General features: G+C 41.2%; 2 protein-coding genes across 3 annotated transcripts in view; one reads left to right on the plus strand and one right to left on the minus strand.

Moving 5' to 3' along the window:
• The window catches only part of tox2 (TOX high mobility group box family member 2), a 187216-nt gene extending 169224 nt beyond the window's left edge, over positions 1–17992 (plus strand). For both annotated transcript variants that reach the window (XM_072452599.1, XM_072452600.1), the window contains 4 exons: positions 7261–7341; positions 14478–14870; positions 15707–15855; positions 17482–17992. In XM_072452599.1, coding sequence (XP_072308700.1) covers positions 7261–7341; positions 14478–14870; positions 15707–15855; positions 17482–17521 — 663 coding nt within the window. In that variant the 3' untranslated portion in view covers positions 17522–17992. The remainder of the gene's footprint in view (positions 1–7260; positions 7342–14477; positions 14871–15706; positions 15856–17481) is intronic.
• A 32005-nt stretch (positions 17993–49997) lies between these two features.
• Positions 49998–121689, minus strand: snta1 (syntrophin, alpha 1). Its single transcript, XM_072452591.1, has 8 exons — positions 121318–121689; positions 99241–99426; positions 57269–57467; positions 55935–56124; positions 55464–55594; positions 54339–54535; positions 51195–51382; positions 49998–50554 (listed from the first exon to the last, which is right to left on the minus strand). Exons 1-8 carry the CDS (start codon positions 121607–121609, stop codon positions 50462–50464), a joined length of 1476 nt encoding a protein of 491 aa, XP_072308692.1. The 5' UTR covers positions 121610–121689; the 3' UTR covers positions 49998–50461.
• Positions 121690–129540: the final 7851 nt, after the last annotated feature.

Genomic DNA, 129540 nt, shown 5'->3' on the forward strand with positions numbered 1-129540 from the left:
TCAGCCGCCAAGTTTGTTTAGACACAAACAGACCATGCGTTTCTCTGATCGGTTTATCTGCCTGTCAGCCACGCCCATTTCAAACTGGGAAGACAGGATATTATCCCAGACCAAAACATATTTCTTAAGTATTGTCAATTCATTCTGACAATTCAACATGTTTTTCACTTCTTTGTTTTAGCATTGTATTTTAAAATGAGCTAATACCAAGTGATTAAATATGGCTTGGATTATTTCTAAGTGTAATCCAATTTTTTTTTTTTTTTTGCAATAAATCAGATACTCTTCCTATGATTGAATTTATTGCATACACAGAGATAAATGTGAGGGGATAAAGTGCCCTCCTTTACTGCCCCACAAGTCTGGCTCTGCAACTGCATTGATTAACATTATCCACCACACTGTAACATGCATTACAAACCACAGATTGTATTGACGCTCCTATGAAAAACCCCGATCCATATGTGCTGGCAACCGACTGACAGCGCTTTCTATACACTGTTTACTTTCCATTGTCTTCATTTATTCTCTCCGAGCCGCTCGTCACGGCGGCTCTGTGGGGCGGCTCTGTGGGGCGGCTCTGTGGGGCGGCTCTATGGGGCGGCTCTATGGGGCGGCTCTGTGGGGCGGATCTATGGGGCGGATCTATGGGGCGGCTCTAGGGGCGGCTCTGTGGGGCGGCTCTAGGGGCGGCTCTGTGGGGCGGCTCTGTGGGGCGGCTCTGTGGGGCGGCTCTGTGGGGCGGCTCTGTGGGGCGGCTCTGTGGGGCGGATCTGTGGGGCGGATCTGTGGGGCGGATCTGTGGGGCGGATCTATGGGGCGGCTCTATGGGGCGGATCTATGGGGCGGATCTATGGGGCGGCTCTATGGGGCGGATCTATGGGGCGGCTCTATGGGGCGGATCTATGGGGCGGATCTATGGGGCGGCTCTATGGGGCGGCTCTATGGGGCGGATCTATGGGGCGGCTCTATGGGGCGGCTCTATGGGGCGGATCTATGGGGCGGCTCTATGGGGCGGCTCTATGGGGCGGCTCTATGGGGCGGCTCTATGGGGCGGCTCTATGGGGCGGCTCTATGGGGCGGATCTATGGGGCGGATCTATGGGGCGGATCTATGGGGCGGATCTATGGGGCGGATCTATGGGGCGGCTCTATGGGGCGGCTCTATGGGGCGGATCTATGGGGCGGCTCTATGGGGCGGCTCTATGGGGTTCAAAAATGTCACATAGCCATTGTTCAACATGAAAATTGTGCAGTTTTGAAGGGATTAGTTGACCTGTTTGTCTTTTTTTAGACCGTTTTAGACCCTATATTGCTGTTTATAATAGTCATGTACTTTATAGTTTAATACTAAATATGTAATATATAATAAACATAATATTTCTCCTTTAAAACATGTTGAAACAGCACCCCCACAATTTGTTGCTTGATTTAAAGAGCTACTCAAAGCACTAATAACACAATTACAACAGCTACTACTAGTTCCATACTACTATTATACTATGCTCATTATGGCTATTTTATAAAAAAAATTAACTGACTTTAATATCATCAATTGACAACATGAATCAAGTCAAACTATAAGTATGTTTTAAATATATTGCCTACTCAGAACACGTTTGTATCTAGTTCGTAAATACTTTTGTTTGATCTATTATTAAAGCGTGCTGTTTTAGCCTATGTATGTTTACGTTGTTGTGTTATTAAGATGCTTTTGTTCTTACACAGTGCAAATCCCCAAAGAGCTGTACTTTATAGTGTGAGATCAATGTGTTATTTGGGCTGGGTTTTTCCCCCTCAAGGTGACTCCATGTTAAAGACGCCCCAGAAACATTCAAAGAACATTTGTCTTGATTTAGTATTAAAGATTAAGATACATTTTCAGTTTTGCCGCAGTTAAAAACACAAGAGGAGCAGAGATAATGGAGGTGACTACAGGGAGGTTCTTTGGTGAATGTAGTTCTGAAGCGGCGGAAACGTGAGAGATATAAGACTGAATATGGATACTAATGCTTACAAAACTTTGCCATGACAATCTTTGTGTCTAACCCAGCGCTGGCTCTTGCACGTTTGGCGCCCTTGGAGAGATTTCTGATGCCTCCATGACCCTATCAGCATTAACACATATTCTTATACTGGATTCGTTTTTCATTTTTGAGCAAAACAGATGTGATTTCCTGTGATCTGGGCTATGTTTACAGTTCTAAATGTCTGTCATTTAGCCATATATTATGATTGACGACTACTTATATCCACTTGTGGCACGTTGGGGTTGACTTGTGCTGCACACACGCTGCATGTCACTTGTGTCCAAAATCTTGTGTCAGTGTGCCCCAGTGGAGAGGAGTGCTTTGAGCCTAAAACCTATGCTCAGACTCCTGCCATCATGTGTTTTGTTGCTTCTGTAAGAATTCAACACAAATGGGGAGAGAAATGTGTGTGGATTGACTCAAAATAAAGATTGACTAAAAGCTTTTCTCGATTCCAAACTGTTTCCACTTTAGTAGAAAAAGGTTCAGTTGTATCATCTGGACTCAGCTTAGAAAAAACTAAACTAAACTGAGTCCAGATGACTACAACTGAACCTGTTTCTACAATGGATCACTCCTGGACGAATGAGGGACTACACCGACATGTTTCCAGTTCACTTAGTATTTTTTTATTCTGCCTATGCCACAACCATGTCCTCTGCATTTGACCCATCCTTCAGTGCTGCTGGGGCATCTCCTCAGGTTTTTTGATTGATTCCTGCAATCTTTAGCTAGAGAACAGTCTCTATCCTTCCCCCTGGACGAGCAGACGGACGGGGGGCTACTCACCAGGATGAGTCAGGCCTGGGAACACCTCAGGGTCCTTTCAGAGGAGCTGGGGAATGCGTCCAGACAGAGTGAGGGAAACCTGTGCGACTTTCCTAGTTAATTCATCTTAATCAGGACTCCAGAGTACTCTACAGCAGGAGAGCGTTTGAATGTTACCTCTTTAAACTCCTCACCTCTCTCTCGACTTTTCTCTCTCTTCTCTTGACATAATCCTCCTCCTCCTCTCTCTCGCTCTCTCCCTCCGCTCTCTCCTTTCTCTCTCTGGTGGGTCGCAGGGCTAATCACTCCCTTCAGTGTCAGCGGGGTGCAGAGCTATTGTCTCCTGTAATTAACTGGTTATCAAACAAGAACATTTCATTTAGGTACAATTAGAGGAGTGATCCAGGCGGGACACCTCGCAGGCACTTGCTCTCCTGACGTTTTTAATTCACACTGACCTGCTGTCTTAATGAATCCACTCACTTTGGAGTAATTGGACATCCTTAGGCATGGTAATTTATTTAAAAGTATCAGTGGTTGCACAAATCATTAGCTGTGTAAAATTAATTTCAAATTAAAAGCTGCTGGGAGTAGTTGAGTTCATTACAGCGGGAGTCAAAGCTCTGTCAATGTTTTAGCAGGAGGCTGGCTGTCGCTGCAGAGTACACACAGGCAGAACGTTTTAACAGCGAGTAGAAAGACATGTGTTCCAATTACATTTGCTGTTTCTACATAATACATAGTCAACTTGAAAATGGTAAAAGATATTTCGTGTCCCAGATTATTGGAACAGTCGCTCTATACTATCAATGGAATTCATGGCGTTCCATCCGTGAGTCATTGTCAATCTGATGGAAGTGGTTTGAGTTAATAGTATTTATACTTTTTATACAGATTTTTTGTTGTAACTGGTCCTGCCACCTTTACCTCAGAGCTCTACCTCATTGGTATTTGACTGGTTTGATTTCTGCCAAGGCCTTATGAGGCTATTGTAGACTGAAGGAAGATTGTATCTCAGACCTGTAATCTTATTTGAAGTAGAGGTTACAAAAGGTTTACAAAAACTTTTCACTTACATTTACTCAAGCTAAAGTGGTTAGCTCTCCCAAACAGCAGATATAGAAGTTGTACTTGTAGGAGTAGTATATTAAAGCCCAGGTCTAGGGGTCAAAAATGAATTAAAAATGTTTGCACCCTCATTAGTGGAAGGTTAAATAAGGACATTTTGTAGACGAGGATTGTTTTTGTTCCTGAAAAGTAAATTTTTAGCTTTTCTTTCCTGGTGAGTGACATTTCGATAACTATAACACACGTTTAACCTATTTGCCACTCACAACGTAACTTAATAAGTATCTTTCCATATGTGAAAAAGGAGCTAATGCTATGGCTGTGCTTGGATCTGAGACAGGCAGAGCTGAAATGGTAACAGTCGTGTCAACATGTCTGAGTGAGGATCCACATCATGTGTTTGAGCAGGAGATTGTATCCTCTCATGGTGTTTACTCTTTCTGTCTCTGCTGTTTATTTATCGGCTGCATGTGCCCACGCTGCCAGACTATGTGTATCAGTGCTTAATGCCTATATTCTAGCCCTGCTATTTTAGAATGGAACATCTGTACTCAACTACAGCTACATAAAGAATTCTAAAGAATAAAATACACATGAAAAATTACCTTTTTTTGCATTTTAGATCAGTCTTTTACACAATGCTTCATGAATCAAACAGTCTAAAGCTGAGGCAAGTTATTTTAAACCATAATGTAGAAAAAGATTCAGTTGTAGTCATCTGGACACTGGAAAATGGATGACAGGATTGGACTGAAATAACTTTGGACATTTATTTTAAAAAAAGGAAAGACTAACCTTTGCACTGAACTTGAATAATTGGCTAGAATTATCCTCAATTACAAGAACATGTTAAAAAAATCGACTTAAAAAAAAGTATAATTACCTTCAAAAAATTGACAAAATGACAATAACGTGAGAACTTGTAATTACGTTCCACACCTGGCTGGAAATAAGCACGTCGGTAATTACGACCTTGCACAAACTCAAATATGAATCCAACTGCATTTCAAGACGCTAAGATACAAGCCACAATTGTAGACTTTGGGGATTTTCATTTGTTTCTCACCAAAAACAGCAATGGCACTTTAAAAAGCCACTTGAGTGACACATTGGCATTAACTCCAATTTGGTCTCAGGTTCACTTAGCATGCTTGAAATTGCTTCTAAAAACACAGGATTTGAGTGGTTTGTGCAGAAAGAGGTCTGATGAACAGAAGAGCAAGAGGACTAATACGTGTGTGCTCAGGGTAGGAAACAAAGTAAACAAGGGTTAACTGCATCAGGGCTCAAGTAATTACTGTTGGAACAAATTAGGACGGAAGGTTAAGCTTGTTGTTGATAAAAATAAGACTCCTATGGTACTTTTAGCTTAATGATTGAAGTTTTCTTTTAGTAATGTGAATACAGTGTTTTGAAGGTGCAAAATGGACATCTCTAAAGAAGAAAGTATTCCTTTTGTCACATTGTTATGAAAAATATATATATATATATACATATATATATATATATATATATATATATATATATATATGGTCACCTAATAATGACTGAATTGGCTGTAGTTGCTTGCAAAAGTTTCCTTTTATTTAAGATAAGATAAGATAAAATAATCCTTTATTGTCCACACATGGGGAAATGTCATTGTTGCAACGCAGGTAGATACAGAGGAAAAGAACAGATCACTTATAGGAAGTTTGAAAAACACTCTCAGTAGAAGAACTCTTATAAACAAAAGCTCCTATAGACAAAAACTCCCATTTCCCAACAAGGGATGGAGGAAAAATAATTAAAAAATGTAATTTTAAATTTAAAAATTAAAAATAAATAAAATATAAAATATAATATTTTATATATATATATATATATATATATATATATATATATATATATATATATATATGTATATAATTTCAGGATGTATATGAACTGTGTATATTTTTGTGCTTATTTTAATTCAAGGATGACATTTACAATGTTCTCTCCACTATTTAAAATATAATGTACTGCACATTCACTTTCAAGGACTAAAACCTTTTCTTTTAGCAGGCCATTATCTCACTAATTATTCCACCACCATAAAGACTTTTTCTTACATAAGAGACAAGCCTAATGAAGCGGTCCAATAAGTAATAGTTTTAAGGGCTATTTGATTTTTTCCATTTAGTTTTCTATAGCGTTTATACAACAAATTAAAGCGTAACTGGATTGTGGGTGTACTACAGGGTTTGAAGCGTTCAAATCTAGCCCAAGCACACTTATTGATACTATGGGTCAGAAAGTTCAACCCCATTGCCTTCTTCTATCATTGTAACATGTAAAACAAATCTGCCAAATCACATTTCAAATTGGGAAAAACAAGCATTAGAAAAGCTTTATTGTGATATGTTTCCCTGTGGTGATTGATGAAGCAAAAGGTGCAATATTGGCTTATAAATGGAAAATGTGGGTTAAGTTGTTACTTGTTTTTATGCTGTGTTTTGCGACATGTGAACGCTACAAACAAAACAGTCTGAACATTTCACGTGACACTGCAACATTATTAGGCCTGGAGCAGGTCTGAATCCTCTGGTTGTATTTGCCTTGGTTTATGGTTTATATTGATATAGTTACTTATCCACATGAAACAAAAACTGGCACAAAGTGCAATGTCTTCTCTGTCAGTATACATAAACAAAAGTGTATTCATGTTTTCAGAACAGCTTTACAAAGAGGTGCCATTATTCAACCCCAAAGATGTGATGTGATGTCAGTTGACAGGTTAAATTGTGCACTTTTTATGATTTCTCCTTTTGACTTAATTTGGTGAGATAATACCTTAAATATATAAAACAAATTATACTTTTACACCAATCAAGAAGCAGATTGTGAAGAAAAGATGAAAATGATGATTAAAGTGACAGGACGTAAAACACATTGACGTTATTACAGAATTATATCCAACACAACAGCATTTTCTGAACAAAACAAAAGTGTTTTCGTATATATTTTGATTTGCCAGATAACAATTTATGCTTACATTAGATGCCCGGGTGTATAACATTGTGTGATGTCATGGTTTACAACTAAGAAGTAAAATTATTAACCTAAACATTTTTCAAAGGGGATTAAAAGTGTAACATTTATAAAGAAAACTCTTGAATATAACTGGGCTTTTGTAAACCTGTTTTGAGCCGTACGTTTAAGAGGAGCTACATGGTAAAAAAATAAATAAATAAAAAGACATTTGTGGGTCATAGGTTTGGTTATTTCTTTCCAAAACAATGAATCTCTTAGCCCTCGAACATGCCCCGGCCCAGTCCATCGAGTCTCTTCGCTTTGCCGCTCTCTTTATAATCAATGTTATGTGGTCTTGGCTGCAGTTGTTATAGTTGTTGTTGTGTTCTCTCCCCTCACAGAACTACAAGAGGAAAACAGAGGCTGCAAAGAAGGAGTACCTGAAAGCCCTGGCCGCCTACAGAGCCAGTCTGGTTTCCAAGGTAACCACGGGGGTCACGTCTTTGATATACATGGGTCAGTGCTGATATAAGGCATGATGAATTAGACAGAGAATTCCTCCCTCTCCTCCCGTCTCCAGCCGAAGGGCGGGTACGCCGCGGTGAAGGCGGGTGTGCTGAGCGGAGAACAGTTGAAATTAGGATTTGGACACACCTGATTTGAAACCTGGGGAGACGTAATGTTTGTCTGTGTGGGTGTGTGGGTGGGTGAGAAGCAGCTTTCCAAATGTATGAATAAATAGGCTTTAGCTTTAGTCTGGAAAATGTATTTAAGCTTGAAAGAGCCTGAAGTAAATTGACCTGTTATTTTGTTATTCCCTAAACATTCTCATTAGCATCAGTCATCAATAGAAACAGTAGGAAGAATTGTAGCTATTTGAAGACTACTAATGATATTATATTATATCATTTTTTTGTACTTATGTAAATACTTGTGTACTGCGGAAAAAATAAACTTATGTGTTTAATAAAGACAGACAGAATATAGACCATTAGGTATAAGTTATTCTGCCACACCTTTATCATAATCCTGACAGTCTTATAGTTTATTTGGAAAATCTGAACATTTCTGCACACACCTCCTGCCTAGGCTGTGGCTGTACAGTACACCACAAAGTAATAATAATAATACTATGAATGCCTTGCACATGTAATGCCTGTGACGCACATCTGGTCATGTTTCATTCCATACTCGGTGGTGGTAAATTACTGTTGTAGTTATAGCGAGAGTTGGTAGAAGAGTGATCTAACCACTGAGCCACAGCCATGTAGTCGATGTAGTCGTGAATACCTTCTTTCTCTATAACATGTTCATATTCATCAAGTATCAGAACCATATAGACTAGCACATATTTCTTGTCTAAGATGTTCTGGCCTTCATGAGCCCTTTGTGACCTACTGGACCACACACTGACTCCCATTTCCATATCTTTTGTTTTGTATTCTTTCTTTTCATATAATTTTGTTAATAACTTTTAAAAAAAAGATTCAAGATACTATTTTCCCACAAAATCTGTAAAAATACACAGACATCAAAACAGGTTTTTATCTCTAGAAAATATCATTAAAAAATGTTATGTCAGCTACTCACCAGTTTTGTTTTTATAAATATTCATAAAACGTTTGTATTCCAAAAATTAATAACAGGAAATTCAGCATTTTTGGGAAAATAATGTAAATTAAAAAAAAATATGTTTGATTTAATTGTGATTTATTTATAATTCATATATTATTATTATATATTAATATAATGTAATATTAAACATGGTCTTATTTGTAATGTATTGCTTGAGTTAGAAAAGATAGAATCCTAAAATTAACACTACAACATGCAAACATTTAAACTGCTGAGGGGAACTTGTTCTAGGTCAGGCCACAAAGGGTGTGAGCGTGTAATGGGGAGAGAACGGGGAGAGACATTCGTTAAAAGATCGAGGCTGACAATCGAACCCGTGACGCTGCTAAAACATATTTCACAAATCAAAGTCAAATTGAACTGAACTCAGCCGCCTCCAGCGCCATTGTTCCCACGCTCCGATCCCATTGGCTCACACAGTAGCTCCTCCCATCAGCGCCACACTTCCGCCACAGCCGCCGCTCGCTCGCTCGATGCCCGAAAAACAAGCACCTTGATTAAAGCATGAATAGTTAATTCATCAGCCTCTTCACATGTTGAGCTAAACACTATTCTCATCTCTAGTCTCCGCTGCAATTACACATTCATGTCAGAGCGCCTATACAGCCCTGATTGATAACTATATATCACATGACCATCCCCCCCCCTCATTCACACAGCAGCCAATCAGAAAGCAGTTCTAACTCTCTTTTTTAATCACCAGCCAAACAGTCTTTTCAGAGTGAGGGGGGATGTAATTGGAGCTTCATTTAGAGGATCTTCAGCGTGCACCTGTTGCCTTTGTGTGCTAAAAGGGAAAAGAAGTTGGCATGGTAGCCATAGACACTCAATAGTCAAAACTAAATGAGCAAAATCCAGGAAGTGACAGGTTCAGGCGTATGTGTCTTATAGAATGCTATGACTGATGGTGCGGAACAATTTTCAGTTGTTTTAAATATCTATGTGTTGCCAAACCACGCGAACGCTCACACAAGTCAGAAAAACAACTCGTGTCAAACGCTGATGCCCGACTTCAACACTGGACGTAAAAATACAGCTGATTTGTCAATATATGTTAATCATTTGAGCTCTTTGACTAAACGTTTCTACATTTAGGTGTTTGTTGTCAGTCGTCCATATCGTTACTGCAACAGTTTTGTGCAAGAAAGACCCGTGTAACATTGGCTAGCTGAAGATGTTTTCCAGAACACAATGTTTAGCTTTTGAGGAGGCTAGTAACAACCAGTTTTACTGAATAGCTCTGTTAAACGCTGTCGGTGTAATCCCTCATTCGTCCAGGCGTGTTCCATAGTAGAAAAAGCTTCAGTTGTAGTCATCTGGACTCAGTTTGAAAAAATAGACGTTTCGACTCTCATCCAAGAGTCATTGTCAGTAACAGAATTTAGATCGAGAACTCCGATATTAATACTGTTCTGTGGTAAGACCCGCCCATTGGGAGGAGCCTTCCTGAAGTAGAAAGAGTTGTTTGTTTCAACAGAAACTCCCCCTTGTATCTACCGAGCTAGCCTATTCAGAATCTTAATGGGCTATTAGAAACCTCTTTGTCTTTGTGAGACCCTGGCTCAACCACCCTGAGTGCCTGATTAGCATCTGAATGTCCTTTACCTTTCCAGGGGTTCAGAATCCCATTATAAATAACAGGAAGATGAAACCTAAGCCCTCCATTTCTGTTTAAAGAAGGTCTTTCTTTTTTAACAAAAATAGCTTCCTTGACTCCTCTTTCAAACCATCTTTTCTCCCTGCTTAAAACCTTCACCTCACCGTCTTCAAACGAGTGATTAGAGGCTTCAAGATGGAGATGCACGGCGCTCTGTGGTCCTGAACTAGTATTTCTTCTGTGCTGATAAAGCCTCTTGTGTAGAGGCTGTTTGGTCTCACCTATGTAACGTTCTTTACAACTTTCTTCACTGCATTGGATCGAATAAACTACATTGCTCTGTTTTTGAGTCGGCAACTTGTCCTTTGGGTGAACCAGTTTTTGTCTTAAAATGTTTCCTGGTTTAAAATAAACAGGGACTTCGTGTTGTCTAAAAATTCTCTGCAGTTTTTCCGAGAGGCCAGGCCAGTTTCTATCCCTTATGTGTCTGGCCTGTCGGAAAAACTGCAGAGAATTTTTAGACAACACGAAGTCCCTGTTTATTTTAAACCAGGAAACACTTTAAGACAAAAACTGGTTCACCCAAAGGACAAGTTGCCGACTCAAAAACAGAGCAATGTAGTTTATTCGATCCAATGCAGTGAAGAAAGTTGTAAAGAACGTTACATAGGTGAGACCAAACAGCCTCTACACAAGAGGCTTTATCAGCACAGAAGAAATACTAGTTCAGGACCTCAGAGCGCCGTGCATCTCCATCTTGAAGCCTCTAATCACTTGTTTGAAGACGGTGAGGTGAAGGTTTTAAGCAGGGAGAAAAGATGGTTTGAAAGAGGAGTCAAGGAAGCTATTTTTGTTAAAAAAGAAAGACCTTCTTTAAACAGAAATGGAGGGCTTAGGTTTCATCTTCCTGTTATTTATAATGGGATTCTGAACCCCTGGAAAGGTAAAGGACATTCAGATGCTAATCAGGTCCTCAGGGTGGTTGAGCCAGGGTCTCACAAAGACAAAGAGGTTTCTAATAGCCCATTAAGATTCTGAATAGGCTAGCTCGGTAGATACAAGGGGGAGTTTCTGTTGAAACAAACAACTCTTTCTACTTCAGGAAGGCTCCTCCCAATGGGCGGGTCTTACCACAGAACAGTATTAATATCGGAGTTCTCGACCTAAATTCTGTTATTGACAATGACTCTTGGATGAGAGTCGAAACGTCTATTTTTTTCAAACTGAGTCCAGATGACTACAACTGAAGCTTTTTCTACTCTGTTAAACGCTGTTAAAGAGCGGACTCAGTTATTTTTAAAATGTATTTGAGATGCCAAAATCCCAGTATAAAATGCACATGAATGAAAGCAAGTCAAAACCCCGACTTGTAATTTCAGAAAACTAACAATTTGCTGAATGTAATTTCTTGCTACACTGTCCTGTCTAAACTTATGGGTCAAAGAAATTAAAATAATAGAAAAGAATTATACACACTGACAGGGTTTAAACTGTGAGTTTGGGATGGTGAATGTCAATAAACACTTATAAATAGGCTCTAGTATTATTTTAAACAATACCTTTTATATATATAGATAAAAAGATGAAATGGTCTTTTTGATCATCTAACCAGACCACCTAGGATTGAAATTAGTTTCTTTACTCAAGAGTTATAAATGCTAAGCCTTTTTGCATTGCACTTTTGCAAGTGTGTTTGTTGGTCTTTTATTCCCTAACACATTCAAAGTCTTGAACCACTGCAGGGTCCAGTTCCCTGCTCACCACAAACTCCTCCACTCACTGCTCTTTAAGAGTTTCGAGATGGACCTGGACCAGAGCACGTGAAGCACACTGACCACTGACACGGTGAAATGAGCGCACACAAACTGGACCAAGTGCACTATTTGCTGCATGGTGTTTAAAACCTGCTCCTTCAGCCTCTGTTCCACAGCAGAACGAGCACTCACGGTAAACTGTAGAGGAGAGACAGAGGACGCAGAGAGCACTAGTGATGCGCGGGTTGTCTTTTGACCCGCAGGTTAACTTACTGACCGCTGTATCGCATGTCTGCTCTCCATGTGCATTTAGACGCGTCCAAATTCAGCTCTTCATTAGACTCATTCCTCAGTGAATATGAGTCAGACTGTAATAAAACACACAGCATTTTGAAGCTTTACACACAGTCCTTTATCCTTATTTATCCTGTCCTTGATTTCTCTGTGTGATCTGATGTACCTGTGTCTGGCTCTGAGCAAGTGAGTGAGCGAGAGAGAGGATGAGAAAGAGATGCAAACTCCCAGTTCCTTTTTAAATGATTATAAGTCGTGCTGACTTGGTTCAAATGCATCATTGCTCAGGTGCCGATCCTACATGTTATCATCTGATTTTACGCACGTTTTCAGACTGAATCAAAACCACAGAGTTGAAAAAGTTGATGCCTGGGTATGGTGCGGGAAAATAACCTGACCCGGACATCACTAGAGAGCACCGTCAGTTTGGGGGAAACTAACTGCCAACTTGCTCAAACACGATGCCTCACACTCTCGCTCTTATTTTGCTCTTGATAAGCAGCTAAAACCTGTTTAATCCCCGTCAGGTGTTAAGGCCGGTTCAAAAGCAGAGAATGAGTCTATTGACCTTATTCTGCCCCGCCCACTTTCCCTTTTTTCCCACGTGATCAGCATTTTCCTGGTAATCACACTTCCGGCCCAGCGGGAACTCCGTTGGTTTAAATGGAGAACGAGGGGAACGTCTCGCTGCTAAAATATGCTGTACAATAGATTGATTTGTGTAAAACATCAAATCCAAAGTTTTCTCGACATATCAGGGGTTTTCATACCTTGTCCAAAGTTCCTTTTTCTTTCCCATATTGCTCGAAAATGGTGGTCTTCTTACTAATGTGGAATGTCCTTCTTAAGTCGTGTTTCCTTTCATTGGAACTACCTGGCACATATATAATTGGCACACGTGTCTGAGATTGATTCCACTGACCCAAAGAGCACAGAAATCACCTCGCCTGGATCCATGTCTACTAATGCCACACACACTATTGGTGATGGCGTCTAATGATCTGTCATACAAAATTGACTTACTTATTACTTCAAAAAATGACGATAAAATGCATTACACACCAATATTGTTGCTCTTTAACATTGATCATTTATTGGCTTCACAACACTGGATATGGGCCATTACTTAACAACATATCACTCCGTTTTATATCAGCATCGGTGAGAACGCCTGGATACATTTCAAACATTCATCACCTCGAGTGTGGTCTAAAACGTGTGGGCGTTTTACAGTTGTGTGGCCTCAACACAGTTTGTTTGGGAAAAACTCAAACCAAAAAGAGAGCAGTGATCATGCTCGGTAAAAACAGCGCAACTGAATAGTGTGTAATTAGAGGCTGGATTTAGACTGTAAAATGTAGCGTTCAATGACAGTAGGCAATTATATTTTCACATTGCACAAAATGCTCTCATTAAAAAAAGATAATGTGCCTTTTTATTTTGCTGTGATAGTGTTGGATTGCTTCTTGGGTTTTATAATATTTTAAAGGCTATTTTGGAAAACTTGTATTGATTTATTTATTGTTCCGATTGTATTTTATTGCATTACAACCAGATATGAGAATAATATTGCTGTTTGTTTGAGAGAATTCAGGTTCTGACATAAATAATGATTTGTACTGATAGAATAGCTTTAGTGATCAGAGATTCTTTGGTCTGAACGTTTGAAGCACAATTGACGTAAATCAACAATTTGTGACTGATTAAGGGTTAAGGTTTTAAATAGAGTAAAAACACCTTAAAGCAACACAGACTGAAAAAGCATAACTGAATGCTTCTATAATCATTAACATGGTTCATACAAAGTTGATCTTTTAACTCTAAATCTAGCACAAGTTTGATCTGATTGAAGTGTGTATTCTAAAACTAAACTAACCCATTATTTGTCAAACTTAAAGTTTAAATGCATAATATTAACTGTAAATATTCTTTTTTTTTTTTTAAAAAGAACAAATCAATACAATCTAAAAGGAACAGACTTTTAAATAAATAAATAAAAAGAGTCAGAATCAAGGAGTTAATCTATAGAAAAAAGACAAAAAAATCAGACTCAAGAACAATAGTGGCATTTAAAAAAATACATAAAAGCTATTATAATAAGTCAGTATGAAAAAGAAAATGTGGTTATTGCGCTTAAAAGAGCAGATATATGTTTGTTATTTCATGTTTCAGTGTATATTTAGTGTAAGTAAGTGTTTGAAACGATCAGTTGACTAAGGGGGAGATAACGTAAGATCGCTCATTTGCATTCATTATGGGGATTTTGAACTCTATGACGACGTCTTCTGTCTCATATATCATGAAATAAATGTGTTTTCCCCTTGTTGTCATTCAGCAGTCTTATAACGACCCTGCGGAGGCCAAAAGTGTGCAGACGAGCCAGGCGTCTCCTCACATGATGTCTGCCAACCCGCCCCTGTACAGTGTGCCACCTCAGCCGTCGTCCCCGTACCTGTGCCCCGGGGCCTTTCCTCTCGCTGACCTGCAGAGCTACACAGGCCACGCCCCCCGCCACGCCCTGTCGCAGACGCTCAGCCAATCCCAGATGCTGCCCAGCATTAGTGCCTCTCCCCCCTCCTCCTTCCAGATCAGCCCGCCCCTGCACCCACACCAGCAGCTCTCCCTGCACCAGAGCTCGCTGCTCAACCAGCCAATCCGCATGCAGCAGGTCCAGTCCCAGCCAATCATCTCTCACCAGATGGGGCTGCACTCCCCGCCTCCGGGCCAGCAGGTGAGAAGACACATGCTATTAGAATTATGCACAATGCACCCAAATGTAGGTGTTTAGAGCACTTAATGGATCTGCACCTAAATACATTGCTAATAGCGTTCGCTGCTCCTCGTCTCCTCGTCTCCTCAGCTCCTCGTCTCCTCAGCTCCTCGTCTCCTCAGCTCCTCGTCTCCTCGTCTCCTCAGCTCCTCAGCTCCTCGTCTCCTCAGCTCCTCAGCTCCTCAGCTCCTCAGCTCCTCAGCTCCTCCACTCAATGCTTATTATCAGTCCCCTCCTCTCACCTTAAAACCAATGCGAGCGTTCTTTCTCTGTTCTTCTTACACCTAAACTTTGGAATAACCTCCCAATCCATTTAAAGACCTCCACTTCCGTCCTACATTTCAAATCCCAGCTGGAAATGTATTTTTTTTTTCAACTGACTTCATGAAATTGTGTATTGATCTATGACAATATGGACATGTATTGATAATGGTATTTGCACCATTCATACATTGTAGAATATGGTTCATACGAGTTGACTCTGCACTCCTACTGTATATTATTCATTATTTCATTCATAAAGCTGTGGTACCTGACTTTTTTGTACTTTTTTTGTACTTTTGTTGCAAATTAGTCAATTCTATGGGAAAACATAAAATGAGCAATGAATAATAATAAGTTTTATTTATCATTAGAGCTGAAAGCAGTGTTCTGATTGGCTGTGATTGTGTGGTTCAAACTAGTTACTAAAATGAATACATGTTGTGTTAACAATGAGGGTTTGTGAGAGCTAATAACTAATCAGACAGATACCATTATCTATCTAATATTTGACATGTTGTTTTTTTTGTCCCCAGGGTTTCTCTCACCTCCAGTCCGAGTATCAGAAGAGTATTGGGGGTTCTCAGTCTCCAGGGGCCCCTGGCTCAGGTCCAGGTCCTGGTGTGGCCCCAAGTCACGACTGGGACAGTGAATACTGTAATCGAGAGTGTGGCAACCACTGCAGGTTAGAACAGCTCGCACCATTATTTTATACACTCAGCACCATCAAGCATCATTTAGGCTTCAGCATGAAGTGATTAAACATTGTTTCAAAAAGGTCTGGATGAGGTTTTAAGTGGAATTCCATCAGGTCTTTTTCCAAAGAAGATCTGGTCAGAAACTGAGAGCTGCTTTTACAATAGTCCTGTGTGCGGGGCAAAAGAAATGTTATTCTTCTTGAAGAAAAAAGTCAGGCAAACATTTATTAGAGCAGAAGTAATTGTCATGTTGAAGTTGCTTTGCCAGAAATAAACTCAGATGTTTCCCGGTTCTTCCACAATGGAAGTGTGGAACACTGTCAGTTGTGCTGGGCAGAGAGGCAGCTGCAGAGGTAATGGTGAGATAATGGAGGCTGTGGTGTGATTGTCAGGCTGAGAGGAAAACAGATGTTCCGAACACAACTTTTATCTGCTCTGTTCTAAACGCTGTGGCTACTGATGCCGCTCTCACACACAGACATGGGTTTGTGCAGAGACTGGGGAATGGGACACAGAGGTTGTGTTTGTGTGACATCATCGCATTCTGAAGTATCAAAAGTAATTAGGATGGACTGTTATTGGCTAATGCCGCCATCTTTGCTGCAAGTAGCAAACCGCTGGCAAAGTTAACTTTAGCATTGCTTGAATATAAGCTGCTCTATTTAAAGCCATCCCATTAAAGCAATAATAGAGGATTTATTGGGACGCAATCTTGAGTCTCAGTTCCTCGTGGCGTGGACAGCCGCATGTCCCACATGTCAATCATTCCCTGCGTGCTACTGCACACCTGCAGCCTCGTTCCCAGTATAGAAGCAAATTTCCCTGGTCGCGCATGCGTGGTTGATATGCCGGTGTGTGTTTAGCGGGTTCCTTCAGTGTACAGTACAAAAATGACGACAGAGAAAGACTGTGTTCGAGCTCAGAAGAGATGGAAATCTCTGAGAACTTCTCAAATCGGCGAAAAATCCTCTATTATTCCTTTAACCCAAAACATGCACAATAGGTGAAATCTTTCAGCAAAGGTAGACCTGACAAAGCTGAGCTCTGCAGAGACCACTGCTACTGCAGAGATGCCCCAGTGGCACTGGCTGAAGGATGGATCAAATCTAAGTCTAATCTAATCTAAAGTCAGGGTTCTGCCCGAAAACTTCTCCGGCTTTCATTTTTGTGGTGATTTGTTCAGAAGACGTATCACCGAGGCACGCTTTGGCCCAGTTCACCTCGGTGCCTCCAGCTCCTCAGAGCTGTGTTTACTGCCGCCTTCAGCTGTTTTTTTTTTATATTTTTCACATGCTGCTTTTACCCCGGTTCAGCACCGAAAAATCACTACAAATCTCAAAAATGTCTGAAATCGCTTTTACCGTATGATCAACCAGCTTTAAGTATAGCTTTAAGCTAGCTTCAAGTGTAGGTCGTGGCATTATACTAACACACAGGCCCAATGTCAGTTGAAAGCACTAAACTACCATGGTATGTTTATTCACCCAATCAGTCACAGATATATACGTTTCATCACAAGGGTCTGGTGAATTGTACCCTCTGTTTGAAACTATGACATCAATCTGTCAGTCTTGAACCCATGTGTCTGATCCGTGTTGCTTTTGTCTTTGCAGTGGCAGCATGATAGGCAGGGACAAGCTCTACCTCACCTGAAACTGAAGATCCGCTCTGTCGAAATACAAGGAGGAGTCTACAGTGGCCCCGCCCCCCTGCATCACCCCGCCCCTCCCACCATCTCTCCTGACCTCTCAGACACATTCATACATTTCAGTGTATTCATTCTTTCTCTACAAAGTTTGTGAGCAGTTTTTTTGGCATAGATGACTACTGTCTGTACCACTTAATGTATTAGCAGTCTTCTTGCTGTTGAAATTTCCCAAGCACTTATTACAGCTCCTCTTTCCCTGCTCTGTCTCTGAGTTTTTGTGTCTTTTTCAACCTGATCCAGGCAGTACGCAGCATCGGGATCCCCTTCAGCTTTAACTTACAATGAACAGGAAAAAGACCCATTTTCAGTTTTATTTTTTACTCTGTTGTTGATGTTGTTTATTAATATCTGAGTTTTGGCCCATTTCCACTAATGGAACAGTATGGTTTAGTTTGTTACAATGCCACAATACAGTTTTAGTGATAAATGCTACAATAATTAATTAATCATTAAATGTCACTAATTTCTGTTTAAAGGTACACTGCGTGACTTTTCTGTTGGAGGGTTTGCTTGTTGTTTCTGTAGAGATAGAGAAGCAAAAATTTACTCTCAAACATAGTTATATAAAGTGGAAATGTAATAGCAATGTCTGGGTCAATAAATTAACGTAAATGGACCCTAATTTTGGCTGATTTGAGCACTTTCCTCTTTTTTTTTACTTGATTGAGTCGTTACTGTAAATTCCGGGTAATTGTGTTTCCGACTTGACACAGAAACTCTGAGATAACGTCACTCCGAGTTCCAACATTGGCAGACTGGAACGCAGTATTATTGTGTTGCCTAAATGTTCCACAATATAATATTTAACTTATCTAGCTTGCATTTATTCAATTACAGATCATTTTATTTCTCCAAAATACCTTGAAAAACTTACATTCTTACAATGAGTGGGTTCGCCACTCCACAGAGCTGACCTGTTACTTGGCATGATTTGTTTGTCTCTATGGAGATACAGTATGTAATTTAAAGACAATCACATTGGCACTCCAGGTAAAGCAAAGACACCATGAGACAAGCGGACTTTCCAGCTGAAAAGTTGCACAGTGCACCTTTAACAGTATCTGTCATGTTAAGCTGGGGAGATGTAACATAAAACTATTTGCAATGGTCCAAATGTATTTCTTACTTACCTATTTGAGCATCCTAATTAATCTCCGTAGTTTTCAAAACGTTCAGAGGCCAGAGCAGAGTGTACTTTCACTGTAAAGCTAACAAAATGCCACTTCATTCTTCGCGGTGAATACAACGCGTGATAATCAGTTACAGAAATCACACAGTGGTCTCATTTTGACCTGAAGTAATGCGTTCACATTATACAAAAAATATTTTACTTTAATTTCATGAAAAAAATGGGTTCACCCCCTTCAAACCCCTTACACGCTCTTGTGATTTACTGTTCTCTATATCGCTCTTGTGAAGATAAACACAAGTTAGCTTTAGTCATAGAATCAACCCAAAGCAAGGCGCCCATTCAGCTTATGATTGTATAATCGACTTGAGAACGAAACAAAAAATGTGCCGTGTGCACATATTTTGTTTCGTTTATTTTCATGTGAATAAATTCACAATAGTCTTCTGTAGAAGTGAATGATTTGAACATGTTTGTTTTGTTTCTGCAGACACAGATAGCTAATATTTCCAAAGTATTTTACATACTATTGGATCCACTCAGGCAGTATTTGTCAGAAAATAGCTATGAACAATATTAAATGTGTGTTCAATAATGTTTGAAACAGCACACTAGGAGTTTTGGTTAATTTATTATTTCATGAAAACCAATGACAGGTTACCCAAACTAAACCAAACTGTTCTGTGCATCGGTGGAAATTTGTTCTTTGCCTATGAGTCTGCTTTATAGAGAAATCCCTTTGTACTGAGTTCAGGGGCCTTCATGTTCATCTGTAAACACCCAAAAATGATGATGATGATTATTATTACTATTATTATTATTAGAAAGAGCTTGGGTTGAGAACAAAACAGTTTTATATAGATATTACATGAGACACTGGGCCGCGCGATTGTAAATATTACTTTTATGGGATCCAATCGGTGGAAGTTCAGACAGATTTTTCTCTTCCTTATTATTACATGTACACCTTTGTGTGTGTGTGTGTGTGTGTGTGTGCGCGTGTGTGTGTGTCTGTGTGTCTGTGTGTCTGTGTGTGAGAGTCTGTTGAATGTAGCCCTTTTGAGTGTGTGCGAGGCAGTGTCTGGTGAATATTAACATCCTCGTGCAGCTGGGTCTCTGAAGGACATTTCACACTTGCATTTTTGCATCAAATCTGTGCTCACTGGTGTGTTTTTCTTCTATAAACTTCTCAACTTCTCAAATCTCAAACTGAATATATTGAATAAGTCTCCATGAAATCCTTAAAGGTGCACTGTGTAACATTTCTGGTAGAAGGTACCTTACCTTCTTGTCTCAGGGAGTTGCATAGCGCAGCTTTAAGTGGACAGAGATTTTAGTTTGAAAAACGTTCAAAAGATAAGCAACATATTCAAAAATAGATTCCCTTTTCCTCTTTTGTTTAATGTTCGTGGACATACAGAAAAGACACTTCAAAATAAGGTTCCTTAGTAAACTACTTATACGGTATTAATAAGCACTAGGCATTTGTTTGTAAGCACTTATAAGGCATTTACTAGCATTTATTATTTGATTATTGAAAGTAGTTTTAATGGCAGCTTATTGATGCTCTTACAAACATTTCATAGATTATTTAAGAACATATACATGTTTATTGGTTAATGGTTTATTAACATTGTAGAGGTATTATATGACATCAACAGATGCTTGTAAATGCCTTATATGTGCTTATAAACAAATAAATAGTGCTTCTTAATGCCTTATAAATAGTTTACTGAGGAACCTTGTTATAAATGGTTAACAAAATTTTCCCATGTTGCTGTTTTCTGGAATTTTGCCTGGAAAAATGTTGCTGAAAAAGCTATTTGTTTCTATCACATTTACCGTAGCAACATTTTAGTTAAAAAACAAAAAAAAACTATAACTTTGTGTAAAATCCCTGCCAATTGTAGGTATTTTATTTGTAAAGCCAGTAATATTTGATAAATATTTGAAATGGTTGTCCATTTTTATCTTTTTCTTTTTTCTAGTCGCCTAGAATCTAATCAGTCATTTTGACTTTTTTTTTTCTTATTTATAAAAATGAATCACTTTTGCTTCTTACAATGAAGATGTATTTTTATTTTATTGTTTTATTTTTTGCATATTTGACAAACCCTGCAATTATAATTATTTTGTTTTCTACATTTGTGATGCTGCTATTTTCTCCTCTTGTCGGCAGCATCTATCATTGTCACAATGCTTATTTTATTTCAAACCTGCATAATAAAATTTTTTTGAAAAGTTTGATTTCGTGTGGGGGTTTTTTTTGTTGCTTTTTTTCAGGAATTGTCTCAACTTTTGCAGAAGTATCAGCCCTAAGTATAGCACACCTAAGTTAGCAGTTTTTGGGGTCAACATGGTATCCCTATATTTATATTTAGCTGTGATGATATTAGCCAATTAGCTGCGCAGAGTGGACCAGATTGCCAGTAAAAAATACAGGAGCAGATGCAGAGGAGACGTGAAACTGGTGCATCGTGGGCGTCTGTGAGATAAAGGCAACACAAATGTAACACGCGTTCAACACCAGGCGCACAGCCAAATATAAGTTTACCCCAATTTTGTTTGACTTTTGACACTAAGTAAGAATGAGTTGACTATTTGAAATAAAATAGTTGAATGGCAAAAACTGTGAACTTTCGGAAGACTGTTAAAATGTCAGTAATGTGTTGCTATTACGAGTGATACAATTTGTGGAGGTGGAGGTGTATGTGAGCCGAAATTATTCATACTTACATTTTTAGAGTTACGCATATCACATAACAAGAATATACTTCTTTTTACATGGGTAATATTTTTTTAGAACTTACATTAGAACTAGCTGTATACGTTTTGGCTAGTCTTTCTTTTCAATATGTGAGGCTAAAAAGCTTTGAACAGACTGAGAGACGTGTGCACCATAATTTAATGTTTATTGTTTGTATGGTTTACTCATTTTAATAAAAATATGTGCATGTTATTGTATGTTTTGTTTTTTAAATTATGACTTTTTTAATCCACCCAAGGATTTTAAGATTTTTTTTACAGTTTTAACAGCATATCTGACGAGCCAGTAACATGGAAAACAGACTCTTGTGAACGCTGTCGGAAATATCAACAAGACATGTATGAGCTACAAGCACAGATGTTTGCTTTAGAATCTGATAAAGGACTCCACGATACAATTAAGATAAGATAAGATAAGATATTCCTTTATTGTCCCACATGGGGAAATTTCATTGATGCAACGCAGGTAGATACAGAGGTAGATACAGAAGAAAAGAACAGATCACATATAGGAAGTTTGAAAAACACTCTCAGTAGAAGATCTCTTATAAACAAAAACTCCCATAGACAAAAAACCTCCCATTTCCCAACAAGGGATGGAGGGGAAAAATAATAAAGATAAAAATAAATAAATACATAAATACCATTGCATGTGATCACGACAGTAATTGCACATGAATATGTGTCACGACGGCACATGGATTGCACATGAATTTCACAGTAATTGCACATGAATCACGACAGTAATTGCACATATGACATAATTGCACATGGTTAGGTCAGTATTGCGAGTGTTCAGGACTAACAGTGTTTGTTATAAAGTCTGACAGCAGCAGAAGGAAAGACCTGCAAAACCTCTCCTTCACACAGCGAGGGTGGATCAGTCTCTCACTGAAGCGGCTCTCCAGAGCGAACAGAGTGTCCTGCAGGGGGTGGCACTCATGGTCCAGCATAGATGTGAATCTAGCCAGGACCCTTCTGTCCCCCACCTCCTGCACCGAGTCCAGAGCACAGCCCAGGACGGAGCTGGACTTCTTGATGACTCTGTCCAGCCTCTTCCTCTCCCTCTCTGTGATGCTGCTACTCCAGCAGGCCACACCGTACAGGAGCTGATGCCACCACAGAGTCATAGAAGGTCTTCAGGAGTGGCCCTGTCACTCCAAAAGACCTGAGTCTCCTCAGGAGGTAGAGCCGACTCTGGCTCTTCCTGTACAGTGCGTCTGTGTTGTGAGTCCAGTCCAGTTTGTGGTTCAGATGAACACCCAGGTACTTGTATGAGTCCACTCTCTCAATGTCCCGTCCCTGGATGTTCACTGGTGAGGGGGCAGTGGGGTGGCGTCTGCGGAAGTCCACCACCATCTCCTTGGTCTTCCCCGCGTTGATGAGGAGGTGGTTCCGCTGACACCAGTCCACAAAGTCCTGCGCCAGTCCTCTGTACTCCGCATCATCGTCGTCCGTGATGAGTCCGATGATGGCAGAGTCATCAGAGAACTTCTGCAGGACACAGCTGTCCGTGTCGTGTCTGAAGTCTGCAGTGTAAAGGGTGAAGAGAAAGGGCGCGAGGACAGTGCCCTGGGGTGCCCCCACACTGCAGGTCCGAGTGTCAGACACACAGTCCCGTGCTCTCACAAACTGGGGTTGGTCCGTGAGGTAGTCCAGGATCCACTCTGCCAGGTCGTACTCCACACCAACCGTCTCCAGCTTGTCCCTCAGGAGCAGCAGCTGGATGGTGTTGAAGGCGCTGGAAAGATTGAAGAACAGGATCCTCACAGAGCTGCCAAGCTTTTCCAGGTGAGAGAGAGAACGGTGCAGCAGGGAGAAGACGGCGTCCTCCACTCCGATGCCAGGCCGGTATGCAAACTGGAGCGGGTCCATGGCTGAGCTCACGGTGGAGCGGAGGTGGTCCAGTGTCTTCATCAGGTGGGACGTGAGAGCCACTGGCCTGAAGCTGTTGAGGTCTTTGGCGCGCGGTGTCTTGGGCACAGGTACCAGATAGGAGGTCTTCCAGACCTGTGGTACCACCCTCAGCTTCAGGCTCATGTTGAAGACATGCTCCATAACTCCACACAGTTCATCTGCGCAGGACTTAAGGAGCCTGGGGCTGATGCCGTCAGGTCCTGCTGCCTTCCTCACTTTAATCCTCTTCGTCAGTGTTTGGCAGGGGGACTGTGTGCTGGGGGCATGGGTGATGAGTCCAGGCAAAGTGGGGAGCTGATGGTCCGGGGCGGAAAAATGAAGAGGAACGGATGCAGGGCATTGTCCAGCTGTGGAAGAGGGAGCATGCAGCTGTGCAGGGGGAGGGGCGGGTGACCGATCAAACCTCAAGAAGTGAGCATTTAAATCATTCACCCACTGTAGATCCCCCTCTGTCTGGGCAGGGGGGATTTTGAAGCCCGAGATGGTTTTCAGGCTCCTCCACACTCCCTGAATGTTCTTTTGCTGCAGCTGCTCCTCCATCCTCCTCTTGTAGCCGGCCTCAGCCTGCCTGATCTTCCTCCTCAGCTCCTTCTGCACAGTCCTCAGCTCCTCCATGTTCCCTGACCTGAAGGCTCTCTTCTTCTCCTTCAGCAGAGCCTTCAGTTCACGGTTAATCCATGGCTTGTTGTTTGGAAAACACCGCACCGTCCGGGAGGGAACAATGTTCTCAAAACAGAAGTTGATGTAGTCCGTGATGCACTCTGTGATGGTGTTGATGTCCCCCCCATGTGGGTCATAAAGCTCAGTCCAGACAGTGGTGCTGAAGCAGTCCCTCAGAGTCTCCTCGCTCTCAGTAGACCACATCCTCACCTCACGGGACACCACAGGCTGCCTGCGCACGATGGGTTCATACACAGGCCTCAGATGTACAAGGTTGTGGTCCAAGCTGCCCAGGGGAGGGAGGGGGGAAGAAGAATAAGCCTCTTTGGTGTTGGCAAAAAACAAGTCCAATGTTCTATTGTCTCTTGTGGGGCAGGTGACATACTGGGTGTATGTTGGTAGAACAGAAGAGGGAGAAACATGGTTAAAGTCACCAGGAAGGACGAGGAAGAGAGCCTGTGGGTGCTGTGTCTGCAGCCCACAAGTGCAGGAGAGCAGTGCTTCACAAGCATATTCAGCATTGGCAGACGGGGCCACATAGACTGCGATCAAAATCACATGTGAGAACTCCCGGGGCAGATAATATGGCCTCATGCCAATAGCCAATAGTTCAATATCCTTGTTACATAGCTGCTGCTTCACTGTGCAGTGTTCGGGTTTACACCAGCTCGTGTTCACATACACAGCCAGACCTCCACCTCTCTTCTTCCTGCATTCTCTCGTTCTGTCCGCCCGCAGCAGATGAAAATTGTCCAAACCTACAATAGAGTCTGGCATTTCTGCTGTTAACCAGGTCTCTGTGAAAATCGAGACGCTGCTGTCCCTATAAATCCTCTGGGACCGCATGAGGCTCGCTATTTCCGTCATTTTATTTTGAAGGGACCTCACGTTACCCATGACTACGGCGGGAACCGGCTTTCTGTTTCCTCCTCTCTTCTCTCGGAGTTTACGTCCAGCCCTTCTGCTTCTCTGCGTTTTCCTTAGGATGTCCGCCGGGATAACGTAACGATCTCTGGGTAAGACGACGGTTCTCCGCAGTTTCATGAGTTCTTCCTTTGTGTAAACGCGCACCGGCGTCAGCCGGGGGGCGCGGGGGGGCTCGGAGCCAGGGCACATCGCGATGACACGACGAAAACACTCAATCCAGCTGAACAAAGTCAAAACAAGTTGAATTATAGCGATTCCAGTGCGTGTCCCGATCGTTCATGAAGTTCCTCTTTTATGTAAACGTGTACCGGCGACATAGCATACGTCGGCCGCGGCCGGAGGGCGCGGGGGGGGCTGGGGGCTAGCTCGGAGTTAGCTCACATCACGACGTCACGAAAACACTCAATAATCCAGCCGAACAATGTCAAAAACAGTTTAATTAAAAACGATTCCAGCGCTTGTCCCTAGTAGTAGAAAAAAATATTTACAAAATACAGAAGATAAAGCAAGTGTGAAAAAAGTGTACGATAAACATACATGTACAGTAAAAACATGTACAGTAAAAAGTGTGAATAAGTGTGAAAAAATTCCAGTGTCATTCCCTGTCCACAATTTTTACAAGAAAAACTGCTACTTTAAACCTAAACCGGAGTGACTCTGTGCCATTCCCAAAACTGTCCAAAGACCAGGCTGTATCTGTGCAAAGCCTAAACGATACAAAGATAATGTAAAGGCACCTAAAATACAGCTTACAAACTGATTTTTACCACTTTCAGACTGTAAACTGGAAACGAGAGGACCTATTTAAGAGAAATGGCCCACACCTATGCAGAGGTGGAGTGAGGGTCCTGACAGAGAACCTGCTTCACGCTCTGAAGCATTGGACTGGGCCTGGACAGGGTCCTGAGCAGATAGTTAGAGGGAAGAATTCCTGCTCCATCAGCCAGAGACCGAGCCAATGTTTCAACATCAGCAGCACCACAACCACAGCCTCCACCAAAGGATCGATCAGCAGCTGCTCCACCACCACCAGCAAAGGATTCAGCTCCAGCTGCTCCACAATCACCTCAACAACACCTCAATCACCTTCACCGTGGCCAGCGCAGGAGTCATTTCAGTTATTTCCCATAGGGTCCTCATCAAAGGCCCTGGACCCATCTGTGACAGGCCCGACAGCATCCCTGTCATCGCCCCTGCCCTCAGAGCAGCCCTGGGTCCCCCCTACAACATCTACTCCCACTACAGATTACTACTACTCCTTTCCATCTCCTCCCAGGGGGGCCTTCCAAACCATCTTGAATGTCAATGATCAAATCAGGCATTAAGATTTCTCCACTCACGCCCAATATAAAGTAAGAGTTCTGAAGTCAACACTGATGAACTCTTCCCCGCACAAACCTGTGTCCCCGACTCCCGTTACACCAACAAAAGCCCCACCACCCATCCCCTCGACTTTCACCAGTATCTCCAATAGCTAGGATGCACTGGGTCTCAGCATTGCCGGTCCTTTTAGTCATATTAAAAATCAAACCACACAAATCTTTATATCTAATTTTAGCAACAAAACTTAGTTCTCCATTTAATTTATAGGAATTCCCGCTCAACTTTAAATGAAACCAAAGACCTGATCAGTAGTATCAGAAGTAAAACTGTGTGGGGGCGGCATACGTCCTTTCAGGGTGACTTTTTGGTGATAATCGGCACAAAATCTGATGCAATGCTAGGTCATTGTAAACTACATTGAAAATCGGAATTTAGCTTGATAAAAGTACAGATATAAAGCTTTGAATACCACCACAACAACAACAACAACAACAACAACAGAACGTCCATTCAAACAGTGTTTAAGATGAAAAGTTTCGATTCCTTATACAGGATTTGCCAACCGATTTATTTCCTCATTTGAATAAAGACTAAAAACATCCTATAAAACTCAACACAACCAGACGTGTCCACACCAGATCATGCCAGATAATGTGCAGTGGAAACATCGTTGCGCCCATAGAGAAGACTACGGTTGCCACATCAGACGACTCCTCTGTCTTATGGATCTCTGTCATGAAGCGATGTGGCAGATGTAAAGCTCTACACAGAACCATGGCTGTCCTTCCTGAACCCGTCTCACTGCACTTGTTTCAGTTGCAGCTCGCTTGATGTCGACTTTGTGGTGGAGCAGCAGCAGCAGCAGGAAATGTGGGTGGTTTTAACGCGAAATGCCTTTTGCTTTGTCTTCACCAACAGTTAAGAGCTTGCTTTTTATAGAACGTGTCGTGAACTGTAGCGACATGAGTGAGTAGTAGCTGTAAGTCGAATTTACACACAAGTTACATTTAATCTGACGTTGGTTACATTTACTTTACATTTACTTTACATTTAGATTTTTTAAGAATTGGTACTTTTGAGTATAGTTTTCCTCTCTCAGTTTTCCTCTCTCTCTGGTTTTTGTGTAATTTCCTTTCAAATATCAGAATCTGTGCATTAGTTAATGTTTTGTCTGCCCAATTACACAAACTCAAATCATAAATCAATCATTTTAAATACATTTTACTGTTACTCGGTACTTAGTTTCCCAAAAAAAATGTTGCCCTTTTACTTGTGTATTTATTTGGGTCACTACTTGTTACTTCTACTTGGGAATTGTTATGTTAAAGTAACATTACTCTTACTTAAGTACATATTTTTGCTACTCTGCATTTAATAACTTTTTAATAAAATCTAATAAAAGTTACAAATGACAAATGCTTTATATTGACATTTGAGTGTCTTGCACTATCATTTAGAAAATTCCAGTTTTTGTTAATTATTTAAAGTGTTAAATCAGTGTTATTCCATTTAAATTAAAAACTCTGGATCATAAATCAAATGCGTTCAAACAGTCACTCTTACTTGAGTCACAGTTGAATCCTTGCACTGCTTCTTTGTACTTCTACTTGAGTAATATTATTTTGAATTAGTAAAGCTTTTTTTTGACTCTTATGAACCTGTGCTGGAATCCAGTGCAGTGTGCGGTTTCACACTGAGATGCTGAGATGATGTCAGTCCTGACCACTGTGAACATGCACCGCTGGTTCTGACTCATTTTCTTCAATACGCTCAGATAAAGTGTATTTTAAGTTCCCCTTCCCATCATCATGAAACTTCAGGTGACCAGAAAAGTCTTCAAATGACAACCGATTATCCATTATTTTCACACTCATCAATTTAGTTTCATTTTATGTACCTAAATAGTTCAAGCTGTACAGAATTATATTTCAAAACATCCATAACACAGAAAATATTACATTATAAAAAATTGTTGTCATCTATTAATTAATATCATACTATGGAACATTCCAGCCAGTCAATAAAGTATCCATGGAGACAAGCAGGTTTCAGAAAAGTTACATAGGGCATCTTTAAGGCACATTGTTATTATTTTTATAGACACTGTGGGCACAAACTATAGATAAATGTGTCATGTATTCCTGCCTTAATAAAGCATGAACAAAGACTTAATTCATAATGAACAAATAGTTTATTCAGAGTTATTCAGGTTTATCAGTTATTTAATGTATACTCTAACTCTAATTACTAACCTGAATGAAGTAGTTACTAAGCCCGAATCATGCTTAATAAAATATTTGTTCATTATGAATTAAGTCTTTGTTCATGCTTTGTTAAGGCAAATGAAGGTGTAGTTATTATAAAGTGGTATCGATATGTAAATCCATGGATTTCAGATTGGTGACAATAAGGACCGTTGCCATAGCGATCATGTTAACAATTGAAACTATACAGTGCAACGTTGGAACGAGAAAAAGTCCTCAAAATGTTGCATATCGCAGGAAACTGAAGCGGTGAATGGATTGGAAATGGTTAAGATAAGATAAGATAATCCTTTATTGTCCCACATGGGGAAATTCCATTGATGCAACGCAGGTAGATACAGAGGTAGATACAGAAGAAAAGAACAAATAACTTATAGGAAGTTTGAAAAACACTCTCAGTAGAAGATCTCTTATAAAACCAGGTTTTATGAGAAGAGTCTTTCGCTGGTAAGGGTGAGGGTGAGGGAGAGAGTGAGGGAGAGGGTCAGGTGAGGTGAGGTGAGGGTGAGGGTGAGGGAGAGGTAAGGGTGAGGGTGAGGGAGAGAGTGAGGGAGAGGGAGAGAGTGAGGGAGAGGGTGAGAGTGAGGGAGAGGGAGAGAGTGAGGGAGAGGGTGAGGTGAGGTGAGGTGAGGGTGAGGGTGAGGGAGAGGTAAGGGTGAGGGTGAGGGTGAGGGAGAGGGAGAGAGTGAGGGAGAGGGAGAGAGTGAGGGAGAGGGAGACAGTGAGGGAGAGGGAGAGTGTGAGGGAGAGGGTGAGGTGAGGTGAGGGTGAGGGAGAGGTAAGGGTGAGGGAGAGGGTGAGGGTGAGGGAGAGGTAAGGGTGAGGGAGAGGGAGAGGGAGAGGGAGAGGTAAGGGTGAGGGAGAGGGAGAGGTAAGGGTGAGGGTGAGAGAGAGGGTGAGGGAGAGGGTGAGAGCGAGGGCGAGGGTGAGGGAGAGAGTGAGGGTGAGAGAGAGGGTGAGGGAGAGGGTGAGAGCGAGGGTGAGGGAGAGGGTGAGAGCGAGGGTGAGGGAGAGTGTGAGAGCGAGGGTGAGGGAGAGGGAGAGTGTGAGGGAGAGGAAAAGGTAAGGGAGAGAGTGTGGGTGAGAGTGTGGGTGAGGGTGAGGTGTGAGGTGTGAGTAAGAGGTCAGGACACCAACCCACATCCACTGCTGAGAAGCCACCAGCAACTGACAGTCAAAAGTACCACATGTACTGTTCAAAAGTACCACATGTACTGTTCAAAAGTACCACATGTACTGTTCAAGTGAGTCACACTGAGACAAGCAACTTTCTCATCACGCCTGTGCTTCTCAAACTGTGGCCCACGGATCCATATTGTAGCTCGTTAAGAGGCTGTTCAAGTCTTGGTTTTGATTTTAAAAAATGGGCTTTAGAACCTGTTTATTTTTGGTTTGGTTTAAGTCTTTGTCTAAGTCTGTTATTCCACCTCTGGTTTTGTCCTGGTTTTGTATTTTTAGCTGGTTTATTGCGTTTATTTCAGTCACGTATACTGAGACTTTAGTCCAAAAACATGAATGTGCAGAAAGATTGGCCGACGCTTTGCACCTCGCCGTAATAATAAGTGTGAAACCATTTGTAATTCCAAAAAAGCGAAAGGAAACTGCACAATAACAGATGCAAAGTACATCATGGTCACAAGCTAAAACTCAGAGTTCATAATGTGCTGAGAGTTACACTTTTCAACTTATTTTTGAAAAGTACAAGGTTTAAATTAATCTGTGCAACTATTCCAGGGATCTACCCCTTTTAAACAAAATGTCATAGTATTTGTTCTGAATAATTTATTTTCATAAACATCTCTGTTCCTCTGAGTTTATGCCAGGTTAAGTTTAGCTTTGGGACGGCGACTCGAGTAAACAGGCCAAAAAAGTCTGAAACACAATATGTTGGCGTAGAAGACAGTGCTACAAAGCAGATTAAAACTACATTTAATACTTTTTATACAAGATTAGATTTGAGAACATTGTATATACCGTTGTTTTCTTTTCAATTATGGCGATTGTGTGTTGCATGTTTAATAACAGTTGTTTTTGGCTGCATGTTTCAATGAACCAGCAGATGCCGGCATTGCGCGTTCTCAAAAGACAAGAGGTATTTTCCAGACACATTAAGGTTGAAACTATGATAATATTGTGTTAATCACAACGAACCAATTATTGAAACAATCGAAATGTATTCAAAGTCCAAAACTAGTGCTGAGAAAGAAGAAGAAGAAGAAGAAGAAGAAGAAGAAGAAGAAGAAGAAGAAGAAGAAGAAGAAGAAGAAGAAGAAGAAGAAGAAGAAGAAGAAGAAGAAGAAGAAGAGAAGAAGAAGAAGAAGTAGAAGAAGAAGAAGAAGAAGAAGAAGAAGAAGAAGAAGAAGAAGAAGAAGAAGAAGAAGTAGAAGAAGTAGAAGAAGAAGAAGAAGAAGAAGAAGAAGAAGAAGAAGAAGAAGAAGAAGAAGAAGAAGAAGAAGAAGAAGTAGAAGAAGTAGAAGAAGAAGAAGAAGAAGAAGAAGAAGAAGAAGAAGAAGAAGAAGAAGAAGAAGAAGAAGAAGAAGAAGAAGAAGAAGAAGAAGAAGAAGAAGAAGAAGAAGAAGAAGAAGAAGAAGAAGTAGAAGAAGAAGAAGAAGTAGAAGAAGAAGAAGAAGTAGAAGAAGTAGAAGAAGAAGAAGAATATATATAGATATTTACAAGACTTTCACAGTGAATATATGAGTCAAAGTACTTGTTTAGCCCAAATCATTCTTCTTTTTTGTCCCATGGAGTTCAACAAATAATCCGAAAAATGCAGAAAACACTGTAAAGCCTTTAAAGAAACCAGACTATAACTGATTATAAATCTGAGGAACCATCAGCAGCCACTTTAGATGTTTGTACAGCGGTACAGCTGCTCCGTCGCCCACACACGCTCCACCTCAGATTCACTGATAATTGCACATTGGAGAGAGTGTTACGGGGAAAGCCTTGTGTTAGCGTAATAAGGGCCTGTCCCAGATGTTTGGGATTAGGGACCTTGTTATGTGAAAATACAATATAATTACTGGGGACGATAGGTATTCGGCCCCGTCATGCACGTGGTATGTACACTGTGCAAAAAAGGGCCAGATTGGGAGAGGACGGAGTGAGAGCGAAACACGTTGGCGTGTTGTACGGCATGAAGAAGACATTTGGGAAGTGGAAAGGTCTGCGTCTGAAAAATGAACGCCATAGCAACCAAGCTGTGGAAGACGCAGCTCTGCCAATAACCTGACCATAAATCAAGTCACTATAATTATGGTTCCTGGAGGGTGCGCTACCTTCTTCGTCTACACGGAGACGTCGCTGCTTTGCCAGGAATGTTCCACAGTGTGACATTACATTATATTGTACAGTGATATTGGGTTATTTGTTGATTGTATAATTAGATCATGTATGTATTGAAAAATGTTTTATGAAAATTGTGATTAAATGTAATCATGCGTTTGTCTTATTTTTTGCACTATTTTGAAGCGTTTCATGTGAATTACTTTCTGTATAAATTGTGCGCTACAAATTAACCTACTTTACCCGCAAGTCGCAGCTGTTATTACAGATCAACTTCGCAGAGATTCTTCATTATATCTGTATTCTATGATGTTTATTTACAGGTATTTCAATTCCTTCTTCTTGCACTTTTAACTTTCTTTTTGTCTAATTAGAAACTGACCCGGCGACTAAATCATAACGCTCACATTCCCTACGGCAAACAGAAACTCCTAGTAACATTTGGAATAACTACTGCTTAATCAACTGTAATAACAACAGAACAAAGATGTATTTAATCATGAACAAATAGTTTCACTGAATCATTCCTAATCAGCTATTTGTTCAATATGAATTAAGACTTTATTCATGCTTTATTAAGGCTATTCAAAGTGTCGTTGCTTTAAAATGTTACCTGTTATTTATCTCTGTCTGTTTTCTGACCACACTAACTCTAAATTTGCTTCAAAAATAATCAAATATATTCTGATTTCCCATGGGGCATCTGTCTGTACATTTATTACAATCAAATAAAACATTACTTTTTTTCCCTTTCTCTCTCCTGCCCTGTCTCTCCTTCAGGTAATGACAGTCTCCATCACGCCGCGGTGTTTTCAATCAGCGACCTGCTTTCAAAGACACTCACTCCATTTGTCTGCAACAGATGGAAAAAGTACATTGATTTGAGACTTTGCCAAACCACATTTTGGAAAATGTATGAACCTGTTTCGCTTTACAACATCAATGATTCATTTATCATACGCAAAAATAAAAAATAAAATGAGGACTTTGTTGTTGTTTTTTTGTATCTTTTGAGTGACTAAACCACTTGGATGTGTTTTGTTTTGTTAGATTTAAAACTTCCTGCAAACTGAATCTGCAACATTCATACAGTCCAGAGTTTTGTTTGAATTAGTTCTGGGTAAAATGTATATTCAACAAGAACAAGTCACAATTTGTTATAAATGACCATAACATTTAGAGACATTGATATCCTAACAAAACGACACGTTCATTGATGTTTAGTTAATATAGTCGATGTGTTCTCAAATGAACCACTTACAGTTGTTTCTTATTAGACTTTTTCCTTCTTAAAGCCTCTAAACTGCGCAGCCACAGCCAAGTGCTCTAATCACCCTCATCCAGCACTTCTTTAATCTGGCCCAGACATTCCTATTAGAATCACAGCAAATGTTATTAGAAACTTAAATTGCATTTCTTAAGCTTGTAATCATGTTTGCTTTCTAACACACACTTGTACTAGATTGCTCCTGGGGCTTGCTCTTTTTGCTTAAAATGTAACAAAAAACAAGACAACAAAAAAGTGGGTTTATTACTCCCTTTCTGTTTGAAGTTGTGGTTGTAATCAGTGTAACAAGATTTTAAAAAGACTTGCACGAACACTTTATCACTGTATTATGCAAAAAAGGGGGAAAAAACCTAATTAATTACACTATATGCATTTAATTACACAAATGTTATGAATTTTTTTAATTTACAGCAAATAACAACATATCCCTAACATAATGTCCTGTGGCAACAACCAACATTACCATGTAACCCAAACGTAGATCCAAGTGTAACAAGCTGTAATCACATGTAACCCCAAACAAACTCTGTGTAATAACCTGTAATAACATGTAACTATGCGACTTCCTGTGAAATAACTTATAATGTGCAACTTAAAGGTAACTCTCTCTGTAACAACCTGTTATAATATGTAACCCAAACTTAGCTCCAAGTGTAACAACCTATAATAACATGTAACTCAAACGTAACTCCCTGTGTAACACCTGTGATATAAAGTAACCATATGTAACTCCCTGTGTAACAATCTGTGATATAAAGTAACCAAATGTAACTCCCTGTATAACAACCTGTGATATAAAGTAACCATATGTAACTCCCTGTGTAACAACCTGTGATATAAAGTAACCAAATGTAACTCCCTGTGTAACAATCTGTGATATAAAGTAACCAAATGTAACTCCCTGTATGACAACCTGTGATATAAAGTAACCAAATGTAACTCCCTGTGTAACAACCTGTGATATAAAGTAACCAAATGTAACTCCCTGTGTAACAACCTGTGATATAAAGTAACCAAATGTAACTCCCTGTGTAACAACCTGTGACATAAAGTAACCATTATGTAACTCACTGTGTAACAACCTGTGATATAAAGTAACCAAATGTAACTCCCTGTGTAACAACCTGTGATATAAAGTAACCAAATGTAACTCCCTGTGTAACAACCTGTGATATAAAGTAACCAAACGTAACTCCCTGTGTAACAACCTGTGATATAAAGTAACCATTATGTAACTCCCTGTGTAACAACCTGTGATATAAAGTAACCAAATGTAACTCCCTGTGTAACAATCTGTGATATAAAGTAACCAAATGTAACTCCCTGTGTAACAACCTGTGACATAAAGTAACCAAATGTAACTCCCTGTGTAACAACCTGTGATATAAAGTAACCAAATGTAACTCCCTGTGTAACAATCTGTGATATAAAGTAACCAAATGTAACTCCCTGTATGACAACCTGTGATATAAAGTAACCATATGTAACTCCCTGTGTAACAACCTGTGATATAAAGTAACCAAATGTAACTCCCTGTATAACAACCTGTGATATAAAGTAACCAAATGTAACTCCCTGTGTAACAACCTGTGATATAAAGTAACCAAATGTAACTCCCTGTGTAACAACCTGTGATATAAAGTAACCAAATGTAACTCCCTGTGTAACAATCTGTGATATAAAGTAACCAAATGTAACTCCCTGTGTAACAACCTGTGACATAAAGTAACCAAATGTAACTCCCTGTGTAACAACCTGTGATATAAAGTAACCATATGTAACTCACTGTGTAACAACCTGTGATATAAAGTAACCAAATGTAACTCCCTGTGTAACAACCTGTGATATAAAGTAACCATATGTAACTCCCTGTGTAACAACCTGTGATATAAAGTAACCAAATGTAACTCCCTGTGTAACAACCTGTGATATCAAGTAACCATATGTAACTCCCTGTGTAACAATCTGTGATATAAAGTAACCAAATGTAACTCCCTGTGTAACAACCTGTGATATAAAGTAACCATATGTAACTCCCTGTGTAACAACCTGTGATATAAAGTAACCAAATGTAACTCCCTGTGTAACAACCTGTGACATAAAGTAACCAAATGTAACTCCCTGTGTAACAACCTGTGACATAAAGTAACCAAATGTAACTCCCTGTGTAACAACCTGTGACATAAAGTAACCAAATGTAACTCCCTGTGTAACAACCTGTGACATAAAGTAACCAAATGTAACTCCCTGTGTAACAACCTGTGACATAAAGTAACCAAATGTAACTCCCTGTGTAACAACCTGTGATATAAAGTAACCATTATGTAACTCCCTGTGTAACAACCTGTGACATAAAGTAACCATATGTAACTCCCTGTGTAACAATCTGTGATATAAAGTAACCATATGTAACTCCCTGTGTAACAACCTGTGATATAAAGTAACCAAATGTAACTCCCTGTGTAACAACCTGTGACATAAAGTAACCAAATGTAACTCCCTGTGTAACAACCTGTGACATAAAGTAACCAAATGTAACTCCCTGTGTAACAACCTGTGACATAAAGTAACCAAATGTAACTCCCTGTGTAACAACCTGTGACATAAAGTAACCAAATGTAACTCCCTGTGTAACAACCTGTGACATAAAGTAACCAAATGTAACTCCCTGTGTAACAACCTGTGATATAAAGTAACCATTATGTAACTCCCTGTGTAACAACCTGTGATATCAAGTAACCATATGTAACTCCCTGTGTAACAACCTGTGATATAAAGTAACCAAATGTAACTCCCTGTGTAACAACCTGTGACATAAAGTAACCAAATGTAACTCCCTGTGTAACAACCTGTGATATAAAGTAACCAAATGTAACTCCCTGTGTAACAACCTGTGATATAAAGTAACCATTATGTAACTCCCTGTGTAACAACCTGTGATATCAAGTAACCATATGTAACTCCCTGTGTAACAACCTGTGATATAAAGTAACCAAATGTAACTCCCTGTGTAACAACCTGTGATATAAAGTAACCAAATGTAACTCCCTGTGTAACAACCTGTGACATAAAGTAACCAAATGTAACTCCCTGTGTAACAACCTGTGATATAAAGTAACCATTATGTAACTCCCTGTATAACAACCTCTTGATAATATCATGTAACCCAAATTCAACTTCCTGTGTAACAACCTCTTACCAGTATGTGTAACTCAAACGTATCTCCTTGTGTAACAACTGAACTGAAATGTAATGCACTATGTACCAGCCTAAACTGAACCTTCAAACCCTGCTTAGAAGAATGTAATTACACGTTATTGTTATATCGTGCATGTCTTTTGTATTTAAGGGGCTACTTAAGTACAATGCATCAAGTGTTCCGTGCGTTAAATAAAATAATAGAAGATGTTCAGCAGGATATTCTCCCACTGTAATTAAATCGTCTATCTATTTCCTTCCTGTGAAATCTGTGTCTGTGTTTGGCACTCTCCATCTGTTTGCTCAAGACTATTAATACGCCATTGAGATTGAAATATGGCATACATTTTATAGCAACTGTTTCTCACCTCGTTTCTTCCCTTTTCTTTTTTCCTCATTCGGTTTGACATGGAAATCCTCCGCAGTGCCAAAGCCCAGACAAAAGAAGAGCGTTTCAACACGTCACCTGTGCCAAAAAGAACAGGCGTTTGTGACTAATTACAATGGGGACAATTAAGACGTGTGCATATTTATTGATAGAGTCTTTACTTGGTAACGTATGTTCTTGAATTGTCCAACAGAGAGCCAGAGGGGATCTATATGATGCTGTTGTAAGGTGACGAGACATGCAGTGAAGCCGTTGGAGCAGGTGGCCAAGAAATATAGGTTTATGGATATCTCATCAAATAAAATTGTTTTTCACAGGGAAGGCTGATTCCATTCCTTCTTAAATTTATATTGGAACTAGCTGTGTGACGTTTCAGCACCAATTTAGCTCACATTATTAATAAGAATAAGAATAACACAATTAATTTCAAGGCTACAGTATTGAACTCACATACATCATACATCATGACCCACTGATTATTGATGTAATTAATGGCATATGAAAAAAAGACAGGTGGGTGAGAAAGAATTACTATTTGGACAATGCTAATATATACTTAAAGATTTTAAGGAGTGGAGGACACAACAATAGTGCGCAGGTTAAAAACTATTTTCATTTTTTTAAACATAAAACAACAAAAACAAACATAAAATAAAGAAACTAGAATGCACACAAAACAGCAACACTTTTTCATGTTGTGGAGGGACGGGGGTCATTCTACCACAGACGCCTGCGGGTCATCCAGGGCTTTTGCATTTGACCCACCTATCTCTACAGAGGCAAGCAGGTTACAAATCAGATCTGTGGAAAGGTACAGCATAAGTTTATTGCCATACTGTGGAACACTCGCCAGAAAAGTTAGTGCTCCTTTCAAGAGAATTAGATTTCAAGAATCATATTTAATCAATATCTATTCCTAAACAACTTTGGATAGGCTTTTCAGATTTCATTACCTTTCATTATGTTTGAGTCTAAATATCTCGAAGCCGTTTCATCACTTGCGAACGACTGTGAGCGCGATGAATGTCGGAGATCTTTTGAAACGTTCCCTTGTCCAGCTTTAGCAGAGAGCACGATGCATCCGCCTCCTTTGAACCTGCGTGTTGACATCCACCGCAGCACTCGGAGAACAAGGAACTCCGGCCTGCAGTGCTCAGTATTCCGATCACACGTCCTTCTCTTTCCGTAATACCTAAGTCTGCTTTAAAATTCATAACTACATTTGGAAAGAATAAAATGGCTTCCCTGATGGAATATTCTGAAAGAGCTTACTCGCACAAAAACACAATTCGCTTTGGCATTTTTAATAACCCTTCTGTGTGCTGGTCTTCAAGATTTACAGTGGACTTAACAATACTTTTGCAAAAAAACATACGTTGCATGCTTTGTCGCTGCATGAAATGAGCATTGGTCGGTAGAAAAAAAAAATGGTGCTGGAATTGAAGGATTGTCAACGTCAGAAAGCCTGGCTTAAGTCTCATTTTGATTTCATTTTCGCCCTCAGCCTCTGGGACGATTTAAATTGAATCAAACAACTCAGATTGATTAAGCCCCGAATGAAAGACTTTCCAATGACACTGGATTCTGAATTAGCCGCACCCACATCCCTCTGTACATATTTGACATGCTTACTGAAGAAAAAAGGGTGAAAGGGAGACAGTTTGTTCTTTCTGTTAGCGTGTACAGTCCTGTGCACATTTCTGTTTGGAAAGCGTTTTTTTAATGTATAAAAACAACGAAACAGGCAATTTTGGTCGCTGTAACTTTTGTTTTTGCAGATGATGTGCCATTTTGTGATTTGAACGTTGCATTTAATGAGCAAAGGAAGAGTTATACTGACATTTATGCTGTATTGTTTTTCATTTACTCACAATAAAAGAGCTTTCCTTTCTTCAACACCGACTTCAAATCCAAACTCCAAACTCATCTGACCTGTACTCACCATGACCATAGCTGCACCGTCCTGTACATGCTTTTGACCGTAACATATGCTTTTAACTGTGGAGGCTTTTAACTGCAAACTTGAGTGCTCAGAAAGGCGTCTCTGAATAAAACGTATTATCATTTACATTAAAAAAGTCAAAAATCAATATTCTAAATGACTATATTCTGGTTTAGGTAAATAAAATGTTTTTTTCCAGCACAAATATACAATTTTAAAAAGCGTTTTCGTCCCCATTTGTCTGTTCTTCAGAGATAAAAAGAGATATATTGGATACAGTGGGATGTCCTCTCCTGATTTAGGTCAGCACCAATCAAAGCCTAAATGCTCCCATTCTGTTCTCCTGCACTGATGGGCTTTGTGCGCCGTGGTGTGGAGAAGCAGCGCCCCCTGCTGGCAGCGCCGCAGTAGTGAGAGCAGTCCAGATGAGCGTTTGATGGGCTGTGGTGATACTTCACTGCTGCGCCTGCTGTTGTCTCTCAGGAGCAGATATGAAACATTTTACGACAGATAATGATGCATGTCCTCAGCAGACAGCAGCAGTAATACACTTTTTTAATTACACCATAATACTGTATCATTTTATGTTTTGCGTCACTGTGTTTAGGATGAGAATTGCAAACGGCACGCGTTCATACACAGGCGAGGTGGGTGAAGTGTCCTGCTCAATGATACATCAAAGTTTGCACTGCTTGGTTTGAGGATTGAACCAGCCACAGTTTGGTGCCTCACTCAAATAAATATATTCTCACTAAACCAGGCAACAGACAATCTTTTGCCTTATACTATTTTTGCATCACAGCAAGAAAAAGGATTTGACACTAATTGTAAATGTAATTGTAATTTTTTCTTAAGTATTTTTATTGTTTGGGATGAAAAAGATAATTACCGATGATTGAAAAATAAAAATAAAATAAAATGAAAAACAGAATGATAATTAAAAAAAAAAAAAAAAATTGACAATGCTCTTTATGATAGCAAGACACCAAAATTACTAGGTTCAAAATATCAATGGTGGAAGAAGTACTCAAGAAAAAGTTATTTAAGTAAAAGTGCAGATACAAGAGCAAAACATTCTAAAATAAAATACAGTATTCAAAAGCAAAAGTATCACATACACATTTCCACAAAAGTAAAAGTATTGAACTAACCAATTAAAAAAATATAAATTATGAAGAATTGTACTGATTTCAAGTCAATATATGCAAAATGTATTTATATATATATATTTATATATATGCTTAAAGTCAGGAGGCAGGATGTCATCATAAACGAGTAAAAAAGCCCAAAAGTCAAATGGAAAGCACTTTCTACTTTTTCAGTCCAGTTCAAAAAGGAAGTGCAATAGAAATACAGTGAAATAAAAGTACAAAGTATCTAGTGTAAAATGCCCGCGTGTGTAAGAGAGATAAAAAGTAAAGTCCTTTTACTGTTTTACTTCTTTACTTTTCACATCATGTACAGATATTTCTTTGAAAAGACTATTGCATCACCCACAGAATATCATTTGCCCCATAAAACGTGATCTGCTTGTTCGTGATCGTCGGGTATTGACTTGATCCCGAGAGGCCAAGAGGTCAAACGCTGTAACTTTCAGCGCCGGCATGTTCTCGCAAACATGTCATTTTGTTTTGTCTCCGCTCAAGAATATGAGTGCGCTCTCCATATGATCTATTGCAGCATTCCTTTAAAGCTCTCCCAAAAACATGATCTTCTTCAAACAGCCCCGCGGCCCCGCTCCTGCCCTTAAGTGCCCCTCCAATTCTGTTAATCAAAATATATTCACACAATCTCCTCTGCCTCTCCAGTGGATCTGAGAGGCTGATTGGCAATTTCAGCCGCAAAACCGCCACAGTTCAAAGGATGCAGACACAGAAATGGGTGAGCGGGCCGTTACCATGGGAACGCTTCAACAAGAGGTGCTGAAATGGGATGTAGTAGTCAGATGTGAGCACTGTGATTTGATAGTGTGATTTAGTGGACAATTGGATTTTTTTTTTGTGTGTGCAGCAGCTGAGTTTCAATATCACTGAGCTCCTGCAGGATGTAAAGATGTTAATTAAGACTGGATTATTATAGGACAGATCAGAGTGGCCTGGAATTAAGCCTTTTACAAACATTCCAACAAAAAATTACAGGTAAAACAATTAGATCAGTTGCCCAAAAGAGAGAATAAACAGATAAATAAGTAGAGAGCATTGATGCACTAAACATATGATTTAGAATATATCATTTGGCAACACTGTATACTAACTACACTTAATAAAGCATGAACATGAAGACGTAATTCATAATTAAGTCATATTAACAATGCATCAAGCTTAATAGGTAAAAAAAAATGTGGTCGTGATTTTTTGGTCGGACAGTGCAGCTTGAAATGGGGATGAGAGATTGAAGAACATGCAGCAAAAACACTGCGGCCAGCCACATTCATTCAATTCATTTAATTTTTGCAATGCCCGAAATCACCACAGTGGTTGCCTCGAAGGGCGACCATGAAAAACAGATTCACTTGGCAATTTCCCAACATCCCGTGTCCTTAGACCCTCCTTAGACCCTCCTTAGACCCTCCTTAGACCCTCCTTAGACCCTCCTTAGACCCTCCTTCTCGGCCAGGAAAAATATACAAAATATTTGAGAAAAAGTAGAAACCTAGAGGAGTTCCAGAGTGAAAGAGATTTGACTCCCTCAGACGGACAGACGCGAGGTAGACAGTGGAGCTGGAGCCACTCAGGAGGAGAACCAGTTCCTCGAGGCGGATGAAGAACCGTCCATATGGAGTAGAGATCGTTTCTCCAGGGACTCGAGGAGCATCTGGGTCCACAGGTCATCGATGTACCTGCCCCACTCCCCCCGGGCAAGTGGAAGAAGAAGATGGAGCCTGGCATATGTGTTATCCACTCTGCCTGAATAAACAATTTGTTCATTATAACTTCTCAGCAAGATTCAAAACAGTTTGATTCCTAAAGCCATGAACTCTCAGAACAATGTGTTAACCACGTCCCTCTGTTCTGTTCTGCACTTGATCCATGTCATGTGTATGTTCCATTGTCATGTAAATGTTTGTAGTGTTTGATCCCTCATGTTCCTGTGAAGACAAATAAAGTAACTAACTAATGAATCAATGAACATTAACATGAACACATTGTGATCATATTATGCTTTGCCAAGGCTAATTTTGGTGATATTTTAAATTCCATCATAGCCGTCATTTACCATTTGAAAAGAGACATGATATTTGCATTAAGAAATATTTAAAAATATGATCAATTGAATGAAGAAAGATTATTTTTTTCAGAAACTTGCTTCACATAAATCCTTTTACACAGTTATTTCAGAACTAGAGATTTCTATGTATTTAAGTGTACTAAGTATGCATGCATTTGGAGTGCGTTTTTAGCCCTGATTTAGACCTGGTTTGGTCCTGTTCCTGATCCAGTCCAGGTTTAGTTTTGTGTTTCATCCCGGTTTTGATGTGTTGAATGTGCAAGTGCGAGCGCCCCCATAAACATATATATATATTGTGAATCTATGGACATCTGGGCATGGTGATAAAAGCAGTAAAAATCACAGGAGAGCTGCATTTGCCCGGCACATTTACAATGAAGCAGCGGGTGAAACAGTCTCTTACAGAAACCCTGCTGACTCAAGCTTCTCGTCATCATCTGGTCCGGTGCAGAGCAGTGTGGACTTAATAAAAGTGTCACAGCACCAACTGCTCTGTTAAATAAAGATGTGCGGAGGCTCCTGCCGTCCGGAGCAGGGGGAAAGCTTGTTAAAGACCCCCATTTCTCTGCTGATGCAAAATGGCTGACCAGACAGTTGGCAGTTATATAGATGTTATACAGTCTGTAAAGTGTAACGCTAAAACTGCACTTTGTAACCTTTCACAGTACGGCATTAAAGGTATCGATCATATTTAATCGGTTAAAATACTTTAGAAACAACATTTTTACTGTGATTGGTCTCACCTCTCCACAAATCTGACCTGTAACTTGGCCTTTTAATGCCGTATTGTGGAACTTTCCAGGCAAAGCAATAACATCTAGACAAGCCGGTGACAAACCCATCACCAAAGTTTAATAGTGCATCTTTAAAGGGCCTGTACTCGGCTTTAATTTCTTAAAATCAAGATACATGCTCTTTACATCATGCACTGTATGGTAAAAACAGCTAAATCTATCTAATCCATGCATTTTAAGTATTTTGATAGGTATTAACTTCTAGAGAAGTGTCGGAACTTGTACACTAAGGGTGTGTTCACAGTTTACAAAAGCTTGAAAAAGAAGAGGTGATGGACAGTATTTATTACAGTTTCATATGATGTCGTGTCCCTTTTCACCTACATCTCGACCTCTGAGGCAGAAGCAGTGATGAGGACCAGACTGCAGGAGGACATCACCTTACAGGACAGGACCAAACTGACACCTGAACACATATGCAAACTGCTGGACACCTGTCTTAACACCACTTACTTTCAATTCCGGGGACAATTACAGACACATTCACGCTGTGCCATGGGCTCGCCCGTCTCTCCCATAGAGGCCAGTACAGACCTGTACATGGAGCACTTTGAGAAGAAGGCACTGGCCTCCTTTTCAGGCATAGCCCCAAAGCTTTGGTATCGCTACGTCAATGACACATTTGTGACAATCAAGAAACAAGAGCTTGAAGCCTTCTCTGATCACATCAATGCTGTGGACCCACATATCAGGTTTACAAGAGAAGACTCTAAGGAGAACCGCTTGGCCTTTCTTGATTGTTCCTCTATCAGAGGAGAGGACAGGAAACCTACACACACGGGTCAGTACCTGCTCTTTGGCTCTGACCACCCACTACAGCTCAAGCTGGGAGTGATCAGGACATTGCAACACAGAGCCCAAGAGATGTCCACCAGCTCAGAGGCAAGAGAAAAGAGGAAAAACACGTCCGGAATGCTCTCAGCCTGTGGATACACCGCTTGGGCTCTCAACAAAGTGAAGAGAACCAAAAAGCAGGACAAAAGGGACAAAAGGGAAACAGAACAGTGAAGGAAGAGTGTTTCTATCCCTTATGTCTTGGGACTGTCGGAAAAACTGCAAAGAACATGAAATCCCTGTTTATTTGAAACCAGGCAACACTTTAAGACAAAAACTGGTTCACCCGAAGGACAAGATGCCGACTCAAACACAGAGCAATGTAGTTAATTCGATCCAATGCAGTGAAGACCATTGTAAAGAGACTAAACAGCCACTGCACAAGAGGCTCTATCAGCACAGAAGACATGCTAGTTCAGGACCACAGAGCGCCGTGCATCTTCATCTTAAAACCACTAACCACACTTTTGAAGACAGTGAGGTAAAGATTCTAAGCAGGGAAAAAGATGGTTTGAAAGAAAGAGTTAAAGAGATTTTTGTCAAAAGAGAATCCGTCCTTAAACAGACATGGAGGTTTTAGATTCAACCTTCTGGTTGTATATAATAGTATCTTGAAATCCTGGAGCGGTAGATGAGACATCTGGTCCTCATCTGGGGGCCTCTCACACACAGGACAAAGAATATGAATATATATATAAGAAGGTGGATCTTTCCTGGCACCTCTTGGTACCAGGCTCTACCTTCCAGGACATCCTAATATGGTCGTGAGATGTGACCCTTGACCCAGACAGAGAAGATGGGGGAGCAGAGACAGAGCAAGCAGACAGAGCAAAGAATGTGCAGAGTGTGTGTGTGTGTGTGTGTGTGTGTGCAGTGTGTGCAGTGTGTGTGTGTAGTGTGCAGTGTGTGTGTGTGTGTGTGTGTGTGTGTGCAGTGTGTGCAGTGTGTGTGTGTGTGTGCAGTGTGTGTGTGTAGTGTGTGTGCAGTGTGTGTGTGTGTGTGTGTGTGTGTGTGTGTGTGTGTGTGTGTGCAGTGTGTGCAGTGTGTGTGTGTGTGTGCAGTGTGTGTGTGTAGTGTGTGTGCAGTGTGTGTGTGTGTGCAGTGTGTGTGTGTAGTGTGCAGTGTGTGTGTGTGTGTGTGTGCAGTGTGTGTGTGTGTGTGTGTAGTGTGCAGTGTGTGTGTGTGTGTGTGTGTGCAGTGTGTGTGTGTGTGTGTGTGTGCAGTGTGTGTGTGTAGTGTGTGTGTGTGTGTAGTGTGCAGTGTGTGTGTGTGTGTGTGTGTGTGTGTAGTGTGCAGTGTGTGTGTGTGTGTGTGTGCAGTGTGTGCAGTGTGTGTGTGTAGTGTGCAGTGTGTGTGTGTGTGTGTGTGTGTGTGCAGTGTGTGTGTGTGTGTGTGTGTGTGTGTGTAGTGTGCAGTGTGTGTGTGTGTGCAGTGTGTGTGTGTAGTGTGCAGTGTGTGTGTGTGTGTGTGTGTGTGTAGTGTGCAGTGTGTGTGTGTGTGTGTGTGTAGTGTGTGTGTGTGTGTGTGTGTGTGTAGTGTGCAGTGTGTGTGTGTGTGTGTGTGTGTGTAGTGTGCAGTGTGTGCAGTGTGTGTGTGTAGTGTGCAGTGTGTGTGTGTGTGTAGTGTGCAGTGTGTGTGTGTGTGTGTGTGTGTGTGTAGTGTGCAGTGTGTGCAGTGTGTGTGTGTAGTGTGCAGTGTGTGTGTGTGTGTGTGTGTGTAGTGTGCAGTGTGTGTGTGTGTGTGTGTGTGTGTGTAGTGTGCAGTGTGTGCAGTGTGTGTGTGTAGTGTGCAGTGTGTATGTGTGTGTGTGTGCAGTGTGTGCAGTGTGTGTGTGTAGTGTGCAGTGTGTGTGTGTGTGTGTGTGTAGTGTGCAGTGTGTGCAGTGCAGTGCGTGTGCGTGCGTGTGTGTGCCCAGTCTGCAATAACAATGAAAGGTATATTAATGCATTACAATATTAAATGCTTATTAATTCCTTCTGCTGTTAACAAAGAAGAGTCTCAAGTGAAACCAAATTCTCCCTTTATCAGGAGGTCCAGTCCGGAGGGTAGGGTTACTCAGAGTAGGATATAAAACCTAAGTTCCCAGAATCGATTCGCAGATTGAGAATGACTCTTGGATGGGAGTCGAAATGTTTTGTTTTTCTAAAAACAGAGTCGTAGTAGTAGTAAATTACATAAACTGTTTAATAATGTACCAAATTGTAAAAACTATGGCATAACAACAAAACTAAACTATATTTTCAACTGTCTTATCTGATTTCAAGTTATGAATAAAGCCTTTGTAAATGTGTAATGAAAAGTTTATTACGTGTTTATATACAAACAACCTGGCAAGGCACACTTTTATTTAAATAAGAATATACAATACATCTTATTCTTGAAACAAAACAACTTTTAGTCTTGAAATATATATTAACACAAGTCTTTTAGGAGTTGGCTTAAGAAAAGGCCGCGTTTTGTCTTTGTGAAATGACACACAAACCTTGATGACAAAAATCAAAATAAAAACATGTTACAATCACCAAATATGATTGAAATGTCAAAGTGTAACAGCTGAAAAAATCAATTAAATAGTCAAAGAGACAATTAAAATAAATGGTAAAATCGTGTCGTTTAAGAGGTGAAACACAGTTAGACCTTTATATAAACAGAGATAGGGCTTTCGCTTAATATAATGATAAAATAATACAAATACCGTACCAAATTTAGTGGTTAATCTAAAACACTATTCAACGGTCTCATTCTACAATGTGTTAGCTGTAGTTTAACTGTGTGCAATGCAAATGTTCAAACAAAAAGACAAAAAGTAACATTTCAAATAAAAATTCCTCAAGTGAAATTATTGTTATTTTGAGTCTATTATTACTAGTATTATTATTCTCTTTTTTCAATACAAAATTCTACTGAATGTTCTTTCAAAATATCATAAACCTTTCATCCCTCTTAGTAGCTCATTTTGAATTCAGTGGCACATACAGTACATCTGAAGCAGACTGGGGCAAAAAGATGCAAAAGCTGTGCAGAATTAGCCTTTAGCAGGACATTTTAAAATAAGTACATTTCTGCATCTGTTTTAGGCTTTGTTGTAATAAAATCTCCAGAAAAAAGCTGTCCACTTTTGTCGCTTATGGCAAATGCAACTCACGTACCAAGTGCAGCGCTGGACCCAGTTTTCTAAGCACAGGTCATTATTTTCTGACCCAGTCCAGTCCTGGTTTTGGCTGCGGCGTAATCCTGCTACTCACGGGTTTGAAGCAGAAGGATTCCTTTCCGATTTGAGGGATTTGGCTTGACAGAGCAGCATCGTTAAAACATTTGAATATTTTATCTTTTGAATCTTTGGGGGGGAAATCCTCAATAAATCCTCGAATCAGGAAGTAATCATTTGCCCCGTCGTAGTCCTGGTCCAGACTTAGTCCAGTCGTAGTCCTGATCCAGACTTAGTCCAGTCTTAGTCCTGGTCCAGACTTAGCTCAGTCGTAGTCCTGGTCCAGACTTAGCTCAGTCGTAGTCCTGGTCCAGACTTAGCTCAGTCGTAGTCCTGGTCCAGACTTAGTCCAGTCGTAGTCCTGGTCCAGACTTAGTCCAGTCGTAGTCCTGATCCAGACTTAGTCCAGTCGTAGTCCTGGTCCAGACTTAGTCCAGTCGTAGTCCTGGTCCAGACTTAGTCCAGTCGTAGTCCTGATCCAGACTTAGTCCAGTCGTAGTCCTGGTCCAGACTTAGTCCAGTCGTAGTCCTGGTCCAGACTTAGTCCAGTCGTAGTCCTGGTCCAGACTTAGTCCAGTCGTAGTCCTGGTCCAGACTTAGTCCAGTCGTAGTCCTGGTCCAGACTTAGTCCAGTCGTAGTCCTGGTCCAGACTTAGTCCAGTCGTAGTCCTGATCCAGACTTAGTCCAGTCGTAGTCCTGGTCCAGACTTAGTCCAGTCGTAGTCCTGATCCAGACTTAGTCCAGTCGTAGTCCTGGTCCAGACTTAGTCCAGTCGTAGTCCTGGTCCAGACTTAGTTCAGTCGTAGTCCTGGTCCAGACTTAGTCCAGTCGTAGTCCTGGTCCAGACTTAGCTCAGTCGTAGTCCTGGTCCAGACTTAGCCCAGTCATAGTCCTGGTCCAGACTTAGTCCAGTCGTAGTCCTGGTCCAGACTTAGCCCAGTCGTAGTCCTGGTCCAGACTTAGTCCAGTCGTAGTCCTGGTCCAGACTTAGTCCAGTCGTAGTCCTGATCCAGACTTAGTCCAGTCGTAGTCCTGGTCCAGACTTAGTCCAGTCGTAGTCCTGGTCTAGACTTAGTTCAGTCGTAGTCCTGGTCCAGACTTAGTCCAGTCGTAGTCCTGGTCCAGACTTAGTCCAGTCGTAGTCCTGGTCCAGACTTAGCTCAGTCGTAGTCCTGGTCCAGACTTATCTCAGTCGTAGTCCTGGTCCAGACTTAGCCCAGTCGTAGTCCTGGTCCAGACTTAGTCCAGTCGTAGTCCTGGTCCAGACTTAGTCCAGTCGTAGTCCTGGTCCAGACTTCCAGACTTAGTCCAGTCGTAGTCCTGGTCCAGACTTAGTTCAGTCGTAGTCCTGGTCCAGACTTAGCCCAGTCGTAGTCCTGGTCCAGACTTAGCTCAGTCGTAGTCCTGGTCCAGACTTAGTCCAGTCGTAGTCCTGGTCCAGACTTAGTCCAGTCGTAGTCCTGGTCCAGACTTAGTCCAGTCGTAGTCCTGGTCCAGACTTAGTCCAGTCGTAGTCCTGGTCCAGACTTAGTCCAGTCGTAGTCCTGGTCCAGACTTAGCTCAGTCGTAGTCCTGGTCCAGACTTAGTCCAGTCGTAGTCCTGATCCAGACTTAGTCCAGTCTTAGTCCTGGTCCAGACTTAGTCCAGTCGTAGTCCTGGTCCAGACTTATCTCAGTCGTAGTCCTGGTCCAGACTTAGTTCAGTCGTAGTCCTGGTCCAGACTTAGTCCAGTCGTAGTCCTGGTCCAGACTTAGTCCAGTCATAGTCCTGGTCCAGACTTAGTCCAGTCGTAGTCCTGGTCCAGACTTAGTCCAGTCGTAGTCCTGGTCCAGACTTAGTCCAGTCATAGTCCTGGTCCAGACTTAGTCCAGTCGTAGTCCTGGTCCAGACTTAGTCCAGTCGTAGTCCTGGTCCAGACTTAGTCCAGTCGTAGTCCTGGTCCAGACTTAGTCCAGTCGTAGTCCTGGTCCAGACTTAGTCCAGTCGTAGTCCTGGTCCAGACTTAGTCCAGTCGTAGTCCTGGTCCAGACTTAGCTCAGTCGTAGTCCTGGTCCAGACTTAGTCCAGTCGTAGTCCTGGTCCAGACTTAGCCCAGTCGTAGTCCTGGTCCAGACTTAGCCCAGTCGTAGTCCTGGTCCAGACTTAGTCCAGTCGTAGTCCTGGTCCAGACTTAGTCCAGTCGTAGTCCTGGTCCAGACTTAGTCCAGTCGTAGTCCTGGTCCAGACTTAGTCCAGTCGTAGTCCTGGTCCAGACTTAGTCCAGTCGTAGTCCTGGTCCAGACTTAGTCCAGTCGTAGTCCTGGTCCAGACTTAGTCCAGTCGTAGTCCTGGTCCAGACTTAGTCCAGTCGTAGTCCTGGTCCAGACTTAGTCCAGTCGTAGTCCTGGTCCAGACTTAGTCCAGTCGTAGTCCTGGTCCAGACTTAGTCCAGTCGTAGTCCTGGTTAAAGGTGCACTGTGTAACAATCGAGGCATCATTCTTGCATTTGTAACTACAGGTGTTTTTACATTTGAAAATCATTGTATTCGTGACGGTGGCGCCAGGTGTACACTTAATGTGAGGCGGGCACGTTACTCGCAGCCCGTCCGTTACCCCGGATACGGAGCAGTGCGGCGTACATGACCAAAGTCGGGCAGGTGAATGCGGTTCGCGCGCAATAACAAACCGCAGCAGCGTCCAGGAAAAATACACAGTGCTCCCGGGTCAGCATTGATTTGAATCCTTTTCAACGTCTTGCGGGGCCTGCAGGGGCCCCCACGTCGGAGTCACTGGGTGTGAGTGGGTCGCCTGAAGATAGACAGTTTAACTAAAGATAAAGCTAAATTAAAAACATGTCCCCTCAGGAGCACTGAAAAATAGATCTCAGTGGGTTAAATGAAGGTCAATAAATAAGAAATACTACTGTCCTGTGGAATATTCCCAGCAGAGCAAAAACATCTCCATGAAGAAAAGCAGAAAAGTTACACAGTGCACCTTTAAAATCTGATTTCTTCTTAAGTGAATCATGGTATAAGACATTATTTCTATTGGCTTAATCCAGGTTTAAAGTCTGTTAAAACCTTCTTTTGTCTGACTTTAGCCCTGGCCCAATCCCGGGGGCTCATGTATGAAACGTTACAGTAAATCCTGACTAAAAGTGTTCTCATACAGACAAAACACAAACTTCCTCAAACTCGTTCTCTCCTCTGGCCGAAGGACACGATACATTCTCACAGCCGCGGTACCGAGTGGTGTGTTGGTTTGTTTCGCGCTGTGATCATCTGCACACTTATTTGCACAGAGCCTTGATCAAAAAGCCTTCAGTTGTGGTGTCATCCTGTCACTCTGCTCAAGCTGCCGTCGTTTAAAAGAAAAGAAGAAAACCAAAAAACAAAAAGATGTTTGTCTAACATCAGTCAGCGTGAAATATCCTTTTATGAATGCGAACAGCGCGCGCAGACAGATTAAACAATGAAAAGATGCGTGTGACAAAAGGCTCGCTGCGACTCAAAACAAATCCAAATGTGCTACAATGCAATAAACGGTGCCATCTTTGAAAACAAATATTAAGATGCAATGCTGTCAGAATCGAGCGCGTTGGTTTAATCTGTCCCCGGTGATCTTACAGTCAACAAAAGGTCCATGTTTAGTTCCTCCTTGGTGCGTTCAGAAGACCAGGGTCAGACCACTCCTCCTCCGGTCGTGCATGTTTTATTGAATATTCCTATTGCTGTGTTTGCTTTTCGGTGTCTATCACGCCAGCAGCCCTAGCCGCTTGACCTTTGCAGACAGGAAAGAGTGGATGATGAAGACTAGAGTTTTGGGGCAACTGTGGAGGTCCAATTGCTGAAATAGAAACAGAAAAAAAAGAGGATGAAGGTGTGTTTGTAAGTGCAAATGCAATGGAAATGAGCCAATATGTACAGTATACGTTTAATACAGTAATAAACCTTTCTACCTTGAACCTCTTCTGGATAATTGAGAGCGATTACATAAATATATAGATTTGTTTTAACATTTACACTCCTGACTAAATACCGATAATAAAGACATGGCCTAAAACAGTGGTGCCCCCTGACTCGCGTTATAGTGATTATTTGTAAGTACTGGTACTCATATAATCATAACTCTCTGGAGGTGGCACGTCACCCGCATGATTCTATGGAAATATAATTCACATATTCAAGTTCTGTTTCATCCACGCTTTAGCAGTCTGCAGGGATTCATAGAATCGTAGTTACTTTATGTCAAACTGTGGAACATTATAAGCACAGGAACAATATTTTCACGGAACAAAGCTCCTCCAGGCCAAGTACGAGTCAGGTTTGTGGACTAGTGGAGTTTAATAATACCAAATAGTTACAAAATATTCTATTCAATGTCACCTACTTTTAATATTTTACAAAAAACACAACTTTTTGATGTTTTTTTCATTTTTCATTTTCTTGGTCTTAGTAAATGTGTTGGATTAGACACAGAAACGTACTAATTCAGCCTCAGGGCCTCCAAAGTCGAGGAACATCATGCGGACCCCATCATCTGAGGACATCTTGAGGCGTTCAAAAGGCTGCTGCAGCAGGACGCTCTTCCTCACTCCCATCTCCTCAGAGTACAGAGTGAAGCCCTCGTCGATGTGCACACCCAGAGTGCACTCCTTCCCATTCCAGCTGCACGCTGAAACACACAACACACTGTTACTGTGGAGGGCCCCTGGGCCTGCAGGGGACAAAACTTATTTATGATAATGCGACTGGTCTTGCAATACATGTTTACAAAGTAAGATTGTGTTCATAGTGCACATTGTAAAGAACGTCAGGAGCACAACATTTGAAACTGAAATTTGAATTGATAAACACTAGAATCCGAACCCTTTCAGAGGATTTGTAGCCCCTTTGTAGAGGTCTAAACTACAAGATTTTCCAATAAACAAGACCTGATATTTTGTTCATTGCAGAGGACATTCTATTATCTAAATAATTTAAGTTTTTCCAATTTGATTTATGCACCAAATCAAAGAACAACTGTTTTGAATTGCGATACATCATTCAGCCCAAGTGACAACCTTTTTATTCAGTCAGGCCTTTTAATTACAATTGCTTTGGGGACTGATTTTATTCTATATTGTTGTATGTGAATTGCTCACTGTAAGTTTTGTGTTTAATTATTTTTTTCTGTGTTTTTGTAAAGCACTTTGTGACTTCTGTCTGTGAAAGGTGCTATTCAAATAAAATGTACAATACTGGTTTACACCTGCGACAAAGATAGATTTGAAGTATGATTACATGTGTATGATCCATAACCAAATCACGTGACCTTTCTAAAGAAATGATCATATACAAATTAATCACATTTGATGAACTAAGAAAAAAAACCTTTAGCTACAGACATTATTTATTGGTAGGGTCAAATATATTGTTATAATATTTTGATCATGATTTCGGGTGGATAAGAATTTTGGTCTAGCGTACTAAAATGTCCTTGCATGCAAACTATTTATTAGCATTGAAATCTAATTATGAATGACATGCGCTACTTGTCATGCACTCCCTCTCACTACCAGCAGGTGGCTCTGTGGCAACGCAATATCCAATATGCAATTTCCCTCAAAATAACTTGTGCCTGCAGCTGCTTTCAGCATATGGATAATGTTAACGCTGTATGTGAGAAATACATGAATACATTGTGCTCAATCCTTCAAACTGACGACGCATATTTGTTTCTTCCTGCAAATAAAACTGACACAAATGCCCACAAATCAGTAAAGTGCAGACAGCTTTCTCAGCACCCGCCTCACAATCGTATTTTCTCCCAAAACAATCAAAGACGACGTCGGCATGAGCTTACAGTGAGAGCTCCCTGTGGTGCTTTGAACACAAATACCATCTTGAGCCCAGACATTACTTTGGAAGTCATATGTTCAAGATAGAAATAAATGAATAATGAAAGCAAGATGCAATAGTGTGAAAGCTGAAGCTGCTTAAACATACTGCACACTATATTCAGTATGCCATAACAATATAGGAGAAATATACATAGTTCTCGGGGAGTTTGAAGGATTTTTGGACGATGGAAAATGATAAAGAATGATGCATATTTAGTTTTATATAGCGTTTAAAGGGCCAACTAGATGATTCAAAGCAGTTTTTATTATTTATCATTTAACCCGCTTTGAGGTATTTCCAAGACAAGTACTTTTTATCAGGGCAACATAACCCAATTTTAAAACTGCTCTATGTAACTATCTCTCACAGAACCTCTGGCACATCACTAGATTCACATAGAAGCAGGATGGAGCAAATGGCAGCGGCGCTTACAGCTCTTTCTTACGGGTTTGTGATCAGTTAAATACATCATTATTACATCTGGACAGCGTGTACTGGTCTCATTGTGTCATAAAGTACTGCTTAAGAACCAAACCAATTTTCATACTACAAAAAAGGCTATTAGATTGATCAATAATGCATCATATAATTCGCTGAATAACCCTTTGTTCATTCAATCTGAGCTTTTAAAGTTTTATGATGAGGTAGACCTGTATACTGCTAAGTTTATGTATTTAGTTAAATATAATCAAATCATAAACCATTGGAGATAAAGTTTACCCAGAGGGAAAGTAAATATAAGGGGAGCGTGTATGTTTGACAGACCTTATGTGAGAACCAGGCTGAGGGAACAATGTTTGTCTAGTAAAAAGAGTTAAATTATGGAACAATTGTTGAGACAAATTAAAAAATGCCACTTCTTTATTTCAGTTTAAAAGTATCTTTAAGAAAATAAACATAGAAAAATATTTAGCAGAATAAAAATGCAGTTTTGTTGTTGTGAAACTTGAATCCTTGTGAGTTTGTGTAATATAAAATGACAAATGTCCATCAATGTTGAGCGTTTGAGAGAAGCGTCGGCACAATAAGCCTTGGCTTCTGCCTACACCGGGTCAAATAACATAAATGTATCTCTAATTTTGTTTTGTGCTTGAATGTTGAGCGCCTTTTGTTTTTGACCAAACCACCATAAATAAAAACAAATAAGAATGAAGATGGGTACCTGGCCTTGAAGGCAGAGGAAGACTAAAGACTAAGATTTTCATTTACATGTTTTTATATTTGAAAAGTGGCTACGTGACATTTGAGAACTCTACATGTGCCACTCAGATATTTAATGTTTTAAATAATTGCAGCTTAGCACAGCGATGTGGGCGGGGATACGGGGGTAGGTGAGAACAGGATTTTTCTAAGCACTGGAGCTTCAGCTGCAGGACGATACAGGATTACTCAAACGTGCAGGAATTAATCAAAATACAAGTATCTAATAATGAGGAAATGGTTATAATATGATGAAAAGCTCATAAAGGTTGATTTGGCATCTTGTCCTCTTTATTGGGGCATATTATTCAATCAATGACATATTAATTTTGTTGAGAAAATAATCTTTAAAATGATGTATTGCTTGCTGTGATTGATAATGAAAAATAAGAGTGATTGTGCAATAGACCTTCTAAAGTCCCGTTTTCACCCGTGCGCGTGCTGTCGGATGTGAAAGAGTTAAAACCACGTACTCTGGTTAAATAAATACATTGGTACATTGATAAACCTTCAGATGTGGAGTGCTTGACTGTATATACCGTACAGACCTGTAGTGACCTCCTTGACGAGCTCGGCGGCGCTGTGGCAGCCCTCTACCAGCAGGTGGGTCCACAGGGACAGCTCTTTGCCCGAGTCCACTCTGAACACATGGGTCTCCACGCCCTGCTTGGTCCCCGAGCGCACCCCAAACGACAGCTCCGAGTCCAGCAGGGGGGACGACTTACCCGGGCCCGAGTGCACCAGTCTGCAGACACAACAGCCAATGAGAGGAAGGAAGGACAACGGTTTTGAGTTTGAGAAGATGGATGAACGTATGACTCATTTCATTAAGTGCACAGTGTGTTCCACGCCGCGGACATTTAACATCTCCCACTTGTGGAAACAGTGACTATGTGCGCTGGCTCCAGAGAGATACAAAATATGAAACAAACAAAAAAACAGTCCACACCCTTTAGATTATTGACCAGTTTTTTCAAGATGACACATTCTCAAATGACTTGTCAAAAAGGTCCAAAAAGGTTGTCAAAAATAGCAATACCCAGATGCTCATAGAAATGCATTTCAACAAGTCGAATCAATCAAAACTGGGCAAAATTTGACATGTTCTTTACATTTTTTAGAACTGCTATTAATCAAGTGTAGGTTTAGAAAGGTGCGTTTTCTTTTTTTTTTCGTAATCACTGAACCTGAACCTTTTCCTTGGTATCAAAATCAGAACTGAAGTATACAGTATATTTATGATGTTGTGAATTCTCTTCTCAATCCCAACTATTTCCCAAATGCTGTCACACAAAGATACAAGGTCATGAACATTTCCGGTTATGAACTGTTGAATTGAATTATCGGAGGGTCAGTAGATATAGTCAGTTTTGTAGCTCATAACAGATACAAATGAAGTCTTTTAGTTGTGCCATTTATATAATTCAGCACGTTTTTCAACAATATCTTACATTTAGAAACGGAAAGACTCAGGTTGTTGTGTCAGTGGCATAAATTAGTTCAAAATTATCGTTTACAGTGATATTTTCTGTAGCAGAAATACACACTCAAAATGGCCCAGTTACACACAATGAATAGGCCATTTCATATCTTTGTGCCGTTGGCCATGACACTTCACTCTTTCCCTTTGTCCGTGAGTGGTTTGAGTGCACAGGAGTGGGTTGAGTCCTTGCCTGGTTGTGATGAGGGGGTAGCTCTTGGAGGGGTTGCTCAGAATCTCCTTGGTTTCGGGCAGAGAGGAGAAGAGCAGCAGGTCTCGGTCAGTCAGAAGAGCCAGCACCGGCTTCTCTGGACCCTGGGTCATCTGTGCACAGCAGGGACACTCTTATTGCACTGTTCAACAAAGGCACTACTCAGGTTACACAAAAGGAATGAATGACATAATAAGAATCCTTTTATCACAGATACAGTATCACTTTAGATGTAATGGTTGCGTTCATTTAAAATGCGACAGGAGCTAATTTGTCATTTCATTTTTGCTTCATGCATTGATTTCTAATTACCAGCTTTTCATGCCAGTCACTACAAATGTTGTTTTCCAAGTGAAATATTGATTGTGAAAGGCTTTTGTAACATTATATGCCACTGCATATGTGTATTGTAAACAGTGCCTCCCTGTGTTTCAGATGTGTGGGCGTGCGTACCTGTTCAGCTATCCAGCCCAGATGTTTGACGTCCATATGGGGCTGCATGCTCCTCATCTCCTCCTTCACTCGCTGTAATAGGCTGGCAGCTCCAGCCTGGATGGCATTGTACCAGGACTGAGCCATAGCCGGGTCTTTTGCCCGGAGGAACAGAGAGTTCTTTCTGTTCGATGAAACCACTTCGAAATACCTGGCACACAGATGAGAAAAAGCGGGGCGAGTGAGGAAAGCACATTAGAACAAGGAAGAGGTGATTACACTGTGAGCGATGTAAGGCTCCAGGCTGCTTCAGGTTCTGTACTGTCACTGAAAACAAGTTCACATTTCACACTTTTACAACTTACCAAGGACAAATGTAAAATGTACAAAAACATGAGGTGATTTGTCAAAATAGGTTAAGCAATAATGAATGAGGGACTTATTATGTTATATATGTTTTATTTTTTGGTTAATTAACATAACAATAGTATAGTTTGTATGTTTAGGACGTTTTAAACAAGTTGATTCAAAAGCAATACAGAATCATTGTTTTATATTTTCAAAAAAGATCCTGGTGCATTATGGTTCTTTTTTCTTTTTAGGATTTTTGGCCTGTAGGCTTTATTTGACAGTACAGTGCATGTGAAATGGGAATGAGACTGGGGAATGACATGTAGTAAGAGAGAGCTGAGAGCCGGACTTACGACACCACGGCCTGCCCCAGGCATATGTGCTATCCACTCCACCATGAGCAGCACTAAGGGTAAATTCACCAGTTCAAGGCAGCTAATGTATCCAATTAGCCACATGCTAACCAAACGGAGGACACATGCCTCTGGAGGACATGAACATAGGGACATGACTTGGATGACCTGGATGCCACGCCCACATCAAACCAAGGCAAGGCGCCTTGGCTTTGGGAAACAGCCACTTTGTTGCTCATAACTCCGCCTACTGTTCCTAACCCCTCCCACCTCAGAAACTCACTAATCAAGAGGTTCTTAATCCAGTTCGCTCTTGTTTATAATAAAGATATTTGGTGTAATTAGTGATCTTGTGTATGTCGGAAGGAATAATGTAAAATGTCACTATTTCAATCTGTAAATATATTTGGAGTGATGAGGCGGTGCTGCTGGTATTTCTTTTGGTTCCATCTTAAATGTTGTACATGAGCCATTTTACAAACAAACTGCACCCGGTTATACAACTCCACCCCTCCCAATATAAAAGACTGTACAACTCTTATCAACTTGTGCTGGATATGAGAAATACAAATCTGACAATATGAAGTAAAGTCTTGACCTCTTTTACAGACTAAATACATAAAGAAAGTATCACCACTTGACGTGCAGTACCTGTGTTCTGTGTCTGGGGGGCACTGTTTCCGCGACACTTTGCACATCTTGAGGGGGATGCTGCGGGGTTCCCTCACCTCTGCGGGGGTCGGATCGCCAGCGCCCCTATGTGGTGTGGAGGGAGGAGAGTCCCAGGGGAGCGCAGAGCCGGGGGAGCCAGACGTCTTGAAGAAGGCCGACATCTCTTTGATGTACTTGACTGTGAAGAGGAGAGGAATCAGAGCAGTTAGATAACGACGGCAGGTCCAAGACAAAAGAGCAAAAGGGGAAAGGGGAGCGAATATGGAGCCAGTAGGTTTGAAAGAAGACTCAGGGGCTACTGTACTTTCACTTCAGTAGTTCAAATATCATAAAATAACAGCTAACTCTATCATTGGAATACAGAACACTATCAATAAACAACACTTCGCACATGTTTTTAATTTAAAAACATTGCTCAAACCAAAAAATACTTTTAATTTATTGTGATTTTGCATGCTTCGTGTACAACTCTCTGAAAACAGATGCATGAAGGCAGCAGTAAAATGTGCATATCTAGAATCTCAAATGTTCCTTGGTCCATGATCAGTGTTCGGAAATAGAACTTTCGTACACAATAAACAGATACTTGAAACTTGGACCAGTATCAATACTACAAGACAATCGAGCAAATATCTACTTCTAAAGATACTTGTCCTACTAAACTATGGAGTGTCAATATTGAAGTGCTTTTAATATCCCTGGGGTATCAAAATCTTCATCAAATACCAAAGAAAAATCAAAAAAGAGTTTGACATTTTAGCATCCTGACAAAGCTAGTACGGTGGAACATAAAAAGGCCAGAGAATGTGTATGGATACTTGCATACATGTTTGAAATGCATCAGCGTTTGGGAAGTAACTGATACATGCACAGAGAATACGTATTCAGAATACAGTTACTTTTCTAAAGGAAAACATATCACAACATTTGAGCACACAATTTAGGCTTCAAACTTCACAAAATGAGTGAGAACATTGAAAACACAGTTCTTAGGGAAAGCATAATGTAACATTGTCTTTATCCAATTTGAGATGACAAAAACAACAAGCTGTTTTAATCTTATGTTGTGTTTTCACACTTTAGTATAATACAACTCCACGTGAAAGTATTCAGAATACAGAACTCTGATTGGACCAACTAAATACATTCTTCCCATCACTGATGCTGTAACATGTTCAAAGCAGAGCAATTTCTGTATGTAATAGAGCGGTTTTATTGTGTTGTTGTTGACTAAGATAAGAAATGAGAACATTTATTTGTCCCACTGTGGAGACATAATACTGTATGAAATGTGTTGTGAAAGTCTTGTATTGGAAAGAACATTAACATTGCATCACAGCTCTGCTCACACCTCCACCCGCCCCAGCATGCAGCTGCCCTCTGCCCCAGTGTGGTGGGCTGTGGTAGGACTTTGGCAAAATGACAGGACTTTGGCCACTGCTGGTTAAAAATAGCTTTGAGGACATGGAATGGAGGCACAGACTTAAGACAGGATCTGGTTTCACTGGAGAAGTGTGAAGAGCTGCTCCAGACTGGGCACAAGGCTCCACGACAGAGGGAGGAGGGCAGGAGGAGGGCGAGGGCATGGGGAGGAGGGCGAGGGCAAGGGGAGGAGGGCAAGGGGAGGAGGGCGAGGGCAAGGTGAGGAGGGCAAGGGGAGGAGGGCAAGGGGAGGAGGGCGAGGGCAAGGGGAGGAGGGCGAGAAGAGGACGAGGGCAAGGAGAGGAGGGCGAGGGCAAGGTGAGGAGGGCAAGGGGAGGAGGGCGAGGGCAAGGGGAGGAGGGCGAGAAGAGGGCGAGGGCAAGGAGAGTAGGGCGAAGGCAAGGGGAGGAGGGCGAGGGCAAGGGGAGGAGGGCGAGGGCAAGGGGAGGAGGGCGAGGGCAAGGGGAGGAGGGCAGGAGGAGGGTGAGGGCAAGGGGAGGAGGGCAAGGGGAGGAGGGCGAGGGCAAGGGGAGAAGGGCGAGAAGAGGGCGAGGGCAAGGAGAGGAGGGCGAGGGCAAGGGGAGGAGGGCGAGAAGAGGGTGAGGGCAAGGGGAGGAGGGCAGGAGGAGGGCGAGGGCAAGGGGAGGGGGGCGAGGGCAAGGGGAGGAGGGCAGGAGGAGGGCGAGGGCAAGGGGAGGAGGGCAGGAGGAGGGCGAGGGGAGGAAGGCAGGAGGAGGGCAAGGAGTGGAAGGCAGGAGGAGGGCGAGGGCAAGGGGAGGAGGGCGAGAAGAGGGCAAGGGCAAGGGGAGGAGGGCAGGAGGAGGGCGAGGGCAAGGGGAGGAGGGCAGGAGGAGGGCGAGGGCAAGGGGAGGAGGGCAGGAGGAGGGCGAGGGGAGGAAGGCAGGAGGAGGGCAAGGAGTGGAAGGCAGGAGGAGGGCGAGGGCAAGGGGAGGAGGGCGAGAAGAGGGCAAGGGCAAGGGGAGGAGGGCAGGAGGAGGGCGAGGGCAAGGGGAGGAGGGCAGGAGGAGGGCGAGGGCAAGGGGAGGAGGGCAGGAGGAGGGCGAGGGGAGGAAGGCAGGAGGAGGGCAAGGAGTGGAAGGCAGGAGGAGGGCGAGGGCAAGGGGAGGAGGGCGAGAAGAGGGCAAGGGCAAGGGGAGGAGGGCAGGAGGAGGGCGAGGGCAAGGGGAGGAGGGCAGGAGGAGGGCGAGGGCAAGGGGAGGAGGGCAGGAGGAGGGCGAGGGGAGGAAGGCAGGAGGAGGGCAAGGAGTGGAAGGCAGGAGGAGGGCGAGGGCAAGGGGAGGAGGGCGAGAAGAGGGCAAGGGCAAGGGGAGGAGGGCGAGAAGAGGGCAAGGGCAAGGGGAGGAGGGCAGGAGGAGGGCGAGGGCAAGGGGAGGAGGGCAGGAGGAGGGCGAGGGCAAGGGGAGGAGGGCGAGAAGAGGGCGAGGGCAAGGGGAGGAGGGCAGGAGGAGGGCGAGGGCAAGGGGAGGGGGGCGAGGGCAAGGGGAGGAGGGCAGGAGGAGGGCGAGGGCAAGGGGAGGAGGGCAGGAGGGCGAGGGGAGGAAGGCAGGAGGAGGGCGAGGGCAAGGGGAGGAGGGCGAGAAGAGGGCAAGGGCAAGGGGAGGAGGGCAGGAGGAGGGCAGGAGGAGGGCGAGGGCAAGGGGAGGAGGGCAGGAGGAGGGCGAGTGTCACTCATAGACCTTAGCATCATTCAAACTCAAACATGACAGATCAGATATTAGAAAGATGGACATTATTAGAGCAACTTTCCTTGTCAAAAATGGAAGTGGGGCATTTTGGGTCTTTTTACCTGCTCAGTATAAACCAAACTGACATGATCTGATGTTGTTTTCCCCTATGACTTTACCACTGAGTGAATAAACATAAAACAATAAAGACGTAATACAATCACACCATCTTGTTTCTTTTGCCTTTTTTTGGACGAAAGGAGAAGAATTTGAAAGACTTTCACTTTGACTCCTTTTTGAGTGTGATGAAAAAGTAAATATAAGTTATCCCATAGTATTCAATTAAACATTTCTCCATCATATCAATATTACGCAACAAAAAGATGCTGATGAGTTTTCACTGAGCCTCATCGCTCCCATCGCTTAGTCTCAAACAACAAATTTAGCGTTTTGTATAAATGTATAGGGGGTAGATAAAAAAAATTGAATAGGGCAATGTGACTTTTAATCGCTGACATTTTACACACTCAAATGTCTTCGTCCATATTTTACTGACAGGTGATTGGCTGTGGACCTCTTACACAATTAGGAACATTCACACAAATCTAATGGATCTGTTTAATCGTTTGTGAACTGTAGATCTGTTGGGCAGTATCGGACATCTCTTTAGTCCATCGCTCAGTGCCGTGTCCGTCCCCTGAACCGTGCGGACGCGAAACTGACCCGCGACGTGCAAACGGGCCGTGGACATTGTCTCGTCCTCGGCGCAAAGAGAACACGAGCGATAACATGAGCGATCGCATTTTGCCGCGTCCTGACCGGGCCGGTATCTGAACAGCGAGCGTCGACCGCAGAGGGAAAAAAGAGCGTCCCTGAAGTCTAGTCTCGGAGCCACGGGGAAGGAACCGAAGTGCGGCAGAGTTTCAGTGGCTGTAGAAAATGGAGATGACCTAAATGCCTAAGCGCTGAGCAAAGCGTCTCCTCTGAGTCAGCAGCAGGGCCAGTCTCACTGTCTGCGCCTCGAGGAACTCTGTTTGAAACTCATAGTAACAGCTTTAGACAAGGTTAGAAGAGTACACAGAAGACAGTCCAATAACTATTACAAGTAGTTCTTGCTTGATTAAATATAGTAGTAAAGGTGTAATGGTGTATTTAAAGTTGCATGAGGTCAGTGAAGTAGGTTTTAGTAGTATGCATACTTTACTAGTCACATTTTTGTTTTTATTGTGCATGAGAAACACATTTTTAATCAAATGAAGGTTCAAATGTGGTGACTGAAGGCGCCAAAATAGAGATTAAACTGTACTATCGATACGAAATATAAATGATTGTTTCTTTTTGGAAATTTTGATTTAGTCATTCCATTGCCTTTGTTATAAAAATGTGTCTTTGAATGTTTTTTAAAGTCTGTAGTCAAGATAAGGAGGATGAAAATGCAGCTATGATTACTTGTAGTGCCAATCTGCAACAAGAAGTTACTTTTCCTTTTATTCAAACCAATTATTTATTAGGCCCGAGCGCCACAAGCTGGCGAGAGGCCTATTAATCTCGTAAGGCCGTGCGAAGCACGGCTGCAAAAGTGCGCACGTAGTGCGCACGAAATCGAGCGCGAAGCGCTCGCCCACTTCCAAACACTCACTAACGCACTCCTTCACTCATGCACGCCCCGTGCATACTAATTAGTAGTAGGAAAATGGAACATTACCGTTGTAAACGGGCGAAGCCCGTGCAAAAGTGCGCACTAAACGAGCACTTTAAATTGAGATGACGACCGCGAAGCGGTCGTCATCTCAGTGACCATGAGGTAGGAAAGCGCGAGCGCTTTCCGAAAATGTATAGTTTATGATATTTGAAAAAGGGGAAACATTGTTTTCGCATCGGAATATTATTCTTTCTTCTTTCTTCTTCTCGGGACCAACCCCCCTATTTTTCACCCAGTGAACATTGACGAAAAGTCACAAAAATGTTCACACCTCTAAAAATCGTGCCTCTCTACATTCTGGCTATTTCCCTTTTCTAAAATAAAAAAATTGGCGCGTCAGCTCCCCCAAATGTACCAAAAATGCATTGAGAGATGGGAAATGACCCAAAAAACATCTGATCGTAGAATCATGAAATTTGGCGCAGAGGTAGATGGTGACAAGAGAAGTAAAAAATATTATTACGGCAACGCCGTCTGCCCAACCAAATGTCGGCCATATTGCTTCAAAAATGGCTAAACATGACTTCGGAGTTTTTCCAAACGTCGTACTTTTACGAACTCCTCCCAGGGCGTTGGCCCTAAAAAGCTGAAATTTGGTGAAAATGCTACTGAGGAGTGGGACATCAAAAGTTATCCAAATTACATTGATACCTCTCACGGTCTCTGTGCGGCGAAGCCGCAAACTGTAGCTAGAATTTCAGAAATCTCCCATATTTAAAATTTCGGCCGTTTGCGCAGATAAAGTCCGAATTGCGTCAAATTAGAAACAGTTGTTAAACTCTTTGCCCTAAACCTACTTGAAGTGAAATAAATTCATTTGGCGCCACAGCGCCCCCTACAGATTTTATATGGAGGTTAAATGTTTAGTTATGTTTAGCGTAATAAAAGGACAATTGGGGCACGTCAGCGCCCCTCCTCTTGCGGCGTGGCGGCGGCGTGGCGAGGGCCGATCATTGCCGCTTGCGGCTATATTTATTATTATTATTATTTATTGCACTTTTTCCCACTATTTTTGACCATCTGTGAATTTTGCATGTACCAGTATACCTTATTTTTTACTTTATTAGTCAATTCTTGATTTTATGCATGCCTGATTTGATATATTTAGGCCCGAGCGCCACAAGCTGGCGAGAGGCCTATTAATCTCGTAAGGCCGTGCGAAGCACGGCTGCGAAAGCGCGCACGTAGTGCGCACGAAATCGAGCGCGAAGCGCTCGCCCACTTCCAAACACTCACTAACGCACTCCTCCACTCATGCACGCCCCGTGCATAATAATTAGTAGTAGGAAAATGGAACTTTACCGTTGTAAACGGGCGAAGCCTGTGCAAAAGTGCGCACTAAACGAGCACTTTAAATTGGGAAGACGACCGCGAAGCGGTCGTCATCCCAATTTACAGGACTCATTTGCGCTAAGTAGCTCACGAATTCGTTCCCCATCTTTTGCATGTTCCGTGCATATAAGCATGTAATGCAAAAATTGAACATTATTACTGTATAGAGGGCCAAAAACACAAAGTGGGCGGAGCCCACTCAAAATTAACGAAAGTACCCGTCAGTGACCAGGGACCCACACCATGCGGGCACAGCCCGCATGTTTGGTACCCCGTCGCCCCTGGCAAGTACAGTGAACTAGCCCATGCCGAAGGCATGGATCATGCATACTTACTCCTGCTATGACAGAAATATTCTTCAGCGCTTTGAGCTCTAATTTGACCCCCTGAACATGCTCAAAAACTCACCAAACTTTGCCCAAAATTCAGAATCGGCGAAAAATTTGATTTTTTCTGGGCCATTTTTTTTTCGTTAAAAAATGGCGCGACAGCGCCACCGACAAAAGTCAAAATACATTGCGCCTATGGGAGACGCCCCGAGGTCAACTTTGGCGTAAAGCTACGAAATTCGGGACACGCATTCCTCTCGTGAGGACAAAAAAAATATATTATTGTGGCCACGCCCCCAGACTTACCCTATGGCCGCCATCTTCCTTTGAAAATGAAAACACGCTGTGTTAGCCATTTTGTTCACGTCAAACTTTGACGAACTCCTCCTAGGGCGTTTTGCCCACCGACTTCAAAATCGGCGTACGTCCTCTGGACAAGTGGGGCATCTAAAGTTATCCAATTTTTTGAGATACCTTTTACGGTCTGTGTGCGGCGCAGCCGCAAAGTTGAACAACTTATTTTGGAATATTGCAGATCTAAAAATTGCTCCCATTTGATCAAAACGAGTCCGATTAGGACCAAATTTGAATCAGTTGTTAAACTTTCAAGTTTGGACCAGTTTAGGATGACAAAATTTAAATGGGCGCGATAGCGCCCCCTACAGAGTTGCCTTTGAGTGAACATTGATGGACAAAAACTGGTTTTACACAAATGTTCTAAACTTTGCCCAAAATTCTATTTTGGGGTCCCGAGCAAAAGGCCAATCAAACTTATGCCTTAATTTTTACGGCGTAGCCGTAGCCATGACATAAACCTCCCATGTTATCCCTATGGGAAAATTGCTAAATCTCTTGAATATCCACATTTTTCTGTTTCACACTTTACCAAACTCCTCCTAGGACGTTTTGCCCACCGACCTCAAAATCGGTGTACGTCCTCTAGACAAGTGGGGCATCTAAAGTTATCCAAATTTTAAGGATAACTTTTACGGTTTCTGTGCGACGGAGCCGCAAACTTTTCCCTGAATTCTGACTATTTGGCCTTCAGAGTGGCCTATAAACAATAGAGTTTTTCCAAATGACATTATATTTTGCACAAAATTCTAATTTGCCATCCTGATCATAAAAGTATGAGAGCCAAAGTCATATTTTGTACGGCGTAACCGTAACGATGACAGAAACATCCCATGATATCCTTATGGGAAAATCGCGAAATTGCTCAAATCACCACATTTTTACACTTCACACTTTAACGAACTCCTCCTAGGGCGATTGTCCAATCAAGTTCATATTTGGGGAAAATCATCTACACAAGCGAGGCATCAAAAGTTATCCATATTTTGATTCTAAGTGCTACGGTCTCTGTGTGGCTGACCCGCAAATATATGTCAGAAATGGGAAAACAGCGAAATCTCTAAAATGACCACATTTTTACGCTTCACACTTTAACAAACTCCTCCGTGGGCAATAGCTCGATCAAGCTTTACTTTGGGAAATATCATCTACACAAGCGGGGCATCAAAAGTTATCCATATTTATGTTCTAAGTGCTACGGTCTCTGTGCGGCGGAGCAGCAAATTTGACTGACACTTGTGTTCATTTGCACTGGATTGGCCATGTCCAATGTGTCGCCGTCTGTCAAGTTCTTTTTTAATTCAACACACAATAAGGGCGCCATCTTTATCAAGTCGAAAGCGCAGAGTCGGAAGGCCGGCGGCCCGCGAGGGCCGTTGGATGCCGCTTGCGGCTTTAATTCTTTCTTCTTCTTCTTTCTTCTCGGGACCAACCCCCCTATTTTCATTGACGAAAAGTCACAAAAAATTGCAAACCTCTAAAAATCGTGCCTCTCTACATTCTGGCTATTTCCCTTTTCTAAAATAAAAAAAAATTGGCGCGTCAGCGCCCCCAAATGTACCAAAAATGCATTGAGAGATGGGAAATGACCCAAAAAAAATCTGATCGTAGAATCATGAAATTTGGCGCAGAGGTAGATGGTGACAAGAGAAGTAAAAAATATTATTACGGTAACGCCGTCCGCCCAACCAAATGTCGGCCATATTGCTTCAAAAATGGCTAAACATGACTTCGGAGTTTTTCCAAACGTCGTACTTTTATGAACTCCTCCCAGGGTGGTGGCCCTAAAAAGCTGAAATTTGGTGAAAATGCTACTGAGGAGTGGGACATCAAAAGTTATCCAAATTACATTGATACCTGTCACGGTCTCTGTGCGGCGAAGCCGCAAACTGTAGCTAGAATTTCAGAAATCTCCCAAATTTAACATTTCTGCCGTTTGCGCAGATAAAGTCCGAATTGCGTCAAATTAGAATCAGTTGTTAAACTCTTTGCCCTAAACCTACTTGAAGTGAAATAAATTAATTTGGAGCCACAGCGCCCCCTACAGATTTTATATGGAGGTTAAATATTTAGTTTTGCGAAATTATATGAAATTTGACACACAACTCAATTTTGGCATCTTCATCAAAAAAGTCAATGACTCATGTCATAATTGTTATGGCGTTGCCGTAACGATGACCGAAACCTTCCATGTTATTCCAATGGGGAAATCGCCAGAACATGTTTACACTTTAGACTTACAAACTCCTCTTAGGGCGTTAGACATATTAACCTGAAATTTGGTGAGACTCATCTTCAGGGGTGGACCATCAAAAGTTATCCACATTTTTATTCAAAGAGTCACGCACATTTTGCCAAGAATTCAAAATAAAATTGCTTTTTGATGGTAAAACAAAGGGGAGAAGATGTGACAGCGTCACAGATTCAGCAGTAGGCGTAATAAAAGGACAATTGGGCGCGTTAGCGCCCCCTCCTCTTGCGGCGTGGCGGCGGCGTAGCGAGGGCCGATCATTGCCGCTTGCGGCTATATTTTGCTATTATTCTTCTTCATTGTTCTATGTTGCACCTTTACACTGAAGCAAGTTCCTAGTTTGTAAATTTTGCTCACTGACAATGGTAATAACTTTTGTGTGATTCTCACTCAGCACATTCAAGCCAGTGGGATGTGTTGCATGTCGTGCTTTTGCAGGTTCCACAGATGGAAAACGTCTCGCAAATGTGAGAACGGGCGACTTTGAGACAACTGCTATTGTGAATTTGGGCATTACAAAAATAAATTGACTTGAATATATTTTCCTTTTATATTTTGTCAAGCACTGTCAAGTGTTAATGCTACGACAGCATGAAGTTGGAAGTTATTTGCAATATCCAAAATGTCTGTTTAGACCTAGAGAACATTGTATTTATTTATTCCAGTCCCTAAATCTCATTTTTAGTCAAATTAGCTTCAGCTTTATAAAATAAAATGTCAGCATCCTACAAATGCTCAATCCACTGTCAGTCCGGTTAGCACTCTCGCCTCACAGCAACAAGGTCCTGGGCTTGATTCCTTTCTGCCACAGCCTTCTGTGTGGAGTTTGCACGTTCTACCTGTGTCTGTCTCAGCTTGTTTCCGCTCATAATTAGAGTAAATCAGACAAAAGGAGGAGAAAAAAACTACGGAGTCTCAGGTTTTTAAAGAGTAATTTGTTTGTTCTCCAAAGGGCTCAGGAACAGCCCGTAGGGCTTTAAAGAACTGACACAAGCATTTAAGTTAGTCAAACTTCACAAAAAAGAGAGTAAATTAAAGCTAATTTAGATTGAAAAAGGAAAATCATTCAAACTAAAACTGCCTTTTTCAACATTTTCATGATTTAAAAAAGAAGAAAAAAACATAAAATGTTATGTCAGATGAGGACCATCGTGTTATTGAGATATAATTATAATTTGTCAGTTGCGATATGAGTGATGGTGTTGCCTCGCCTACAAAACTAGCTGCGTAGTATTGATCAGTGCAGGTTTGTGAACAGTTGTGAACTTGAACGACCCCTTTGCACTGTTTGTATTACGTCAGGCAGGTTCAGAAACGGCGTGGACTTTGGTTTACAGGGATGAGGAGTAACAGACATGAGCCGTTAAAGTGCGGTGGCTGAAGGTCAGAGCTGCCCAGGACAGTCAGCAAATGTCCCCTGGTTTAGTATCTCAAGTGCGGGGTTAGCTCCAGCTGAAGAGAGGGCCAGATCCTTTAAATCCTCAAAGATTAAAGTAAGTGTTTATGCAATCCTTAGACTGTATTATGCCCTTGAAAAATACTTGTCCACCAGTGCCTTGTGTTCAATCGACACAAGTTTCACCTATTTATAATGCAGCTCGCAATAGATCTGCTTCCTCTGACGCCACAATTCAGTTTTGTGTGATGGAAAAAAAAATAATAATAATAAAACAATGGGAAAACTTAGTTCATAGGAGGTCATATTGTAAGGCCAGGAGGCAGTTACATACTAAGTCAAAGTAAGCCTTCATAAATATAAATTAAAGTTACACAATTCAATATTTTACAGGGTATCCATTAAATCAGTCAAATGAAAAACACAAATGGCCATTTTCAGTTCAGAAAAACAAGATATACAGACAATTTTACGGAAAGACAATGATCTGACAGATGTTTCTCATTGTTGGACGTCAAAGGGAGCGAAGTGAAAACACTCAATGGGAAACACAACTTTTTTTACCCTTTAAGCGAGACGTTTCCTGGTGGATTATCTGCATTTCAAGCGTAGTCGAGTCAAAATTGAGCCTTGACACATGCATTACCTCGTACGTACCTTTACGTTGTAGTGCGCAGTGGAATTCTTGGATATTTAGACGGATTTATGCCCTTGGACAACTTTATTCTTCTCTACGTCTTTGTATTTGGCACAATATAGCTCTTCTACATTGAAATGAAAGTTTTTTTTTCCCCTTTGGAGGTGCTCCGACCTTACATTGGTTGGCGTTTCCTCATGAGCCGACTGTGCTTAAATATTAGGTACAGTCATAATATTTCTGAATGTATTAGTGACATTAGTATTAGTATAAAAAGTAGTAGCTGAAGTGACGCTCTTAAAACCCTTTCATCAGTGGATATTTTCACCGATAAATGATGCTTTTGTGAACAGATGAGCTATTTGGGATGCACGCTCTGGGAACAGATTTGAAGAATAAGTGACTGGTATTCGTCAGGAGCAACTTTGAAGTATTGTCAGTTCACTTTCACACTGTTTGAGTAGAATGAGCTGCTGTGCATTTGTTCCAGTGCCAAGTCATTGATGTTGTACCACTGAGCGCCAACTGCCTCCTTCAAGCTGGACCAAGGCCATTCCAAGACGACTGTGGTGCATCTCAATATGGGACAATAAGATACTAAACCAAGTATGGAAATGACACAACGGGTAAAAATAGTTGGGGGCATGTAAATCGTGTGTGTAGTGATGGGCCAACTGTGAAAAATATAATGTAATCCAATTAGAAATGCACCAATCCTATGAAAACTGTCATTACTTCTTTACTTTCAAATACAATGAGTCATAACAAAACTTGATCTGGGACTAGAACAGTTAAATATATTACAATAAATGAAGGGCCTAACGCACAACACGCCTGGACAGAGTAAAATCAGAAAAGCATTTGGTACACTATGGATACCAACTGCCATAAAACACCAAAGAAGAAGAAGAAAGCAGTCTGGAGTCTAAATAATAAAGTCTAAAGAATAAAGGTAACGCAATAACGTCTCCATGGGGACACATAGTGAACCTTTAAAACAGAAAAGGTAAGATAAATAACTGAAATATTTGCCAGTAAATATTTGCCATAAGAGTGTACCAGTATCTTAGAATAATATTAAAATGTTCTATTAAATTAGGACAATTAGGACAATTCAATTTTTTATCTAAAGGGAAAAAAGCTTTCTGTGAATGTGATGTTTTTTGTTGTTGCAGTGGGCGGGACAAAACCAGCACAAAAACAGGCTTATTCTCAAAGGTGATTACTCAGAATTATGCAAGACACAGTTTACAGATGTTCTTCATCCTCCACAAAGTAGAGCAGAGTGAGATGAAGGAGGCAAGTGGGATGTGTACGACTGCAAATACAGAATGATTTTTACCATTAAACAAAGTACGTATCTATACTCATATATAATAGCAACATTTAATAAGTCAATTTTAGGAATGTTGTGAATGATGTAGTAGAGCCGCATGCTATTATCAAAGTTGTGAGGAAAAAACTGAATTTAATTTAAATTAAGTGTTTGCTGCTATTAATCAATTGTAAAGTAAATGCAACATTTAGTTTTGCTCAACTTTGTAGATTGATTGCAAACTTTTCAACAAATTATATGTAATTTCCTGCATTTTGGTGCATTTAATATGCAATATTTATAACACATCAACCTCTTGATCTGCACAGACTAGAGCAGCATTGTAAAAATACAATGGTGCTCTGTGATGAGTCTCTTCTCCTAAACATTCTTTTATATTGAAGAACAAAGAGCTATAAAGAGCGAATGTGGCTTTTGAGTCAGAAGAAAAAGAAGGAGACAGTGGTTGCAGACCCCTGTGCTAGGAGGTGACTTAGTGGTTAGTGCATTTGCTACCCAACCCAAAGGCCAGCGATTTGTCCCACCTTGGTCAAGTGCATACTTTTGTTGTGTCCTTGGGCAAGACACTTCACCTTGTGAAGGTCAATGAGTGGTTGGTGGTGATCGCTGGGCCCAGTGGTGCAGATGGGTCGCCTCACAGTCTAACTCTGGGCAGCTTTGTCTTTAGAAGTATTAACTGCTAATTGAGATGTTTAGTTTTAGTGCATAAAACCAAAACACAGCAAATTCTGTAAAAAGAAGAATATTTTGACATTGATGGCGAACACGTTTATCAGTGTGCGTGAGACCGGACATAGAGACCCAACAGTGCTAAGCTCAGCCAGAGATGTTGCCATGAATACCATTCACAGCACATTCAATGCAGAGCTAAAATTAGCCGAGATGGCAATGTTATTACTTGAGCTTATCTGGCACCCACTCAAAGTACATGAATACAGCGTGCGAGTGTGGAGGTTATGTCAGGAGTGTGTGTGTGAGAAAGAGAGACGGTGCTTGTTCTGCAGAATCCACCACTATAAGCCTTCTGCTGCCGGAGCCTTTAAATGACCCTTACAATTCCTGACCACACCATTTCCTACCAACTCACTTTTGACACAATCCACTTAGCAACGATTTGTCTTTTTTCTTTTTCCATTAACACGAACGTTATAACCAGATTTTGTATTTATTGATTGATTTATGTTTCATTGAGGTTCACTGATTTACAGTATATGGCTTGGCAAATATATTAAGTATATCATAACAAAATCATAAATTACTGGATGCTCTAATACAGAAAATATAGTTTGCATCATATAGTTTTTGTCATTCAGTCAAGTTCTGGTGAATCAATGCAAAAAATGACAAGTAAAAAGTAACTATGAATCACAATGGGAGCATAATGGACACGCACAGTTGCATTTGATCAACAATAAGACGCTGATTTTGTTTTAAAAAAGCACAGGTCAGACACAGTTAGCCTTTATTATGTCAAATCTGAATATAAATCTCTGTTAACCTTATCTATAAAGCACAATAAGCTAATCATCTTGCTCAATTTCAACTGGTAATAGAAGATCTGGAGATGGGTCCCTGGGCGTTGCTCCTGACAGGTTGCCCAGCAGCACTGAAGGGTGGGTAAAGTACACCAGCAGTATTCAACGAGGGCTCTGGATTCTGAATACCGGTAGTTACACAATGCACCACTTTTTACATAATATTGGATTGCACAAAATACAAGATGTGTTGAAAAAATTATAATATAACAACACAAAATGTGAAAAAAGACTGAAACTAGGATTACACTAGAACCAGTTGGATCTGAACCAAGACTAACTCAAGATTAAACCAGGATCTAACCAGTTCTAGAAGAAGAATTAAAGGAACAAACAAAATTAGTACTAAACCAGGATTAAACTAGGTCTAAACCAGGAATAAACCAGGAATAAACGGGTGAACAAGAAAATAAATTGGAAGGTGGGCTGTATTTTGAACAGGCTTAGTATACACAAGTATTTTGAACAGGCTTAGTATACACAATAACTTAATGACGAGCTTTGTAGTTTTGATAAAAGTTTAAAGATGTTATTCCATCATCATCAAAAACAAGTGGTTTAAAATGTAATTCATGCATGTTTGAGTCATCTCGGATCCCTCCCGGGTACTAAAACGAAAACTATTTGAATCACAGTTTTTGTACAGGTGACAAGCTCAGGTAATGTGTCCAGGCTTAGGAGAAATGTGTCCAGACAGAAAGTGCGTGATAAGCAGAAGTTGTGGCTAGTTTGTTTTTGGTGACAGGCCATCATCGAAGAAAGTGCGCTTTGATTTGTTTACACCATCTTAGAGAGAACTGCTGCTTCTTCAATAGTGGAATAATTAAAACACTGACTCTTGCTACCAAGTTATGTTAGCTGTGTCACCGGTGGAGAGCTACCACGCACAAATTACTTTTAAAATGCTCTCCTGTGTGTACTGTTATTACCTTCATATACTTGCGTGTGCTAGTGTTGTGCTGACGCTCTAAAAGGGAGTGACTTAATACATAATATGGGATTAATTGATATCTGGAGCGAGATTATTCCCAATGCCCGCCAATATACACATTTTTCCAATCCACATAAGATCTATGTGTATAAGATAAGTCAAAAATCATTGAGGTGGACATAGGTACAATAGACCTAAGTGATCATGCCATATTTACATCAGAACAGATTTGGATCAGAAATGAAAAAACAATGAAAAACAATGATGGAAAATGATAATGGTGAATTTTCTCCACCCGTTCTTTGGGGTGCAGCGAAGGCAGTATTAAAGGGCAAGGTAATTGCTTTCACCTCGGCGAGCAAGAAACAAAAGCAGGAAAAATGAAACGATTTATAGGACAAATTAAAACCTTTGGAAGTTAAACATGCCGAAAACAAGAACCCTCAAATGCTACAGGAAATTAAAAAGATAAGAGAATTGAATGACCTGGCCTCAAAAGAAGTGATTTAAAGAAAACTCTTTACCAAACAAAGATATGAAAATAGTTAAAAATTCTCTAAATTGTTATCTTGGAAGTTTAGAAAATAAAAGGCAGAAAAACATTTTTTTTAGATACAAAATAGCCAGAAAAAACTTTCACCAAAATATCACTAATGAAGAAATACAATATTCTCAATTTACCCGCCACGACTGATGAGCAGAACAAAAAAGTAGGTGCTGAAATAACTGTTACTGAAATTCAAAGGGCAATTAAAACAAATCTCTGCAGAGTGACGGGTTCACCTCAGAGTGGTATAAGGCTTTAATAGGCCCTGAAAAAGCTCAGATCCCTCCGAGATCCCACCGTCAAATCCCTAATACCTAAAGATGAGAGGGATCGACTTGACTGTGCCTCATACAGACCGATCTCAAGTCTGAATGTGGACTATTGTACCTCAATTCTGTCCAAAAAAGACAGGATTTATTAACAAACGACAAACACAAGATAACATAAGATGGTCACAATGAACCACAAAACAAAAAATCAAGGTAGGAATAATACGTTTGGATGTTGAGAAAGCTTTTGAGTCCGTTACGTGGCCTTATTTATTGAAAGAGTTGCACACATTTCTGCTTGAGGATTTAATAATTCAAAAATATTGGGGCTTTTTATGACAACATCAAGTATTAAAGCAAAGGGTCACTTGACGGATCCACTGACTCTGGAATGAGGGGTGAGGTAGGGCTGTGCCTGGTCCCCCCTCTTGTTTGCTTTGTACTTGGAACCACTGGCCCAACATATTAAACAATCCAAAACAATCCATGGTGTCATAATTTATGAGATGGAGCATAAGATTGTTTTTCATTTTGAAGAATAGAGCATTTTCAAACCAGCAATTGGTAACGCACAGTGATCTATATATGCTATGTGTTAACAATGAATACCCCATAGAAGTGTAATACCCCATCTTCAAACAAATAGTGTCAACATTGGGTGTGGATGTTAAGCCGAGTGACTACCAGCACACGTTTGCACAACATGCCTCAAAAGCCGATTCCTGGAAATGAAATTTTCTCAAAAGCGTCAAATAATTGTCCCTCATCTTTAAAGCGGTGTGGGTTAAGTGCTTTCCACCACTGACTTGATCCTTTACTTGGAATTCACAAGTAGCTCTGTCAAACACGGAACAATGGTCTCCAGCTGAAGTCTAGTCTCCTCCCCCTGGCCGGCGTTACCGTGGGAGCAGCTGGAACGCGATTGGCCAGCCCGCGACCTCTGAAGCATGCACTCGTCAGACCAAGAATGTCCCAGTGTTATACCACCAACAAGCCTCCATGTCCTCAGCCAAAACAACACAATAAATAACTGACAGAAGAATACAGGGTCGCGGGGTCACACTTGGTTAGGGCCGGGAAAAGAGGCGTTATTGGATTTGTAATGGGCATGAAAGTCACAGAACATGTGTGTTTTTCTCTTCAAAGTGTGAAGAACTGGGTCATCCTTATATACGGGACTTTTTCTCACAACGCTATTACAATTTAGGCTTTAGAAACATGCTTGTCCTGGATTTTAAATCACACAAATTCAGGCTTTTAGATAGAGACCCGTCTTTTTGGACGGGGTATTTTAAAATGTGGACGGGTATTTTCGAGTGCAGGGACAGCCATTTTATCAATAAATCTTAGAAAAAAAGGGAATATTATCATTAAATCGGGCCGGGAAGGTGTGAAATCCCTGGTCTATGTGGCAAAACTTTGACAGATTTGGTGAATATTTACTGTCTATGGTTACTACTGTAAGTCTTATGGTTAAGGCTGCAACTATTACGCATGACTACTCAATTAGGAAAATAAATAATCATAGTCATATTTTAATAATATAGACTATACAGACTCTAAAGCACTTACACAAATACTTTTTTTTTAACATACGTGACTCTATTAAATCAAAATGTCCCAAAAATGATACTTGTAAATGATATTTGTAAATAGGGAGAAAAGATGGTTTGAAAGAGGAGTCAAGGAAGCTATTTTTGTTAAAAAAGAAAGACCTTCTTTAAACAGAAATGGAGGGCTTAGGTTTCATCTTCCTGTTATTTATAATGGGATTCTGAACCCCTGGAAAGGTAAAGGACATTCAGATGCTAATCAGGTACTCAGGGTGGTTGAGCCAGGGTCTCACAAAGACAAAGAGGTTTCTAATAGCCCATTAAGATTCTGAATAGGCTAGCTCGGTAGATACAAGGGGGAGTTTCTGTTGAAACAAACAACTCTTTCTACTTCAGGAAGGCTCCTCCCAATGGGCGGGTCTTACCACAGAACAGTATTAATATCGGAGTTCTCGACCTAAATTCTGTTATTGACAATGACTCTTGGATGAGAGTCGAAACGTCTATTTTTTCAAACTGAGTCCAGATGACTACAACTGAAGCTTTTTCTACTATGGAACACGCCTGGACGAATGAGGGATTACACCGACTTGTAAATAAAACGACAGAAATAAATCGCTGACAGGTCGACTACTAAAATAATCGTTAGTTGCAGTGCTAAAAACCTTATTATATTCACATTTTGTACATCATTTTCCATTATCTCCAATGACCAAAGCCATTCATTTCATTATTATCACATTATCAAACTGAGCCAAGAGGTTTGAAGAGAAAACAGGTCTGAGTGACAATCTTCACCCAACATGGCATCGATTTCTCATGTATTTTGTATGAGGCCTTGTCAACATCGCTGCTTCACAGTGATGACCAGTTTGGCTCATTACCTTATTCTTAAGGACACACAGCCAAAAATGAATGATCAAAAACACATTTTGATTCTCCTGATGACGATAGTTGGATGATATTTTTTGTGAATCATCAGGAATGTTATAAAACTGCTTGTTTGTTTGTGATTTTATTAGTTTAGACAATCAGTTGGATTGATAATTTTTAATTTAGTTAATTTTATTGTATTTCTGTAATTTCTTTGTGATTTGAATGCATTTTTCCTGCTGTGTGAAGCACTTTGAATTGCCTTGTGTATGAAATGTGCTCTACAAATAAACTTGCCTTGCCTTGCAAATGTCTTGACTGAGGTTCAAGTTAACGTGGGTTTCAACTTCCTGTTTATGGGTGACATTTTGAGCACATTTCACCGTTAAATACATTGTTCTGAATTGTTCATTGCTATAGTGGCGGCTTGCACAAAATGTGAAATGACTGTCAAACTGAGGGGGGGAAATGTCATCATATCGTGATGTAGTGTCCTGGATCTTTGCTTTCCCCACTCTATTAAAACCACAGAGAAATGTCAACCTGAAAATGACTTGAACTGATTCTCCTCCAGCCAGAGCACAGCCTCAGCACAGACCGTCAGGGGACTTCATTATCCTAATTCAACAAAGTGGAAGTGAAGGGAGTTTTAAACAGGATCCGTCGGAGGACAAGAACACAGTGCCAAGGAGTCGAGCCGTGCAGATTTCCACTTAACAGTTAGTGTTTTATTTAGCATCTGGAGAGCAGTTTCTGTCAGTTCGAAAAGTCATTATTGAACCTTATTTTCCGTGTATGGAATCATATTGGATAAATGTAATTAAATAATGTGATAATGTGACAATATGAAAGCAGGCGCACGGCTACACAAGGCTCACGGGATGTTATTGATGTCCACAGTTAGAAATATAGTTCAATAGTGCATTTTTTTTAAATGACAATTATTAGAAAATAAAATAAATTATGATGTATGTTGTAATTGATAAGAGCAATAATTGTAATCCTGATTTACACTGGATAATTATTGCGTAAAGTTGTCAAAACAATGGATATCAATACTGAATGATACATTTGAACAGGAATCCATACTGAAAAGTTCATTTTAAAAGTGCTAAAATTGGAAACTAGAGATGACGTTGGACCGTATTTCAGGACGATACATAGGGACAATTTTCATAATTTTCTTCAAAATGTATGAATTAAAAGGACTATAAACTACAAATTGCTGCCTATACGGAGTGCACGGAGTATTTTCCTTGAAATTAAAATTGAGTTTGACATACTTGTAAAGACTTAACTAGCTGCCTGGGAAAAGACGGCGCTCAGGTTGAAAAACATATAAATGTATAATAAATTTTAAAAATCTGCTGTCTCATAATATAAAAAGAGCCAACTCTGGTCAAATCTGCAGCGTTCTCTGTTCCAAATCACATAATATTCCTCTCCGAGTGGCCAACAACCAAACATACTTTATGAAAGACACGCATATGTTTTATTATATCTACCTCCAGCCAACATCTGCACCCACGCTCCCACCTAAAGACATCTTTCTTATATTGTAAATGTTCTTTTCTGTTCGGGCTGAGGAGGTTTGGACATTGGCACAGGAATAACACCAGATAAAAAGAAGCTGAGTTTGGAGCGGCTGCAGGCGGAGGCAGAAGATTGGCTGTGGCAACTTTTGAAAGGAAATTATGATCAAGAACCCTCAAAGTATCTGACAAATCCGATTTACTTTTACAAATGAGTTTCCTTCTTTTCTATGAGCAGTTTACAAGGACCGTATCTGTCCCGGTACAGATTCAGAGGCAGATTTGGCCACGTGACACGTTTGCTCTCCTCCGCTTGTAAGAAATCTTTCCCAAAATCAAGAATTGTGTTGTGTAGCTGTGCGTCAAGTGAGAGTGAGACCAACAATCTTTTCAAAATGTTCTCAGGTCTGTGGTCTGTAAACTTTGTGTCGGGTCTTACAACTGCAAACAATTTTAAATTCCTCCCGCGTTAAGGTCGTAACGTGACTGCAATGTCTAAACTCCACTTTGCACCATGAAAGTTGTGAAACTTTTAAACTGAACTCAGTAAACTCAATAATGTCCCGCCCCTTCAGAGCATACTTTTTACATAACCAAGATTTTTTTTTTTTTTTTTCAATTTCTGATTTATTTTATATTATATATATATTGTTTTATTCATTCATTCATTTATTCAATGGGACAACGCATCAGACATAGTATGTAGTTACAAAACAAAGCTTGTAGTTTATAGCTAATGTAAAGTGCTAATTTTCAACTCAATTTGTAAATAAATTGATTCATATTAGTTTTGTCATCCCAAAGGTTTTCACACTCCTGCAACACACTTTAATTCTGTCCCCACTGGCGTCTCTGTTCTGTCCCGACTGGCGTCTCTGTTCTGTCCCGACTGGTGTCTCTGTTCTGTCCCGACTGGTGACTCTTCTGTCCCGACTGGTGACTCTTCTGTCCCGACTGGTGTCTCTTCTGTCCCGACTGGTGACTCTTCTGTCCCGACTGGTGTCTCTGTTCTGTCCCGACTGGTGTCTCTGTTCTGTCCCGACTGGTGTCTCTGTTCTGCCCCGACTGGTGTCTCTGTTCTGTCCCGACTGGTGTCTCTGTTCTGTCCCGACTGGTGTCTCTTCTGTCCCGACTGGTGTCTCTTCTGTCCCGACTGGTGTCTCTTCTGTCCCGACTGGTGTCTCTTCTGTCCCGACTGGTGTCTCTTCTGTCCCGACTGGTGACTCTTCTGTCCCGACTGGTGTCTCTGTTCTGTCCCGACTGGTGTCTCTGTTCTGTCCCGACTGGTGTCTCTGTTCTGTCCCGACTGGTGTCTCTGTTCTGTCCCGACTGGTGTCTCTGTTCTGTCCCGACTGGTGTCTCTTCTGTCCCGACTGGTGTCTCTTCTGTCCCGACTGGTGTCTCTTCTGTCCCGACTGGTGTCTCTTCTGTCCCGACTGGTGTCTCTTCTGTCCCGACTGGTGTCTCTGTTCTGTCCCGACTGGTGTCTCTGTTCTGTCCCGACTGGTGTCTCTGTTCTGTCCCGACTGGTGTCTCTGTTCTGTCCCGACTGGTGTCTCTGTTCTGTCCCGACTGGTGTCTCTGTTCTGTCCCGACTGGTGTCTCTTCTGTCCCGACTGGTGTCTCTTCTGTCCCGACTGGTGTCTCTTCTGTCCCGACTGGTGTCTCTTCTGTCCCGACTGGTGACTCTTCTGTCCCGACTGGTGTCTCTGTTCTGTCCCGACTGGTGTCTCTGTTCTGTCCCGACTGGTGTCTCTGTTCTGTCCCGACTGGTGTCTCTGTTCTGTCCCGACTGGTGTCTCTGTTCTGTCCCGACTGGTGTCTCTTCTGTCCCGACTGGTGTCTCTTCTGTCCCGACTGGTGTCTCTTCTGTCCCGACTGGTGTCTCTTCTGTCCCGACTGGTGTCTCTTCTGTCCCGACTGGTGTCTCTGTTCTGTCCCGACTGGTGTCTCTGTTCTGTCCCGACTGGTGTCTCTGTTCTGTCCCGACTGGTGTCTCTGTTCTGTCCCGACTGGTGTCTCTGTTCTGTCCCGACTGGTGTCTCTGTTCTGTCCCGACTGGTGTCTCTTCTGTCCCGACTGGTGTCTCTTCTGTCCCGACTGGTGTCTCTTCTGTCCCGACTGGTGTCTCTGTTCTGTCCCGACTGGTGTCTCTGTTCTGTCCCGACTGGTGTCTCTGTTCTGTCCCGACTGGTGTCTCTGTTCTGTCCCGACTGGTGTCTCTTCTGTCCCGACTGGTGTCTCTTCTGTCCCGACTGGTGTCTCTTCTGTCCCGACTGGTGTCTCTTCTGTCCCGACTGGTGTCTCTGTTCTGTCCCGACTGGTGTCTCTGTTCTGTCCCGACTGGTGTCTCTGTTCTGTCCCGACTGGTGTCTCTGTTCTGTCCCGACTGGTGTCTCTGTTCTGTCCCGACTGGTGTCTCTGTTCTGTCCCGACTGGTGTCTCTTCTGTCCCGACTGGTGTCTCTTCTGTCCCGACTGGTGTCTCTTCTGTCCCGACTGGTGTCTCTTCCCTCCTGCTTGTGCCAGTCTCTCGCATGTGTGCATAATGTGGTTATAAACAGCATTCTACAGGAGCTGATTGAGTGGAGTTTGAACTGCTACAAAGAAGTGAGGGAGGGGCCCCAGGGTTCAGAGGCTCCTGTTTAAACTCACATCCAGCAGAAGGCCCCGGGACACGGCTGAAAGAATAAATGTTATTTTGGCAGCTAATCTGTCCCAAGGCAGAGTCCAAGCTAATGTCCTCATGGGCCAATAGCTTTGAAGGAGAAGCATTAAAAGTCTCCGTCCCCCGAGTTAGAGGCGCCTCAACAGGCCAACACTCACAACTAAGTGACTGGATGAGAGACGGACAGTCAAACCTGAAAGTATTGTAAGTATTGTAAGTAAGTAAGTAACGTGAAGTACAGGGGAGTTTGAAAAAAATCTGATTTTTCCGATAACGTATTTTCCGGACTATAAGTTGCACCTTTTTCATAGTTTTGGCTGGGGTGCGACTTATACTTATATTTATACTTATATACTTATACTTAAACTTTTACTCATGCTCCAGTGCAACATGTTTTTTTCTTCTTTACTATGCATTTTTTGGCTGGTGCGACTTATAGTCCGGAAAATACGGTAATCTACGCCCAAAACCAAACTGATCCTTTCTCATTTTCCTTGCATAGCTGCTGAACAGTTAACGACCAGGAAGTTCTTCTTTTCATCCGTCATGAATTTGTCGCTCAATTTGTGCGGTTTGTTGGCCGGTTCGTTTCCCTTGACTTCAGCATATGACACTTTATTCCTCTTCTCATTGGTTCTCTGCTCTGCGTTTCTCCTCTTGCAGCTCCCACACAGTGTTCACCAGGACAGAGCATATATTCAACTTCATTATTCCCGTTCCTGCCACTGTGTCCACACTGTCTGACACCTGCACTCCTCCTTCACGCCGCCGGATTTCCCTCCGCGCTACACGACCCGTTCTCATGACACGGGTCCATGCTCTACGCCCCTACACTCTATACTCTGTACCCTTACACTCTATGCTCTGTACCCTTACACTCTATGCTCTGTACCCTTACACTCTATGTTCTGTACCCTTACACTCTATGCTCTGTACCCTTACACTCTATACTCTGTACCCTTACACTCTATGCTCTGTACCCTTACACTCTATGCTCTGTACCCTTACACTCTATGCTCTGTACCCTTACACTCTATGTTCTGTACCCTTACACTCTATGCTCTGTACCCTTACACTCTATGCTCTGTACCCTTACACTCTATGCTCTGTACCCTTACACTCTATACCCTTGCACTCTATACCCTTGCACTCTATACCCTTGCACTCTACACTCTATACCCTTACACTCTACACTCTATACCCTTACACTCTATACCCTTACACTCTATACCCTTACACTCTATACCCTTACACTCTATACCCTTACACTCTATACTCTATACCCTTACACTCTACACCCTTACACTCTATACCCTTACACTCTATACCCTTACACTCTATACCCTTACACTCTACACCCTTACACTCTATACCCTTACACTCTATACCCTTACACTCTACACCCTTACACTCTATACCCTTACACTCTACACCCTTACACTCTATACCCTTACACTCTACGTAGTCCAGGTCAATACGATCAGGTGAATCTCCAGAAAATGCTAAACACATTCAGGTAGTTTCTTCTCGCTCTCCCGTTTCCTCAGCGACGTGCGGCTCTACATACTCCAGGAACTTCCAAAAAAACTTGCATTTCACTAATAGAAGTTGACCAGCCATTATTTGCCCTTTTTTCCAGCACATTTCCATCTTACACAAAACATCTGACAGGAATACGTTGCCGTCGTCTTTGGTATAAGCTACTGGTTTTGCCACCTCGGGGGACTCGGACAGATCGAATATATCCAGTTACAATGGTGCAATTACGTTCCAACTTTACATTAGTGCAGAGATATGTGTCACTTGGTAAAAAACACTAGGAATGGTTCGATATGGATTATACTTGCTGCTGTAGCTGTAATAGATTTTTTATGATACCGATATTTAGACTTTGAATTCCATAGCAAGGCTCACAGATCTAACTTAAAGGTTGAATGGACCATTTTTTTGGCCCAAATCTGAGTCTTATTTCCTCGTGGCGTGGACTGCCGATTAGTCCTGCCACGTATCAATCACAAAACGCACCTACCGCTCACCTGCAGCCGCGTGCAGCTCGTCCCCACGTTTCCGCGTGTCTAAGCGCATGGATCTATCATAATATAGTTCCCTCAGTGTACGGGGCAAAATGAAGACGGAGAAAGACAGTTCGAGCTGACTCCGAAAAAGACGGAAATCTACGGGAGACGAGAGATGCGATGCGATCCGTTGCGCTAATAAACAAACGCACAAGTGTGTTGTATCAGTCCGCACAGGGGAGTGTGGACTGATACAACACGTCTGCGTCCGTCTGCGTTCTCAAATCGCCGAAAAATAGTCCATTGCGCCTTTAAGTTGAAGTAAACATCACAAATGCTAAATTTGTTAAAAATGTATAATTATTTTTGTGTCTTATTGCTCTTTACATTTTTACTCATAAGTCTGTTCAAAAAGCCAAATCTGAGGGACCACAGGGCAAAAGATATATCAATGCCAAATATCGTTTGTCTCTAAAACCGATAGAGGAAGCGACATGTCAACCAACTGAAAAACACTGAGGATTTGTTATAACATCAAAATTAGACTGTCAACAGGTTATGGTTATGGGTATAGTTATGATTAAGTCGAGTCTGTGCAGACTCTAAACCTCCACACCCTTTGACAAAGAAAGCTGTGAGAATTTTGATCCTATTATACATTCACCAAAGACTGTGAGCAGGTTTATAGTTATGACTCTCACCAAATGATTATAGGCAGAAAGAATGAAAGAAATATTAGATTGTGCAACTTTTTTGTTAGTGGCAGCATTTGTGTCTGGGAGCATCTACTGTATATACCAGATTCTGAGTCAAACAATAGCATCTGTATGGATTACACTGGCACGATGCCACACAGACACACAAAAGCCAATTAAATTTGACTGACAGGTCAAATTAAGCAACCCCATGACAACTGCAAATGGTCAATCTTTGCAATACATTTATCTGACACAAATAATAGATTTCAGAGTGATGGCCTGGGTGACCATATTATAGTGAAGGACATATATTTAACCATTACTGCTCCCTTATAACTTTGTACTTTTGAGCAAGGTCTGTCCAGTAATAACAACATAGCTTTCAATACATCCAAAATGTAACACTATATATATGTTTTTGTATTGCATTATTAATATTATCGTGTTTAGCATTCTTTGCACTAGTGTGGAATATATTCTTATTTTGTCGTGTAAATTTGGGCTGAAGAAGGTCAATCAATGAAAATCTGTGACTAAATAGTGAATAAAACAAATATGTACATGTATGTATTTAGTGCAGCTCATGTTTTTATATTATATTAACCTATTCTGTCATGTTATGAACTGGTGAATCTGCGAATAGTTTGTGAACAACTCCAAAGCATTTCTCCTCCAAACATTGCAAACCAGACCACATATGACAAACATTTTATATCACGATTTCCTTGGAACCAAATCACGCTTTTATTACGATTTATGTAAATGTAGTATCTTTACATTGCTCTGAAGAGGTAAGTTAGATAATCTGCATCTTCGAAAGGTCCACACTTTATTGCAATTGGTTAAATCTAACTGTCAGTCACTCGGAGTCTTACAGAGGCTGACCAATAGGAGAAGTGGGTGGGGAAAGTCGTCCTAATTTGAGCATAAAACTGGATTCAACAGAAAGTTACCATATCTCGACTTCCAAAATAGCTTGTCGTCACGGGGATGAGATCACGATAAGACTTTCATCACTGTATTTCCCAGGCGTACATCAGAGCGTCGTTATAAAACATGAACGTGACAATGTGTAGTGTAGTTTTAAATTTCTGAATTTTAGAGAATGTACCTGGAAGCTTAATATAACATAAATTAAACAAGAACATTTACCCAAACAAGCGTCAAAAATGCATGTTTTTATTTGCCGCCTCTTTAAAATGAATGGCATAGAACGTTTATATCAGAACCACTGCTAATTTAAATACGTCACTATATTATTCAAGTAATGCACATGCAAATATTGAGTTATGAAGTCGAGTCTGGACGACACTATCGCAACAATAAGTCAGTTCCATTTGAGTTTGTTTCGTTGCATAACCAAAATCAAACAATTCACGCATTTATTTTTTAGAAATGTAGAGCGCTAATTTGGAAATTTACATATTTGACCGCCTTTGGACACAATGGGACTTTTATTTTAATTATTCTGCGTTGTAAGAGTGTCTTTTGTTGATTGTTCCATTTGTAATATTTTTATTTTCGCTCTCTGGTCTTGTTTTGTGTCTGTTCTAAGTTTCATGTGTTAAACTTTACACAATAAAACATAGAAAACGATATTTGAAGCAACGTCTCTGAAGCCGCATAGATTATTGCACTTGTGAATATTGCCGCGATGTTTGGACTTTCAAAAGTGACACATTCAAACAAGAATATGAGAAGAACCTGGAACCAATTCACACGTGTCAAACTGAGAACAGAAGGCGCAAAAGTCTTTTAAAATGACATTACAAGCTGTGAATTAAACAAGGCGTCTGACCTCCCGAAGGATCGCCTCCACATGAAGGTAAATGTGTGTTTGAGGTCTGTTCATATGCTTGCAAAACAACAACAAAAACAACAACCACAGGTACCACAACAACAATCGCAACAACCACCACAGCAACAACAACAACCACAGGAACCACAACAACAATCGCTTCAACAACCACAGCAACAGCAACAACCACAGGAACCACAACAACAATCGCTTCAACAACCACAGCAACAACAACAACCACAGGAACCACAACAACAATCGCATCAACAACCACAGCAACAATCACAGCAACAACAACAACCACCACAGGAACTACAACAACAATCACAGCGACAACCACAGCAACAACCACAGGAACCACAAACACAGGAACCACAACAACAATCGCAACAATAACCATAAGAACAACCGCAACAACAATTGCCTCAACAACCACAACAATCGCATCAACAACCACAGCAGCAACAACAACAACCACAGCAACAACCACAGGAACCACAACCACAGGAACCACAACAACAATCGCAACTACAACCGCAACAATAATTGCATCAACAACCACAACAACTGCAACAACAATCGCAACAATAACCACAACAACCGCAACAATAACCACAACAACAACCGCAACAACAATCGCATCAACAACTGCAACAATAACCACAACAACAACAACCACAACTACAACAACAACAACCGCAACATCAACTACAACAACAACTGCAGCAACAACAACAACAGTTCAATCCAAATCATAAAACTGACATGAATTCCTGGTATAAGTAGGATGAATGACAGACAAAGGACCTTTTTTAAAATGGCACAAAAAACAACAGATTCAATTTCTTTCAAGCAAAACAAAAACAACACTAAAACTTTGGGAGTTAATGAAACACGCAGACAGGGTCGGTGCACAATGCTATTAAAAGTAAAATGAATCAACGTCACTTTCCACATAGCCGGTAATGATAGTGTTTATTTGAACGAAGGTGGTAGTTGGACCGTGCTGACGGAGCATCGTTCAGGAAATATCACCATAAACGATCTCGTAGCTCTAATGACACAACAGATTCATTCATTTAAACGATTGTGAAATTTAAAGCACGTATTCTCACGGTCTTTTGGGACGTGTTTGAACAGACTGTAGCTCTGTAGCCAATGTACAGAGCGTATTGTTTCTGTTTACATGTTTAAAGTTAAATACATCTAAAAAGGTTCCAAAACGTGCTTTTTACAGTGCATTCAAAACTAGAATTGTTGCATAGAGGATGAATATTTTCCAAGAGTTCATTACGTTGTGTGGCTGAAGATTAAATACAACATTGGTTTAATTTTTTGTCCGTATCAATCAGAGCTACAACATTTGCCGAAGACACAGAGAAGAATTAGCTGTAAAGAACGGCAAACGAGTCTGAAATGTAGATATTGAAGTTTATCTTTGTAATCAAATGAAGCCGTAAATAACAAGTCTTAAAACTAATCAGATTAAACATTAGCGTGCCTTACCTGTCACTAGTGTGCTTTTGAAGGGAATAGATTGTGTCGATTGCGTCCTAAATCTTCATTTTTCACCTTCTAACACCATCAAAAATTTATATGGAGATGTTTGTGAGAAATATACTTTATTGCACAGCACTTTACCAATAACATTGTCGTAAAATGATGTGATTGTGATAGAAAAAACAAGTTGCAATGTGAAGTCAACGTTATAAACACCCAAAAACCATTGATTGAACTTTAGTTTGTGGTTGAATAAACAGTCAATTATGCAAACACTGCTTTTGGAACACAATTGTGATCATTCTTCTCTCACTCGCTTGATTAATAAATGAATAGAATCGCCAATACACATTTTTGATAAAGAGTTTGAATCATTATGAGACGATGGGTAAAGCAATTCCAAAATAAAACTCAAATGAATGCAGAGATACATTTGTAGCTTAATATTGACTCACGACTAGTCTGTTACAGAAATGTACTTCTCGTGTCAATCTGGAGCTTTGTGAATCCAGTCTCTCCATCATGTGTTCATCCTGTTGCGCAGAAATAATCCACAATCTCTGACACTCCGATAAAGTTCGATGAGTTGATGGACGACACCGTTAGCTTCAATCTAATTTCCCCGCCGCCATCACTGCCTCTGTGGAGTTTTGTGGTGCATGCTGGGATTGTGTCAACAACTGCAGGAGCTCTACAGGTAAGAAATGATATCACCATGACATGTTTCGCCGCACGTTGGCAACCGTTACCGTCCAAACATGTCAAAATAATACATCATATCTTCCCTCCACTGATATGTCTTAAAAAAACACGTAAAAATAGACACAAAAAAATTGGCAAAATGGGAGAATTATTCAGAACTTGAGTGCTTTTTAATTTTTTTTATTATAATTATTTTCTTCTGATGCCACTCCCTTATTTTCTACTTTGCTCTTTTACTTGCTGTATGTTCTTCCTGGTCCAGCTTTTTCTTTGTGCAGGTTTTTGTGTGTATTTTTTGTGTTATTTTGCATTCTTTAGTCTTTTTCCTCCTTGAACTACATGTTCTTTGCATGTTTATTATTTATTTATTTTTAGTGAGACAAAACAAACAACGACAAAAGCAACATACAAATTATACACACAAAAAAAGAAAATAATAATAAACTATATTGTTATGACCCCGAAGAGAGGTTTAACATATTTAAACGGACACGGAGACGAAGTCAAGTTTCAACATGTTTATTAGGTTTTTCACCAAAATAAATGCTAACTCCCGAACCCCCGTGCCCTAAAAATCACCCCAAAGTTATAAAAAAGAAAGGTGGACCTGGTGGACCAGCCAAACAGAAATAAAATAGGAGCGACACCGGGCTAGCCCCGTATAGGGCCGTCGAAGCCGGTGCCGACACCTCTAACTAAAGCACAAAAATAAGGACACACCAAACCCCCTATCTAGCCCCAAACAAAAGCGAAAATGGGACTACCGGTCCCACCAGGCCAAACAAAACAGGCTATTGCTATAGCTAGTGAGAGCCAGCTGGGAGCAGGCGAGCCGAGTGCGTCTACGAAGCGGGACCGTAGCGGGATGGGCGGAGCCGAGCTGAGAGAGCGCGCTGAGCCCATCCGGTCTCCATTTAAAGGCTCCAGGGCGCGCACCCGCGACCGGGAGCCAATCTAATGAAAAAAACTAAACAGATCATTAGACAAAAACTGAACAGACAAAATATTATTATAACAAATAGGGAGGAAAAGTGCCCAAACCTAACAATATACTTAATTTAAAAAAAAAAAAAATGATAATAATAATAATATGTAATAATACAAATAAAAAGGGGATTTGCATGTTCCTAGACACAAATGTAAAACAGGGTTAGCAGGTCAGGTTCTAGATCATTTGTTGTTGCGGCTCGTTGTGAATAATCATAAAACTGCGCTCACATTAGGATCGGTCCCATGGTTCCCAACAAAACCAGAGAGTGACAGAGGAGCCCCTAGAACTAAATCCCACTGAATCCTGGAGTGTGCAGCGAGCCACAGGAAGAAGAAAAAAAGTGTCCTGAAATGCAACGGTCCAAAATGTACTTTTCTGTCTGTGATATGCGCTCCACTCCAATTCTCTTCTTGCATCAAAAGAACGCTTGCTGAAATGTAGGGCAAGATCCATGTAGTTATAGTTATTAGCCTATAATATCCAAGCTGTACTCTGCAGAGGAAATTATTCATAGTGAAACAGACATTAAAGGACAAAGGAAACAAACAACAACAGCAGAATGACTCCTATAGAAAAGATTAATTACATGAATATGTTTAAGGTTGTTAGCAATTCTTTTGAACTACTGTATACTTTCTATCTTTCTGTGTCTTTGTTGTCATTAAAAGATGTGAAAATACTAATAATAATAATAATGATATGCTACTAATTTGAGGTTGTTTTTTTATTTTTGCAGAGCATTGTATTTCGATGAGCTAAGGAATCTATTTACCGTATTTTCCGGACTATTAGTTGCACCGGAGTATAAGTCGCACCAGCCAAAAAATGCATGATAGAGAAGAAAAAAACATATATAAGTTGCACTGGAGTATGAAATTTGGTTGCTAGTATCAAAATAACAAATAATATCACAGTCAGTATAAGTATAAGTGTATAAATATAAGTATAAGTCGCACCCCGGCCAAATCTATGAAAAAAGCTGCAACTAATAGTCCGGAAAATATGGTAAATACTTTTTCTTTCCACGTGCACTGCTTAAATGTTCTGAAGAAAGGTTTGCATTTCTCATTTTTTCATTTTTTTATGGAGACGCTACTAACTACAATTTACAAGAGTTTTTCCAAGAAACTGTATGTTTTAGCAATAGTAGAGTAGGAGCAGGGTAATGATTCATACAAAGTCAAACTAGTGCACCTTTAACTTCTTGGAATAATAAGACAAGAACATTTTGTCACCAAGTTCGTACTATATCCTTTGTGTTTGTCTGAATAATGTGAGAATGTATAAAAGTCTGTTGAGCTGTAGCATTGTATTATATTGTATTGTTATGGTTTTTGCACTTTTGTTGAATTTAAACATGAATAAGTTAAATTGATATTTAAATTGACAATATTTCAACCTCAACCATGACATTAACAGGCACGTTTAGCTCATTTCTGCCATTCTTTTGTCTGAATATTCACCGCGATAATGTAAATAAAATATCTACATATTCATTTTTCTAACTGCCCACCCCAAACCCTGCCTTTTGAAAGTACTAGAAAATGGCTAAATTACTTATATTACTTAAATAATCCTACTTTTCAGTCAGCATTCTAGACCTGTTCTTGTCATGTTTCCCCTCCATCTAAAGTAAACTATATTTTCGCTGTATTCCTACTAAACCTGGCACTATACAAACAACATATTACTGTCAAACAATGTGTTTGTCGATGCGTTGTGACTTCGCTTCCCGGCCACGACAGTTTGCCGAATGTCTCTCCACCGTCTCTCCCCGCAACTCACTCTACAACTTTCCTCAGTTCAGAAATTCTTAATAATACATGTTTTGAAGCATCCCTGTTCCCAAACACAAGATAACGTGTCCAGCTCGCCATTCTCTGCGTCTTCTTTTACTCCGTTTGATTGCTGTTTGTGATTGGACACTCTGTCGTCCTGGGTTACCGAGGGAACAGCTTAACAACGCAACCATCGCTGCCCCTCCCGCACACATCCACATCCACAGACACTGTCATGGTTTCCACCCTCTTGTCTTTAGTTTGCAGTGGTATAATATAGCAAAGTAGCACCGACACGTGTGAGACTGCAGTTCAAATCTGACATACAAGTACATTTGTCCACTGTGAGAGCAGTACGGCTTTATCATATCGCTCATCATAACCACCCCTTACCTCTGAGTCATGCAACTAAACAATGCATCAAGGCAAATAAATAAATAACCTTTGTTGTCTTGGCAAAAAGCCTCAGATCTGGCTGAATAACATGACAAAAGAAAATGACACAGTTTTCTAACCATTAGTGATTGAGGAAGTGAATGCATCATAACAACATTGTATTTGTATATAAGATCAAGAGTTCAAGTTATAATTCCTCGTTTGGAGGTGGGAGGTTTAACAATTGTTGATTTGGAGATGTGCAACATGTTTATATCAAGTATAATGCTATGAAGAACATAAACTTACAGTGATTTTTTTTTTTTTAATTGCACTTTTGTTGAATTTTAAATATATTTGATTGACATTGTAATATTATAATTTTAACATAAATAAGTTCAAATGATATTTAAATTGACTGTCAATTCACATTTTGTGCAATAATTCAACCTAAACCCTGACATTTATCGGCACGTTTAGCTCATTTCTGCCATTCTTTTGTCTGAATATTGTCACTGCAATAATGTCAATAAAATATCTAGATATTCAATTTTCTTATCCCCCAACTCTAACCCTTTCATTTGAAACTACTCAAAAATGGCAAAATGACTTAAATAATTTAAATTTTAAATAAATAATCCTACTTTTCAGTCAGCAACAACATTCTGGCCCTGTTCTTGTCATGTTTCCCCTTCATATAAAGTAAACTATCTTTTAGCTGTATTCCTACTAAAACTGGCACAATACAAACAACATATTACTGTCAATCCATGTGTTTGTTGTGAGAATTGGCCCTGATGCCCTAACACTGTTTCCTTGTCTCAACTTGGATCAAAACTGGAGAGGAAATAGTCCTTGTTTTTGAATGAGAATAAATGAACAGACAAAGCCCAGCTGTCTCTTCTCCCTCTGTGACATTTAGAGCCTGTTTTTGTCTATGGGCCCGTGAACTCCATATGTGTCTGTTTGTATAGTACGGACATGGGACGATGGTCAGCGCGTTACTATGCCATTTGGAATAGACTGTTATAATAAACGCACATGGGGTCTCTCTCATTGTCAGGGTTATAAATGTGTTTCTATTTGCAAAAAGCCCATTCACCCCTGTGTTTATGGACTCTGTAGACATACATTAAATACTACATTAATTACTAATATTGTCATTGATCGTGTTACTAATAGACGCTATTGGTAACACTTAAAAAATAAGGGTCCTTAGTAAACAATTTAGAATGCATTAATAAGCACTAGTTATTTGTTTATTGCATTAAGCATTTATCACTTGGTTATTGGAAAAAATGTTCCATAAAGCTCTTCTGAATAACACACATTTTTAACACTTATAAAAAGGTATTGTCTACAAAGGCTAGCAAGTGCTAATCAAATAACCAGTGCTTATTACTTTGTTATAAATAGTTTACTATGGAACCTTATTTTGAAGCCTAACCAATGCTATTGAAACCAGTTCTGGAGCATGCAAGAGCACCAATCACACTGTAACGTTGTAGAGTGTTAGGAATACACAATGTCACAACAGGCTGAGAAATAGATAGGGGCCTGGGGGGCCCCCAAGCAATTTCAGGGGCCCACAAGCGCGCGCAGCATCGCGGCGTCATAAGAACAAGATAAATGTGTTGTTTTAAACCTGGTTATTAGCATGTAAAACAATTTAAAGTACTTTTATCTGTTATTTGATATGAAGAGCACAAATACTGAATCATATAAACCAGAGATCATGATCTTTAAAACTGTTTTTCAATATAATAATATTTCTTGAATACAAAATAAATACTGTTTACAGCATTTGACACAAGGTGATCTTGTGGAATATATGAAATCACGTCCTACAAAATAAACTACTAACATAATATACATTGCCCCGAAAATCAGACCGGGCATTTCCGAGGACACGTGAACGCAACAGGAACGCAGCAGCCAATCAGATGCCCGCTTTCATCGATATTACATCACGGAGACCGCTCGGCCAATGAGAAGTATGTCTGTCAAAACAAAACTTAAGAGATGAAAATGCCCCGAATATGGCCAAATTACTAGTTAAATCTTATTTTTTTTTTCGAGGAGGGGCAACTGCGGGCCCCGGGCCCCCGTCTAATTCGCAGCCTGCACAATATATTCACATTTAAAACAAGATTCAATTTCACAAGTTTTGGTTTAGTTCCATGCCATTTTTCAGGCTTGGGACAAAAAGCAAGGAACTTATGCGTGTGTCAAGAACTTGTGCGCATGTCAAGAACTTGTGCGCGTGTCAAGAACTTATGCGAGTGTCAAGATTATTCAAGTAATCAATAATTGTAATTATTCAAGGAATTGTAAGCGGTTAAAAAAAATATGGTGAGAATCGTAACAATGAGTAATTCCAGTTCAATCTATACTCCAAAAAAGTCAAACTACATGTAAAGTACTTTTTTATCTGTGTTTATGTGCTGATATCATCACTTTTCTTTTTTCAGGAAGTTTGATTTCATAAAGCTAGCCGTTAAGGGCAAACTCAGTATTTCAGTGTTGTTTGGTCATAATAGTCGTAAAAAGGTGATGTTTCTTCTCACAGTAATCACAACACTAAAATTGCATCGTAGTCCTGGTTTCAGAATGTATTTCCCACCAAGGCTTGGTTTATTTCAGAAGAAGAAAACCTGCTTTTATTGCCGCAGAGAATCCCAAAGATACAAAGCATGGATTGGAGAATATGCACACAAGAAGTTCAGAACAAGACCTATTTTAGCTCTGGCACTGAACCAAACTGCTGAGGAACAGTGCTGCACGCGGATTGTTGGCGCGGCTCAGGGGTCAGAGGTCATACACAAACAGCTGCCACTGCACCGCTCCAGGCACTGCAGCATCTCCGAGAGGTCCATCAAAGACAGCGCAAGAGACGGAGCTCGGTCACGTTCACACATCAAGGGAAGTGATCAGGAGTGCTTCGCCCGACAGTACAAGCTTCTTTGGAACAGACGGATAAAAAGCACGAGGTTTGCACTTCAATTTCGTCAAAACAGTTTGATGTCACGACCCGTTTTAAATGGATGATCACAGCTCCTGTCATTCTCTAGAGGAGAGCGATCCTAAATCCATTTGTCAACTGTGTAGCGTTTGCTGAGAGCTTTAAAATTGTTCTTGTCAAATGCACCACATGTTCACTTTTATCATGGCGTCCCATCTCGTTTTTGCATGTACAGTATATTATTATGCATTTATAATACACACCTTTTATTACATACACACGCGATGTTTTGAAGTTAGGGCTGTAATCTTTTTGTTGTTTTGTTGATTTTTTTATGGTGTCCAAGTTTTTTTTTTTTAGATCAAAAGGATTTATACTGGACAACAGCAAAAATGGTGACGATAACGAGTGAATAATGAGTTCAATATAACTTTAACATATAAATACACGGTTTACTAGTACTTTTCTGTATTTGCATGAAGTGTCATTTGGGTCAGGTACATGGAGATACTTCATAGTTTTTGATGGCTTTTATCACAGCCCCTTTAGTCGACTAAACGGTTGATAGTCTTTAGTCGACTACAGCCCTATTTGGATTCTGTGTATTATCAATTATTAATCAAAGTTACCGGTAATGAATATAACGTGTTTCAACCCTTAATCTATGTAATCCATGTAAACAGTAACTCTAACTCCACATATATTATATTTTATACATTTTAAATCGGAATATTGATATTTAAGGACGGCAGAAGGAGGTAATCGGCTGACTTCCTGTTGAAAACTGCGGCGCCGATGCCTGTCCGCTCCTTTACGGTACGTCAAGGTAACGATCGCCACGACAAAGTGCCAGACCAAACTGACGCTAGATTTGTTTTCATATCTGACGCTGCTGAATCCTACATTTATTCACAACGACAACCTGGTCAAGCGGCAGCGGCACAAAGAACCGAGCAACAGTTCATACAATACAGACAGATATAATAAATAAAGCATTAAATGACTAACATATGAGATTATTTACAATAAAAACAGATGCACTCATCATATTTAAGACTTGAAAGTGGCTGACGATATAAAAGTACGGATGTTTTTGCAGCTCATTCCAGTTGTGATAAAAAATAAATAAAAAAAAATTGGATAATGAAGTATGGCCTACCAGTGGGTGGGTGTGGGGGGTCAGGGAAAACCGGAATTTTTAGAACAATGCCATCTTAAATGTGGGAGAATAAAGATTACTCAAACATGAGTCACTTTAGACATAACGTTAAGAGGGAAAATAATTACAACATGTTTAGAAAGGAGTAGTATGTTTCTTTTAATTCTCTCAAAGTTGAAAAATGTATGTACCGTATTTTCCGCACTATAAGTCACATCAGCCAAAAAATGCATAATAGAGAAGAAAAAAATATCTATAAGTCGCACTGGAGTATGAAATGCGGTTGCAAGTGTGAAAATAACAAATAATATCACATATAAGTCGCTCCGGAGTATAAGTATATAAGTATAAATATAAGTATAAGCCGCACCTCGGCCAAAACTATGAAAAAAGGTGCAACTTATAGTCCGACACAAGCTGACACGAGGACTCTGTGGCTCTGCGTAACTGCGTCTATCTCCCAAAATATAATTCGATCTTAAGCCTGCATGCGGAAAGGCTTTAAAGTTCAGCTCTCAACTTTGATCATTTCCTCCCCTCTCCGTCTCCAAAATACTCCAAAGCTCCCCACGTTTGAGACGAGCACGACAGTCGCACCATCTGCACAGCCCTCGGACGGACACACGGAGCAGCCGGACCCTTACGGAACCGCTCTCCCTGTTAGCGGTGGCTTCAGAGTCCGCTCCCCCCTCTGCGCGGTTCTCCATCAGGTCCTCGGGGGGGGGGGGGACAGGGGAAACCCATGAAATGATTCCTGACACGGCGGATCGCAGTGTCTCAAATCCTGGTTAAATGAGTCAGTGGGATTTCTGATGATTTCCCCCAGCTGTGGTTGGGTCTGGTTGACTGAACCGGAGTTACTGAAGCTTAAAGCCAAAGCAAACACTGTCAAATGGAAAAGGGTAGAAGGTTTGAGCTCATTTATGGCGTTTGGTTGCGGTTGTGGAAGGATGTTGAGGAGGGAAGATAAAGCTATGGTTTACTTCTCCCAGTAGAGTAATAAGTACGGATGTAAGAATATGTGAATCTCACGGCGCTATATTATCACTATTCATTTCACAGTACAATGTTCACTGCAATAATGTAGAGAAGTTATATGAATTGTAGATATGAAAGTTGTTTTCCTTTTGAAATCCCTTGACGAGCCTTTGGTGTTAATCATTTCTTTCCGTCATATTTCTTTTTTCATAGTCTTGGCCGGGGTGCGACTTATACTTATATTTATACTTATATACTTATACTCCGGAGCGACTTATATGTGATATTAGTTGTTATTTTCACACTTGCAACCGCATTTCATACTCCAGTGCAACTTATATATGTTTTTCTTCTCTATTATGCATTGGCTGGTGCGACTTATAGTCCAGAAAATACGGTAATAACTTGTTTTTTTTAGAATCATGGCGTATGAAGTTTTCTCAGTTGTTGTTTTTTTGCTGTGGTTGCAACAAAACCATGCATTTTGCAATTAAAAGCTTCCAACTCAATACATTGTGCTCATGAAATTATTGAGAATTTGGTTATTGTTACACCCCTAGTTATATGTTTACACTACAACATTTTAGACGGTTCCTAGTTGGGCTTTTACATTAAAAGAAAGTCAACAACAATGCAACACAAAAGACACATCATCAATAAAAAAAAATTAAAAATAAAACAGGTCAAAGGTGGTTACACATCTGGCCTTTGAATTAAAATAGTTCTCATTTGAAAAGGACTTTAATAACAAATTATTTATTTCAACACTACTTAATTAAAGGTTAGGAGTTAAGTTTACAGCACTAATTCAGTTTTGTTCATCCTATTAAGGCTATTGAATGTGCAGTTATTAGAAAGTGTTTCATTGAGATTTCCAAATGACTGTAAATCAACATAACGTTTTCAGAGATCCAATAATCTAACGACAGAACTCCAATTCAAATAGCATGAGAAATACAGCTATCCTTTTTTTCCAGAATATAAAATCCGAGCCTATCATTTGGTGACCAGTGGCGCTCAGTTTTTCCATTCCCACTTCAGGGAATTAGCTCACCAACTACAACAACCATGACGGACAGATAGTTCCATCCAGCTACACATGCGATATTTTCTACTTTCCACGTTATGCCTGCTTCCTCTGGCCCTCTCAGCCTGACTTGATTGACTGCTTCTGTAAGTTTGGGATTGTCGTTTCATCAGAAAAGATCGCCTGAATCCACTCGACTTGTTGTGCAGTCGGGACGCACTGGCCTACATACGACATCCTTTTTGAACCGTTATAATTAACTGCAAAAAGCCAAGTTTACAACACTTTCGTAGACCGACCACAAACTAAACAATAATAAATCCTACCACGCGTGCCGTTCTCTCGACTCCGCGGCTGGATTGTCATTGACTTGAGGTCGTTGGGGTGGAACGTACGTACACTACAACGATGACGCAACCACTTTGCAAGACACAGGGTTATTTGCAATCCGTCCCAACTGCCCTCATAACTCAGATCAGGACATCATTTAGAACGTTGATTTAGTTTGCTTTATTTTTAGCACAGGCAAGAATCATTTCAAGGGCTGCTTTTTTTTGTCCGGAATCCACTTCTAAAAAGCGTACGTCCATCTCGAGCCACTGTCAATGTAAATATTATACAAAACATTCACAATCATTTCAAGTTATGGATAAAACAAACAAAGCCCTATGCAATTTGTCAGCGGTAAGTACGTCTGCCCACCAACCTGAAGGTCAGCGTTAGATCCCAGGTCAAAAACATTTAACCCGTCTTGCCTGATTGTAGCTCCGAGAAAAGCTACTTACCACAGTGAGTTAATAAGTATTATAAAGTAGCTTTGAACGACTCTAAAAGGGCTACTGCGATAAACGATAGTATTGAAACTACTTCAAGCCACTGACACAATGACAAAACCAGTATAATCCCAGTAAATGTCTTATTCTTCTTATTTAAACAATAATTAGCCATAAAAGTAACTTATTCCACACTCACCAGCACTGTTGAAAATCTACACACAATAAAAACTACCATATTATTATTCCATCTATTGAAGTCAATATAGTAATTGATGTGACAGTCTTATTATATTTATTGATTTGATTAATTAAAACTGCTCTATGTAGCTTTTTGTTGCTGGGTCTGCCGCCATCTTGTCTCCATGGAGATGTTATTGCGTTGCCTAGAATAATCCACAACATGACGATACATAAAAGTCGCTCTGGAGTATAAGTCGCACCCCGGCCAAAACTATGAACTTATAGTCGGGAAAATACAGTATTCAAATGGTTTTCTTCTGCTCTCAATGTATGGGAATAAAACTCTTCATTGTCATCTCACGTACATGAACGTTCCATATATACGTAGCTTGAGGACTAAAATGAGGACACGGAGCGCTCCCACTTCTCCCGACTGTTTGATGCTGGGTGAGCCTCCTCATTAACGCGCTCAGACGCTCCGAGCAGCGGTTCAGAACAATATTTTGAATCCCCACCGCACTTTGAGTCGGATTCATCATTTGGAGGCTTCCGAGCGAAACTGATCAAAGTCTGAATTCATCGGTTCATCTAGTTCTGCCCGTGTCAAACCAGGGAAAACAATTCATCGAAAACATGATATTAAGGTGAATCAAATGTCATCTGTAGAGGAGATGTTCAAACAGAGAAGACTGATTGGTTTTATACCGCTGTTATGTTTTTGTAACGTCTGATGAACTTCACACCGTCATGGCAACCTCGCACACGCCAAGAGTCATTTCAGGTAGTTTGAATCAAGCAGGCAAAATGGAATTGATTCGTACAGATCCTCTTAGGTTGTTGCTTTACAGTTTGGTGTGTTATTCTTTCACGTTGGTGATGAGAGAGGAAACAAACGGTAAATCACCTGTCAAACCGTCACACAAACGGACAAGGTGGAGGAAATGTCTTCTAAAGGACATAACAGCAGTCGTGTTGTATCCGTTCCGCACCTTCAACCTCCACCTCGGTTTTAAAACTATATTTTCTTTACTTTTCAACTTTTTTTTCATAATTGTGAGAGGTTTTTCCCAGGCATTCAAAGTTACAATGTTGACACAGACCACATACTTGCACATTGAAATAAACGCTGTAGAATAACATCAGTTTTATTCAGGCGTAGAACCTTTGGTCAAAATTGGGACTTGTGAACCATCGGACCAGTGGGCTTGGAGATATCTGGAAGAGTCGGTGATTTGGGTATAAAATATGGATCTGAGTTGATTGATCGCAGCTTTTCTGAATATCGACCTCGGTGTAGCTCAGGGGGCTCCATAACGTCCATCCATTTACGTTTGAGATCACTTTCCACGCTCTATCAGTGCAAAGGAACGCAACAAGTGACGGCCAAGGGGGCGGTAACGTATGACAAGGGGGTGGCAACGTATGACAAGGGGGCGGCAAGGTATGACAAGGGGGCGGAAACGTATGACAAGGGGGCGGCAACGTATGACAAGGGGGCGGCAACGTATGACAAGGGGGCGGCAACGTATGACAAGGGGGCGGCAAGGTATGACAAGGGGGCGGCAAGGTGTGACAAGGGGGCGGCAACGTATGACAAGGGGGCGGCAACGTATGACAAGGGGGCGGCAACGTATGACAAGGGGGCGGCAAGGTATGACAAGGGGGCGGAAACGTATGACAAGGGGGCGGAAACGTATGACAAGGGGGCGGCAATGTATGACAAGGGGGCGGCAACGTATGACAAGGGGGCGGTAACGTATGACAAGGGGGGGCAACGTATGACAAGGGGGCGGCAACGTATGACAAGGGGGCGGCAACGTATGACAAGGGGGCGGCAACGTATGACAAGGGGGCGGTAACGTATGCGATCACGTGGTTTTGTGACGTCGGTGAATGAGCTCTATAGAGCCAACTTAAACACACATATTATGCATTTTCTTTCTATTGTTATTGGCCTTTAAACATGCTCTTATCACCTTTGCATTAGTTAAAATAATGTATCTTTCTACCATTTCTACCAGTAAGGCGTTCCCTCATCAGGATTTGGTGTTAGCAGTCCATTTATCCATTTATTGCAACGGGAATTACCATGAGGAAACAAACAAAAGCTAGCTTGCCCCCGGACATCCTAGCACAAGCACGAAGTTGTACAACAGAAATGCTCAGAGCGAGTCTGGTGATGATTGATTGATTTAAAAACAGGAGCAGGAGATCTCAGAATTTCTACCAACTGTATGATGTCACAAATCTGTTGAAATTAGAAACCGAGGCTCAAAGTAAGACAACCTCGTAAACAGTAAACAGGATGAATGAAACAAGCGTGAAAGAAGCAAAATACAACGGGTACATTTTTGATGCGAGAACAATGTTATAAACTGCTTACAAACGTCCAAATGACAGTTTTGCATCAAATGTGACTTCTAAACTAGGTAACATACATATTCATATTTTAAGATGGTGACTAAACTCCCACACAGTGATGTGCTGATTGGATTAAGGGTCAAACCTGAAACGTTGATGCAAAAAGGCAAGAAAACCAACACAGAGCCAATATGCAACACTCACTGTAAAATGAGCAAGGTCCAATAAAGAGATATTTGTAACTTTGCGAACACTGAAACTTAGCGAGGCGTTTAGTCAAGTTTTTCCGACCATCCATACCTTCGAGGATGACTTCTTTGCCCGTTTTCTTCAAGGCCTGGACAGCCTCGTCGTGCGTGGCCTCTCGTAAGTCAAATCCATTGACGGACAGAATGGCGTCGCCCACATAAAGCGCCTCCGTCTGGTCCGCTGCCAGCCCTTTAAAGATCTTAGAGATGAGAATTGGCATCTTGTTCTCCTTTCCACCTGCACAATAAAAAAAAGTTACAAGTCAGTCAAACTATTTCGAAGTGATATATGGGTTAAAATGCATGAAGTAAAAGTCTGTAAAAATCGAAATGACCGGTATTTCATTTTAGGGTTGCCAGGTTGGCAGAGTGTATTACCTCAAGTATTGTGGAGGCGAATATCATAATATAAGACACTACAGGCAAAACTATGTCATTGTTTTTTGCCATTGTTATACATAAAATGCCCATATGAAATCCATAAGAGGGTGAAAATGCATAATTCAATTCTCTAGCACAAGGACATTTATCGATTAATTACAAACTAATTTTTGTTTCATCGTAAACTGGTCGACACATAGGTTCCAAAACATGCCAAATTGAGCCGCAATTCCATGAAAATTAAACATAAAAAAATGGTAAATTCAGTGTATTTGATGAAAACACTCTTTAGTCTTTAGGATCCTCAAACTTCTTTACTTCAGCTTCATCTGCGTCAAAATTTGTTTAAAAAAAATTCATCATGTGACTCTTCCGTTCCAAACAACAAATCAATTAATCGTAAAAGAATTTAATCGACTAATTGATTGGCAAAATCGCCTTATTTTAAAAAAACACAGTCAACATCTGCAAAACCTAAATCATTTTGCTTTCAGGTTGACAAATTTGCAAATGAAAGAAGATATACGTGTTATATAAGCGTTGTTAGGTTAAATATTAAATAGAATACAGTTAATTAATACACATGAATAGAGAGGAATAGTAAATGTGCACTTTGATGCGTCACATTAAAATGGTTCTATGTTTGAATCGGTCACACTGTAGACAACAACAGACGATCATTTCAAAACGTTAACGGACAAAGCCGAGACGAGAGTTTTAATCCGGACGCGTGTTCCGATTGCTGGCCTCGCTAAGAAACGGGAGCTGAGATCCGAGCGTTTCGGATCATGCGCCGCTGCACCTCTTCGTCAGAAATATTCCCGTTAATGTCAGCAATTTGGACCACGGCCTTCAGCCCGGTGAGAAATGATTTAAGGAGAAGAGGATTACACCCAATTCACTCTAAATACTTCCTTTGCTCTTTCGCTTGTGCGCCGTTTACCTCATTTATGCTGACTTTGGAGGCCACAGTATAGCGTTGAATTAAACTACATAATGTATTTGTTATTATTCTTTAAGCTCATTGTCCATTAATGTTTCAATGAAGCAGAAAGATCCAAGGTTACTGCGATTTCAGCCGCTTGAATATAAAGTGGAGCTGAATACCAAGTCTGTCCTTGTGCTATAGGAAAAACTGCATTGTAATCATCTGCCCCGCTTTTATATAGATTTGTATTAGGGCTGGGCAGAGATTAGAATTTTTAATCGCGATTAATCGCATTAGTTCCCTGATTCATCACGATTAATCGCATTATTTCCCTGATTAATCACATTTTACGTGCAAAATTTAAAATGAATTCAAAAGAAGTGTAAAGTGCATCAGCATTTTTATTCAGTAGCAGTTAAATCAAATATGAAGTATTCACTTGCCACAAAATCCTGAGCCACAATCATTAAAGATGAACAGTCCACTTCAGAGGTAGCGTCAGAAACATTGTAATCTCATTAAACATTAGACACTCAAAACACATTTTAGGAGCAGCAGAACCAGTCTAGTACCAAATGTCCCTAAAGCAGAAAACACTTCAGTACAGTTTGTACATTCTTAGAACTTGAGACTAAAGCGCCATAACATTAAACAAACACTTAACCAGTTCAATACAAATAAATACATTGTGTGCATTTGAACTTAAACAATGTTATCAAACACAAAACTAAAGCTTATTGCCACTGCCAGGGCGTTGAAAAGAACCAGAAAAGTTTGTAGATTCCTAAAACTGGGTGTTTTTTTACTCCTCTGCACTAAGCCAGTTGCTAAGGCACCAGATTATTCACGTTTTCAGCTGATAAAGACGTGCGCCGGGCCCTTCTCGCGGATCTCCCCAGCTACGGCCCCCGGCGGGACCTGCTCACGCGGGCCCCCGGCGGGACCTGCTCACGCGGGCCCCCGGCGGGACCTGCTCACGCGGGCCCCCGGGCGGGTTGCCTCGGCTGCGCCTATAGCCGCTGACTTTGTAAAGTTAATAAACCAAAGCCATGGTCCAACATTAAACTCCATTTACACCACGAGAAAAGCAGCACAGCACAACTCCTCCACTGAGCATGTGCAGGACGACTCGGACGCACGTCTGCTGCTGAGTGTATTCTACGGACATGAGTCCGGCGCGTCGAGAACGTGCGTCTGGTGCGTTTGTCTTTCTAATGCACACATGCTCTGCGTCGGGTGCGATTTGGCCGCAGTGGTTTGTACGAGGCTTTAGAACGGGTGCGGACCAAGGGATTCCGACCTGCGTTAATGCGTTAAAATAATTGATCTCGTTAAATAAGTGATGAGTTAACGCGATAATAACGTGTTAACTTGCCCAGCCCTAATTTGTATATATATAAATATATATAAGAATGGTGGAACATGAAAAGTTAGAAACAGACTGTGTTTCTATTAAATAAATATTAAAATATCTCTTTATTTCGTTCAGACCAAGTTTTTCTCAGTGATTTTAAGTTTAAGTGCCTCTGAACTCAAATTTAAGCTTCTTGATAACAATATTCATACAATATATTGCATCAGAATGGTTCAAATGTGGCTGCAAATGTCTTGATTAAGATTCAAGTCCATAAAAAGACAGCACTTTATACTTTTGTTTGGAGAAATCTTTTTGAGGTAATTTTTAATCGTTTTAATAGACGGATGACACACTCACTTTCCTCTAAAACACCGATTGCGATATCATACTTTTTTTACCGATATCTCCCCCACGTCTTGCCTATAATTGAGCAAATGCAAGATGAATACAGTAGTTCGGTCAATGAATTGGTTGTTGGTTGCTTCATGCATCACATTTTTGTAAGTTGATTTATACTTCTCTGTAGTTTTAGCACGATTTAAAAGTAGAGAGAATTTGCCATTTAGTCCAATAAGATTACAGCCCTATAGATACAGCACTAATAATTGTTAGATCTGTAAAATCAGTCAATAAATCAATAAATATCACTTTAAACATCCCCAAGGGGCAATTTAAGCACATTGAGCATGGAATTGCACCCAGTTTTTGGTTAAATGATTGTGTAGCATAATTTAATAAAATAATAATAATAAAATTAAAGCCGCAAGCGGCATCCAACGACCCTCGCGGGCCGCCGGCCTTCCGACTCTGCTCTCTGCATTTTACAGAGTTGGCGCTAACGTAATTGTCTAAGAACTAAGACAGCGACACATTGTACATGTACAATGTTGTGCTTAACCAGTGCAAATGAACACAAATGTGGGTCGAAAGTGCGGCTCCAGCGCACAGAGACCGTGACACTTGGAATAAAAATATGGATAACTTTTGATGCTCCGCTTGTGTAGATGATTTTCCCAAAATATGAGCTTGATTGAGCTATTGCCCACAGAGGAGTTCATTAAAGTGTGAAGCATAAATGTGAACATTTCAAGGATTTGGCGTTTTTCCCATTTGTGACATATATTTGCGGCTCTACCGCACAGAGACCGTAGTACTTAAAATCAAAATATGGATAAATTTTGATGCCCCGCTTGTGTAGATGATTCTCCCCAAATATGAACTTGATCGGGTAATCGCCCTAGGAGGAGTTTGTTAAAGTGTGAAGTGTAAAAATGTGGTCATTTTAGAGATTTTGCGGTTTCCCCATAGGGATAACATGGGATGTTTCTGTCATCGCTACGGCTACGCTTTACCAAATATGACTTTGGCTCCCATACTTTTAATTTGGGGATGGCAAATGAGAATTGTGTGCAAAATGTCATGTCATTTGGAAAAACTCTTGTTTATAGGCCACTCTGAAGGCCAAATAGTCCGAATTCTGCGAAAAGTTTGCGGCTCAGCTGCACAGAGACCGTAAATGTTATACATAAAATTTAAATAACTTTAGATGCCCCACTTGTCTAGAGGAGGTACACCGATTTTGAGATCGGTGGGCCAAACGCACTAGGAGGAGTTTGTTAAAGTGTGAAGCGTAAATGTGCCCCGCCGCCGCAATTGTCGGACCATGTCGGCCTCAGTGAAACTGAGAAAACCAGCACTTTACTTTTTTTCCCCCAAATTTGTGATTTTCATTTTTTTGCAGAATGTGCTAGTTGAAGTTATGAATAAGCCCCTGTGTGCTTCAGATAACACTATTGGTTGTCTTAAACATATACATTAAGCTGTTAAAAATGTGGAGTTTTGGGGTCTTTTTCCTGCTCTCCTGGGGGGCGTCACCTTTTTCTAGCCAACGTATTTTTTACATTTTCCACCAATCAGCTGTGATCCGCATGGCCAGCTGCGTGCTCTGCGTGCTCCGTGTTTTCCTCTCATTACTCCAGACCGTCTGCAGAGCACAGTCTTCAGAGCTTACATTTCCTGGACTACATTGCAACGGAACTGTTTACTCAGGTACACTTTTACTTTACTACTAAATTATTGCTTTAACGCTGTGTTTTAAGGCGGTCTCGTGATCACTTTAGAATCTTACTTGTCTGCTCCGGTGGAGCTAATGCTAAGCTAACATGTTGCTTCAGTGCACTCTGCAATACGGGCTTAATGTGACTACTTGCTGTTATCACCATGTTATCGGGTTATTTTTCGGCGTGGGTTGGCCCGTGGGTTGTGTGGGTCGTGCTTTGTGTCTGTTTTATGGTGCTAAACCGGCTGTTAGCCCCACAGCCCGGAGCTAAACGCAGCTATTCGGAGCTAAGTTGTTAGCTAAACTTTGCTATGTTATCGGGTTATTTTTCAGCGTGGGAAGAGAAAAAAACTACAACTCCAGATACCACTTCTGGTCATGTGGCTTACGTATGTTGCACGTCACGCACGCACTGCGTCACTCGAACCAATCACGCGCTTGCCTGGCCATTATCAGCTTCCTGTGTGTCTCTCTGTGCACGGTGTTGGGAGAGACAACAGGACGGCTGAACCAGGTAAGCTTTGCGACTAAAACACCCGCTTTTAATCACTTTAATGTGCGCCGGTTTTAAACTCGAGTGTATGTTTATGTTTTGGTGTGCTGTTCTGCAAGTGTTTTGCTTTTACGAGCCGTGTTATCTCAAGTGAGCTAGCTAGCCCCGCTAGCCGAGGGCAGATGTCCCAATATCTCCGCGTTTTGCATCTTAAATACACCGTTAACGTCACAATGTGAACTGTTATCTGTGAAGCGTGTTATTCCCATATTACTGTTAATCCTAATCCTTTTATCCCCCTTTTCAGAATTGGCAAAGACACCCTGACTGACATGACCTGTCTCTACGTGAAGTCTGCTAAGGAGCGTGGTAAGTGTAAAACATTATTTTGGTGATTTTCATGTTTTAATGATTAGAGTATAATTAACCATAAGTAACATCTGTTTTTCAGGTGAGCCTGCAGTTTGTACATCAAGCTTCAGATCACTGTGGAAACAGCTTCTCCCACACATCAGAAGCTGCAGGCCACACACAGATCTCTACAACAGAATCTAATGTGCTGTCTTTCGGACCCTCACCGCCAACGTCTCACTTCAATATCCCACAGCTTGTTGGAACGGCGGATAGCAAAGTGTTTGTCAAGAACTTCGACTGGCAGAAGCATCTGAGTCCCTTCTTCAGACGGCTTCCAAAGATCAAGAGTTATCAGCACTTCAGGTATTTATATTGAAACTCTCACATTGTGTTAAAAAAAAAAAAAATAGTTAATGAGTGTTTTATGTGAAATAGTTAGCCATTTCTTTAATGTCCTGTTATTTGTTTACAGCTTTGATGCCAAGAGCCGAGAGTCACAGCACAGAAGAGTGCACAGACGAAGAAGAGGATGAGGACGTGATCTCTGATGTAATTGGACTCTGGTGGTGTACATATCATATCTATTATCTCATATATTCAAAGCCATGGACCCGTTGCAGTTCGTATACCTGGCCCTGGCATCTGTTTATAAGAGTTCTTCTATTAAGAGTGTTTTTTAAACTTCCTATAAGTTACTGTCCTTTCCCCCTGTATCTACTGCGTTGTAACATTAAAGGCTATCTTATCTTATCTTATCTTATCTTTTGTTGTTTGTGTTGAATCATTCAGTGCACCATTGTTGGCACTGAATCACCTGTGAATTATGTTTATCGGCAAATGCAATGAACCCTATTCTGATTCTGATTCTTTGATTCTATTCAGGGCCTTTTGTAATCCAAGTATTTCCATTTTAATATAGTAACTTCTAATTCTGATTCAAGTCCAGTTACCATCAATAACAACACTCCTCTTGAGTCTTTAGTGACAGCTGTAGGGGGAAGGTGGTGTCAGTGTGACAGGGGGGAGGGCTTATCTCAATGAGATGCAAATGAGCCCCCCTGTGACTCTGGGCTCACTCCGGTGAGAAACTTTGAGCCCCGTTTTCTCAGTGAATGGGTTTGAGAGTTGTATACATTCAAATGACCACAACTTACTCAAATATTATCCGATCTACATGAGTGAGACATCATTGGAAAGCTTTGAATTCACACTTTCAGAATAACTCAAAATGTCTCCGGGTAGACATGTAACTGGTTTAGCCACGGTCAGTCACAAATGTGAACATTTCAAAGATTTGGCGTTTTTCCCATTTGTGACAGTATATTTGCAGCTCCACGGCACAGAGACCGTAGCACTTAAAATCAAAATATGGATAACTTTTGATGCCCCGTTTGTGTAGATGATTTTCCCCAAATATGAGTTTGATCGGACAATCGCCCTAGGAGGGGTTTGTTAAAGTGTGAAGTGTAAAAATGTGGTGATTTGAGCGATTTTGCGATTTTCCCATAAGGATAACATGGGAGGTTTCTGTCATCGCTACGACTACGCCGTAAACATTTAGGCATTTTTGTGATTGGCTTTTGTGATCGGGACGGCAAAATAGAATTTTGGGTAAAGTTTAGACAATTTTGGTAAAACAAATTTTTGACCTTCAATGTTAATTTAAAGGTCACTCTGTAGGGGGCGCTATCGCGGCCATTTCAATTTTGTCAGCCTAAACTGGTCCAAACTAGAAAGTTTAACAACTGATTCAAATTTGGTCCTAATCGGACTGGTTTTGATCAAATGGGAGCAATTTTTAGATCTGCAATATTCCAAAATAAGTTGTCCAACTTTGCGGCTGCGCCGCACACAGACCGTAAAAGGTATCTCAAAAAATTGGATAACTTTAGATGCCCCACTTGTCCAGAGGACGTACGCCGATTTTGAAGTCGGTGGGCAAAACGCCCTAGGAGGAGTTCGTCAAAGTTTGACGTGAACAAAATGGCTAACACAGCGTGTTTTCATTTTCAAAGGAAGATGGCGGCCATAGGGTAAGTCTGGGGGCGTGGCCACAATAATATTTTTTTTTGTCCTCACGAGAGGAATGCGTGTCCCGAATTTCGTAGCTTTACACCAAAGTTGACCTCGGGGCGTCTCCCATAGGCGCAATGTATTTTGACTTTTGTTGGTGGCGCTGTCGCGCCATTTTTTAACGAAAAAAAAAATGGCCCAGAAAAAATAAAATTTTTCGCCGATTCTGAATTTTGGGCAAAGTTTGGTGAGTTTTTGAGCATGTTCAGGGGGTCAAATTAGAGATCAAAGCGCTGAAGAAGAACAAGAAAAATAATAAAAATAAATATAGCCGCAAGCGGCAATGATCGGCCCTCGCCACGCCGCCGCCACACCGCCGTAAATTGGGGCGTTAACGCGCCCCAATTGTCCTTTTATTACGCCTACTGCTGAATCTGTGACGCTGTCACATCTTCTCCCCTTTGTTTTAACATCAAAAAGCTATTTTATTTTGAATTCTTGGCAAAATGTGCGGCTTTGCCGCACAGACACCGTGACTCTTTGAATAAAAATGTGGATCACTTTTGATGGTTCTGAAGATGAGTCTCACCAAATTTCAGGTTAATAGGGCTGACGCCCTGGGAGGAGTTTGTGAAAGTCTAAAGTGTAAACATGTTCTGGCGATTTCCCCATTGGAATAACATGAAAGGTTTCGGTCATCGTTACGGCAACGCCATAACAATTATGACATGGGTCTCATTGACTTTTTTGATGGGGATGCTAAAATTGAGTTGTGTGTCAAATTTCATATAATTTCGCAAAACTAAACATTTAACCTCCATATAAAATCTGTAGGGGGCGCTGTGGCGCCAAATGAATTTATTTCACTTCAAGTAGGTTTAGGGCAAAGAGTTTAACAACTGATTCTAATTTGACGCAATTCGGACTTTATCTGCGCAAACGGCAGAAATGTTAAATTTGGGAGATTTCGGAAATTCTAGCTATAGTTTGCGGCTTCGCCGCACAGAGACCGTGAGAGGTATCAATGTAATTTGAATAACTTTTGATGTCCCACTCCTCAGTAGCATTTTCACCAAATTTCAGCTTTTTAGGGCCAACGCCCTGGGAGGAGTTCGTAAAAGTACGACGTTTGGAAAAACTCCGAAGTCATGTTTAGCCATTTTTGAAGCAATATGGCCGACATTTGGTTGGGCGGACGGCGTTGCCGTAATAATATTTTTTACTTCTCTTGTCACCATCTACCTCTGCGCCAAATTTCATGATTCTACGATCAGATTTTTTTTGGGTCATTTCCGATCTCTCAATGCATTTTTGGTACATTTGGGGGCGCTGACGCGCCATTTTTTTATTTTAGAAAAGGGAAATAGCCAGAATGTAGAGAGGCACGATTATTAGAGGTGTGAACATTTTTGTGACTTTTCGTCAATGTTCACTGGGTGAAAAATAGGGGGTTGGTCCCGAGAAGAAGAAGAAAGAAGAAAGAATTAAAGCCGCAAGCGGCATCCAACGGCCCTCGCGGGCCGCCGGCCTTCCGACTCTGCGCTTTCGACTTGATAAAGATGGCGCCCTTATTGTGTGTTGAATTAAAAAAGAACTTGACAGACGGCGACACATTGGACATGGCCAATCCAGTGCAAATCAACACAAGTGTCAGTCAAATTTGCTGCGCCGCCGCACAGAGACCGTAGCACTTAGAATATAAATATGGATAACTTTTGATGCCCCGCTTGTGTAGATGATATTTCCCAAAGTAAAGCTTGATCGGGCTCTTGCCCACGGAGGAGTTTGTTAAAGTGTGAAGCGTAAATGTGAACATTTCAAAGATTTGGCGTTTTCCCATTTGTGACAGTATATTTGCAGCTCCACGGCAAAGAGACCGTAGCACTTAAAATCAAAATATGGATAACTTTTGATGCCCCGTTTGTGTAGATAATTTCCCCCAAATATGAGCTTGATCGGGAAATCGCCCTAGGAGGAGTTCGTTAAAGTGTGAAGCTTAAAAATGTGGTCATTTTAGAGATTTCGCTGTTTTCCCATTTCTGACATATATTTGCGGGTCCGCCACACAGAGACCGTAGCACTTAGAATCAAAATATGGATACCTTTTGATGGCCCGCTTGTGTAGATGATTTTCCCCAAATATGAGTATGATCGGGCTATCGCCCTAGGAGGAGTTTGTTAAAGTGTGAAGCGTAAAAATGTGGTGATTTGAGCGATATTCCCATAAGGATAACATGGGATGTTTCTGTCATCGCTACGGTTACGCCGTACAAAATATGACTTTGGCTCTCATACTTTTATGATCAGGATGGCAAATTAGAATTTAGTGCAAAATGTCATGTCATTTGGAAAAAACTCTATTGTTTATAGGCCACTCTGAAGGCCAAATAGTCAGAATTCTGGGAAACGTTTGCGGCTCCGTCGCACAATGACCGTAAAAGTTATCCTTAAAATTTGGATAACTTTAGATGCACCACTTGTCTAGAGGACTTACACCAATTTTGAGGTTGGTGGGCAAAACGCACTAGGAGGAGTTCGTTAAAGTGTAAAACATAAAAATGTGGTAATTTGAGAGATTTTGCGGTTTTCCCATAAGGATAACATGGGAGGTTTCTGTCATCGCTACGACTACGCCGTATAAATTTAGGCATTTTTGTGATTGGCTTTTGTGATCGGGACGGCAAAATAGAATTTTGGGTAAAGTTTAGACAATTTTGGTAAAACTAATTTTTGACCTTCAATGTTAATTTAAAGGTCACTCTGTAGGGGGCGCTATCGCGGCCATTTCAATTTTGTCAGCCTAAACTGGTCCAAAGTAGAAAGTTTAACAACTGATTCAAATTTGGTCATAATTGGACTGGTTTTGATCAAATGGGAGCAATTTTTAGATCTGCAATATTCCAAAATAAGTTGTCCAACTTTGCGGCTGCGCCGCACACAGACCGTAAAAGGTATCTCAAAAAATTGGATAACTTTAGATGCCCCACTTGTCCAGAGGACGTACGCCGATCTTGAAGTCGGTGGGCAAAACGCCCTAGGAGGAGTTCGTCAAAGTTTGACGTGAACAAAATGGCTAACACAGCGTGTTTTCATTTTCAAAGGAAGATGGCGGCCATAGGGTAAGTCTGGGGGCGTGGCCACAATAATATTTTTTTTTTGTCCTCACGAGAGGAATGCGTGTCCCGAATTTCGTAGCTTTACGCCAAAGTTGACCTCGGGGCGTCTCCCATAGGCGCAATGTATTTTGACTTTTGTCGGTGGCGCTGTCGCGCCATTTTTTAACGAAAAAAAAATGGCCCAGAAAAAATCTAATTTTTCGCCGATTCTGAATTTTGGGCAAAGTTTGGTGAGTTTTTGAGCATGTTCAGGGGGTCAAATTAGAGCTCAAAGCGCTGAAGAATATTTCTGTCATAGCAGGAGTAAGTATGCATGATCCATGCCTTCGGCATGGGCTAGTTCACTGTACTTGCCAGGGGCGACGGGGCACCCGTCAGACACGCTTGACAAGCCTTCGGCAGCGTTGCGGGAGCAATAGGCCCTCCGCCCTGCTGGGGCTCGGGCCTAATAATATTCCGATGCTAAAACAATGTTTCCCATTTTTCAAATATCATAAACTATACATTTTCGGAAAGCGCTCGCGCTTTCCTACCTCATGGTGTGGGTCCCTGGTCACTGACGGGTACTTTCGTTAATTTTGAGTGGGCTCCGCTCACTTTGTGTTTTTGGCCCTCTATACAGTAATAATGTTCAATTTTTGCATTACATGCTTATATGCATGGAACATGCAAGAGATGGGGAACGTATTCGTGAGCTACTTAGGGCAAATGAGTGCTTTATAGGGGGATGACGACCGCGAAGGTCGTCATCCCAATGTAAAGTGCTCGTTTAGTGCGCACTTTTGCACGGGCTTCGCCCGTTTACAACGGTAATGTTCCATTTTCCTACTACTAATTAGTATGCACGGGGCGTGCATGAGTGAAGGAGTGCGTTAGTGAGTGTTTGGAAGTGGGCGAGCGCTTCGCGCTCGATTTCGCACGGCCTTACGAGATTAATAGGCCTCTCGCCAGCTTGTGGCGCTCGGGCCTAATAATATTTTTAGCAAAAACAATATAGCCGTTTCCACTATAACAACAAATTATACATCGTTTGAAAGCTCTAAGCCTTCCCGATGCCGCCAAGGGGTGGAATCATCATTACGAGCGCTTACGCGCTCGTCACTCCCTTTCCCGTCGGTGGTTTGTTTTTTGGTTTCTTCAGCTCAAGCCCTGAACTTCTCATGGCCATTTCTTCAGTGTCAGCGAGTTTTGAGTCAGAAAGGTTTAAAATGTCACTTCCAGGAATTGCAGTATTGACAGAGCAGTTATGGAGCAGCACTAAATTAGAGGGCACAACGTCTGACTGACCAAAAACACATAAAAACCAACAGTTTACAGTTACCGAAGCAAATGAATGAAATGGAGAATGAAACGGGGTCCTCGAGCATGTTGTAAGTTTATGAATTATACTGCTGCAAACTTTGCTTTACTTTGTTATTGAAAATTCGCCACTACACTCGCATACATGTACATTTCGGTTACTATATCGATGGCTCCATGTGTTTTCAACCCTGTCGCTCATTCCATAGTAACATTGAAATGATCTGATATAAAGTGTGAAGTCTGGTTATCTTATTTAACCATTTGTTTATTTATTTGAATCAGGGCAGTTGAATATTAATGTAATACTATGTGCAAAAACAGCAGCTCAACATTAACATGCCGCAGTTATATAGCAAGATTTCATCAGTTGTCCTAAAGCAGGTAAAAACATTGAATTAGACAAAAAAACAGACGCATAACTTGACATTACAACGAGACATTTAACATTAAACCAACTGTAATGTACACAACAGACTTTACAGAGGAAACAGCGACTCTTTACAGTAAAAAACAACAGTCAGAATGTGAAAGAGCTCAAGAAAAAAAAGCACAAGCTCATCTATGGGTGCATGACTGGTTTGTTTTCAACTATTTTAAAGATTTTTTTAAGGGCTGAGTAGTTGCCACAGTTTCCCGTGTTCTGGCAGTGTGTTCCCTCATTGTGTGCCTCTGATCGACACCGCCGGCTTAATTTAGTTCTGCATTTGTACATCGCCGTCTCCTCTAGTTAATGTTTATGTGCTTACTCCAATTTTATTCTTAGTTTTTTTTAACATTTCACTAGCAAGGACCACGACCCCAGCTATGATGCAAAGTGTTTATTTACGTACGAGAAACATGAACAACACAAATGTACAGAAATGGTTGAGTTTTGGGGCTTCTGGCGATGAGGGCTGAAGGCTCCCGGGCCCTCGATGCCCCCATCTGGATGCTTAAATAGTGTAGTCGGAGGAAGGGGCGTGAAAGGGGTGTGGTCACAAGCTTATCTTCATCTAAAGTCCATTATAGGTGGAAGGAAAAGCCTTGAATTCAGAACACGCACTTCTTCACCTCGAGCCAAACTCAAACAGAAGCGTGCAATCAGATGTGTTCATGTCCGTGACGCATGAACAACAGAACAACACCTTTAACTTGTTCAAAATACATATTATTATTATACATATAAGAACATTTACACCCATTTTATGCTCACTGCACTGGCTCCTCATTCATTTTAGAGTTGATTTTAAAATGTTAGCGTTTGTTTTTAAAGCTCTTCATTAGGGCTGGATAAAAAAATTGATTTTGGATCGATGTCATTACAATTTTGCAATATCGATTCATAAGGCATGAGATCGATTTTCCCCCCATGAAGTTAACCCCAGTAGTCTTGTGCAGGCGCAGCAGTGGTGCGTTTACGTCCGCTTGTCAAGCGTGCAAGATGCAGGTAAAACTCGGCTCAGCGAGCCGTCCCAACTCAAGTCTGACGTCGGGAACCATTTCGGATTTAAAACAAAGAGCCGGATAAAACAAAGAGTGGTTTGCAAAATCTGCGAAGCGGAGGTCAGTTATTGTGGAAATACTACAAACCTCAGAAACCACTTGACCAGGTATCACACTACGCTAACGTTAGCTTCCGACAACAAGCCGCCCGTGGCAAAACAAATGAAACTGAGGGAATCACTAACATGACCAGCCGATTCTCCGCGGGTCATAAAGATAACAGAAGCCATCGCAACTTTTGCCTGCAAAGATTTACACACCTGTACTCGGTAGTGCAAAACGAACGCTTCAAGCGGCTTGTTCATGCGCTAGATCCACAGTACGTTATGGTGCAACGTAAACATCAGACAGAAAGTTATCTGCTGTGTGTGAAATTACGCCATCCTAACGACAATGACACAACATGTGACACCTGGACATCACGGTCAACACAGTCGTACCTGACAGTGACCTGACGAGCCACACCGCTAATAATATGGGCGTGTCTACAGAGCCGCGGCGCGCGGCCGAAACTGCCATGTTATTTTGTGCCGGGCACGCGCCGCGGCTCCTGACCCAAAGACCCAGCAGTCGTGACGGACAACACTGCAAATAATGGTTGGTGCAGTGGAGATAATGCAGCTGATGCACGTTGAACACACTGAACTGAGCCTCACAAACAGGTCTAAAACGACTTTATGTTTCAAAATTGCACTTTTGAGACTTGAGACTCACAGCTGAAGTTTAAACTGTCCAATTTACAAGTTTGCACTTAAAACCTGTTTATGGTGAAAAGAAAAAATTAAGTACATTTGTATTTTGTAACACAATTGAGCCATTTTCATTATTTAAGAGCAGATTGAATTGGATTGAATTGAATCAAATCAAATTGTGATTAATCAATTCAGGACGTTATGAATCGAAATCGAATCGATTTAGGAAATTGGCCATGATACCCAGCCCTACTCTTAAGATAAGATAAGAGATAAGATATTCCTTTATTGTCCCACATGGGAAAATTTCATTGATGCAACGCAGGTAGATACAGAGGTAGATACATCTTCACGGACTGGCCCCCGCGTACATTTCAGACCCCATTGTTCCCTGCACTCCTGCGGGCTCGCTGGGGTCTGAGGGCCAGTCCCAACTTCTTGTCGCAAAAACGAGGCTCAAACGCCAGGACGACTGGGCCTTTTCTGTAGTCGGCCCCAAACTTTGGAACGCTCTTCCTCCCCACATAAAGACGCTTTTAAGTCTTGTTTAAAAATTCACTTTTATTCACTGTATTTAACCCGGCATGAGAATTATGTGGTCCTCTGACTGTCTTTTATTATTTTATATATTTTATGTTGTTTTGAATTAGTTTTTATATGGTCTGTCCGCATCTATATTATTTGATATGCATTTATGTATTTATTTTAACATTTTTGCTTGTGCTTTTTTTTTTTTTTTTTTTAACTCTGTGCAGCACATTGGAGACTTTGTGTTGCTAAAACGTGCCATACAAATAATGTTGGATTGGAACTTTACTAAACAAGATAGTACCACATGAAATGCCGGGGGGGAAGAGTAGGCAGAGACATTCAGCAAAGTTCCAGCGAGACGAATTGATCAGTTGTTAGATATTCATAACTTGAGGTCACCGTCTCCTGTAACCCATTCCCGCCTGCACATTCTTTCAGCCTTTTACATTGACATAATACTAAATAAACATTGGCACATTGTTGAGAATAATCCCTTGCATATTTGTCCCCGCGCCCAGCTGCCAGCCCGTCACTCCGGCAACGGTGCGCTGTATGTGGGAGCTGGAGTGCCAGTGCTGTCCTAAGCTCTGACAGGTAAATGACTGGGACTGCTTTATTAGCCGCTGACATGTACCTAATTAGCTAATTCTGTGCTCACCGTGTGTTCAGCTTTGATAGGCAGTCGGTACTTTCCAGTAAATCAGCCGGATCAGCGTTTAACTTTACCAAACAAGATCGGCTTTCTCTGCGTGCAGCGCGAATGAACGGGGAATTCAGAGAGTCACAGCTAAACGTGTGGCGGGAAATAAAAGCATTTGGTGTGTGAGCGAGCGGCTGTTGGAGAAGTATGTTTGTGTTGATACATGTGTCGAGGCTTTCATCGGTTTGTAGAAAACAGTAGTAAAACACGGGTATGAATGAGTTTGTGGTCAATTCTAATTCAATATTTCGGGTAAAAATATCAGTGTCATATCGGCCCAAAACATGTCTTGGCAGAGCTTAATCAGCCATTAGTTTCTCTGAACAAATCTGAACAATCGGCCATGAGTAAAAATATATATATAATAGAGGTTAATTAAGTTAAATCGATTAATTGCAACTAATTGATTACTAAATTAGCTTAAAATCATTTCACTCATTGAATAATCGTTAACATGTCTATTCATGGGCTCCAAAACATGCCATGAGGTGAGAAAATAAGTTTTATGACTGAAACTAAGCCATAATTCCATGAAAATGACATGGAAAATTAGTACATTTAGTGTATTTGTTGTTTATTGTTTATTGGTTCTTAGGACTAAATTGTGGCCTGAATAATCCCAACTACCATCATCATCATCAGCATTTGTCATGAACTGCTCATGTCGGGCCTGTCACCGCTGAACTTGTCTGTGCGCTCGGACCCTGCGCTCGGACCCTGCGCCCGGACCCTGCGCCCGGACCCTGCGGTGCCTGGACTCTGACCCTGCGGTGCCTGCGCTCGGCCCGCCCGGCGCTGCTTCTCTGTGGCTGCTGTGTGGAGTCCCGAGACCTGGCACCACCTCTTAAATCTAGACCCTCAGACGCTCACTGCCACCGCGCTCCTCCGGTGTGCGTGAGCCGGAGATCCTTAAAATGAGCACCAGTGAAGCGCTCTGGTCCCGGCCACAGAGCCTTCATCCAGAGCCAATGACAACTGCGCGCTCCGCTCAGCTGTTCACAATGTGGTGTCGGCTTTAGCCCGCAACTTTCCCCCTGCTGCGTCAGCGCTTCACGCTCCGCCTTCTGACGCCTCTCGGGACAGCTACAGCCGTGCCCATTGACAAGAATTGTAAATACTTTTTGTCTTTAGTGGGTCGCTTCTTGCACGGTATCAATGTGTTGTTTTGATTCTCTGGAACATGTGAACGGCAGACTTAAGCAGTATTCTGCGTAGCTTAAAGAAGAATACTGCAGAAGAAAACTGAATATAAATGCGTTTTGATGAGTAAAAACATTGCAAATAGAATTTCTGAGCTGATCTCAGCTTTCACTTGTCAAGTTCTTTACAAAGATTGGATAAAGCGTCATGTTGACTCATCATGACAAGTCAAAGCTTCAGAAAAAACATTCTATTCAGGTCCAAAGTACATATGGGAGGGCAATAAAAAGATTTAAAAAAATTAAAATCGAAAAGAAATTAGATAATCTCAATAATGATCAATTGGAAATGTAATGTGCCTGTAATTAGTGCATTAACTGTCAAATTAAACAAAAAAGTGCCAATTTTTCCCTCTTTCCCCTCTCTTTCCCCTCTCTGTCCCCTCTCTGTCCCCTCTCTGTCCCCTCTCTGTCCCCTCTCTTTCCCCTCTCTTTCCCCTCTCTTTCCCCTCTCTGTCCCCTCTCTGTCCCCTCTCTGTCCCCTCTCTGTCCCCTCTCTTTCCCCTCTCTGTCCCCTCTCTGTCCCCTCTCTTTCCCCTCTCTTTCCCCTCTCTTTCCCCTCTCTTTCCCCTCTCTTTCCCCCTCTGTCCAGTGGAGACAGTTGGACCCGCCTCCGTTCACGCTGCCTCTGAACCAGCCCCATCACAATAATGTCAGAGGCGCGAGGTGCCACTCTGTGATTATGTTTTAATAACACGCTGTCCCGCCGCTCAAAGCCACCCATTTGCACACAGATGGACACTGCATTTCTGCCTGTGTTGTTGTTGATGCTCGAAATTACCACGTCACCGTCAGCGGCACAACATCGGCGATGACACGTGCTCGGGACACGACAATGGAACCCACCTGTCAATCAAACTCTGGCTGCTGGAGCGAAATGGGGAATGACACTTTACCAGCAACGTTTATTTAAAAGAGAAAGGCATTTGAATCAAATAGAATAAATGTATAACGGAGTAGCTAAATGAGTATTTATTGTAGTATAGTTGCAATACACAGTAATAGTAGTTTTAGTAATTGCATTAACACCAGAAGAAGAGCTTACAAGTTCTTTTTTTAAAGTTAAGTTCTTAAGTTTGAGTATTTTGAACGGAATATTTAAGATTTTGTGCAATTTTGTCATGTATTCGGTTCTTTTAAAAGGTGCAATATGTAACTTCTGATGTTATTACTTTGCCTTTAATGTTCCACACTATATTGTACAACTTTTCTATCTCCATTGAAACAAGCAAGTGATGACCAGACCAAGTTACAGGCGGAGAGGCGAGTCCACTCACAGTAAGCATGGATGTTTTTTAAGATTGTTTTTTGCAATGTAGATTAAGAAAAACCATTGCACTTTTAAATCCTTCTCTCTGTTCAACTCTGGTTCAAAAAAGTTAAATATTTTACTGCCCATGTTCACACAGTTTGTTTAGTCTTTCAAATTTGAATAACTCCTAATCATTCAGGCCAGACATTAGACATTAGTATAAATTCTATAACCGTTACCTCCTCTTTTACACTGGACCAAGAATTTCTCTGATGTACAAATAATATGGCAAATTGAAAAGCTATTTGAGAACACATTTATTTTGTTGAATTAATGATTCAAGGGTCAGATTATTATTTTTTTCATATACATTATGCCTCGACTCTACTTCCTGTCATTTCAATGTAGTATTTTTCTACTTTTCATCACAAACTGCTACTTGACTGGTGCAAATATAGAGTTTATATGTGCAACAGGTATTATCCCAACAAATAAGGTTCAAATTAGAAAACCATAAACCTGCAGTATTCATATCTCCAGGTGTATGAGCCAGTGTCTCTGCAGCTCTTTGATATTCACATATGGTCAATTATCATCTAACACTTCTGTTTATTACTCACACGCTTTTCTTTGGGGATATTGCACACTTGGATCTTAGAAGTTGCACACTTGGATCTTAGAAGTTGCACACTTGGATCTTAGAAGTTGCACACTTGGATCTTAGAAGTTGCACACTTGGATCTTAGAAGTTGCACACTTGGATCTTAGAAGTTGTACACATGGATCTTAGAAGTTGCACACATGGATCCTAGAAGTTGCACACTTGGATCTTAGAAGTTGTACACATGGATCTTAGAAGTTGCACACATGGATCCTAGAAGTTGCACACTTGGATCTTAGAAGTTGTACACATGGATCCTAGAAGTTGCACACTTGGATCTTAGAAATTGCACACTTGGATCTTAGAAGTTGTACACATGGATCCTAGAAGTTGCACACTTGGATCTTAGAAGTTGTACACATGGATCCTAGAAGTTGCACACTTGGATCTTAGAAATTGCACACATGGATCTTAGAAGTTGCACACATGGATCTTAGAAGTTGCACACATGGATCCTAGAAGTTGCACACTTGGATCTTAGAAGTTGCACACTTGGATCTTAGAAGTTGCACACATGGATCTCAGAAGTTGCACACTTGGATCTTAGAAGTTGCACACTTGGATCTTAGAAATTGCACACATGGATCTTAGAAGTTGCACACATGGATCTTAGAAGTTGCACACATGGATCCTAGAAGTTGCACACTTGGATCTTAGAAGTTGCACACATGGATCTTAGAAGTTGCACACATGGATCTCAGAAGTTGCACACTTGGATCTTAGAAGTTGCACACTTGGATCTTAGAAGTTGCACACTTGGATCTTAGAAATTGCACACTTGGATCTTAGAAGTTGTACACATGGATCTTAGAAGTTGTACACATGGATCCTAGAAGTTGCACACTTGGATCTTAGAAATTGCACACTTGGATCCTAGAAGTTGCACACTTGGATCCTAGAAGCTGCACACTTGGATCCTAGAAGTTGTACACATGGATCCTAGAAGTTGCACACTTGGATCTTAGAAGTTGTACACATGGATCCTAGACGTTGCACACTTGGATCTTAGAAATTGCACACTTGGATCCTAGAAGCTGCACACTTGGATCTTAGAAGTTGTACACATGGATCCTAGAAGTTGTACACATGGATCCTAGAAGTTGCACACTTGGATCTTAGAAGTTGTACACATGGATCCTAGAAGTTGCACACTTGGATCTTAGAAATTGCACACATGGATCTTAGAAGTTGCACACATGGATCCTAGAAGTTGCACACTTGGATCTTAGAAGTTGCACACTTGGATCTTAGAAGTTGCACACATGGATCTTAGAAGTTGCACACATGGATCTTAGAAGTTGCACACTTGGATCTTAGAAGTTGCACACTTGGATCTTAGAAGTTGCACACTTGGATCTTAGAAGTTGCACACTTGGATCTTAGAAGTTGCACACTTGGATCTTAGAAGTTGCACACTTGGATCTTAGAAGTTGCACACTTGGATCTTAGAAGTTGCACACTTGGCTCTTAGAAGTTGCACACTTGGATCTTAGAAGTTGCACACTTGGATCTTAGAAGTTGCACACATGGATCTTAGAAGTTGCACACTTGGATCTTAGAAGTTGCACACATGGATCTTAGAAGTTGCACACATGGATCTTAGAAGTTGTACACATGGATCCTAGAAGTTGCACACTTGGATCTTAGAAGTTGCACACTTGGATCTTAGAAATTGCACACTTGGATCTTAGAAGTTGTACACATGGATCTTAGAAGTTGTACACATGGATCCTAGAAGTTGCACACTTGGATCTTAGAAATTGCACACTTGGATCCTAGAAGTTGCACACTTGGATCCTAGAAGCTGCACACTTGGATCCTAGAAGTTGTACACATGGATCCTAGAAGTTGCACACTTGGATCTTAGAAGTTGTACACATGGATCCTAGACGTTGCACACTTGGATCTTAGAAATTGCACACTTGGATCCTAGAAGCTGCACACTTGGATCTTAGAAGTTGTACACATGGATCCTAGAAGTTGTACACATGGATCCTAGAAGTTGCACACTTGGATCTTAGAAGTTGTACACATGGATCCTAGAAGTTGCACACTTGGATCTTAGAAATTGCACACATGGATCTTAGAAGTTGCACACATGGATCCTAGAAGTTGCACACTTGGATCTTAGAAGTTGCACACTTGGATCTTAGAAGTTGCACACATGGATCTTAGAAGTTGCACACATGGATCTTAGAAGTTGCACACTTGGATCTTAGAAGTTGCACACTTGGATCTTAGAAGTTGCACACTTGGATCTTAGAAGTTGCACACTTGGATCTTAGAAGTTGCACACTTGGATCTTAGAAGTTGCACACTTGGATCTTAGAAGTTGCACACTTGGATCTTAGAAGTTGCACACTTGGATCTTAGAAGTTGCACACTTGGATCTTAGAAGTTGCACACATGGATCTTAGAAGTTGCACACTTGGATCTTAGAAGTTGCACACTTGGATCTTAGAAGTTGCACACATGGATCCTAGAAGTTGCACACATGGATCCTAGAAGTTGCACACATGGATCTTAGAAGTTGCACACATGGATCTTAGAAGTTGCACACATGGATCCTAGAAGTTGCACACTTTGATCCTTGCTTTCGGATTTAGTCTACAGCATTTACTGAATGCATCATGCTTTTCTGTGGTGTGGTTTATATTTAAAGGTGCACTTTGTTATATTCCTTTGTCCGTGGAAATGGAAATGCCTCAAATGTCCCTCAGTACGGCATTAAGCCAAGATACCGAGATACACATGTGTCAACTCTGTGGAGAGGCGAAGCCCATCAATGAGAACGTTTTTCAGGGCATTTTTAGCGTTAAAATTGTAATGAATGCAAGATGTACGTTTAATGTCATATTGTGGAACATTCTTGGAGACAAGCAATGAGGAAGACTCCACAGAAAGGTTACACGGAGCACCTTTAAACTACTTAAAACGCAGTGGTTATCAGGTACAGTATCGGATCCAATCACTTTGTGGATAAAAGTGTTGTAAAGGCATGTTTAAGCAGTTTTCGTATTTATTTATTTACACGATTTAATGAAAAGTAGCAGTAAATAGTCCATTGTCATTGTACCCCACACGGAAACAACTCTAACCTACTTTTAAAATGCCATGTCACTATTCTTACTTCACCGACTCCTTTTGAAAGCATTTCGGGCCATCTCAAGGTTTATTACAGTCGCAGTCTTTTCGTTTCTCGAGCGCTTTAACGACTTGTTGGTCTAACTCCGCTCTACCGCCGCACGGAGACGTTCAAATGTTGCTTTTCGGTTGACCCCGGGACTCTGAAAGTGCTCCCCGCTGAGGCGGCGCTCAGCCCGGCGTGGGATAAGCACAGCTGTCATTTCTACTCTTCTATCAACGGCCAGTTTGCACACACGGAGCAAACGCACAACTGCACACGTACAAACGGGTTACACGGGTTACGAGAACAAATAATACTCCAAAAAAACCAAAAAAAAAAACGAGACCGCAGGCAACTTTTTACGCGCGTCTGTTGCACGGGGAGCGCGCGCTGACGCAGAGCCGGTGCACGCAACAACACAAAAAAACTCTGCATAACTTCAGTCAAGTGCAAATCGCTAGTTTTGCACGTAAATAACTCGCCTTTGATGCTGATCCCGAGCCCCCCGACGTCCTGCTTCGTCACCCGCACGGTGCGCTTCACGTTGGTGATGGTTTCCGGCACCCGGGACGCGCTGAGGTTCGGCGGGTCCCCGTTGACGGCGCCGACCGGGCCGCCGGGGCCGGGGCTCGGCTTGGCGGGCTCCTCGGCGCTCTCCCCCGGGTTCACCGTCAGCGCGTCCTCGGTGAGCGTGGCCAGCACCCGGATCCAGCGGTCCACGGTGACGCGGAGCTCCAGCAGTCCCGTCTTCTGCGCCTTCATCGCGGCGGCCATGTTTCATCGCATTCCTGGAATAACTCCCCCGGACTGTGGCGCGCGGCGGGTCCTGTAAAGAGATAGGGGGGCTGTGGTGGGGCTGGGGCTGGGACGGGGCTGGGACGGGCCGGGGCCAAGGGGCGCGCAGACAGCCCCCCTCCTCCTCCTCCTCCTTCACTCCTCCCAGCGTCACTTTACGGAGCGTGTACGTGCAGAGAGTTACCTCCTGCTCAGAGAGGAGGTCCCGGGCCAGTGTTTTGTTGAGTGGGATCGGAACTGACAATGCTGCAAGAGTTTGGAGGAAGCAAAAAAGCAACAACAAAAAAAGCAGCTACAGTAGCTTATAATGAAGCTTAAATTTGCCCCGGCGACGTTGAAACTCTCACTTTAAAGGTCCCATAACATGCAAAATCGACTTTTCAGAGCTTTTAACCTTCTTACATTGCTATTTGTGCTTCATATATGTACCCAGAGTGTTTTTTTTTTATTGATTCCCGCAGTGTTTAGCTATAGTACAGACTATCTCCTTTCCTCGAATCTCCAAACTGACGGGGGTGTTCACAGGACCGCGTCATAATCACAGGCACGCGTCATCATCCCCCCTCACCCTCCCCCCTCTCCACCCCCCTCCCGCCTACGTCACGGGTTGGGCGGGGGAGCCAGATCGCTCTTCGCAAGGGTGGGGGCGAATATCAAACTAAGCCGTTTGCATTTCCGGGTTGGTGAGGGGGTCCAAGGTCTGGGTGATATTTCTTAACTACTATGTTAAGGGTGTTGCACAACCCTTATTATTATCAATGATACACTTAGGATAGACTACGAAACGTGAAAAAAAGCACGTTATGGCACCTTTAAAGGGGATACATCACGCTAAATCAACTTGAATGAGCTGTTATCCCTGTGACAACATCATTAGTTTGCTCAAAGTTGCATTGTGATTGATTCATTTATATTTGCGTCATCCTGTGTTGAACCACAAGTGCTCTGAAAATGACTGTTTTCCCCCACCCCCTATTCCCGCCCACTTCCTTGTAGGATAGTGGTTGTAATTGTTTTAAAACGTAAGACTTGTGGGGTTCAAAAACAAACATGTTTAATGAAAATCTGCTGCTTGTTACGGTGTAATGTCACTATGAAGAGGCGGAGCTTATCACTTTGAACAGGAAGTCAATGGACCTGTTTCTGTTATCAGGCTGTTTTAGATCAATATTTACAATGATACAAAATATAAAAGGATTATTTATGTAAGTTATAGTTCTATACCAGCAAAAACCATAATATGTCTTCTTTAAAAGTGTCCTAAAGTGGGTGATTATTCATTCCCTTCTCACTCGATGGTGGTAAACTACACATGAAGCCATAGCTGTCCTGGGGCGTACTGCCATTCTGGCCTCTCCGACCCTCACCAACAGTTGATGGAATGACCGTCTTCTTAAAGTTGTCAGTTCGAATCCCGCTTCAGACTCAAACTTGCCATTGGTAGCGCACGGTCAGATCCAACGATGGTTCGATGGCAGCTTCCTCGGGTGGTCGCTGTGTCCTTGAGCCAGACACTCGCCTCACCCCCAGTGTCTGCGTGTGAGAAAGGCGCTTGATAAATGTGCTCTAGAGCTGCAATCGAACCACATATCTCCCGGCTATAAGGAAGTTCACCTGCACCACTGTCTAAGGACTTTCATGTCATCATTTTGGAGCGACATTAGTGACATATTTAAGAGACAGGTTTTGCCAAGGAGAATGTTGGTTTCTGCAAAGTAATTGGCTTCTTCTCTGAAACAGGAATGTGCTGATCAGCTGCAGAAAAATTGACGCCGTGACAGATTTATACAATTCCATATCACAGCGTGAGTCCTGCCCTATTAATTATGCAACGTTCTGTATCTCATAACCCTTTTTTGCCGGGGATCTATGTCAAAATTACAAAAGATGTGATGTATTTGAGATTATTCTGAACGTGAGTTATATAAAGATATGACATTATAGTATTATGCCAGCTGCGGCAGTTTGCATCAAGAGCTTGTCTGAAGTCCAGATTCAAATCCACTTCTATAAAGTTCTTTATAACTGCAACAACAAACCAGAGAGTTTCCAAGAGCAGTGATCAAAACTATGAATAAAACATTATATCGACAGTTTCTGTGGTGAGAGTTGCACAGAAATACTTAATAAGGGGTTAGAGTATTAATAAAGTAGTTGAGTTCTACCTGTTTGGTTTTCTGTCGCTATAAAGTGCTATAAAGTGTATTTGTGGGTTTTAAGAAGCCTTGGTTCATCCCCTTTTAAGGCATTAAACATAAACGACAGAAAGTTTAGTATGATTACTGCACCATTTACTTTTCCTTTAAACAAGGTTGATCCGATTAGAAACGGTGCTGACACTCACGCCGCGGTTCAAAAAGGGTGTTGTTGAGCCCTCTATTAATAGTCTGTGCGCGACCAAGTTACATAATTAAGTTTTGCCTTATTTATTTATATATTCCAGGGCTTTGAGTCACCTGCTCAGGCCAGAGAACATCGTTTGCAGTGCGACGTCAAGACTTTTGGATTTCTTTGCACCAGATTTCATTGGATAAAACTCAAATGTGGAGAAATTTGTATAAACAAAAGTGACAAAACGTTCGATTTAGCTTGGTGCCCACCTCGTTTGACCGTCTTCGATTTGTGGATGAGTAAAGTTAGAATTTTCATGTCTCGTTTTGAAAATCTGAATGTCAAATTGTTGAAATCATTCGACGTTTAAATGTACCGTATTTTCTGGACTATAAGTCGCACCGGAGTATAAGTCGCATCAGCCAAAAAGATGCGTACTAGAGAAGAGTGTGAAAGTGTGCAAGTGTGAAAATAACAAATAATATCACATATAAGTAGCTCCGGAGTATAAGTATAAGTCTCACCCCGGCCAAAACTATGAAAAAGGTATAATACGGTAATTATTTCAGGTGTAAGTAAGTTTGTTAAAGGACTCTTGCGCTCAATGCACATTTTGAGTTGCAGATAGTTACAAAATAGCCCATAGCAACCGTAACAAACAACTTCTGCCTCCTGAAGACGCGACGGGAGCCGTGTGTCTGACTGAGAAGTAGAAAGAGTAAAATATTGATCGAGAAATGTATTTGCAATTGGTTACATCATCATTTGATTAAAGATGCATAAAGTCGCCCCGTGCAACTCTCAAGTTCCTATGGTCTGAGAGGTTCTCAAACAGCGGTGCACGTCCCACAAGCAGTGTGTGTCATGTGACACAGTCTCTTCATTTAAGTCCAGGCTTAAAACGTTCCTCTTTGAAATCGCTTATGGTCAGAGTAGTTAGGAACAGAAAGATAAACCCACAGCTTCAGCTACGCTGCCCTAGGAGTAACTGTGCTGGGGGAAGTATGACAGCTTGAGCACTATCCTCTTCTTCTGACTACTTATGCTATCAAACAATATTTATTTTTTAATTCCACTTGCAAACTGTTCACCGCCTTCTTTTTCTTTCTCTCACTCCTGAGGACCTGTGGACCCAGATGTCCCTCTCCTGGTGAAGTGGTCCCTGCCCCATGTGGACGGTCCCTCATCTGCCTGAAGAGTGGCTCCAGTTCGCCTCAGTCGGTCCCTCATCTGCCTGAAGAGTGGGTCCAGCTCGCCTCCGACGGTGCCTCATCTACCTGAAGAGTGGGTCCAGCTCGCCTCCCACGGTCCCTCATCTGCCTGAGGAGTGGGTCCAGTTCGCCTCCGACGGTCCCTCATCTGCCTGAAGAGTGGGTCCTGCTCGACTCCGACGGTCCCTCATCTGCCTGAAGAGTGGGTCCAGTTCGCCTCAGTCGGTCCCTCATCTGCCTGAAGAGTGGGTCCAGCTCCAGTCTCCTCGTGTCCGTCTGTCCGTCTGTGAGAGTCGGATCTCTCCTTCACTGGAACTCCTCCAGGTTTCTACGCTTTTTTCCCAAAGAGGTTTTTTTTGTAGTTTTTCCTGGCCGAGAAGGAGAGTCTAAGGACAGAGGACCCAGGGACATTGTCCCTCGCCACCACAGACATTGTCTGACTTCATCGCCACCACAGACATTGTCTGACTCCATCGCCACCACAGACATTGTTGATTCATTTCTCCCTGTGGCCCTCAGAGGCAACTGTTGTTGTGATTTTGGGCCTTACAAAAATAAATTGATTTGATTTGATTTGATTTGATGTGGTACTTTGAGTTGCAGTTTGCTTGTTGATGGATGTAAAAATAACACAATAGTAGCTGGAAAGGGAAGGGTCTGATGTGTACATTGATTTTGAGTTTATTGTTATAATTTATGATGATTTTGGAAGGGGAAATATGTCTTAAATTATTACCTATGTTATGTCATTTTGAAAATACACATATCAAAGATTTGAATAAGACAGATATGTATAAATACTTGTTTAGTCCTGGTTTTAGCTCCTCAGTTTAATTTGGATGTAGACTTGATTTGGTCCATGTTTAGCCCTGGTTTTAGTCCTAGTTTAGTCCAAATTCGAATGGGGTGTTTGTGTGTGAACGCCTGCCTCATATACAGCCTCAATGATGAATCCATATGCTCAAATAATTGTTGTCTGGATCACAAGCAGATGATAAAATATACCTTGTGCCATAGGTAAATAGATGTTATTAGTAAGACAGCGTTGTAATTAAATCAAAACGAATCAACAAGCCTCAGTTTTTGAGCTTAAACTTAATTATGACCGAAAAAAATATGCAAGGCACAATAGAAATGATTGTTTGATAAGTTCCCTGATGGGAAGATTGATGCCAAATTTCACTATATCGATACTGACAGAGGTATCGAACAGCATTGATAATCATTTGAAAATATGCACATACATTTACACGTAATATTAGTTCAAGCAGAGGTTGAAAAAAAAATATCTTAGCCAATTTAAACTTTATTTAAACTCATAATCAAGGAGTTTTAATGTATTTTAGTACAAACCCATTGGGATTGGTTCGATATCGCAATATTTGCCATAGAATTACTTGGTATCGGATCAAATCAAAAATCAGTGGTATCGCCCATCACTCGTTGCTTCCCCAGTGAAAACCAGTTTCAAAAAGCTGTCAAAGGTTATGTAACCTTAATCTAAATGGCATGGCAAGTTGTTTTACTTAATGGAACTTAAAATACTCGAGTAATTCTGCATTCAAGTCAATTACCTTCACACTTTTCACAGGTTTTGTAGCATGTGCATTAGCAGAAATCATGGATCTAAGAGTGACCCGCTTCTGGAAACTTGGCAGTGTTATGTAATATAATTAGCCGTGGCGTGCACTTGTTTTGTTTTTCAGCCCCAGCGCTGCATTGTCCTGAGTCAGCACAGGTGTACTTAATGAGCACAGACATTAAAACATTAAAACATGCTTGAGTCACTAAAAGCAGCTGAGGAGGCACATCTCGGGGAGCAGTGTCTGTAAGTGATCTCTTTCCCTCTTTCTCTCTTTCCATTCCTCTCTTTCTCTCTGGGCCGTATTTTGCCTCCGATCTTAGCGGTAACGGGAGCGTCGAGGAGGTAATTTCCTGTGTCGGCGCAACTGCTGAGAGCATGGAGAGAAAAGTCTAGAGGAGTGATTATGCCACAATATCAGGTGGAGTGAAGCAACTTGAGGGCGTTGTGTGGTGCATTCTGTGAAGGGCCAGATTTGTAAATAATAAACTTACAGCTGGTTCCGGGCTGTTCCAACAGTTTGGCCCGATCTTGGCCGTTATGACCAGATTGGGGCTTCCCGCGCAACCATCTCTGAGATCTAAAACCTGGCACAAAGGCCTGGCACCGGGACAGCATGGATTCTGTGCACCTCCTGGAACTGGACCTGGTTCAGTCTTACACATGCTCCATTGCCCCCGGGCTGAAACCATGCTGACCACAGTGCTCTGTCCTCGCACCCCCCGGACCACTCAGCATCCCACCGAGCACTCAGGTGTCCAGCTGTGCCGTGTTCGGACAAGCCCACTTGTCTCTAGACTTGGGCCTGGCACCGGGACTATTGCGGGTCATGGCAGCAGTTTGGGGGTGTGTGCTTCAGGATCATCGGCTCCCAGGGCTCTGCTGCTCCCTGCTCTCGTTTATCAAGTTTATAAGCAGAGATGTGCTGCGTGGACTGCTGCGCACTCTGGACTCAGCGCCTCCAGGTTTCATCGGGGGTGAAAGTGGGCGAGCGCTTCACTTTGAGCAAAACAAATAAAGGTGAAATAAAGAAATTACCCTCAAGGTCATCGAATGAAAAACAAAAATGTGGCTTTATTTGTTTTTATTTGGAAATCTAAAATCAATTGAACGAATTGTTCTTTTTTAATGTTTCACTTCTTGGACGTTTTTCTCCTTTTCTGTGAACCGCTCACGTCTTTCTTTGCCTGTACATGAGGTCATGAGTGCAAACATCTCCCACACTGCTGGTGCTTTTGACTGCCATAGTCATCAGTCATTGGTTCAAACACTATCACCTTATATGGACTGGCACCATCCCACTCCGGCCTCCAGTACAGTACAGCCTCTTTACGCCAGAGTTAAGGTCGGCAAGGTAGAAAAAGAGCGACCTGGCCCCGCCCCCTGGAAAAGGCTCCTGTTAAAAGACCAAGCTCGGGGGCAGAATACAGCCCTGTGTGTGTGTGAATGTGATTTTTTTACTTTTACACACTACATTTGAAAGCAAGTCTCTGTACGATCTACTACATTATATTATTAAGTACATTATTAAAAAGAAGAAGGTACTTTACATATGGTTTGAAGGGTTATTTTCTTGCCTCAATCCTCATCTTCAATACTTCAATACTTTTACTTAAGTAGATTTAAGTAACACTTTTACTTGAGGTTTCTTTATTTTATTTTTTGCACCTGTATCTGTACTTTTACTTAAGTAACTAACTTGAGTACTTCTTCCACCACTGTGTGTGGCAGTGCAGTTGCATCTGCCTCACAGCAGGTGAAATAGCACAGAAGTGGCAGCACCCAATTTTAGAAAACAGTCTTGTGGGTGGGCTATGGAGGGGTTTTCAACACGTTTGACACGTTTACAAGACATATCAGGTTCTAGAAGGAGTTATACATTATATACATTGAAGATTCAAGATAACTTTATTTTGACCCAAACACACAGTGTGTTTCTACAGGGAGGAGCCAACGTTCACATAATCACAAATTAAACAAACAAACACAGGATATGAAATGCCAATAAAACATTAAAGTAAATAATCAATCAAATAAATGTAGAAAAACACAGGATTTGGAATCAAATAATTTAAAACAAGAGCATTGGCACTGAGGATATTATTTTAAAATGGATTGTAATTCATTAAAATATATAAAATAATATAATTTAAAAAGTCATTGAGCTTCGTTCCATAAGTCAAGAGCAAATTTCTTGAAAGTGATTCTAAAATGAAAAGGTTCTGAGATCTTGATCAATGAATACTTGATTATAATCTAGAAATGAGAGAAACGTAGCCTGGATTTTTACACAATTAAGAGGAAAACACGTTTTATTTCTGAAGAAGAATTACAATCTGGCTTTAAGATTATTTTTCAGCTCTTGTTTGTGTTTGTTGAGGGAGAGTTTAGTATTGATTCAGATGATAAGCACACATATTCACATACTTATACACATACACATACTTATACACATACATATATACATATACATACACATACATATACACATACATATACACACACATATACATACATATTCACATACGTATACACATACATATACTTATACACATACATATATACATATATATATATATATACATATACACATACATATTCACATACTTATACACATACATATACATATTCACATACTTATACACATACATATACTTATACATATTCACATACTTATACACATACACATACACATACACATACACATACACATACACATACATATACATATTCACATACTTATACACATACATATACATATTCACATACTTATACACATACATATA

Source organism: Eucyclogobius newberryi, unplaced genomic scaffold (assembly GCF_026437365.1).
Source record: "Eucyclogobius newberryi isolate DKJ021-1_F unplaced genomic scaffold, fEucNew1.0.hap1 SCAF_19, whole genome shotgun sequence".
Taxonomy (NCBI): domain Eukaryota; kingdom Metazoa; phylum Chordata; class Actinopteri; order Gobiiformes; family Gobiidae; genus Eucyclogobius; species Eucyclogobius newberryi.

What these genes read in the sequence shown, in the direction of transcription:
- snta1 (XM_072452591.1), bottom strand. Translation starts at nt 121,609, where the DNA reads ATGGCCGCCGCGATGAAGGCGCAGAAGACGGGACTGCTGGAGCTCCGC. An exon ending in GCTCGGGATCAGCATCAAAG is followed by an intron (nt 99,427 to 121,317) that starts GCGAGTTATTTA and finishes TTTATTGTGCAG; the next exon opens with GTGGAAAGGAGAACAAGATG. An exon ending in CCCCCAGACACAGAACACAG is followed by an intron (nt 56,125 to 57,268) that starts GTACTGCACGTC and finishes TCTGTGTGCCAG; the next exon opens with GTATTTCGAAGTGGTTTCAT.